The sequence below is a fragment of the Aulostomus chinensis genome, chromosome 19 (assembly GCF_037954235.1).
Source record: "Aulostomus chinensis isolate RoL2024-O1b breed Wild chromosome 19, RoL_Achi_v1.0, whole genome shotgun sequence".
NCBI lineage: Eukaryota > Metazoa > Chordata > Actinopteri > Syngnathiformes > Aulostomidae > Aulostomus > Aulostomus chinensis.
In genome coordinates, this window is record NC_141338.1 from 12,250,193 (window position 1) to 12,372,088 (window position 121,896).

The 121,896-nt window shown below is 41.6% G+C and overlaps 6 protein-coding genes and 1 long non-coding RNA gene across 12 annotated transcripts in view; 1 reads left to right on the plus strand and 6 right to left on the minus strand.

The window, feature by feature from the left end:
- nsmfa (NMDA receptor synaptonuclear signaling and neuronal migration factor a) overlaps positions 1-32,139 on the minus strand; it is a 44,961-nt gene extending 12,822 nt beyond the window's left edge. Inside the window, exons 1-6 of the mRNA XM_086186984.1 lie at positions 31,688-32,139; positions 17,414-17,475; positions 16,225-17,163; positions 14,917-14,983; positions 8,062-8,114; positions 4,686-4,775 (exon numbers count right to left, since the gene is read on the minus strand). Of these exons, the coding sequence (XP_086043110.1) occupies positions 4,686-4,775; positions 8,062-8,114; positions 14,917-14,983; positions 16,225-17,163; positions 17,414-17,475; positions 31,688-31,758 (1,282 nt within the window). The 5' untranslated portion in view covers positions 31,759-32,139. The remainder of the gene's footprint in view (positions 1-4,685; positions 4,776-8,061; positions 8,115-14,916; positions 14,984-16,224; positions 17,164-17,413; positions 17,476-31,687) is intronic.
- A 14,275-nt stretch (positions 32,140-46,414) lies between these two features.
- Positions 46,415-48,076, minus strand: LOC147244102 (uncharacterized). Its single transcript, XR_015110353.1, has 4 exons — positions 47,806-48,076; positions 47,304-47,323; positions 47,131-47,219; positions 46,415-46,783 (listed from the first exon to the last, which is right to left on the minus strand). It is a non-coding gene; the product is annotated as an uncharacterized LOC147244102 (long non-coding RNA).
- Positions 48,077-53,293: 5,217 nt separating this feature from the next.
- pnpla7a (patatin-like phospholipase domain containing 7a) lies at positions 53,294-78,600 on the minus strand. Its single transcript, XM_086188527.1, has 36 exons — positions 78,471-78,600; positions 77,958-78,021; positions 77,471-77,545; positions 76,892-76,979; positions 76,166-76,248; positions 75,733-75,833; positions 75,495-75,635; positions 75,250-75,409; positions 75,001-75,081; positions 73,731-73,859; positions 73,574-73,654; positions 72,812-72,941; positions 72,644-72,719; positions 72,496-72,568; positions 72,227-72,382; positions 72,068-72,145; positions 71,534-71,739; positions 71,312-71,443; positions 71,090-71,213; positions 69,433-69,546; positions 69,089-69,155; positions 68,732-68,881; positions 67,954-68,017; positions 67,534-67,702; positions 65,951-66,133; positions 65,667-65,785; positions 65,356-65,512; positions 64,256-64,372; positions 64,100-64,169; positions 63,839-63,955; positions 63,546-63,694; positions 63,272-63,424; positions 62,964-63,083; positions 59,742-59,826; positions 59,095-59,210; positions 53,294-57,631 (listed from the first exon to the last, which is right to left on the minus strand). The coding sequence occupies exons 2-36, from the start codon at positions 78,018-78,020 to the stop codon at positions 57,509-57,511; spliced, it is 4,050 nt and encodes a 1,349-aa protein (XP_086044653.1). The 5' UTR covers position 78,021; positions 78,471-78,600; the 3' UTR covers positions 53,294-57,508.
- A 1,082-nt stretch (positions 78,601-79,682) lies between these two features.
- clic3 (CLIC family member 3) lies at positions 79,683-85,387 on the minus strand. The gene is made up of 7 exons (XM_086188528.1): positions 85,230-85,387; positions 85,021-85,119; positions 82,827-82,936; positions 81,289-81,414; positions 81,090-81,196; positions 80,393-80,568; positions 79,683-80,293 (listed from the first exon to the last, which is right to left on the minus strand). Exons 2-7 carry the CDS (start codon positions 85,072-85,074, stop codon positions 80,129-80,131), a joined length of 738 nt encoding a protein of 245 aa, XP_086044654.1. The 5' UTR covers positions 85,075-85,119; positions 85,230-85,387; the 3' UTR covers positions 79,683-80,128.
- Positions 85,388-89,617: 4,230 nt separating this feature from the next.
- Positions 89,618-93,581, plus strand: fut7 (fucosyltransferase 7 (alpha (1,3) fucosyltransferase)). The gene is made up of 3 exons (XM_086187595.1): positions 89,618-89,844; positions 91,462-91,559; positions 92,455-93,581. The coding sequence occupies exons 2-3, from the start codon at positions 91,557-91,559 to the stop codon at positions 93,526-93,528; spliced, it is 1,077 nt and encodes a 358-aa protein (XP_086043721.1). The 5' UTR covers positions 89,618-89,844; positions 91,462-91,556; the 3' UTR covers positions 93,529-93,581.
- A 688-nt stretch (positions 93,582-94,269) lies between these two features.
- Positions 94,270-97,686, minus strand: pou5f3 (POU domain, class 5, transcription factor 3). Its single transcript, XM_086187594.1, has 6 exons — positions 97,430-97,686; positions 96,573-97,331; positions 96,376-96,487; positions 96,049-96,179; positions 95,597-95,761; positions 94,270-95,513 (listed from the first exon to the last, which is right to left on the minus strand). The coding sequence occupies exons 1-6, from the start codon at positions 97,538-97,540 to the stop codon at positions 95,253-95,255; spliced, it is 1,539 nt and encodes a 512-aa protein (XP_086043720.1). The 5' UTR covers positions 97,541-97,686; the 3' UTR covers positions 94,270-95,252.
- Positions 97,687-100,751: 3,065 nt separating this feature from the next.
- Positions 100,752-121,550, minus strand: npdc1a (neural proliferation, differentiation and control, 1a). Of its 6 annotated transcripts, none has more exons than XM_086187860.1 (10): positions 121,155-121,550; positions 110,586-110,735; positions 104,569-104,682; positions 104,233-104,463; positions 103,908-103,974; positions 102,778-102,868; positions 102,553-102,632; positions 102,349-102,448; positions 102,173-102,240; positions 100,755-101,680 (listed from the first exon to the last, which is right to left on the minus strand). In XM_086187860.1, exons 1-10 carry the CDS (start codon positions 121,288-121,290, stop codon positions 101,674-101,676), a joined length of 1,044 nt encoding a protein of 347 aa, XP_086043986.1. In that variant the 5' UTR covers positions 121,291-121,550; the 3' UTR covers positions 100,755-101,673. The 6 variants fall into 6 exon arrangements, with proteins under 6 accessions (XP_086043989.1, XP_086043986.1, XP_086043985.1 ...); XM_086187859.1 differs by having other exon boundaries at positions 100,780-101,680; positions 102,349-102,451; positions 121,155-121,548; XM_086187862.1 differs by having other exon boundaries at positions 100,968-101,680; positions 102,349-102,451; positions 121,185-121,545.
- Positions 121,551-121,896: the final 346 nt, after the last annotated feature.

The following is a 121,896-nucleotide window of genomic DNA, read 5'->3' on the forward strand; positions in this document are numbered from 1 at the left end:
ATGTTTACAACCCATAGGCAATTAGCTTTGTAGACTGCCACCAGACAGCTGACAAATAACATCCACCAATGGCAGAAGCTGAGTTTCATCTGTTGATGTGATATACCAATAACAAAAAATGAGGAGCTGAAAATCAGCCTTTTTTTTGGAATTATTTATTTGTTTTAGGGGAAAAAACAGGGAATAAAAGCAACAGGATAAAAAAAATAACAAAATCAGCCTGATAACTAATTACAGGTCAAAATTAAAGATTGTATCCACCAAGAATCTCATCAGTGCATCTGCGATGTTTGTATCTTCACGCTTTGCCTGATCTCAGTCATGGACTACTGACCGATGTCAGTAAATGATGATGAGGCAGCATCTTTGCATTGTGTTCCATTAACCTCTTCACTCTTTTACTATGATATGAGACACTAGCGTATTGTGTTGACCAGTAACGTGATGAGAAACGCACACCTATCTGTAGCATCGCATGGCTGCATTTCCAACCTAGAGGAAGATTTATCAACATGGCATCAATTCTTCCATACGCGCTCAGAAATACGCACGACAAGAAAAAGTCCCATGGTAACTTTCAAAGAATTTTTCCTCAAAAGTACGATTTTGGTCTTCAAGAAGCCAAAAGTGTAACTTCTGACAAACAGAGGTGATTTAAACCTCACAGTTGTCCTTCAGAAGGGAACCAATAACTAGCCACTGTACCCTTTAAAGTACATACCAGTACCTCAGTTTTCTAGTATCAACAATGATTTAGGGGAGCAACAAAGTCCAGTAAAAGGAGAGAATAGACCTCATTGAATAGACAGCGTTGGTGCTGGAGCAGGATGAAAGGTGAGAGTAAACACAATGGCTCCGCTGCTACTGTGCTTGCTGGCTCGTGGCTGAATGCTACGTAAATGGACCTTCGTTAATGACATCATCATCTGGTGTCCCAGCTGTGACACCTTAAAACAAACCCAGTAATTGTTAATACAAAAACCTGCAAATACAACAGAATCACTGAAGAAGTGATTCATATTAAACAGGTTTCACAGTGAAAACATGCCAGCGGTTGAACTTGCGAAGCTAAAATTTGATTGATATCTAAGCAAAATAATCACGATTGCATTATTTATGTTCCTAATTTCAAAATGGCCTTGTTGTTGTTGTTGTTTGTTTCTTTAACGCTCTTTGATGTTCAGTTTGTCGGCTTTGTGAATGGAGCTGATGAGAGACAGGTGTTAGCTGGCGCCGAGCTCCCAGCTTCTCTATCATCTGCAGCCAAACGGTATTTATATCTTCATTCATTGTTCCATTGGATGTCTTTGTGTACCAGTTTTAATCCTGGATAGCTCTGATAGTTTCAGAGGGAAAATAAATAAATAAATATATATAAATATATATATATATATATAAATATATATAAATATATATATATATATATATATATAAATATATATATATATATATATATATCGAGAGAGAGAGAAAGAGAGAGAGAGATTTTTCAATCACAAGGGGTACTATAGTTATGGTGTGTTTCTACATTTAAAAGTACCTATTATACTGCATTTGCTAAATGAGTTAAATCATAATACAGGATATTTATTGTTTTCACCTTTTCTGTAAACCTGCCAGTACAACAGATCTTTTCCAAAGATATTTTGACACTGCAGAGCAGAGCTGTAAATACTGGCCGGATTCTATTTACCCGTTTCTGGGCCCTTGCATCTTCATGTCTGGAGCACAATCCTTGGACCAGCTGTTCTCTGAGGCCCTGCTTCTCTTATGTGCCTCTACTGTTCACATTAAACAGATGTCTCGCATGCACAAACCAACAAATGTTCAATGACGTGAGCGATCCGCGTGACAGTGCAGCAGCACGAGCCCATGGCTGAAAATGTCCCGACACCTCACTTGAAAACACCTGCCTTTGTGACCAGAATAATGGCTCTAAAAGTACTGAAATCTCACAAAAAAAACCTGGATCTCTCATCAAAAGAGCAGCTAACAAAGTCCCGAGGTCTCGCTAAAAATACCAGGCTTTGCTGCCAGAACAGTGGCTGAAAATGTCCTAACATCTAGCTTAAAAACATCATGTTTTGCTGTTAGAAGGCCTTTTCCTGCCTCATATTTTCACCGGTTAAAGAGCTGAGAACTTACTGAGAACAGCTTGTATTCAAGCCTCCTCATTTAGCGGATATGTTGATTATACGTGTGTACAACTGTCAAGAACTAGAACATGTAACATAAACAAGCCAATACATTTGAGGTCATTTCAAAACTTTGCCAGTGCAGAATAATTAAGCAGGTTCATGGTGAAATGGTTGGTGTCACCAAAATGCTTCTTCTGCTTATTACTGGATGTATCATTATTTAATTGACTAAACTGGCATTAGCCTTAACTATACGGTATATTCAAGGGTGGATAAAAGATGTCGCAAATCATCTAATAACAGAAAAACCGTTTGGGGAAATCAGATCAAAAAGAAGACGTGAACAGGAGATAAAGAAAAACTGATAAGTAAGATACAGTAAGTGATGTCACTTCCCCAGGGGATAATACCTTTCCCTCAGGATAGAGGCACACATCTTTATCAAGCACACGCCAACACTTCATCTTTCATCACACTCTGAAACACAAAAACACTGATGATGGATGTGAAGAAAAAAAACAACAACATTAAACCACAGTTATTCAGAACTCAGACAAACAGTACATGCAACCAGTGTGTTGATTCACACAGTCAAAGCCTCACTGAAACACACACTCACACACACACACACACACACACACACACCACACACACACACACACACACTCTCACATCGAGATTTCAAATCTAACTGAGACACACTGCATTTTGGACGACATACTCACAGAGAGAGCATCACAAAGTTGAAGAAAAACCCACGGTCATGGGGAGACAGATGGACGGGGTCAGAGTCAACAGCAGAGACAGTCAGTTTGTACATGTGTGTGTGTGTGTGTGTGTGTGTGTGTGTGTGTGTGTGTGTGTGTGTGTGTGTGTGTGTGTGTGTGTGTGTGAGAAAGAGAGACCTGCAATTGCCTGGAACTGAGCACGGTGGTGGAGTGCTATTTGGCCTGTTTGTCCAGGTCACCCATAAAGTGGTTATAAAAGTTGGCACGTGAGAAAAACTGCCATCTCAAATCGAGTTTTCTATTACACAATAAAATGTACATTTTCTGTGCTGTATTCAAATTTTAACATTAAATGTAACAAAGTTCTGCAGTACTTGAATGCAGATATGAAAATCCAAAGTTAATTTCCACTGTTGGGTGGTAACTTTGGGATTAGACTGATTACAGATCAGCTATTACATCACCATGGCTTGGTTGCTGTCTTCAAGAAACTTTTGAAGATGATCTGGAGCAAACTAGACATCCTGGAACCTTCAGGACTCTTCTACACCAATGGCAGGATATTATTTTTATATATTATATATTTTGTTTTTGATGTTGGTGGATGTTTGCATTCTCTAAATTCTTCCTAGTATATACAGTGTTATATTGGTATTAGTATAGTTCAAGTGGAAAATTTAAAATGTTATAAAATGAAAATACCCTAAAAAAGTGCCAAAATGAGCACTTACTAATCATCCTCTATTCTTTGTTATTAGTATTTTGTTATTCGGCCTGTTTCGCTGACTTAACAAACATTGTTTTTTTACATATATCGTTTTATTTGACAGGTGAAGCTTCATCAGGGTACCCCAAGTTTTCACCGAATTGAATTCCAGATTTTTAAAGACCTTTTTTGATACCATTTATGATGAAATATAATGCCAACCTCACTAAGAGGGCGGTGTAAACTGCAGTGCCCTCAGTAGTCGCGATGCATTTCACAAGGCGCCGTTGTTACATTGCAGCGTGCATGATATTCCTTCGTAGTAGCAGTACTCCATGTACTTCCTCTCTTATTAAAGTATTAATTACCAAGGCTTTTTATAGTTGACAATTTCTAAGTGGCTTTCAACTTTATATGGAGCACCTGCACATGGACATCAGTTAATGAGAAAAGAAGTGTGTGAGCACAAAGTAGATTCCTGCTGTGATCAATCTGCCTGTCAGAATGGACAGATCTGTAATTTATGATTCCACATATATGCTTCTCACAGTTGTTACTGCACTTATTCTTCACTTGAGGAGACACCCACACACTCTTTTTAATGGGTTTTAAAGGACATGTTTTCTAGCCATCTGGATCATATTCAAAGGTGCTAAGTGTAAGCTATCGAGGGAGCAAATGTAATATTCAGCTGAGAATGAACCCTTCATATTTAAGAAAGGAGGGGGTCCTCTTCCTCAAAGCCTGGGGTGTTGTATCTACAGTGTCTCAGAGTGGACAAACCAAAAATCAAAATTTATCTAAGCTCCACTTTCCTGCTTGTTTGCGGAAATCACTCCAATATTGAGTAAGCGTGTCAACGCCGTCAGTGGAAGAACAAATACTCTATCCATTATTTTGCGCCCCCACCAAAAAAAAGAACAAAAGTGCCATTATATTCCCTAAATTTTGTTCTGGTCATAAATCTGTCCAGTTGTAACAAACTTTGTGTCATTGTTTGTGTGTGAGAGAGTGTGTGTGTGTGTGTGTGTGTGTGTGTGTGTGTGTGTGTGTGTGTGTGTGTGTGTGTGTGTGTGTGTGTGTGTGTGTGTGTGTAAATCTGTGTGAACTCACTGTCTCTGGGTTGTTGAGGAGAGTCATTCTTGACAGGGGTGGGGTCACTCCAGGAGCGGCTGAAACTCTTCGATCTACGTTCAGCGAATGCTAGTACAGGCGGGGAGAGATTGTCACCCACACACTCACACTCATACACACACACACACACGCACTTGCACACCAAACAGACACTAAAAAGCGTTTCTTCTACAGACTCACCACCTTAAACACACATGGGTACAATGGCGGATGCAGCTACAAGTGCACAAATCGAGTGTACATATAAAGTGCCACCCCTCCTCTGCACAAATACACAAACAAATGCCTGCGTGTACAAACGCACATCACAATGCACAATCACACACTTGGTCAGGGTTACACACACACACACACACACACACACACACACACACACACACGCACACACAGCAGCGTCCGTGGTGCTCATGAGCTACAACCTGTTATCAGTATCAGTGCCGCCTCCACCAGTAATCACTGGGTAGTTATTTCCAAGCCTCCAACCACAAACAGGAGTTGAGCGCCACTCAGAGCCGGAGTTCCCTCATTCCATCTGGCCCGAAGGCACAGAGAAGCTGATGTCACACAACACGGGCAGCACTTATGGATGCATGTTCTTTGTAAACCATCAACTGAAAGTTCAACTAAGTTCATTTCTTCCAGATCTTATTAGACAGCTGGTTGCTGATTGATCCTCTGGGGAAGGGGCAGGTTTTATTTGTGAACTTGTGATTGTGATTTTTATCTGACTGAGCAAGAATAAACATGCTACAAAATAAGATGTCTAATGGCTTCTGATAGCTCAGGTGTTGTGTTTCCCTTGCTGACAGTTCAATTGTCTATCACTCTAAAATAATACCAGCTTGTCATAGTCAGTCAGCATTTTTGTTAACCTATATCAAAGTAAGTGTGTTGCATGTTGACGTTAGGAAGTCCTACGATTGGAGATGAAGTCAGTGACATCTTTGAAGGCACCATATTTTCTGGCCTATTAAGTTCCTCACAGTTGATTTCCGTTGTTTCTTGATAAAAAAAAAAATTCTCATTGTAATCTCCTCCCAAAAGTTCCTTTACTTTCTTAAAAAAGACCATATGAAGTAATTGTATCATACCGTCATTACTGTGAAGCTTGATTATGTGACTTGGATTTTGAAAGGCACAACCCGCTGTGTCTAATTTCGCTTAACATCCCCAACAGCTGATTGGACTAATATGATCTGATATCATTAAATCTATTTTACTTAATCACAACATGAAACGTTGCAGCTTTGCCACCGTGAGGGTCAGGTCGGGGGAACATTGCCATCAAGTGTGAATAAACAAGATTTTGACTGTTGATCTCTGGAATGAAACTCCATCGACTTTTAGTTTTTAATTGGTGTCAGGCGCGTCTGATTAAAACAAACAAACAAAAAACCAACAAAAATCCAATCCAATCTGTTTCTGGGTCTGACACACACCCTGCTGTCACAACCTCTATTTTCTTAAATTACAACTATTGTCAATCACGATGATGATGTATAATGAGTATTTTGTCCAAAAAAATGCAGGTAAGGCCCCCCAAAAATGGCACATTATACTAAACACGTACCTTTCTGTCTGACTTTGAAGTACTGGACCTGATTTTAAAGGGGACCTATTATGCTTTTCCTGCCTTTCAGACTTAAATTCCGTTCAAAATGTTGGCTACTTGTTCTAGAGGATGCAGAAGTGTCATGTCATGAGGTGGGCGTGTGTTAAAGTAATCCCCGGGGCAGTTTCAGGCAGCTCTGTACTGCTGAAAACGCTTGGATTTGGAGGTTGTTGTTTTTTTTCCTCAGAAATCTCCTTTTGTGACATCACAACTTCAAGGAAAGCTTCACATATGGCAACTCACCTGGCTCTGGTCTCAGTGCCCAGTGGTGTTGCCGCCCAACCCCGCTCTGCCAGGGAGGTATACGGTGCAGACTACAGAGCTACAGAGCTGTCGTCGAAACACTTTGCATGGACTTCCCAAAGAAGACAAATTCAGGCAGCAATGGGAAGATTTTTTGTTTTCGGAGGAGCAAGTAACTCTTTCGCCTTCGCTGCTCACGTGTTCTTGGCCCTTCACCGACAGCAGTCTCCTAAACAAACCTCAGTTCCATGCTGGATTTGCGAAAAAGCAAATCCTGAAGGCAACTGCTGTCCCGTCTTTACATGGTCATGAAGACACAGGCTGGAAGTAACATTCTATCAGAGTCTTGTCTGTTTTTAGCTCTGAACTGTGATGATAGAACTGCTGTCAGTGTAAACACAAGCAGCGGGTACCCAGTACAGCGTTAGAGACTGTGTTGAAGTTTTGTGTCAGGCCATGGTGACTAAAAAACAGTAACAGAGAAGCGTTGTTTGTGGATAATATGAGATGTGGTGATGTTAACCCTTCAGAGACATCTTGCAGGACGGTTCAGGTTATGTATTGTCGTTGTCTGGGTGAGATTCCAGGTCCAAGACGGATAACTGTATCGCTGAAGTCAACATTTTAAAAATGCTAAAATTATAAACAAGCCAGTTACCAGGTGAGACAACTTCCTTACATGTGAGAGGAGGTGGGTTACTATGCAGTGGGGGGGGGGGGGGGGGGGGGGGAGCAGGCCCCTCGATAGGTTGACCAATCTCAGCAGAGTGGGCAGAGAAGGTATGTTTGTGTGTGTGTGTGTGTGTGTGTGTGTGTGTGTGGGGGGGGGGGGGGTTGAATCCAAGCATTTCAGAGCGAAACAGGAGAGAGGCAGAATAGAGGAGTACACAGACGGAGATATACCATAATTATGGAGTTTTTTATTGATCGAATCTTTCAATAGTGCCCCACTGGGGTCCAACACCATATTAAAAACACCCTGAAATGAGCATAATAGGGCCCCTTTAAGGACTACAAATTAAAAAAAAAAGAAGAAACTTCATATATTCATTCATTTTCACGTTAACACACACACACACTCACAGATATCACTTCTTTATGCCGTATTAAAATAACTTCATATCATCGTATTCAACCTTTACAGCCAACCAAATTGATACAAAAACACATTCAAAGCGAAGCAACAGGAGAAGACCACCTCGAGGTTACACATACACAGGCAAGCGCACACACATGCACAGAATCACATCACTGGCTAATCAAGCACACACTGAGACTCAAAAAAGATGAACCAGACTATTTAAAAAATCCAAGTAAAGCAGCAAGGGACCACACACACACACACACACACACACACACACACACACGCAAAAAAAAAAAATCCCACAAACAACACGCACACAGATGACGGTGGGGTGAACCACACCACAATCAGCTTGTGCAAACACCACACACACACACACACACACACACACACACACACACATACATCTGACTCACTCTGTGCTTTAATCCTTCTGCTGCCCACCATCCGAAGATGCTTCCGGAAGTTCCTGTGGGTAGAAAAAACATCGCGGGGGAGGTAAAACGGGGCAGAGAAAGAAGAGAAACGTAAAGATAGAAGAAAGAGGAAGTGGTGGGTGGGGAATAACAATGAAATGCAAGACAAAGGGAAAAGGTATTTAGTCTCGAGCTTCGAACAAGAAAATTACAGGTAAATTTCGTAAATATACAAATGTCCTTTACAATGTGAGGGGAAAACAGTGGTCATCTGGCCTAAGTGAGACAAAGGGGATTCATTCATTCACAAGAGCTAAAGGGAAACCTGTGACGTGAGGAAAGATACCAGACGTAAAGTGGGAAGACTGCAGGGAATTCATATCTCTTTATTTTGTCCAGGCAGATGAGATGTCCAACACGTGTAATAGACTATTTTTACATACAATGCGCCAATCTTAATTTTTCTGTTTTTGTCACTGCTGAAACCTTCTGAGGCAGGTCTTTTATTGCAGGCATTAAGTTGAGATAGTTGAGGATTTAAGGTGGGACAGCGGTGGGTTGGGGGAATGCGGTACTGAGATGATTCACAGTATCGCCAGCGTAGAAGTGGAAGCGGAAGTAATTGCCAACATGGATTTGATACGTATCACCAATACGCAATCCGCTCAGTAATACTGGGGAAAACATTGATCCCATTCATCAAACAGTAACCTGGAACCTAGCAGATATTTGATTTTTGAGGTAAGTATGAAGATATTTGAGTTCAAAAAGTGGATGGTTTGTCAAAGAATAAAGAGCAAGGTACTGTATGTAATGAGGGAGAAGTTATGCAGTCGGAAATTAAAGCTCAATATGGACAATGAGACACCCTAAAATTTCATTTCAGTCATTTTTTTTGTGTGGTTTGTCATTCATATACAGATGGCATGCTATCCAGACAGACTCCATAACTAGCTCCATGATCGCACTGCTCTAATTTTCTCCTCCATTTTCTTATTGTTATTATTCAATCATAAAAGTTAAAAAGAACGTCCTCATCAGGCTTCTCAAGATTTCACCAACACAAAGAGAGAATATGTGAACCCCTTTAGTAAAGAAATGCATTATGGGTGACTATGTAGGCTGGAAAATGTTCATTTTGCAAGCTATTTTTGCTTGCATATCCTCCTCAAAGTCAACAGGCTTTCATGTCTCCTGGCCACAGTAAAATGGTCTGAGGGAACCATATCTTTGTAGTCTATTAGTAATAAACATATAAAAGGTGATGCATTACTATGTTCCACTCTAAATCCATTTGCTATCTTTAATAAGGAGCCAGCAAGGGGCTTTTTTTTTTTTTTTGTCTGCGACTTGCCGCCTGATCCTGACATGATGTTCTATGCAAGAGTCCCAGATAAACATCCTTTTATCTGCCTCCATCCCATGTCTTGTCTACAGCAAGTCAACGCATGATTAATGATCTCTGCATGGGCTTGTGTGTGTGTGTGTGTGTGTGAAAAATATCTAGCTTTATCTGCAGGTAGAGAATTAAAAAAAACAACACTGAAGTAGGAGCTGCATAAATAGGTATGGTGGGGGGTGGCGTCCATTCGTCCTTGATTTACCTCCGTAAGAACACCAGCTGTGTTAACTTCAATGAGTCTAACTGTGTAAGCAGAATGAATTATGTCAGGTTCTAATAAGCAAACATTAGTCAGTAATAATCACAGATAAGCAACATCGCCGTTAACTTTGATACGGAGATTTCCAATAATGTGACCTTGCAATGCTGCAGTGATTCTTTCAATCGTCTTTGTTGTTTATGGCTAAAACTGTCAATATCATGCGATTGGGTGACTGAGGATCATCCCCTCCTCCAAGAAAGCCCTTCCTTCTAGTATTATTCTCCACTCGTGCTCTGCAGGCCATGTCATGTGCATGTAAATACCACAAGTTTGCTTCAGTACTGAGAGCATGGTCTCTAGATGATTTTTGGATACAGAGCAGGAAGGGTCAGAGTGATGCCACATTATTAATTTATCTCCTTTGAAACTTTCTTTCTCAATGTTTCTTTTTTCTTTGGTTTCCATGATATACCGATCTGTGTGTTGATAAAAGGCTAAAGTGCTTGAAATTAAAGGGGTGAACATATCCTTCGTGTGATAGGATATAATCTGCAACTAGAAGGACACGTAGGGAACGCAGATGTGCGCCAAGTCGGATAGCCAACAGGAACATAAGTTTTATTAGAATGCCCTCTCTTGAGGTGTTTAATAAAGTCCAAATAATTAATTGTTCTGGCTCTGCACCAAAACTTAATGGGTTCGTGGTTGGCCCAAGCTGTCAGAACTCACAAAGCCAGGGCCATGACTCATGTGCAGGAACCACAACACAAGCCAGGGGAAGAAAAAAAAAATTTTCAATACAGTTTTTAATCTAAAACTATCCAAGTAGGGCCAGCCAGGAATCAAGTCCTATAATGCAAAAATGGCTGGACACAGAGAGTTGAGCAGCGATGGGAAAGAGTCCAACCTGGAGCAAGAAGTCATTCACAATGAGACAAATTTACTACGAAATAACACAGACAGTAAGACACATGAAGAAAACACGGAAAGACTATGAAACAAGATACAACTGAGCTACATCAGGGTGTAGTAAAAGCAACACCAACACATGAGGGCAGAGCTGGAAAATAAAACAGGAAGTGACATGAAGAGGCCAACGTAGAAAGGTTGCTAGTCCCGATGGGAACAGTGACACATGCTCCACCCCGACACAAAGTTGAAAGCATGAATATCGGAAGCATCATTTTTGTGCAACACTGACTGGTCGATGTCGTATTTGGAAGGAGGGGCCAAAGTAAAGACACTGTCTGTGTGTGAAATTCAGCAAATGAATGGTTGTTGAATTGTCAAAAATGAAGCAGGAGCTGTTGGAGAGGATCGAGTCCACACTGGAGCCGTGGGTCGGGGTACAAGCTCTTCTTTCAACTTCCAGCCATCACAGTTAATGGATGCACACGCAACCGAACCTTGGTGGTCCTCAGCTATTTAGCCACAAGTCCCTAATGAGGTAAAGTGTTTCGAAAACTTTCTTATTTTTTTCTCGCATGTTTAATCACTGGCTGTGATAGAATAACACACACCGTAAATGACACTCCAGATGGATGACACTGAGATGTCAAAGGAACCGAGATGTATTTTATGGTGTCACATGCACCATCTGCCCCTGAATGACGGATCATCTGGGCCTGAGTGGGACGGTTGTACCGCTTTGGTGTCGAATTTGTTCGATGTCATTAGCCCTCCAAGAGTTACAGGATCGCTCTGCCTGTTATTGAATGTGTTAGTTTGTCCTCATTTGGACTAATGTTAAAGATTCATTTTCAAATGGAAACATCCGAGCTTTTTCTAAGTTCCCGTATGCGCATAATTGGTTGTACAAATCTATGCTAGACATCAGGCCACTCTGGGGCATCAATAAGCAGATCCCTTTAGGTCCCTTTGAAAGTGGGTGACAGCCTCATAATGCCCCCCCTGATCAGACTCTCTGGCTCAGTCAGATTAGACACAGCTGTAAATAAACAACAACAGAGCAAGGAATGAGTGCAAACAGCACTCAAGCAAAGCCTGACAGGGGACGCTTCGTACCTCTGGATGACTTCTGCTGAATCCTGCTCCCTCTCTCTCCTTTTTCTCTCCACAAATCCCCGGAAAGCCCTGCCAGGATGTGGCACAGTATTAAAGGGATGAGAGAGGGAGGTGTAGCGAGGGGCAGAACAGTGCAGGGAGGCTGATGCCAGGGCTTTTAGCTGCAGGGTTTATTTATGCTGTGAAGGAGAGGCTGTGGTCGGTAGGTACCATTGACTATACAGACGAGAGAGTAGAAATCTGATTTGGTATTCATCCGTGCATGCACGTCTGCCTGTGATATAAGCCATCCTCTGAAAGAAACACTGACATTCTGACCTCGTATGTCTCACTTTTTACAAGAATCGTTCCCTTTCGGAGAATTTCCTGATTTGTCTGTCTTTTTCAGTCATGGATGATTGTTTGCTCTTCTTATCTGAAGCTAAGTATACCGAGGTTTGAGTTTTAGCTCCTGGAGGAATGTTAGCACAAAAACATCCGCATACTATTCCCCTTCATTGCTCACTGTCTTCTGTAAAAGCTACAATCTGCTAGCGAGAGCTAAAGCTGTGGACGACTGTCATTCTTTTTAAATCAGCCGCAGTGAAACTCGGGAAATGTTCTGGCTCGCCAAAAGTGATAGTGGGGTGGACTTTTGTGTTGTGTGTTCTAGTAAAAACTTGTGAAATGCATCACTTTGAATGTGTAATGTGCTTAATTGTTGTGAAGCTTGAAAAGTTGGGACTCAACATTTCTGTGAGGACGATGAACATTTGTCCACAGCAGAGATCCAGCCAGAGAAGACACTTCGAGTGGTCTACCACAGTTCATCGGGATGACTCTGACTGAGTGCATTTAGGTTACATAAATTCATGACGTTACATCAGTCTAATCATGCAGACAATTACTGTGCATTTGCCACAGAACATTTTGAAGAAATTATGTCGGTACAATCAAAAGTACCTGCACAACAGGGGAGCTCAAGAGCACAGAGAATGAAGCTCCGAGGCTTCTGGCTTTGATGATCGGTTCATTTCTGACGACACCATAGCCTCGTCCTTTTAATTATAGCAAATATTTTGAATAAACCCTGAAGAATTATTTCATGTGAGCAGCCAGAGGTTAGCTTGGTCAACAGAACAAAGAACGTAGCAGCACTCGGTTAGTTGGGTTTAGTTCAGCAAAAGGAGGGGGGGGGGGGGTATGAAATGTTAAGGTTTAAGGCTCAGCTTGGTTTACACGTAATACACACTTTTACCATTTACCATTTATGTACTTTCACAAGTATCGTCTGTTTGGCATGTCTGAAATCAGTTTTTGAAGGGATTGGTGTGAAGAGGCAGAGTCAGAATGTGCTCACAGAGGACTTACTAACTGGTCATTTTACTGTAGCGAATGTAAACTCTTCCGCCCACATGTGTGGCACAAAAATTTTATCTCAGCAGAGGTCCAAGTCGATCCTCTCCCTGTCACGTATGTTTACATCTGAAAAATTCAACCTCATTAAACCCATCATTTTCTGCAGTTGGGTCAGTTTCTGCTCTCACTGCGATCGAATCACACCAGGGCTCAATTGGAAACTAGACTAATGCTGGGTTGTGAAAGCACTATGAAAAAGGGTTTGCACACAAGTGGTCTCGCTGTCCGCTTTGTGCTGGCACCACAGGCGGGGGTGGTAGAGCCATTAAAAAAGAGCCACAGCAGACCAACCGGTTTAAATCAAGGATTTGATTCATGCCTTCTGCTCGGTAACCGTTTTCAGAGATCTGATGGTCGATGCTAGCCTACCTTTAACCTACATATCAACTCCTCTCAGGAATCCTTTTTTTGCAGTGTTGCTTATTTTGTTCTGGATTGTTCACAACCAACTTTCTGGAAATGAAAACTACTATAACTGATGACATAACTTCTTTTCAAATGGTGGCTGATAAACAAGTTTTACTAGTCATGACAGCACTTTAACTGAACCTCTCAATCAGTTCCAAAGGCTGCTGGAGTCCGCCAGCACTGATTCGGTGATAATTAGTGACAACTGTGGAGCAGAATTAGAGCGCTAACACGCCAGCCACTAAACATTCAAATGGCCAAACTATCCAGTGCCGTTTCCTAAGTGAGGGCTGGTGTTTGTGCCAAAGTGAAAGTGCTGCTGGGTGCATGTGAGCTGAGAGGGTTTAGGTCGGCCAACACACAGACGGGCATTTTCCTGACTTGAGTTGGGCAGATTTACTGTACTGCATTGGATTAAAGTGAACTTTATCCCTGCTGTTGCATGAAAATCCCATGACTCTTCTGGCTTTCTTAATTGAATTACAAAACCTTATTTATGCCGATTATTGCTTCTACTGTATGTGACAAATCCCTCAAAGAAAATATTGTGTCTTTGGAGGTAGGGCCAGACATACAGACCAAAAATACAGATAGGTTACACAACACACACACACACACACACACACACACACACACACACACGCTGAGGATGAAGGTTAAGGAATAGCAGTTGAGGATAAGAATAAAGAATGCAAGCAGGGAGGGATACTCACGATATCCTGTTGTGTGTGTCCCAAGATTAATTAGCATGCAAGAAGAGAGGAGAGAGGAGAAAAAGAAAACACTATTTAGACAACAAAGAAAAACAAAGAAGGGCAGAACTGGCAAGGCCTAATGAGACAAAGAGAAAAGGAGTGTGTCCTTGTTTGACCTGTGTGAATAAATGTCTGTTTTGTAACGCCATATAATCGCCACTGGTCTGTGATTTTCACACGGACCAAGTGAACAATGACTTTTTATACAGTGGCTGTGATTGTGTGTGCAGCTGCTCCTCAAATGCAGAGTTTTAAAAACCCTGCTTCAAACTCAGTAAAAGTGTATCAATTATTTAAGTTGAACAAAAGCACAGACAAAAAATATTCACTGTGATGGATTGCCCTCCTGGAGCAAGCTTTACGGATCTACGAGCAGATTTTTATAGCTTACTGAAATGAAAATCAATAGGAGCCTGAGAAGGAGGACATCAATCTAAAACCTATAACATGCTTTGGAGAATGTGTGGTGTTAGCATGAGATTAGTCGTTAATGATCTCAAACGTGGCATGGGAATTTAACACATTAGCTTTGTGAGATTAACCCAAGAACCGAGAGAGAGAGAGAGAGAGAGAGAGAGAGAGAGAGAGAGAGAGAGAGAGAGAGTGTATGCGTGTGCATGTGGATGTAAAACTGTTAGATGTGTGCTTGAAAGTTGGACACTCACGCCTGCATGGTGGTTGTGGCAGTTTGAAAGGAGAACATATTTTCCTTGGGGAACCAGTTAGCGTCATCTGCAAATAGAGAGACGAAATGTGACACCAGGGTAAAGTGAAGCAAAAAGAAAACAAAAACAACAACAAAAAGAACTATTCTATGTCATATTGGCAAGTGTGGTAAATATTTGAAATATGAAAGCACAAAACCAGCACCAGCACTTCACAGTCCACCACTCCACAAATGGAGAGAGGAAGACACACAGCAGGAAGAGACAGCAGAAAAGAGAGACGGAGAGTTAGAAGTGTAGATCACCACGTTACATCCAACATCAAGCCCTCGCTGCCCCGCCAGACCTGAGACGAAATAGACCTTGAAAAAGTTGTTTTTGACGATTCAAATGCTTACCAGAATAGCAAAAATAACAAGGACCTTGTGTCCAACTTGTCTGCGTAAGTGGGTTTCTAGCCTGTGTTCAGTTTGTTGTTCAAGTCCACAACCTTTATTTTCCACGTGTTTTAGGTTAAATTGCCTAAAATATTGTTGAAATCTCCATCTTAATCCATATTAATCTGGTGGGTTTTTTTCTTGTCCCTTCTTCTTTTAGCACCACCATGATGTTAACTTCGGTGTCGTTATAAAATAATCACAAAAAATATTCATAAAAATTTGATGCTTCAGCATACTGACATCAGCTGTGTGTTAAAGTGGGTTCATGACTGGGAACTGGGAAGCTGGAGTTTTAACATTTCTGAGATGGAAATATACTGGGGAGATGTTCTATGTTCTAGGAAATTGAGACGCTTTGGAAAACATTGTGGTGAAACAGAGAAATGTTCCCCGTACACAATTAAGTCACCTCAATGTTAATATTCTCTGTTGATTTTGATACCCTAATTTTCTTTTATTCCTTCTTCAAGTAGCTACTGGCAAGCTAGTTTGTGCTAGCATTTGTCACTTTTCGGTATTTTTCACCTGAATGGACGATAAGTATGCAAAGTGAGAGGGTCTACTTTTGACTCGTGTTTCTGTATACTGATCGTGTTCCTTGTTTTTTAGAATTTGTTGTCATAATTTTAGAAATAACCAAGGTGTTCTTGTTATTTTGTCCACACGCTGTTTGTATTTTTTTCAGTTTAATGAAAAATTTTGTAACATTAAGATGAAAAGCAATATTGAATAAACTATTTCATCTCTGGTCTGATAGCAAAAGTGCTAATCACAGCCCCTGGGACTTATAAACACACCCAAGCCCCCCCTTCCAGCCTTATTTGATTTCAATGCCTCTCCCTTTACTGTGTGTCCTCCGCCCTCTCACCTCTCTCTAGCCCAGTCACCCGGTCCACACTCCACATCCTTTCAAGGCGCCTGTGCTGCTTGCCTGGCTCTCGGGTAGCACTCTCCAGGTCCAGTGAGCCCTGGCTCCTAGAGGGGGCGCCGCTGCATGATTCACAGGCCAGCCCGCTGCATTCAACTTCGCCTTTTCCACCCTCTCCCCAGCTGCGAATGTTGTGGGCGCTGACAGAAGTCTGCAGCGGGGGTTGGGACAGGTGATGATTGTGGCGAGGGTGGTGGTGTGATGCATGATGGGAGTGGGACCCGGTGGGCTGCTGCTGCTGCTGGTTGCTACTACTGCTTCCACTTGCTCCACCACCTCCTGCACTGCTTGAGGGCACACTGGGGCCTGAGATGGAGTGGTGGTGGTGGTGGTTACTGTGATGATGGTTGCCATGGTGGTGACTTCCACTAGAGGTGCTGGCGCCACGGCTGCTGCTGGTGTGATGGTACTGGGTCGGGGATGATGAGGTGGAGGAAGGGGAAGTGGAGGGCTGGGTCAAGGTAGTGTGGCCACCACCACTGCCACCTTTGGATCCCACTCCTCCACTCCCCGACTTCTCTTTCAGAACATCCAGTTCTAGGCTCTCTTTGCTGCCCCGTCCGCCGCTCATCAGCATACCGTGATGGGTGGTGATGGTGTACACTCGGGCCGGCTGCAGAGTGCACTCCACACACTTCTGCTTGTCTTCCTCCGCTGAGAAGCTGCGCTCAAGGGAGAGCCGCGCTGGCTTGCTAGAAATGGTGATGGAAGGGGGAGGTTTTGGATGTAAGTGCAGCGAGGATTTCACCAGGTCGGGCTCCGGGTTATCCTCAGAGCCCTTGATGGAGCTCGGATGATAGTGGTTGTTGTTGTCAGGTCCAATCGTGTCACTTGGTGACTCCGGGTCAGGACCCACCAAGGTTTCACACAGCAGATGAGCTAGATGTAAAAAAAAAAAAAAAGGTGAAGATAAATAAAAACACCATATGAGTTTTGTAGAGCAGAGGAACAGAGGAAAATATCACCATCTTCCTTCAGTTTTCAGCCGCTGGAGTGATATTAATGACTGCAGCCTGTCATTTTTACTGCAGATGCGGTGAAGGAGGCTGAGGATGGATGAAACACCACAAACGGATATGGGTAGATGGAAAGAAGGACGGATGAATGGCAGGACGGCAGAGACGCTGACCTGATCCGTTTCGATTTTCAGGGTGTGTGTGGGACAGGTACTCTCCAAATGCTCGTGCTGCTCTGTGGGGACACACATTACACACATAACGACATTAATTTATGAAGAGGAAGGGTGCATGAAAGAGGAGGAAAAAGACGGATAGAAAAGAAAGAAAGGAAAGGAAATTGTAAAATTTAAACCTAATTGCCTTCTTTGTAGGCTTGCGCCACCCGCAGATTAAGATGCATTTGTTTTATCTCGGTACTTCAGGCAGCACTCATAGAGAGTGTAAAAAGGAGACAGCAGGAGATAGACTGAAGGACTGTCTAAGGAGGACTTAATTTCTCAGTTTGACCTCATGCAGAATGTCAGTGCAGCCAGCAGACCATAAATGGCTTTGTATGCATGTGTGTTCTGTATCTTTGTGTCCAGGAAATCCTCGACTTTGCCAGCAAGTGAGGAATGGCAATGCTATGAGGTCAGAACAACCATCTTGTGCTGTTTAGCTCCACTTCTTTCTTGGTTTCTTAATCTAATTCTCAGAAGTAGAAACAAACACTCCAGTCACTTAACTGATACTCATTATCATAAAGGGCCTGTCCTTTTCATAAAATAGCCCCTAAATACAGTTGTTGAATGAAACACAACGATAGACGAGTCATGTTAGTAATGACAACAAGGAGAAAGCAGAGGGGAAATGCAAGTTGTGTGAATATGGTTGCCGTTGATGTCAATTTGTTCATACACTGTATAGCATCATGAGATTGCAAGCCTACTTTCCTCTCAATGCTACAATCCGTTGCCAATTCCAGACTTCAGTCAAAGTGACTGGTGCGTGTTTATTTTTATTTTGAGACATCCTGCAATACGTATCTACTATTTACTCAGATTAATATGGATGTAGAAACTTGATTACACTTCACAAAACGATATATTTTCAGTGTTTATTTTCTCTCTGTTTAGCTCACTAAATCTAAATCTCAATAGAAGCCCTCACAACCAAGCCTTCTTTATGAAATGCTCTTCTTCATGAATTTGTCCGTAGACACTAAAGGACCTTTTTTGTTGCACAGAATTTAGTCGTAAAGACTGTAAGAAACCATGAATGAAGCCTGATGTCACCTAATCAGTTTAGTACTGGTTTGATTGACAGATGCCAATGGTGGCATACATTACACAGTGTGCCTTTAAAAATAAGCGCCTTCATATTTTTCAGCTCCTGTGTCTTGTGTCAATCTTTATTTCACCTCCAAATATATATTTATGAGTAGGCTACACCCTGTATGCTAGCTGACTAACTCCAAATGAGTTACAGCTGACTAATGGATCCATTGTGAGTCAGCATGCCTCTTTTTAATAAACTAGAATAAACATTATGTATAATTTATTAAGTTTGTATTGATCTCATCCAGAAAACATAACTTGATGTGTTCAAAGCTGCAATTTTCAGTATCAAGGGCTAATTAACCATTTACACCCTCAGTATGTTTAGGAAAATGGTATGAATGCTCCTGGTGATTATGTTTTCCTAAGGCAGTTAATTTCAGAAGGGAATGCTAACACATGCATGCCTACACACACACACGCACACACACACTTCTGCAGAGGAATCCTGTGTATAGAGGGGAATCTGTGGGTATACACATCCTCCCTAGCAGCTCTGTCAGATATTGAAGCCTGTTCAACATAACACACACACACACACACACACACACACACACACACACACAATTCTGCAGAGGAATCCTGTGTATAGAGGGGAATCTGTGGGTGTACACATCCTCCCTAGCAGCTCTGTCAGATATTGAAGCCTGTTCAACATAACACACACACACACACACACACACACACACACACACAGGAGAAAATAGACTTTTATTGAAACTGCCCCTGTATTTTTTCGACCCACCACTCTCTCCTATCCGTCCTGTCTCTGTCCTCCAAACGGGGTTACACTGGAGACACAAATGACCTCAAATAAAAGTCCAACCATGATGTTATTATATTAATAAACAATAAATGTCCACCTTGGAAAAAGGTTTATTTCCACCAGCCCAAAAAATCTGATCAAAGAGTTATGTCAGTTACGGTGGGACACATGTGACTTGACTAGATCCAAGAAATATAACTGTTCCTTAACGTATAACTTTTGCCAATCCAGATTACACTCCAGCTAGCTTGTACTTGACTGCAATACCGACGTAACGTGGCCGGACACATCCATACAGTCAGTTCAAACACATTTCTGTGGAATTTTAAGAGGAAGTGCAGAGTGGTTTTCATCAAGCATCATGACAATCAGCATCAGCAGATGTGTATGGCAGTTGGACTGAGAAAACAAGGATAAAATTTGGCAAAAATTCACGAGTGATGCTTATTTTGAGGAAATTTAGAGCAATATAGTTCAAACAAAAGTGTTGATGTCTTCAGTGTATCATTGCAATTGACTCTGATGAGACAATGCAAAATAAAACATTTTGTGTTGCATAGCTTTTAATTATGCTCATCATGGCCACATCCATTCACATGAAATGGCAGCAAGTGATGTCATCTAACAGCACATTAGCATGCTAACTACGGTTTTAATGACTCCATCAGCTAATGCAGCTAATGGAGGTAACATTACATGCAGAATCAAATCTCAGGGTAGCCAAAATAATAACTTAGTAAACATGCTGATAAGTCTTGTAAAGTTATAACATTACTTGACACAAAGGTGATATGAAGCCATTAAAACTCATTGTACTTAAGTGTTGGAGATATTTCAGATCATTTAAGTATAAAACTCTAGAAAACATACAGCATTGCCATGACATTTTAATACAAAAATTTGACATATTATACCTCCTCTAAACTGCCACAGATAGCTAAGCTGAGATTTATCAATTTGCCGTATTCCTTTTATTTAGTAACATAAATGTAAAGAGTAATCTAAAAAAAAAATGACAATGTACCTGCAAGAGAAGTAACTTAGTGTCTGGAAGTATATGCAAAGACTTCCAGGCTAAATCAGGTGTGAGTTGATAAAAACATGAGTAAAATCCTAAATTTACACAGCCTCCAGAGGAACAACATACAGCATCCTAAAAAAATTCATTAAATCTTACATATAGATGTCATAATGTCTTTGTTGTTATGAGACAACAATTCAGAATATTAATATCCTCTATGCCGCATGGTCACGCTGCTGGTTTACTTTCAACGGCGAGCAGCCACAGTAAACCAGACTGCGTCTGAGTTTGAGGGTCTTAAAAGTCCCCCTTAGAGGCTCGGCACGTGCTACGACACCATCCAGCTCCCCACACTACACAACACTAAAAATAGCCCGCCATGCGTGTCACTGCAACTCTGGTAGACTGCGTCTTCTTTTTTTAGCAAAGGGAACAAAATGTATGTTTGTGTGTATGTATGATCTTGTATATCTGTCCTTGTGAGGACATTTTGCTGAAGGAAGGCTCAGACTTTTAGGTTACAGGAATGATTTATGTAGACTGTGAAGTAATGATATGAGAACAGGGAATGTATGACGTTTAGGAATGTTCTCACAAAGATAGGTGCTCAAATAGGTGTGTGTGTGTGTGTGTGTGTGTGTGTACCTTGTTTTTGCTACCTATTGAGACCTTTTCTAGGATAAACACTAATCTGATCAGGACCTCTAATCCTCACAGGAACCAAGGACGGGTCCTAATGCAGCCACATGTAATTTCTGAGTTCTGGTTAAAATTAGAATTAAAGTGTAAACTGAGGAAAGGTTAAAATTAGGATTAGGATTAGGGTTTGGGGTAGGCTGTCCACATGAATGGAAGCCAATCAAATGTCCTAATAAGCATAGCTGCACAAACCTGTGTGTGTGTGTGCGCGCGCACATGGTGATGTAACATGCAGCAGCCCTGTTAAGGACCGTTGTGATGAATGTAGCTGGCGTTCTAATCAGCAGGTGTCCCTCTGAAGCTCTGAGACGTTTTAATTTTGCCCTCTTGTTTTATTATTCAACAGGCTGTGCACCCTGATTAGAATCAGCAAACAAAGACTCACATCATCCATTATCCGTGAGAGGAAATGGAGTTTGAAACAGACAAAGCAAAACTCCTCTCAGTCCCACCATTAAACAGAACCTTGCTCCGTTCTGTTCTCTCATATTGCTGTTTTGCACCTATTTCACATATGATATGTGAGCACAGCACATCAGGGACAAGTGTGCGAGGTAGCAGGGGAGAGGAGGTGCTGAGAAGACAGGTAGGAGATGAACGGGGAAGAGAAAATGAGGAAGTTTGACAGGTATACATGAGCTGTGTCCTGCATGCTCTCAGACATGTGACAGGGCTTTAGGGGGAAGAAATGGGTTAGGGAGGGTGGGTGTCTTTCTGAGGAGACGAGACCAGAGAGGAGGAAATGGAGTGTGCAGAAAAAATGGGGGCATGTTTGAAACTAGAGTAAACGTGAGGAAACGTGCAGATGGAGAGAACTGTCTGGACAACGAGGAAGTGGGAGATTAAGCTGGCTTTGCTTGCTCCATGCACGAGGTCACTGCATCTTTGAATTGATTATCCACCTTTGAAGGTGCTTCTGCAGGGATATTAAGTGCAACATGTACCCAATGAAATATCACTTATTGTACACGCATTGCACTTCATGTATATACTGTCCAATTAGACGGTACTGAATTCAACTTTCTGAGGAAAAGTTATAAAAGAGGTAGAATGCCTTTTGTCTGCAGGGTGAATTTTTCCATCGAGCGCCAGGGTCACACCGATGTGATTACCCACCAAGCAGCTCTAAGAAGGCGACAACAGGCACCTTCATCAGTGAAATAACCAAAGCAGAGAAGGACATGTTACTGGACTCAGATGTTGCTCATGTAGGGGAACAAAGGCAGCTCACGTAGCAGAAGGCAAGCCAAGAAATATCCCTTTTTATTGGACATAATTTTCGTTAAAAAAATCACCAGAATGTAGGAAAACACAGTATGTCAAACTCAAAATTGTCTGGTGGAGGACCAAGACTTGTGATTCCTCTCTAGTTTTGAGATCTCAAAGTTGGCAAGTTTGGCATATATGGGAACGCCAGCTGTAAACTCGCTGCACTATGAAACAACTGAGCTAGAATTCACATTGCTCTTGATGTATCTACAGAGATATGGGAGTTGCTTGGTGGAGCTAAAAAACTGCCTGAAAGATAAAATTTCTACTCACATTTTTTGCAGACATACAGTGTAACAGCAGCAGCAGCAGCAGCCATGTGAAACAGGAGTGGGAAGGATGGCTCAGGTTCAGTGTCCTGGATTCAGATTAGATTAGCTGTGACAGTGATGTCAGAGCTTGAGGGAGACTGGCGGTGAGAGTGAAATCTATATTCGCTCCCGCTGAAGTTCAGTAGACTTCAAGTTCTGGTTCATATATGTTTCAAGCCGCCCCATATACTTCACTGCCCACATACTAAATCAAATGCATGTCCTCCTGAGGTTTACAGCTCCCCTGGAAAACTACAGACATCATACAGCGTGATGATGTCCATTTGTAAAAGAACTGTAGATGATTACAGTTTTTTCTCAGTACTATGAAATCCAAATGTCATTACCTCAAAAGTACTTTCATCGCTACCTTGGAAACAACAATCGCTGCAGAGGAGCTTCTGTTCCTATAATATTATCTTCATCACCGTTTATTTATGAGCGAACTAGATCTGATATAGAGTTAACAATCAGACTGATGGGGGTGAAGTACTTAAACCGCTCAGAAGAACTGATACTTTAACATCTAGTTATGAAATAAAACAGCTACTAAATGAGCTAATAGTCTTTGGTTTCCACTGCGACTCTCAGAGACTTGATGTTATTGTTCTACGATACCTTCACATAATAACACCCACAGCCTGGAGACATCGCACTCTTCATAGAACCCATCAACATTTTGGGAAATACACTTATTTATAGGTTACATTTATAGTGCCAAACATGATAACCCTTCTCTATGTATTTAACTCATAAATAACATGTTGTAATTAAAAATACTTCTTTTTTCCAAAGCAGGTGTTAAGTACAACTAAAGGTCTATTAATGCAGGCAAAGACCGTTTTGTACTAAGGTGACTTGTAAGATGGCGCTCCCACGCTCCACTGCCAGCGTCGATGGCAGCTAAGCTAGCTAGCTGTCAATTGTGCGGTGGGGATGAGAGCGATAGAGCTATCTGCTTGTCTGGCAAAAAAAAAGAAAAAAATCGGTAGACAATGAGCACATTTCCCAAAAAGTACAACAGGGAAATCATCTTAACAATGACCACAGAATCTAAAAAGCTCGTTAAATATTGCGATACAATGTTATGAATCCAGGAAATTCATTTTGCAATCTGATAAGACCAACCACTAAGGTTAGAAAAAAACAAGGTTAGAGGTCAAATTTAAGAAGTGCTAAGTTATTGTTGGAAAAAAGATCTTGGTTTGGATCCAATTTGTAAATCATCTTAATGACTTGGTTGATGACTTCAGGTAGGGAATAGGAACCAAACACCTGTCTGGCATGGGAAAATAGCAGACCTCTATTTGGTGCTTTGTTGTTGCTCATTTGCTGAAATAAATGCTGCAGTTGTATTTCTTGGCAAGACAGTCTCCATGTACAATGTCATTCAACAAGGATGATTCAGTGTCTTGGACTACAGTCAGCAGCAGCTCTAATGATGTTAGTTATGTAAACTATTGAGGGTGTAACTTCAGAGTTGAAGCTGCTAACTAGCATCTCCTCGTCACCTCTGTTACTTCTGAGTGTGCAAATGAGAGGGAGTAGGAGCATATTCTACCTCTGTCAGGCTCTATAGTTCAGCCCCATACTGTAGTGTACTTAGCGTTTCACAAGTTGAGTGAGTCACACACACACACACACACACACACACACACACACACACACACACACACACACACACACACACACACACACACACCACTTCTGAAACACCACGAACTCTAAACACCTCAGCGCTTCAGTCTTTGTTTTAAATGGATCTAGACAAGAACCATGCAGAACTTGATACTTCTTAAACTTCTGTAATGGATGCAGATGGTGCAATCTCTTACTCTGATGCTGCTTTATCTACTTCACATCTGACTTTTTTTCTCTCTTATTGTCTTGTTTTTTTAAGCTGATTGTACCTTTTGAAATTTGCGTCTTTTTCACTTGAATCAAAAGATGAAATTTCGAGAAGAAATCGTCATTACTGGAAGGTTTTTAGCGATTCTTTTTAAGCCTTTTACTCCAACGACAACAATGCTCTACTCTTGAAAGTGAAATGTATGAATAAAAATACATAAAAGATACGTAGACGTGACAGGTACCCGACTAAGTCCTGCTCCCTCAGATCTCTGCTGTGACTACTAATCGTAATAATGGCTCTGATAACAGGAACTGAATACAAAACTGAAACAATCTGATTCTCCTAAAATGTAATCTACATCTGAGTGATGATCTCCGTGGCTATAATGTGGATCCTGAAGACAAATAAATGGCCTCACTTCAGGATGTAGAGACATACTTGTTATACATAATGCTGAAACATACAGTATTTCATTCCATTATTGACCCATATCCAATCATCTCATGGCTTTTCCCGATGGATTCCACTGCCATTTCACACCGTGGCCATATATCTTTAGAGGACAAGAGTCACGTGGTTGAAAACAGGCCATCAGTCCCCTGGCTGGGTTCCCACTGGTCTGAATATCATCAGAGTTAATGTCTCCCCAGGCGTCTCCGCACAGTAAACAATGGGCTGCCAAGCACACGGATATCTCACTCTTAATGCTCCTTAATCGAATCCTCTTCTCGGATGCACTAATTGAATTGGGTTTCTTACCAACACACACACACACACACACAGACACACACACCACTATGCACAGCTGAGGCGAGGAGAACCTGTTGAGAAGCTTGTTGCATGTTCAGGGGGGCAAGTGTCTTCTGAAAATTGCAGCCTTGTTGGTGTGTTGCATCATGGGACACATGGGAATGGAGCTCCTTATCGGGGAGCGGATGGAAATGTCAGCGGCTCCTTGTACCCGCCTCTAACAGATTTGGTGGTGAGTGATGCAAAACACACAGTTCCTCACAGCAGAAGACAACACACATTGAACATGTGTGGGGTAGAAATGCCTGACATTACATTTTAACTCAATGTCTGACTTAGTTGTTAAGCGATTTTTTTTTTTGGGGGGGTGGCCCTGTTTCATATCAACTAACTTTTTCATTACAAGTCGATCGCAAACATACACTTGAGACCTAGCTTGTTCCAAGTTCAAGTAAAAGATCTAAGACTTCTTATTTGCACAGAAAAGGTTTCTCTCTCACAGAAACCCCATGGACGACACCCCTCCGCCAAATTTGCCTCTGTTTTTTTTTTTTTTTATGTAATCCTGCAGGCAAACACACAAACGCCAGCGATCACATCATGTCCTCTGTGGAAGTATAACAATGACTCATCTATTCTCAGTCTCACAGTCTGAAGCTTTCTTTACACCTGTGCTTTTTCCCATTATGACATGTCAAAAAAATCTCCCTGGGGCTTTCAACCGCATCACACACTCTTAATAGGAGAATGGCGCTTGTGCAGTTATCATGGAACTGAATGAGTGGCCCGGTAACGAGGGAATCGTGGAAAATGGAAACATTTCTGCGGCGAGGGAGAAAACTTGAGCGTTTGGTTGATGAAAAACTACTGTAAATATGCACAATAAACAATCACATTAATCAGGCTGTACTCAGCTAAATCTGCCTCATTTGGTCATTGTGGCAGATTAATAAAAGAGGGGGAAAGAGTTTCCAGTTTTTCAATGCTCAAAGAACCACAACACACTTCATTTTTGCACTAAACCTCGACTGCACAACAGCAATTCAAACAATGTTTGACTTTTTTTACATAGATTTTCTGTTGTGGGTCATGTGTTTATGTTGTGTTTTTGCCCTCTGTTGTGAATCAAACTTCCCCTCTTGGGACAGTAAAGCACTGTAGTGAGCTGAAATGTGATGGGAAAACATTTGCTCTAAGAGTTGCAACTATAAAAAGGGAAATATATGGTATTTCTGAATTAAGTATAACACAAAAGCTCAACAAAGCAAATAAAAGTTTCTCTTTTTGTTGAGTGAATTTGAATGGCTGTTATTTAACAAATACGCTTATGTAATGTCCCTGAGAACAGAGTGACTGAAGGCCCAGCGCGGCAAAGACGTGTGCACCTGTCGACTGTCCTGAATAAACTCAGACACACACACACAGAAACAATCCTTTCATCTTCCACACCCCTACAGGTCCGTTGTCCTGTGTCCTTCAGCCCCACCGCAGCAGCAGCAGCAGCAGCAGCAGCAGCAGCAGCAGCAGCAGCAGCAGCAGCAGCAGCAGCCCTCCTCCTCTCTGGGTGATACAAAGATCAAAGCCGTTTCAATCAGAATCTAGAAGAAGAATGCCAGTGTGTAAATTGGAGGCTTCGAGTGGCTCACTCCTTCTCATGGACCGCTGGAGGGAAGAGTGTGACCTGTTTCTCAACAAGAAATCCATAAACGTGCACAACATGACAAACCCCAGGGCCTGAGAGGGTCTTTCTGGGCTTCTTCGCGGTATTTTTTTTTTTTTTTTTTTGGTATGAATTTGGTCATTCGCCGAAATTTTCACTAAGAGCCACCGTGACGTTTGCATGTGCGGCCCCTCACATGCTTCACAGTGAGAAGTGTTCTGGCTGGTTGTCAGACTCAGTGTCCTTGCAAACAATCCAAGCGTGAAAAACATCCAGATTACTGTGAATAAAACTGAGTCCAAACAGGTCAGTTTGTTCATTAAATGGCTCATGATTCTGTCAGAACAATGACCCCTGCAAGGAGGGTTGAGTTACAGACTTGCTACCCTGAAGGATACTGACCAAATTACAGTAGTACTACTGAGTAGTGATTCTCACCATATCCATAAGTGCCACATTTCTTCACCTGTGAGCTCATCTAGGTGTGAGGGTGAAGCATGACCGTGTGACACAGCCTCTAAACCAAGAATGACCAAAGTGGGACCTGGGGGCCAAATGTGGCCTGCCATCAGGGGGATTTTGCGTACTAAGCAAACAATTAAAAATAGCAGCAGGCCTACTAATAAAATAACAATACAATGATTCTGTTTCTCTGTTCTGGGTTGGGACTTGGCGTGAGCGGTCGCACTCCTCCTCTCTCCTCCTTTCTGTCTTGTCTCCATCTCTGTCTCAACTTCTGTCTCAACTCGGCTGTGAATTCTTCACTTCAGACGACTCTTGAATAATCATGGAATTGATCAGCTGGTCTCTTAACACTATTGACACCATAATTTCGACAAGGAAATCAGGATCGGAGGAGCCTGCCTTGCCTGATGGCTTTGTCTTCTGGGGGAACTGGCGTGTCGCGTGCTTGACGCCACTCTCCGTGGAGGACATCGAGGACCTCTATTTGTTTGGATTCATGGTTGTGGGGCTTCTCCTCCTTAGACCGGGAGGTGGCCTCAGCTACCACAAAATTGACAAGACGACGGCTGCCAACAAATCTGGATCCCCACGTATGATGGTCAATATTAACGAGGTTGGCAAAGCGGCGCAACAACAGACTGTTATTTCTTGAACTAAATCGCAAAGTGAAAACCATCTCAGAGGAGTTGTCCGCTCTGCGAAGAGGTTGCTGCTGAGGACCAGGAAAATACAGTAAAATACTAATTTGGATTGGACTGAAGGACATCTGCTCAATTGTTTATTCTCCAGGAGAATTCCACCCGCATTGATGACACAAAATTGCACGTACTCCCCCCCTGCTACCTCCCCCGGGTGGCAGCACCAAGACCTTGGCAGCAGCCTATCCTCCCAGGCTTGGTGGCGCGGTGCTGCTGCGATGCTGCTCACTCTGCCTCTATTTGGGAAACAGACTGCTCAAGTTTAGAGTACAGATACAATCAAGTGTATGTGTGCTGTTTGCATAATTCTGATGTGTGCCATTATTACATTCAACCAGTAATAATTGTGATTAATTTTTGATATCTGTATGAGGCAATTGGGTGTGTAACATCTCACCCTTGGCTCGTCCTTTGCTGACAAATAAAGTATCTGGTTTATGTTGTTTTTTGTAGGGTGAAAATCCCTCCTAATTAATCATTTTTTCATAATTTGATCAGGTAGCAGAGTGTCTCTGGGCAGGATGTCAGCCACCAGAGACGCTGGTCCACAGTAAAAAGGCAATTTGACAGCACAATATGTTTTGGGTTTTTTTGGCCCCCGGCCCGCCATCAGTTAGAGTGTTGGCCCACCAGTTGAAAAACTTTGGGCACCCCTACGCTCTGCTCCAAGAGACAGAGAATATTCTCCAAGGTTTTGTTGCTAGAAGTGGGTGGAAACACTTTAAACAGTTTCAAAACCTCCTGCATTGCAGAACCAATCCAGAATCTTGAGAGCAGCACTGGGGTGACACGCAGCAGCAGCAGCTGTGTACCAGTAAACACACCAGCAACACAGGATTACCTAGCTGAGTCACCCAAAGAAACTCCTTCAAAGTTTATCTGTCACTTTCCCGGCAAAACAGTTAGGTTCAAATCTAGGGACTCAAGTTGTGTGACATCAATAAACATTTCAAAAAGCTCTTTCCATGTTGTCCCCAAGTGATTTACTGCTGTCTGTCTATGGTTCTTCTCACGACGAAGGACAACTGTGGGTGACCTTCCACTGAGGCCCGTGAGATCACCAGTGTCTGGTATCACATGAGGGGGGGGGGGGGGGGGGGGGACAACAACAACAACAACAACACACATTCAGGGGCGATGGTGTGCAGTTAACAGCTTCCAGTGTGATTACACTTGGAAACCTGACATGGACATCACACTCTGTAATATTGTGAAGAGCAATAAAGTCTGAAATCGAAAAGCTGAACCATTTCGACAGCCTGAAAGTCTCTGCAGCAGCTGCAGCTAACATTAGCAACAGGTTGAGAAGTTGCAGCTGGTAAATTCCAGGTACCAGTGTCAGTACTGATCAGTGGTTCAAAAGTGAACCGAACACAAGTCTATGAGGAAGAGAATCGGATGATGAGCAGAATACCAATCATGAGTGATGTTGGGAGCAGATTTCTTTGTGTTGTCACTGTGAGACATGCATTCATTTAGAGAGGACTACTGGGAGTTTAGAGTAAGGCTTGATGGCAGAATTGGCAGCGGACTAAGGTGAGTTTAAGTTTTACGACACAATATACATTTAACGCCCCTGTAGAAGAAGAGATATGACTTGGAGCCCGTAGATGGCTAATTAAAGGTAGAGATATACAAGCATGACGGTCTCAGAGTAATAGCTTGGACAGAGGGAGATATGTTCTCTGTCACTCGTCCAAGTTTATGTTCAGATGAGGTGGAGGATGATGACTCAGACCTTTACACATAGGGTGTGTAGCTCCATTTACACATTCAATGATATGAGCATGAACTAAGAGGAGAAAGTGACAAACAACTCAGCTGTGACCCCTGTGTGTGTGTGTGAGAGTGAGTGAGTGAGTGAGAGAAAGACAGAGAGAAAGAGAAAGCAAGAGAGAGAGAGAGAGACACCATTTAACATTCGGCTGCTAGACTTTTTTGGTGCTAAAGTGAATTTTTGCAGGACACAAGATCAGCAAAAAAAAGTGGATAGCGTGTCATGGGTTAAATCCTTTCATATAAATGTGAACTGCTACACTCCACAGATGTGACTCTGGTTTGTGTGAAGGGCTTGCTGAGTCCAGCAAGCCCTTCACACAAACCAGAGAAGAGGCAGGAGCAGGGAGATGAAATGGCACACACACACACACACACACACACAGTTTGCATTAGGTGCGTTTGTGTGTGTGAGGAGGCAAGAAGGGAAGAGAAGGAAAGAGACCACTTTGAGAGCTTACTTCCACATTCATGGGGTCGTGTGCAGGTGAAAAGCTTATAAATATTGAATGTGATTGAGCTGCATTTCCCATCAACGAGAGCCAAGGTTCATACTGGTATTAACTCCAAAAAATTAAACTCTTCGGTGTGTGTGTGTGTGTGTGTGTGTTTGAGGGGAGAAAGCCTGACCGTAACTGCATCAAATTTGAAAATAAAAAGCAGTCAGCCTTGAACTGGACTCCCTCTACTGAATCACACTCAGGACAGCCTCCCAACTCATTTGTATGAGCAACATACCACCCCCCCCCCCCCAACCCACCCCACCCCACAACAACAACAACCCCCCACGGTGGCGCACATATAAACAACCCCTGCATGCAAAGAAGGCTGTATAAGGTAAGAAAACCCAAAGAGGATGATGACGTAACAGCACATCAGCCCACATCTGGTGATGCTGGAGTCTGCACAGCCTAAGTCAAGGTCATCCATTGATTGAAGTGGAATCACGCACGCACACACGCGCCACAGGACCTGCTGCAGGGCACCTGCTGGAGCTCAGCTTTGTATTCTGATCTCAGGGAGGGTTGCTGCTGCATGTCTGCGCTTCATGTGTAGACATATGAGCACGTGCAGCTCCAGCGGCTCACACATCCATGCACCGGATGTGTGTCTCGCCTCCGTGCTGCTAAAACCGCTGGATGCGGATCCTGCCATTTAAAAAATAAAAATAAATAATAAATCCATACAGCCTATTTTAAGAGTGAGTCGTTAACAGCTTTTAGCGGTTTGGACTCCTTCCAAACAGTCTGGGTCCTCCGCATATATTAACAGATGCTTGCCCGTCTGGCGGCTCCACTAACTGACCGTGATTGGTGATCACGGCGAACGACCCGATCGACTGATATTGACAAATTGACAGCTGGATCATTGAAAGCAGCACAACTGCGCAGACGGGCCAGACAGTCTTGGTTTGACTATAATAATCAGGTCTAATAGGGGGAACGTGCCAGTTTTAGGTGACGCCGGACCGAGACTGTGAGTCAGAGCCGCTTTGCCTCTGCATGACTTTCATTACACAATGATGCTCCATTCATAAGATCAGGTCCGAGCAGCCGAGGTGTAGGATCCGGCTGGATGCTACGGAGCGCAGGCTGCACGCTGGTTCTTCACTCTGAAGGTTCATACAACCACATATTTGTGTTCAAAACCAGACGGGACATTTCGGCACACGTGCCAGGAGCGCAAAGAGCCTTTGCGCATTGCAAAAAAAAAAAAAAAAAAAAAAAAAGCTGCTCCTTGTGCAGCGCAAACAACTGCAACTAAACTTGGATCACACATTGAATGCTAAAATACCAGCGAGGACGTCCAGACGCTGCTGTTACATGAAAGTAAAGCCCGAGAGCTTCGGGGTGTCACTCACCTAACTTTTGCTGCCACGGAAGATATCGCATCGTTTCTTAAATTCTTCCTTTTGGACACGGCAGTTCCCATGCTGACATGGAAACGACGCAGGCAGAAAAACGGTTCATTCCAAAGACTCAAATGATAGAAGAATGCGACAGAGAAGAGTGTAGAAACCCCTCGGGGGTGGAGTTGAAGGGAAATCCGAGAGAGATCTGCTGTAGCCGCGGTCACGCACGCGTCTGTGGAGCAGCAGATGTAAAAAGCGGGATGTCTGCGGGTGTGCGCAGCGCACGTGTGGTGCCGTCAGGCTGGAAACACACGCTCAGACCTCTCCCTTTCTTCTCTGTCTGCGTCTCATTGATGCGAACATGCAATGAGAGGACGATAGGGGTGGCGATCTCACCATCACCACCATCATCATCAAATAGGGGAGGGGGCTCTGGAGATGTATGAGGGACACTCCATGCGGAAACATCTGCCGATCATGTCATCCATGTTTGGAAGATCATCCGGTATTTGTTTGTTGTGGTCTTATATAATGTGTCATTTTGTGCGAGTAAGAGTCCGTCTACACACACACACACACACGTTGGAATCATCCTCAGCAGCGGCCAGGAGGTTGAGGCGCTGCAATGCTCTCAGCATCACTTCAGCATGTTAACAATAGGCTGTTTTTCTGCGGCATTATTATTCAGCTGGAGAGTTTCAATGACTTTGTTTTAAGCGGCTGATGGTGTTTCAGGTAGTGAAAGAAAATTAAAGTGTTCATTTGGGACAAATCAGAAAGCAGGAAAAGCATAGAAGGCAAAATATCCTGACATTTACTCTCTCCAAGCTCGGTGGAATCCTCTCCAAACTCACCCATCTTGCAATGTTCAAGATTCTCAAACCTGACAGAGTTCATCTCTTCAAGAAGCTGCGTAAGAAATTATTTAAATGTTTGTACAGGCTGAGGAAAACATCTCATGACAAGTGAAGTACAGGAAAGCAGACCAAATTCTCATAAAAAAACAAGATAACATAAAATGGAAATAGCATTCAGATGGTGGAGAATTTTAGTTTGCTTGGTCTTTTCCCACCTCTGAAACCTTTTGGCGGTTGATTGAAGGCGGAGTTATAAAAGTATAAACGTGACAGAAGAGAGGACACACAAAATTGTGTCGTTTTTTTTTTTACTCTAATCTGTAACTGCACCCGCGTGAACAGTCATTTGTCATTTAGTGCAACATAACATTGACACAATATCAATATTCCATTTTGAAATACAACAGCTCTCATCATTAATATCCAACCTGTGCAGGATCACTGAGCTTTCAAAAAGTGTTACCAGCACTATCCCCAGGAAAACTGCAACATTTTATTGAATACTTCTCCAGTGTCGCTTGTTTCATGTAGAAAAGGAAGAATATGCATAAGAAAAGTCCAACTTTAATTGGCAAACTGGACCCTGAAAAGCCATTGCATTAAACAACAGCAGATCTATTCTGAGAGCAGTGCCAATTTAAAACACGCTATCTTAATTATAATTGACAGTTCAGTTTCTCCCTTCATTTAAAAAAAAAAATCAGTGTTGGCAAAGACTGAGGAGTAATGAAAATCTGTTAACTCCCTCTGTTGTCACACTGTTGCAAACACACACACACACACACAGTACCAACAGAGACAAGCATAGACAGCTGAAGAATTGTCCAGTAACAGCCGATTAGCCTTCGAACATCAAAACAATCAATCTTTCGATCCACAGATCATTTCACCGCAGCACATATTTGTAAGGCATCCTTGAGCTTTATATAGATTGTAGTATGTGGTTCTCTCTCGCTCGCTCTCTCTCTCTCTCACACACACACACACACACACACACACACACACACACACACACACACACACAAAGACAAAAAGGAATGAAAATCAATAAATAAAGCAAAGCATGGCTGGACTGGTGCTCCTGTAGGCCATTAAGCAGTAAATAATTCCAGGCAGCTCTGACCAGACTGAGAAGGTGTGTGTGTGTGTGTGTGTGTGTGTGTGTATGTGTGTGTACTGTGAAAGAACAAGGGAGGGAAGGAAGGATGAATGATTGCAGAGAAGACAAGAGAGGGAGAGAGAGAGATGATGTAAAGACGAGAGGATGACTGATGTAAAGAGGGGTGAATGGAGGCATGAATGGGTAGCAGGGGGAGGTGAAACAGCACAGGACAGTGAGGGGACGGTGTGGGGAGGAAGGACAGAGACAGAGGGACACAAGGTTGAACAGAGTCGTACTTTTCATTCTATAAAAGGAGCAAAGCAACGCTCAGCAAACACAGCGGGACACTGCTGTGCCTAAATCTGCTGGAAAGAAGCCACCAAATGGGAAGTGAAAAACAGGAGGACAAGAAAAACACAGGCAGCCATAAATCCACACATGGCCGAGATATTAGTGTGACCCTGACAAGTGCTCCGCGTTTGATTGGTCACAAAGCAGATCAATATCTGAGTCTGCAACGGTTTCAACAGCTGGTCAAGTGGGCCGAGTCACTCTGAAGGGACTGGAAACATTCTCCATTAACAGGGTGACGCACAATAAATGGAAAGTGTACAGAATCTTTAATTTAAAGTGCATCATATTTTCATATGAATGCAGGTAATTACTTTCAATCCCTCGCCAAGTGAGTTCACAAAATGATCATTAAGCTTTATTGTGTTATTGAATGTGGCGACATTCCCACGCTACACAGCTGGCTACTTCTACTGTAGTTACCTTTCTGCTAAATATGGATAAATGGTTTAATTCCAAAATCTAAATATCATCTGACCAAATGGACCTATTTCCAATTGTAAAATGAGCAGTTTAGCAGGATTTTCATCCACCATTTCCAGGTAAAACGGTAGCCACACAGCAGTCCACCGCCAGTACAGTTGCCTCCAGTTAGCCTTCTGTACTCCAGATATAACTATATGATGTAGCTGTCTGGTTAAACAAGTATTTTGTTGTGGAGCCATTATTTTTAATCCACATTAGCTGCATGGCTCCCGTGATGGCCAGTCAGTTGGCTGAGGAGTCAACTCCCACCATGAGGTTGGCAAAAAGAAACTTTTGGGTGGATTGACCTGAAATTCCAACATCCCGTTGAGTAACTTGTCCATAAGGTTGCGATTTCAGTTTTCCTAATCCACTCTTCTTCATAACCAAACTTGCAAAACTAATGGAACTCCCATCAGCCTCAGTTGCATTTCACATTCAGGACTAAAGTTAGCAAAGGTAGCATGCTAACACACTACTAAACACCATCCATCAATATGTTAGCTTAGCTCTCAAGATTCACTTGTGGCCTATTGCCTCATCAGCTGGTCACCAGTGGACATTGCAGGTTCGAGCTGCCTACATACCCCCCCCCCCCCCCCCCCACTGTAGTTCCTGTAGTTGTTTCACTGTAGACACATTTCTCATGTGTCTGGCAACACCATCTGTGTCTTTTTTGTTCTTATTCTAGCTTTATTTCAGTTCTTTTATATGAAATGCACTATAAAAAAAATTGGGCAAAATAGCCGAAGAAGCGTTGGTGTAATGTCATAATGAGTTGTGTCTTCGGTGGTTCAGTTTTTCAAATAAAGTTTTCATGTGTGTGAGCACGTTTGTGTATAGCTCAGCGGGAGGAGAGGTAGTATAAACCTTAAGAGTGGATTAAGACTCTTAAAGCTTAGAAAAGCTCTAAGAAGGCAATATAAAACTTTGATACGTACCCACAAAAATACTTCTAAACACTGACCTCTTAAAAGCCTACTTCTGTAAATATACAGTTTAATTTAAGGGGGTGATTAAGAGTGCATGTCCCACATTTAAAAGGGATAAATCCACAACATTGATATGTTATAACCACACAGACTTTCTTTGACAGCTTAATAAACTCAGATGCTCATGACCATCAGAGAGGATGTACCGAGACACAAAACATGAATTTTTAATTATATGGAAAGGTCGCATGGAGTGATACCTTCTGCAAGAACAATTAGCTGATATAACTGTCCAAAAATTATATTCCGACTTTTTTCTGGGGTTCTCAGATATTCTTCATCATTGTTTGCTTGTTACTGCCTCACTGCTCCCCATGAACCGTGGCTTCAGTGTAAAACATGTTTGGAATGACTTCCAGGCTTTAACTGGCTGCTAGCAGTGTTAGACAAGTGTCTGCTAGTAGGTCAGAGTTTTAGAATGTCTTCCTGACTGAGACAATGACACTGTTCACGCATTCCCTGTGTGACTGTTGCCTCCCTTCAGCTTCTTAGCGTAGCCCAAAAAAAAAAGTATTCATTTTTGGAATGTGGCCGACACTTATTTTTTAATCCCACTGACCGTAGGTCCTTTTATGTTTTTAAAATATTTTTGTAAATCTAGACATCTCAGACTCCAGTTACTGCCTTGAGTGACGGCATCATTTCTTTTGAATGAAAGCGTCTTCAAACAACATTCTTATTGAATGACCTTAAAAGGATAGCATTTACGGTAATCTTTGACAGCAGCACACCTGTCACATGAGCACATGTGACATTAGCTACTGCTACTTAGCCAAAAGATGCCAAACACAGCTCACAATAGGTTTTACTTATAGTGACAAGGTGACAGGATAGAACGCTCATCTCTCATAACTTCTCACACCCATATAAAAGAAAAATAAAAAAAGAACCCCAAAGTAGATGAATTTACTTTTATGTGGACCTTATCTTTGTTTAGCTGTTGCTTGAGAAACTTGTAAAGATTATTCATACATTGGTGATGCCTTCAAAATAAGGTGTTAGTTGAGTGAAAGAATCTGAGCAGCGATGAATTGTATTAATTATATGAATGAACTTTTATGTTCTTCTACAATTCTACAGTTTCATTTAGCAGACGCTTTTGTCCAAAGCGACGTACAACACAAGCAAGAATTTGTTTGTTCTTCAGGATGGCGGCACGGTGGTGCAGTGGTACTGTCGCCTCACAGCAAGAAGGTTCCAGGTTCAAGTCCCGGCTCCATCACAGGATCTTTCTGTGTGGAGTCTCCATGTTCTCCCTGTTCCTGTGTGGGTTCTCTCTGGTACTCCAGATTCCTCCCACAGTCCAAAGACATCAAGAGGGGACGAGGCTGATTGATACTCTAAATTGACCGTAGGTGTGACTGTGAGTGTGAATGGTTGTCTGTCTCTATGTGTTGGTCCTGTGATGGACTAGCGACCTGTCCAGGGTGAACCCTGCCTCTCACCTGAAAGCTGCTGAGATAGGCTCCACCCCCTGTGACCCTTTACAGGATAAGTGGAAGAAAATGGATGGATGGCTGGTTCTTCAGAATCAAGTTTTTTTTTGACCGAAAAAAAAGAAATTACATTTCCACCAGCCTCAGTTGTACTTTCGACATATTGCTAACTAGCATGTTAACACTAGAATAAGATGAACATGATAAAACATTACCTGCTACAGCTTAGCATGCTAGATAGCATCTCAACTTGCTAATATTGGCTTTGAGGCCAATGTACAGTACTTCTTTGCATAACTACTTGAAGCAAAATTTCACAGAAAAAGTTTATTTTATTTTTCTAGGTACTTACAAATAGATGCACTGAGCTCTCGTTTTCTCCTCCAGTATTTTCTTTTTGTGACTCCAGAGTGAAGAAAGATACATAAATTTACCTTGAAGCTAAAGGTGACTGATGGCCAACAATGAAGAGTGAGACTAACTAGCGATTTCAATTTAACCAGTAAACTTGCACTTGTTGTGACCTTGAATCCTAAGTGTTATTTGTTCATTTATTTTTTATCTTGAAACAAAGTGTACGTGGGTTACTGAGTATATGGCTGCAGAAAAAATGATGTGGATTATGCCATCATACGTGTTTGAGAGTTAGTTTGTAGAGGAATATCTCAGAGGGTCTGCAGCAGCTTCAACCTAAATATACCTGAGTGGCTCTCTGCATTCTAGAGTCCTAAAAAAATAACACGGATGGAAAAAATCATCCGGGGTGATGCAGTGGTTAGCATTGCTGCCTCACAGCAAGAAAGTTCAGGTTCGAGCATGGTATCTATCTATCTATCTATCTATCTATCTATCGAGAGAACAACACAGGAGCACATGTCGAACCCTTACAGCAATGATCTAAGTGCCAATCTGTCATCATGCTGCTGCATTGCAAATTTTCTCCACAAACGTGATATCTTGCTCATCATAACATCAAGCATTTCTGCCATTAAAGCCTGTTCTCTTGAGACAGGCAGGCTGTCAGGGAGAGGAGAAAGAAATTGTAGAGGAAACACGTTTAAGAGGTCAAATGAGGATTAAAAAGATGACAAGAAGAGAGAAAATAATGTTTCACCTCTAGCATGACTTAGAGATGCAGATGTCAACCATTTCATCCGTCATCCTCGGTCACACTGTTTTGGTACGTTTGCCAAAGATGACTCAATGTATTTCCTCTCTCTATTCAAAGAGGGAGGATCAAAAAGCTGCTGCGTATCGCTGTGTAAGTGAGGACCTGGCTCACCTGACAGAGCAGGGAGGGGTGAGAGGAGATGAATGACAGCAGTAAAATGACAGAAGCCAGGTGAAGAATGGAAGTGTGCCGGTGGAGGGTTTTCATGAGTGGGGATGTGTGAGTAACCATGCAGTTTCAAGCTTCAGTTTCGATTCACTGCCTGAAAGTACCACAAAAACATGGTACTTTTGCCACTAAAACTCTTTACGGGGAAGATTTGCATGCAAAAGAAGTGAGACTTTGGAAGTGGCTGCAGCTTGTCAAGGTCAAACAGTGTCCTTGTAAAGACCTAGAATACCAAAAAGTGGTGGCCATTCTTCACCTAATATTATTCCTCGCCACAACAAGAATCCTCCGATTCCTGGATAAAAATTCAATCTTGTGCGTCTCCTTTTCAGCTGCTATCACTACTCTTCTGCTTTACTATCCCCTGCACATTGGAGCCGACTCTCAAACAAGGTCAGCCCAGAGACATTTATCCCCTCTGCATACATGGACAAAGCCACCACATCAATCTTGCCTCAAGACGCCTGTGTGAAAACAATTACAGTGGCACACTGTCGCTGATAAATGAACCATGAGCACTTCCAAAGGCAAGCTGAGCATGAAATAAGCTGCCATATAAGCAGATCTCTATCAAGGACTGGAGAGTACACTCAGATTTGTACTTGATGTCAGTGGCTGGTGCTAAACAGAGCAGACAGGCTGCCAGCAGCAGCTCAAGTGAGCTGTTTGGTCTGTCTAAATGAGTAATTGGAAATTATGTTAATGCAGCTTTTGACAAATGTTTCAATTTATAATGCCATTTTTATAATGACAATGCCATTCTAATATTACTTCAAGCACAAAGGCGAACTGTTCAGCTGGATTTTAATGTTTTGAATGTGATCACTTTTGCATGCAAATAAAATGAAAAAAAAAAGAAAGAAAATGTAACTGAAGAGACCAAATCTCTGTTATAATCGTGATGCGTACAATCCAGTGTCAGTAGCATTTGCTACATACTGGTCTTGAGTAGCTGGACATCCTCCAACTCTCAGGCTCAATCCATTCTGCTACTGAATGGAGCAGGAATTAGTCCTCCATTCATTCATCCGTGCACCCATTTTCTACCTCTTATCCTGTTAAGGGTCAGGGGGGCTGGAGCCTATCCCAGCAGCCTTCGGGTGAGAGGCCGGGTTCACCCTGGACAGGTCACCAGTCCATCTCAGGACCAACACATAGAGACAGACAACTATTCACACTCACACCTACGGTCAATTTAGGGTATCAATCAGCCTCGTCCCCTCTTGATGTCTTTGGACTGTGGGAGGAAGCTGGAGTACCAGAGAGAACCCACACAGGAACAGGGAGAACATGGAGACTCACACAGAAAGATCCTGTGCTCCAGCCAGGGCTTAAACCCGGTCCCTCCTTACTGTGAGGCGACAGGAGGAACAACTGCTCCATGCCACCTGCAATAAATCGTAAAACCCATAAATAAGTGAGCGTTGGTGAACGTTCACATCCCTCATCTGAAAGCCAGCGGATTTGTTTGTTTAAAATGTCTGAAATAAGGTCTGTCGATGAACCAACCTAAAGAAAAAAAATCGAACATTTTGTTTTACAGCATAAAAACTAGATTAGGAAATACAGCATATTCAAAAGTGTTGCAACAGAGCTTATTTTTCTCCACTGATCCAAAAGCTCATCTTATTTTGTTCAAGGCAGCGCATGACAATGCTAATGGCTGGGTTGGCTACACAAACGCCTCATCGCCATGGCACTCTGATGTCGATGAATCCTGATCTCTGTGGGCAGAGCGACGCTCAGGACGCAGTTCAAAATATACTTACCTTCACAAAAAATAACCCCAAACCAAGATGGCCTGTCTTATTGTACCATCCAGATCGCTTGCCATTTTCAGTACGCAAGTACCAGCCAGCTCAGGTTTTTATTGTCTCACACACACACACACTTATGAAAATCACAGCACACAGAAAGCAGAGGGGGTGGGAAACGCAAAGTAAAATGGTCGAAATAACGGTGAGCTTATAGCACCATGGTGATGTTCCATTGATTGAAAATTGATTTATGAATTTTGAATTGTGATTTTTTTTCTGGATCCAATAGCCATAAATAAATTGGCATCTTTGCAATGAAAACCACATGCTGTGAAAGTGGTGGTCACCACACTTCCTCTATAGCAAACCAAACGAGCAGTTGTCCCCGTTTTCTTTCTAATGTTCTCCATTTGTCCCCCCAACTCACCTGCACACTACTTTACCTCCCCTCATCTGCACCCGAAAACAAGAAAAATCAAAACCACCAGCAGGGAGGAAAATTGCAGTGTCTGAATTGCTCTTCAAAGATGGTGTTTAATGTCCAGCTGGGGTGCAGCGGACATGCTCTTATCCTTATGAGACTTGATAGATTCATTTTCAGAGATGCTGCAGTTGGTCGTCGACAGAAAAGTTCCTGATCATCAAAAGTATGATTATTCAAGGTAGATGTATATGGACAGTAATGCAGCCTGGTGTAGCTGTGGTGAAACCCCCTGGACAGGAAGCGAATGACAATGCTACTACTGACCATAAAAGGAGAGCTCGAGGAAGGAGAGGACATTAGGTGGCCAGATGGGAAACAAGAATTTAATAGACAGATGTAGAACAGGACAGGGTGTGTGTGGGTGTGTGAGTGAGTGAGAAACTGACTCAAGACCAAGAAATAGGTGGGTGTCCGTGTTTGGAGCATCATTTCTACAAAGTAAACCACACACTGAGCCGTCCTCCACTTCCTCCCCGCCTTCCCAGGGACTGAGGACATCTCTCAGTAACTGGCGAGCTTCATTAGAAGACCAAACATGACCAAATGTGACTCATCCGCTATCATTCCACTGTCCTCTAAGCCGGCCAAAGGTGCCAGGAAGGTAATTGTCATTCCCCCCGGTTAACGGGAATCCCCGCAGTCACGTCGTCCACCCACTCCCCTGTGACATTCAGTCGGCAGCGATAAACGAGCCTCGGAATCCCACTGATGATGTGGGGGATTAAAGGTCTTAAATCACTGGCATGATGAGGGTGATGGCTACACGAGAGAAGACAGAGCAGACATCACCTCGCCAACCTGCTCATCCATTTAACATCATGTTCTTTCCTCATGTGCTTTTTCAATCCTCAACACCTGCTCCTCTTTTTCCTTTCATTCTTTCTCACTGGCATATCATTCTATCAATACTCATCACCGTAAGATCAAACTTCCCTGAAAATGTAATCAACAGTGGGGTTGCAGTAATCACAATCTCCAAGCTTTTAGGGAAGGTTCAGCATGATCAGCTGCCTAAAATGAAATCCTGGCATGTACATTCCATTGCCTCAGCGGCACTGCAAGCACTTTATACTTCAACCTCCAGCTCTGCGTGGCGTTGACAGTGACGAGATGGCCCTTTGCTCTACAAAGGCAGCGATCACAGTCAGCTCTGTCATGTGTACGCTCCAGAACAAAAGCAGTGGCTCCTTTATAGCAGCAGAGCAGCCAAGAGCTCCTTCAGCTATCAGGTCAAACACTTGCACGCTTGCACTGCAGAGGCTCGTAAATCACACAGATGGAGATCTTAGTTTCATGTGTGAGCTGCTATGATGATGGATATAACGCGCAAGTTTGTCCAAACACCTCAACTTTCTAACTTGTCACTCCACGCAGACAAAATAAGAACATCACAGAAATGAAATTAGCGCTGCCAAAGCATCCCGCTGACTGACAGGCGCCCGGAAACTGAAGCCAGAATCAATGCCACAAAATAACAAGCCATTTATGTTAAACAGATCTGCTCCAGAAAGAAATGGGTTCTTCCTTGGCCCATACCAGACCCCTCCAGCGAGTTTGGTGAGAATCAAATTACGCTTAGTACATCACCTCCTTGCTGGAGGTTGTTTTATTGTTAGGAACTTTAATCAGGAAAAATAATCCCTGTCCTCTCATAGTGGTGCTCCTGCTTCTCTGAATCATACGGTTTTTAAATGGTTTCCAACTTTTGTTACCTGCGCAGAAAGAAGGTCATTTTGTCGGTGGCATTAGTCCCTTGTTTGGCTGTTCGTAGGATTATGGCAAAACTACGAGGCAATTTTTCACCAAATTAGGAAGAAGGATGTAGAATAGACCCATCTGAAAGTGGGGTAGAGTAGTTATTGCGCCACCTGGTGGAAGCAGGAAATTACATGTTTTTTCATGCTGTATAGATAAGATGGTGTGTGTTTACTGGCGCCACCTAGCGAAGGCAGAAAGTTATTTTTGTACCACAGTGCACACAGTCTGGTCCTTCATGCAAAATCCAGATATGATCAGGTTTCAGCTCCCTCTCACTCCACTGAACAGCCAACCCCCCCCCCCCCCCCGCACACACACAAGCGTGTGTGGGGGTGCAAAGGTCTGCTCATCACTGCACTTGAAGCTTTAACCAGGCTAAAATTCACCATTGCATAAAAGTGCACTCTGATTGCTGTCTGTTTTTATAGATCAGTACCCGAACGCACCGACGTATCGTATGTAACCGTCCAGTAGAGAAGAGAAACTTTGGTCATGTATGTCTGCGTGCTTTAAGCCGGTGAATTTACAGGGTTATCAACAGAGGTACAACTCTTAACTGTGCAGTCCTCCAGTCTCATTAGTGGTCCAGAATCACCTCAGAGATGAATGACATTCGTGTTGGCTCTTCAGGTTCAACCACAGTGTATGTGTGTGTGTGAGAGAGAGAACTAGAGGCCTTCTCTGTACGTGACACTCATGCCTATCCCCACCTTGTCTCACCTTGGTACTGCAGCACACCTCCCTCCTACTTTTTTCCCCCCTCTGCTCCATCCTTCCCTCCCCGCTAAAGCGCTCATTACATCGACTCCCAGGTGACATATTTTAACTGTGGTGCTTAATAGCCGGCTCTGTACTTAGGCGCAGGAGCAGAGCTCAAGCGGTAATAGAAGGAATGGGTGGGATGAGCGTTGATGGATGGCGTGGAGGGAGGTGAGGAATGGAGAAGAGACCAAAATGGAGAAAGAGAAGGAAGATGATAAAAAGACAGCGTTTGGAGCAGCATCTGGAGAATCATAATTAACACTGCTCCTGAAAGAGGGAGTTCTTTTTATTTTAGCTTTATTTTTATAGTTTGATTTAGTGTCCAGAGTAACTTTTGGCTAAAATGTTGAATTCATGATGATATAAAACGGAGAAAAGCACAGACTAAAACACTTCAGTGCTCTATGCTCAGTCAGTGTGATATGAGAATCAAGAACATTTAAGCCACTTTTATTTTGTGACAAACTACAGTAACTTTTCATTTTTGTAAAGTAAAGGTCCTTTTGTATTTTGCTATAGTCAGCTGTTGTAAAGAATTGCATTTATGAGCATTCTGAAGTCTACAACTCAATATCTCAGATGTCCTTGAATGAAGCAACATGAACATTTTGAAAAAAAAAAAGTCTCTTGCTCTTCCTGGCATTTTGTTAAAAAATAACTGCACAACAATCTACAAAACAATAAAGAGTGATCATTTTTGTTGATATTTCTGCTTTTAACATAAATGTGTGCAACCTCTGCTGGTACTCCCTCAACTGCAGAGTTAGCAAATATTGCAATGTAAACACTTTTAGGCGGCTCCTCCAGAAAACGTCCGCTGGGTACATTTAAGCTCTGCCCAGAGTGAATGGATCTCCACTACAGCGGAGTAACACTGCGGATGAATGAACGACTGAGGCCAGCGCTGGCTGTCCTCCCAGAGGCTGAATGATGAATTACGGTGTCTCGTTTGTCTCTGTTTACCCAGACCTTCCCTAGATTCATTCACTCAGTCTGAGAAAAATGGAGAGTGAGAAAGAAATAGCCAATGATGTCACCAGACATCAGGTAACAATACTTTCCCTCTCAAACAAACCTCCCCCTGTTGGTGCATAGCGAAGACCATCAAGAGCAGTATGTCCTTTGTGGAAGGGCAATGATTTACTGCCGGTCAGTGACATCACACTGAAACTGAATGAGAAGCCAAAAAACATTCGTCTGTCTATCCTGAGCGGCTGCACAGGGATAGAGAGGAAGACAGACTAAATCACATCGGCCACAACGCCAGTCAGCACGCAGACTGCTGAGGACTCCATCGTCAGTAGGCCCTGTCAGAACTCAGGGGTCGCATCTTCAAGCGTTTCATTCATTTTGATCTCAACTACACACCTGTAAAGTTTTGTGACTGCAATTACATGTCATTTTGTGCAGGACGCAGACAGCAGCAAGCTCTTGATCCCCTCACTGTTTGCGTTGCTGGGTCCCTTTATACTGGATTGATTCTGTCTCTTCAAAGTCTACAAACCTGTGCAAGGCCACCAATCAAATGATTTCTGAAGCACTGAATTGTGTCCTCACTTTGAAAACGGCACAAGGAAAAAAAGCTTGAAGTTGCCTGAATAAAAAGTTTGCCATTTAAAGAGTATGCTTTAACTATAGGATCATAATTCCTCCAAAAGGCTTTGAATGAAACTTTAAATCCTACGCTAACTTGGTGACAAGAAAATTGCGTGACAAAAAAAAAAAATTCACTATGCTATTATCACTGTTAGCTTCTGATTAACAATAAAATGCAGACGAACCGTATATATGGTCAACTACAGAAAAGCTTCAAGAGAATTCAGTGCAGAGATACAAAGAGTGTGTTTAAAAGTGTCCAAGGTCATGTATTCAGTTGTCAGCTGCTACAGCCAGTTTGCCCGCCAGCAGGATTAAACAAAAACTATGTTTGATTTTTTTTTTCCCCAACCAAATCTGATGGAGGGTGTGGAATGGGTCGACCTGGTTGTGACAGGAAGTGAGCCTGATGTAATGAACATAATTGGAGTGACAAAAATCAGTGTTGTCTTTACATGATGTACAGCATGCTGTTCCTGTGGCGAGGAGGCCAGTTGTGATGTTTGCCTTCACTGAACGTACAACATGACATGCAGTGAGAATGCATTCTCTAGTGCCATGTTGGTTTATGCACAACAACAAAAATATATTTTACTGGACTTACAATCTCTCACAGGTGGTTTCAGCCAGTCTGTAATGAGCATGAAATAAATTTACTTGAACGTGATCAGACGGGTGGTTTCGTGAACCAAACACATCCAGCAGATAGGCAGGAAGGAAGCTGAACAAATGACACAAAACAGAGGCAGAGGAGCAAACAAACAGGCAGACTGATACACAGACTGGCAGGGCCGACAGCAAGATGACAAAGGGCACATTGATCTGATTAAACCGCTTTGCTTCCCAGCTCTCACCTCCGTCTTGCTGCTCGGCCAGGAAAAGGTCAGCTCTTTCTGACTTGGTTTCTCACTCACTGTGGCCTAATGCCTCTGAGGGCAGCCCTGCCAAAATGCCTCAGATCTCTGTAGGCTGGCAAAGAATGAAAGAGGGACAGCTAGGGTTCCTCTGTAACATAAACAAACAAAGGGAAGAGGACGATAAGAGCCATAATGGGCCCGGGTGAAAGGGAGCAAGTATAAAGGCCTGGGAATGAGACGGAAAAGTGGAGCTATTTTCAATGAAGGAGTGCAGAGTGAAATCCAGTGAATACGGAAGCGTGTGTGCAGAAATGAGAAATGGTGGGGAGGGGGCTCCCCAGGGCAAGTCATCCACCTCAGAATGAAAAGGAGTGGGAGTGAAGCATGAGAGAAGAAAGTGATAAACGGTCACCAGGATGCAGGCTGGGTGAGTTATGGGAGACCCTGGTTCTGACAGGCAGGGTCCTCCCCTCTGTCCCTGATAGGGAGGCACATGCATAAATGCACCAATTTAAAGGGGAAGGATGATGTCCCATATTGATGTCAGTGCTGACAGAAATAGAATCATATCAGGCTGAATAAAACGCTTGGGATACACGTTTCATTTGACCATTCTAAACACTAAACACTAAAACATAAGGTTCAAAGAAAAACATGGAAGTCAGCATGCTGACAACTGTCTCCTTCAATATAGGTGGCGTTAGTCAGTGTGATGTGGTCGGGAAATAAGACAGTGCGAGACAAGATAGTACGGTACTATGATTTCTACCCCAACTGCAGGTGCTACAGCAAATCAGACATGTCAATCAGCCACTGAAAACAGAAAAGTTCAGTCATATGTAAGGTCTTCAGATAACTAATAGAGATGAAAGGAAGAAAAAATCTGCAATAAAAATACATTAATGACATCACTGTTCATTTTAGATCTAGCAAGTACAGTACATGCAAGCATGGAAACCTGCCGAGCTCTTATTCTCCTTTTAGCAGCTGTCAACCCTGTGACGTATTTTGGATAGCGAGGTGCTCTCACCTCATGCTACCAATCAGCAGTGTTCACAGGGTATAATTAGCCTGGAAGAGGGCTGCAGGAAGCAGCAGCTCTGCCCAGGTCAACCTGCACCTGAGACTGCATCTGATCTCAGTCCTAACATGGGCTTGGCTTAGTGAAGCCAGTCTTCTCCCCAACTGTCAGATGTATCTGATTTATTGTTGTCATCCTGATTTCACGTGCAATGTCACAGATCCAAGGCCAGCACAGTAACTCTACACGACCTCTTCTCCTTCAGGAGTTTTCTTCAAGAAACTGTGGCTCCATGTTGGATTTCTCACATTTGCCAGTCAGTTATGGACTGAAAGACAAAGTGTTTCAATGTATCAGCGCTACAATTCAAGTCTGCCTGCCCTGTAAAGGTATGAAAGCTTCTGTGTTCAGCTGTTTCATCATTTTGCCACTATGTTTTAATCTTTTCGACAACACGTTTTTATATAATAACCCCAACTCTATACTTCACTCAGTCCTACCCAGAAACAGCGCACCTCCCTTGAGATTTCAGAGCAAGGCTGACAACTATACACCAGAATGAGTGGTAAAAACACAGCGGTGAAAATTATGTATATTAATGTGTAGGTGACAGATGCCATCTAGTGGCCAGAGTAATTATGGAATCATTTGACATCAATAAAAAACAAGGCGTACCTGTATAAGGAGATGGAGGTAGCAGAGGATAGATTGAGACTGTGGCACAAGAGACTCATGTTGGAGGCGAGTGAGTGGAGACAGCTTCCCTGTTGGTTGACAAGATGAGACGATATTTAAGTGTCAGGTTTGCATTCACATCCCTGATCAAGACCTTGAAAAATGTGTCGTACCAGAGGGTCCAAACGATTGACTTCAGCAGCAGTGTGGATCGGAGGAGTTTATGTAAAAACAAACACTTTGAGGATTATGTTTTTGCCATTTTGCGGTAGCCCCGACCCGAAGACCTCGCTCAATTTTTGTACGATTTCAAATCATTTTGGTCAGTAGCAAACAGGAGTTCATACCCAGCCTAAAAACTTCCCAGTATTATCCCTTCAAACATGGCTGTACATTGAAACGTATTAGCACATTGCAGCCGCACCGTTCACCACCAAGCTCGTCCCTCTGCTACGCTGCCTCATTTGCAAACACTAAATCAACACTTTAGCTATTTTTATCATTACCTCTCTTTGTTCAGTCTTTTGGTATACAAACTTTGACAACACACTGATTTATATCTGAAGCATAAAAAGTGTATTATGTTAAATGACATAATTCATCACCTCTGTTTTCGCACAGAGAAAACTTGCCAAAACCCTTGAAGCGACAGTTACTCACTGATAGTGTCTTTACCTTTACGGAGGATAATTTTCCTCTTCCTGCCATATCACATTCTGGCCTGAGCTCACACCCAGACGTTACCCTGAGAGGTAAAAAAAAAAAAAGAAGAAGAAAATCTAGAGATAACAGGCATCTCTAAATTACTGGACCCTACTGAGCTCATAGCTGACAAAGCAATCTGCTGGATAAAAGGTTGCTTGAAAAATCATGCCGGAGCTTGCAATTCCCACCTATTATCTAGTTGGCAAAACAGACTGAGCCTAACTGGCAATGCACACGCAGCACAAACACAGGTGTTACCAATGGAACTGATTGAGGCTCTCCTCCACTTAGTGGCTCTCCAGTAATTATTCCCATTGGCAACACCTGTGTTCAAATGCCAACCGTGGAAAAGGTGCATCATCGCCTTTATGTCGCATACCAATAAGTCACATTTGAGAAATTCCAAAATATTACGCTGAATAGAGTTGGTCGATTACAAGACAATTTTTTTCATTGTATTTTGCACGTTACCATCGTCTTCTGGTAGAAGCTTCATGTTTCACTTTGATGTTTTGGCTTCGATGGGAAGGTTATGAATCACAGAGGACAGAACAGATATAAATGATGCCGCAAACTCTTGAAACACAAACTTTTCCACGCGCTGATATTTTCCAAATAGTTTTTCCAAGAATTCCCATCAACATATGTCATGTTGGGAAAGTTTGCAAATCACTTGGTTCCTCTTAACACACTTAAAACTCGAGGAGCGGACAAGAACAGGTCTGTATGCTTTTCACGACTGTTCCCTTAAAAGTCTAAAGTGAGAAAACAACAAGCAAACTTTAAATCCTCGTCTTTGAGAACCTCTAAAATACTTTGTTAGTCTTCAAGAAACCAGAGGGCTTTTTTTTAAGTGTTGTGTTTTCTGTGATAAACTTGCGTGTTAAACGTTCACCTCTTGTGTTATCACATTTCCTAGTACTGACACAGAAGGTGAATGCGTTGCTCAGGAAAATTGTGGCTTTAGAAAACGCCTGATGGCGCTCGTTCAGGCAGCGGTCACATCACCATCCCCTGACAGACACATCTATGTTAATCCCGTCTTGCGTTTTATCCTTGTTAATGAGAGCAATGGCTTCCTTTGCTCAAACAAGAATGAATAAAAACTTCAAATCCTACGATACTTCTTAGTTACTCAATGCGCTGAGACCTTCATACGCTTTTTATCTGTACATTTCTCCTTTGACCGATTCTCTTTGCACTTCTCACACTGCGTTTGATAGCTAGGCAGGAGAATCAAGAGGGCAAATTACAATGATTAGACTCCATATGCATCCTGCTGGCTACTGCACCTTTCGATCAATATCCAAGATGGTTTATTTAACATTCCGAGGAATTCTAGTTTACTCTCCAATGCCTTGTCCTTCTTTAATGTCCTTGTTTGCAGCTGAAGCAGCCTTGTTTGAGTGAATAGAGCTTTTCTTTTATTATGATGCAAATCTGCACTGTATTACGCAGCATACGAGTAAAATTAACTTTCTTATAGCTCTGTTATATATTCAGGCGCTGGCAGATCTGTGTCACCATCAGCTTTAGCATCAAAAGTCCATCAGGCGTCCATTTAATTAGCGTCTGAGCTAAACTGCAGACAGGAACATTCACCAGACACAAGAACCTTTCAACCACATTCATATCAGTCCGTAAATGTGATGGTGGGTGGTATGTCACAGAGCAGTACAACAGACGAGCTGCAGGGGAACACGAAGGAAATCAGCTCAGATGGCATTTGGACATCACTAACAACTGTGTTTTTGTAGCCACAAACCAAACCATGTGACAGTTACAGTTTTCAATTATATATGTTTTGGTTTTTTTTTTTAAAGTGGCAAATACTTAAATTTGGTGTATTTAATAAATTATTGGAGCACACAATAGTGCTACGCTAGGCTTCAGGCAAAGAATGCTAATGTATGCTAATGTCAGAATGCTAACAACGGCTATGCTGGCAACCTTGGGCCTGGTCTGGGACACTTGTGGCACTAATCCCTCAGTAACAGCACTGACAAATGTGTGGGCCAGATGTGGCACGTGTATAAGCCGCCATTCAAGGCCGAAGGTGGGCCAAAGACACCTGATCCGAGGAGAGGTGTGCATCACGCCAGAACTAAATATTCAGTGTGATCCGGAGTGTTGTTTTTATCGTGTTCACCTTCGCACTAAAGTATCGATCGCTTTGATGCTGACAGCTGGTCACTTATGGGCATTCAAGGCTGCGGTTGCCATGGTTACCATGTTCCCTCATCTGTCTGTCTGTGTTCTTCATTCCCGTTGGTATTTGCCTCAGTTGCACAACTCAAAAGTTTCACCTGGTACCCACAGAATTTTTGTCACCAGTGGTTAATTTGTTTGTCATCCCTCCAAGTTGCTCGTGGACTCTCAAGTCTCTGGTTGCTCCATCGCTCCAGTCTCCTTCTGAGCTCCCGTGTCTCCCCCAACATTTGCTAATTAGTGCTGAACATAAATTGCAACTGATAGGAAATTCAATTCTGCCTGCATTTAGTCAAGCTTTTTACATAACGCTTTGTCTCCACATTTGCATGTCTCCGGTCTGTAGTTCGGTAAAACACATTGAATATGGCCCAGAGTACAACAGAAACATCTAATGATGTTTTCCATGCATGGAAAACTTCAGAGGAGCCAAAAGTCTGTTATTCGGCTCATTTGTAGCCATGTTTACGTCCAAAGTACATCTGAAAACTTTGGCAATTTTTTCAGTGCTCTTGATGTCAATACTGGAGAAAAACATAATTAAAGAAACATACTGGCGATCATAGAGGCTTCCATGGGGTCGTTAAGGGTAATCACTTTCCAATAAGGCATCCATCTAAAGTCAGTGGGACTCGTACCACAAACGTCTGTGTCAGAATCCATCGATCGGAGATGTTTCTGTTTCATGCTGGATGGAAAACGAGGAGATTACAGTTCCTGACAGCTGACAGCTTAATTGCCTCCTCCTACTGTATTGTGTAATCTCCCGTCAATGATGTTCAGCTTCAGTGGGTGGTGCTGGTACACATTTGTGAGGGAACCTTTCTCTGCATTGAAATACTATTTTTGTACTCACACGTCACTTTGACTAAAGCAAAAAAAGAAAAAGAAAAAAAGAGTGACCCATTTACCTTTACCTGTTTAAGTCCATTTTGTCCCCCTTTCTCAAAAGCCCGTTGGCAAGGAGAGAAGAATGAGAGGTGAGGAGACTAGGAGGAGGAAGGGAGCAGGGGGTGGAGATGGGGAGAGGGACACTGCATGGGTATGGTAGATAACATGTAGTATTTGCAGAAAATGCAACTAGTTTTACATTTCTGTAAGACTGATTGTTTTTCACATACTGAAGAATTCAGCACTTTCTCCTTTCAGTAGGACTCCTGCTAGTTGTACTTGACTATAAATATAGGCCACACTTCTTTTCATCATATTGTATGAAGTACTAAATTATATGAGTACTTTTTGACCAAAAGTCATTGTTTTTGTTTGTTTTTTCATATCGTATAGCCTACCGTAACATTTGACTGTTGATGAATTCAACTGTCCATCCGTATTAAGGGGAGAAACTTCCCCTCAGCTAATCTTCAACTCCATTCCAGAGACAAGGCTCTAATAATGACTCTCCTTGCCTGTCGCAGTCGTGCAGTGAGAAGCCGGGACATTGTCTGCTACATCGTTTGTTCATCATTTGTTCACCATCAAAGATGTCTCTCTGTCAAAAGACTAATTTCCTGGAATCCTGTACTCATTTGCCCCAATTTTTTTTTGTTCCTCCTTTCTTTCCTCATGATATATCGATCGCAGCTAGCACCACTTCTTCCCTTCTCATTCGCCTCTCCCGGCCCCTGCGGTGACCCAAATTCCCCTCGTGTGCTCATTAATTAGCTGATGCAAGGCTGCATTCCCCCGGGAAGGAGGGAGGGAGATTGAAAAAGCTCATTATACAACACATCAATAACCTGGATTAATTTTTGGTTGGTATGTGAGATCCATCAGTGTGTGTGTGCGCACCCCTGTGTGTGTGTGTGTGTGTGTGTGATAAACATGCCCACAGGAGCAATAGCTCTTTAGTTATGATGAGCTGTCTTCTCCACCCGCCCTTTAGTTTAATATAACACAAATGTGCGTCCCTTTGTGTGTTTCACTCTCACACAGATAGGAAGCAACAACGAAAACACAAAAACGCTTCACTACTTTCAGTACAATTTTCACACATCAACAACAACTTTTTAAGGTTTTAACACACATTGCTCTACTTTCTAATCTGTACATTCTCCCTACTTTAGTTTTATCGCAGTTATTTTCATTTTGCGTCATTGTGCACTTCCCCCACATCAAGCCCAGAGCCCTGTTGTTGGCTGACTAACCCTCTGCCTTCACCTCATGATGACACTGAAAACTGATTTCCATATTGAAGCAGAGTTAATGTTCAACTCTTCATTCCTTTCCATTTATTGATTTTTGTTGTCTTTGAAGTTATGCTATACGCTCAGGTTCAGCTAGCTTACATGACACGTAGCTCCGTTAGCCCAGAGTCATGTGGTAGAGGCCACATCATGTTTTGAATGCTTTTGTCATCCTTCTGGTCCTAATCTGGCTCAACTCTGGCATGTAAAAGCTGTGGCTAACTTTTAAGAATAAATAGTCATTGCTCATTCATTTACAGTGATAGTACCCTTTATTTTACACATGTAGCTATTGGTGGTTGACAGTGTCGCTTCCCTTTAAACTCCTTCAAAGCCCAACCTAAATGAGGTCGCAGCACACCTCCGAGACAACAAAACTGAGGTTGTGAAGTGGATCCAGTCTCAACTTAAGTGTTTTTGTGTTGCTGGAAGTAAGGCGGCATTCAACTGTACTGGACATGATTTGTATTTTTTTTTCTTTCCTGGTATTTATCTGTAGCTATGCAGGAAACGGGCCCCTGGAGCCAGTCAGTAAGGCTGCATTCTCTCCATTGATATTTTATTCATTTTCTTAATGATGCTTAATTTACTCAGGCCAGTGCTATTAAAGACACCGCCTGCAGCTGACGGTACAAAGCACATTTATATTCAGGTGTTAACTTAAGTAAAACCTCTGAATTTATTGTCTGTGGTGATTCAAACTGTGTCATTTCAGCGAGGCGATGTGGTCACAGTGCCTTCTTTGAAATAAACTACAAAAGGTTGTTTTTTGTAGTAAGATGAAATTATTCAATTTGCTGATCAAACGAAATTATTCAGTAGCTATTTTAGCATGTCATAGCACGGTTCACTCCTGTGTACCTGATTAATCATTGTCCTCTTCCACTGAGTGTGAACCAACCTCTCCAGCATGCAGGAGGCCAATGTTCAACCTAAATGGAACTGAGACATAATTAATGCTAATTACAGCTGTATTCACCAGGAATGACATGTCCAAACGAGTGTTTTAAAAGCAGCTTTTATTCTCAGATCACACAGCAAGTTAAAATGTCTGCTTGGATCTCACGGCTCAAAAAGGAACATTTGCTGCTTGAGGTGCAATGTTTTTTTTAATTCCATAATCCAATATCATTGACAAAGTGAAATTTCATCAACAATTTCAGCACAAAAACATTAGAATCAGTCCTTATTTTAATTTGACTTTTTTTTTTTTTAACTGCAAAGCCAGATGGCAAATAAATAATTTCTTTCACTAATTTATCATCAATTTGTGTTAGAATGGTTGCAATTGATGTTCATACTTTATTTTGAAAAGTACCTGGTGCACTGTCCCGGCCAGGTCACCTTCAGAAAATAGATGTCAATCTCAAGGGGCTTCCTGATCAAGTAAAGATGAAATGAAAAATAAATGTAAAAAGTGAAAGACAAATTAAAACTGATTTATTAGTAATAATTGATAATCAAAAACGTTATCAAAGATACAAACATAAATATAGACAAGTACCAGATGTAAAACAACACAGGCATACTGGTTTAATCATCATTGTGCATTAATAATCAAAGATGAATGCTGAATGGGGGCACGAGTGGTCGTTTGTGTGTGTGGGTGTGTGTGTGTGTGTGTGTCACCTAAGGCTGATTACAGTAACTTGGCACACATCCACACATTACATCAGCACTTCCTCCATTACCATGTACTATCTAATAAAGTAATGAAACATTCATCGTGCCAGAAAACATCAATTCATTGTGCTTGGTTCTTGGAAACCACCCAAAAGTACAAAACAGTTCAAACACAATCACCTCATTGGTCAAAGCGGTGTGCACACTTCACTTAACCAACATGATACAGGAAGGATCCCATTGTGTGTGTGTGTGTGTGTGTGTGTGTGTGTGTGTAGGCACTGCAACGTCAGTAGAGGTAAGGTCACAGCTTCATATACGGAGGCCCAAAGGTTACTAGTGTGAAGTAAATAAAAGAAACAAGTTGCATTGATAGATGAATTAGGGCTGGGCAATATAAAGAAATATACCGAATATATTGTGTGACTGAGATGTTGGGTTTTCTTTGATGGAGCAATACAATGAGCATCGACTGGATTATCTGACTTGTCATTTCCACAATTTAACAGATGTTGAGATACATAAGGGCCTCTGAATATAAAAGTATTCTTTTTTATTATTATTTTGGCCCAGCCTTACTGTTAATGTGAGGTTGCTGTACAGTTGATTAGTATTTGACAAAATATACATTTACTGTAGTCACAAAAGTGTTATTACCTTCTCATCTACCATATCAGCTCTCAAATGTACAATGTGTCACTCCTTCCATGTGGTGGTCAAAACCAATTTAAGGGATCCTCATCAATACATTTACTTTGGGAAAACAAACAAACAAAATAATGAACCAATGTGCAATAAACTCCCATTTTCAAAAATGATAATGAGTAGCGTATAAATGAACAGATGTACATTCAAGCCCTTATCGCCAGGTAAATCTCTGCATTTCACAGTATATGGAATTCTTCCGATATTGTGACAACATTTTTTTCAATCTGACTACAACAAACCCCAACATTAACACTGCAGCAGCACCCCGAGGCTCTCATCTGTGGATACATTGATACATACGTGTGGTGATAACTCATTTCCAGAAGGGGGCGACAAAAATTGCACGCTACAGCTTTGAAGACATACGCAGTATTTCCCATAACGCGAAATCTATAGAACACCTTGGAGGAAATTTCTACAAATTTGCCACAAATGTCTACTAACATTTGCGGATTAACTGAAAATATTGGAGGTCAAAGGTCAAGGTCACCTCACAAAAAACAAACAAACCTCTAATTAGGCTCAAACATCCACTGGAACCTGCGGATTTACTGAACAGATTTTGGTGGTAAAAAGTCGCCATCACCTCATATAAACGCAACACTTCTGGGACGCTTTGAGAATTCCTTCAAATATCCACTGGGACTGAGGCATGACCAAGAAATCTTTTGAAGGTCAAAAGGTCACTGTGGCAGTCACACGTCTTACATTATTTTAATCTAAATATAGGTGGGGTTGGCGAGACAAAAACAAAATAGGATTTGAATTGCTACGTTGATCATGAAAGTAACAGTTAATTACAGGCTCAGTTAAGATTGCGATTAATGTTATGATAGTGGTAACGTCTCATTTAGAGAGGCATATTAATGAAGAATACAAAATAAGGAGTTAAACGGTGCATTGCATTGCATTTATGGAATGATTGTCCAGCTGTCCTGACTTGGTTAGAAAATAATCAGGCTGCCTTTGGATACATTCGCTATTTGAATATGAAGGCAACAAACAAAAATACGAAAGTTTGTCTTTGCCACTCAAAATTAGATTCAAATGACTTAAAAAAAAAAAAAAGAGCAAGCACATAATGATGAGCCAAATAATTTGTGTTACAACATGTTCTTGTGAAGCCGAGAGTTCATCCAATAGATCCTCGCTGTCTGCCGTTGAGTGTGTGTCTGATCGTTTCAAGCCAGAAAACAGGAGGGAGGTCTTTTGGGGCGGGGGGGTCTATCTCTTGCCAGGAGGGAAACTAGCGCTTTGAAGTGGATAGCAATCATGACTTCCCTCCATGTCTCTGGCACATTGACTACAACTAAACTATGCTGACAGCTGTGGCCACAGTGTGCTGCTTGTTTTTGCTCTTTCTGTTTTTAAATTAAGCAGATGGCGGATCAAAGCGAAGGTCGGTGACACTCGTCTATTTTAATGTAACGTTACGATACGCACATGCCCTTCTCATCTACAAAGACTGATTCATCTATAAACACTGTTTGGTGAATCTTTTGGTTTCTGTACCTTTGGAGCAGGCTTGATTTGAAGGCTGAATGCTGAAGCTGTATTTCAGCCCCCTTTACACCGTCCTACCAGAGCCAGACAAGAAGATGGATGCCCTTCTTTCCTCTGTGTCAGCTGTAAGAAGCTGAGAACCACTCACACACCAGCTGACCGCTAGTTAGCTTAGTACAATGAATGGTAATGGGTGGGAAGTGTAAGCATACCTCAGTCAAAAGTCATCGTACGCACTCACAGAGGAGAGAAGGTCAACTATCTGCTGAAGATGCTCTTAGTAGGATATCAAATTCCCAAAAAATGTGTTGTCTCCCTTTACTTTTTTAAATTTCCCCGTTAAACAAGGACTATTAACGGTGTCCACAATCTCTTACACGCCCGTTAGACTGACTCAGAGGTGGACCTGGTGAGTGACACCTCCCTGTCCGCATCCCATCAGAACTCACTCTGCGAAAAACACAAGTTTACACATCACAGTCAAAGACCGTCAGAGAAGAATCGCACTTCCTAGTTTGAGAATCAGCAAGGGAAAAGAAAAGAGCAGTCGAAGAGAATTAAATGGTCCATATTTCATTGTGGTTACTAATTAAATCTAGATTTTTAAACATATAATTAAAACTTGTGAATGAGAGGAGCAAGTTGACTTTCTCACAGCAGACGAGTATTTTAGTGCCAGGCAGCAACAGAGGAGCGATATAAGAAAAATACTCTTCAAATTAAAATATTGGTATGCAAGTACTGAGTTAAAGCAAAACTTAAATGTTTATCCAATTCATAGATCAAGAAAAAAAAAACCTCCTTTTCCTCAACTCAGTTTGAGCTTTACTGGGTCCATCGTTTGAGACCTCTGCTGCCCGTGATACCAGTCAGGTAACGGACTTGTATTTGTGGTGCTCACACTAGTTTACTAACTACAATTTTCAACCTCACACTCAACTCTTTGTGCTCTGTGAAGGACTCATTCACTGTGGTTCCACAACATTTTGGCAGATGTGAACATTTTTTTTCTTGTTACTCATGATTTTAAGCCAGGGCTGAGAACTCCGGCTAGGTATCCCAAACCAAAATGATCGACAAAGCTAGAAGAGTGGAAAAAGGGGGGGGGGATTAAGGATCATTTGGGTGAAACGACACGTTAAGATTTTCTCCTAAGCGCTGCTTGTGATGTAACCTTAACAACTATGAATTCCGTCACGCTGGATGAGAAATAGACTGGCTACTAGGTGCCTGTACTGAGTGCTTTTAAAGGGGACATCCAATTGTAATGTCGGTCACACAGCTAATGAGGCCAGGTGACGGAGGGCAGAACGGCTCTTTGACGTTCTCCGGGTCAAAATGAGCGAGCAGGTGGAGCGGTGTAGGACAGGCTGGAAGCTAAATGAGGCATAGATGGAGCCAGGTTAAACTGTGATGACCTGTTCCAGCAAAATTCATTAGAGCAATCTTCACTTAATGGAGCGTTTAGAGAGGACTTCCTGGTCTGATGAGATGTCAGTTGGATGGTCATGGAAGTGGCTGCTGGAGACTGAGGTGATGCGGCGAGCAGATCTACCTTCCAGCTCTTCATCCTAGAGATGAGACCTTTATTAGGAGTTTCTAAATGACACTTGTTTTTAGCATAATATCAGATAAAATTCTAATTTTAAAGTGGTTAACATTCCATTATATAGGACTGAATGTGTCACTAACTATTTTTTATCTGACACATGTTCCCTGCTTAGCTGTGTTCCCTTTGTGTTATTTAAAAAGACGCTACCTCTCTGCTGGATATTCTTACATTCGGGGAATTCATTTCCTGAATTTATTGTAAATGTTCTTCTCTTCATGAAGCACCTAAAACAAACATTTACATGATTTGATTTCAAGTAAGAAGGGAAGAAGAGAGTCCTATGAATAAAAGTCGGCTGTAGTATTTCTACACGCAGTTTCACATCGTAGAATTTCAACTGCTCCCACAGTATCACGCTCAACTTCGATCTGATCGCCTTAATCTTGAGATCTCTCACGTTAAACTCAAGTTTAACAGACACATCTCTCTACTACGTTGCGTCTGAGGCTCTCGAGATGAAATCAACAGATCAAGGAAGCAGGTGAAACTTCAACAAAAGAGAAGAAAAAAATCAATCACTGGTGTGTAAAACAGACTGACACAGCTTCAGGTCGAGTCAGAAGAAGCCAAGAACATGAAAAGGTGTGTAGATTCATTATTAATGTCAACACTCCTGTAATTAATCACTTGCACAATCAAAAAAATCTGCTGTTTACAGGGAAGACTACTTTCACCCAACAAGAAATGTAGTCGCTCACTGGAGAAAAGAAAATGTGTTTTCTCCAGTTCTGGAATAACGTGTAGAACAAACACTACTGAACGGGGAGGGAAAAAAACGAAACTGAGGCTGTCAATTCTGAAAGCTCAGAGCAAAGGAGCCCAGCAGAGAGGAAAAAATAATGATGAGAAAAAAATTTAAGCTCTGTGAAACCTGCTGTTTTTATGCTAAATTCTGTCTCACTTTATATTTCCTTTCCTTTTGCAATTTTTAAGGTTAGTCAAGCATGATGAAGTATAGTTGAGGCATTAGGCATATACTTCATCTAAACATCTAGCCCCTGGACACAGGGGGGAGCTTCCTCTCTTTGAAAACTGATCCAAGGTTTAGTTTTTTGCACATTTAAGACTTATTAATTCTTAGCTTAAGTGTACTTGCCAGTGATTCCCGTGGACTTAGTCTTTTATAGGATGTGGAGCAGATATTAAACACCAAATGACTCTTTTAGAGAAGCATGCTTATTCATCTAAGAAAATCAGAGCCAAGAATATGCAATCTTGTGTAAAACTTGAAAAAAGAAATATTTTAGCCTTGACTGAGTCTCTGTTTAACCAGAGGAAATCACTCAAAGCCCAATAGCTTTTTCTGACCCCGGCTCTCAACTTACCTGGAGGTGAAATATAATTTTAGATTAATTATATTAACCTTATATTATGAACCCAACGGCCACTATGAAAGTCACCAGTGTCACCAGAAGCTCGCACCGTGTCAGCAGTCTCCTCCCCTTCAGTGTGCTCTCCATAGCGGGAGTACAGCTCCATGTCAGACGGAGCGCTCTCCACTGCCTCCTCGTCATAGTCAGTGTGGTAGTCTGACTCCTCTGACAGGGAGAAGTTGAGGACAGGAAACATAAGAGTCATGTTGTGGGTGAATAAGTTGGAAAAAAAGGGGGTGGGGGTGTGTGTGTGGTATAGAACAAAAGGAAATCCCCGGATGAAGATCTCAGGACCGATTGCATTATATAAAATTTACAGCAAGACCACACAGCGGAAATTTTCTTTCCCCATGGCTAAATGGACATTACCTCCTACGCACCTGTCTACAGAAGCAGAAGGTGTGTGTGAGTCTCTTTAGCTAAGTGTGTTATAGGTGACGAATGAAAGTGGGCGTGCAGGTGAATGAGTCAGAGAGGATTTGTGAATTTATACAGAGAAGTTTGATGAGAGACAAATCGAGAAATGGCTGTAAAGCAAAAGGATGGGAACATCTTTAAAACAGCTCACGAGTGTGATCCCAATATGTAACGGAAATCTAAAATATGCATCCCTGAATGCGTCCAGCACGACATCTCCCAAGACTAACAATGACTGCAGGTGTGGCTGATGATGCAAGTGTGTGTCAGTGGTGTTACCATCCACTACGGCCGGTTTGACAGGCTCGATGCGGGACACGATTTCTGCCAGGTCAGTGAAGGACGCATTGGGACACGTCACCACCTGAAAGACACACACACAACACGCACACACGCACACACACACGTCATCCAATGCAGTGGGATGTCCATTTTACATTGTTTACACTAAATTTAACCACTTGTGCTCTGACTCAGGCATTAATGCAAATCTCACAAGATCTGTTTTTAGGCAGGCAGGCCGAAAACAAACTCCTACAAAAGATCCTAAATACTTGTCCTATCTTAAGTTCCAGATATGGATAAAAACAAGAAGCACATCTTCCTGTTACTGATGTACATACTAAACTCATGGCTGGGTCCTGTCTTATTTCAGACCTTTTGTCTTTTCTTAACTTGTGAAATCCCAACGACTGTAAACTTGATTCTTTCAATCAGCTCATCTGGTCATGCCTGTGTCTGTGTTACAAATGCACACAAGACTGCCTCTGTGATTGACAAATGTTGTAATTAACAATCTAAGACCATGACTACGTCACCTAAATATTTTCCCAGGTGACAAATTAACCATTAGATCTGATATGAGGTTCGTCAAATCGTACCTGTTCTTACATTTTCTCTAGAGATTCAAGAGAATGTTCCTCATACACAACTGGTTTATTTTCTACAGCTGCTGAGAGAGAGAGACACCTCTGCCTCACACAGCTAGTAGCAACACAGCTAAAGTAAGCTAACTAGTAGGTAGCCACGGAGAAGATGAATGGGATACTGATAATTAGTAGTACATGGTGCATGAAAGCCAAATTATCATCATATGGTTTGTGTGAGTTTCTGGTTAATTCTGCTGTGAGGAGGATTCTGTAAGAGTTTAATTAATATCCTAAGAGACGATTGGATCTTCTATTCCTAAATGCTTTTTGGAAACATGTTCTTGTAATACCATACATCCTAAATGTTATGCTGAACTTAGAAAAGGTACGATTTAAGACTTGGAGGTTTCTATAATGAGGCCTCAGGGGCTTGAGATCTAGCTAGCACGAGCTAGAGTATCAGAAAAGAAGCTAAGGTGTCCATTTATTCTTGCTAGAATGATATCAGCAGCCTGAGGAGCCCAGGAGGAACCTGCAGCGGTGGTTCACACAGCTTTGGCTGTACCTGCCTGCACTGGAAAGGTGAGTGGACACATACAGGAAGAGTAGGCGGTAATGAGCAGAAAATCCAGCAGGATTCAGGAAACAGTCCTCAACACCTTGTGTCAACACCTCATCTGTTAGAACATTACACTTTAATGTATTCTTACTTCCATACACTGATGAACCCATAAATAGCAGCCAGCAGGCTCCCTTAGGAGAAGTTCTTTCTGTTTCTACTTAAGCAACATATTGCAGATGTAGCGCACCTCTAAAAGGCTGCTCTGTGAGAACTGCCCCGCTGTAACCATCTGCAACTGACAGTAAGCGGAGGAAAACACAAACTACAGTTCCTAAATTCCTTTCCATACACCACATTAATGCAAGAATGTACTTAATAAGTGTACTTAGCCCTTTCATTGCTAACAAATAGGTGTTCTGAGCTAACAAAGATGATTTTTCCCTGCTGCATCACCTCTTTGAGATGCCAGAGTGTAGAAAGAACCAGCTCTGTATATTTAGCTTGAAGCTAATGGCAACTAATGGCTCAAAACATTAAAAACTGTCAAAAAATGACAATTTACAAACTTTCAAGTGCATGGTGTAATGTGGAGCTTTACAGCCAGCTGTTAGCACATGTTAACGTTAGCTTCTGGCTAAGTATCAGTGGCTAGCTGTTAGCAGACACACACAAAAAAAAGACCTCCAGGGACAATAAATGTCTTTGTGTGCACAAGACACCTATTTGTGATTACCTGAAATTCCTAACACACTTTTTTGAGTGAAATATCATTTTAGTGATTACCAGTTCAGCTCTGACTTTACGTCCACAACCAAATGCCAGTCAATCTTGGAGACAACAGATAGGAAAGCTGTGGTATCGACTTCTGATGAGAGAATCTTTTTTATGTCTTTTTCATTTACTGTCAAGGAGATCTTATCAAAACTGAATTAGTCTAACAGCCTTTCTTCATCGTAACAATAAGATTTAGATGCAGCCTTAACTTTAGATATTAGGAGTTTTGGTTCTTTGTTGGGATACTTTGGGCCACGTTCCATCTTTTTCTAATTACTCAGTACAGTGTTTTATAATATAGCAGCTTATTCTGCATTTCCTGGAAAATACAATCAGATTTTCTGCTTCACAAACTCTCCATTTTGTTTTAAAACTCTGCAACGTAGAAAAACATTGTAGGAAGTGATTTTCCTCAGAGAGTCGCACCCTGAAAATAGAAAGACCCTCATTAACTGCATGTGTGGGATGACTATTGTTTTAAATGAAACTGCAATAGAAAGAATTAAACGGGATTTATATATAAGACTTCCTTATTGCTTCAAATCTGCACCATCATTCTTCCCATAATTGTTGAGGCTCATTTGGTAGTTTGTTGCTTTCAGCCAGTTGTTTCCATACGGGGCCAATCGCCTCCATCCTCCCTCATCTTTTTGCTCAAATTGAGGTGCCACATCTTTATTCCATCATTCTTCCTCCTCCCTTATTTATTTGGTCCCTTGTCTTTCTCTGTCATCGCTGGGAGGCAGATCTAGTTTACAGTATGTGTATATGTAAGTGCTTGAAGAGCAGGTTGAGTCATAGCTTTGCTGTTATTGTTTTAATAGCAGAGCAGCCCAAGGCGTCCCATACACAAACACAGCTGATAATAATATGTGTTGCAGGACAGTAACAAGTAGGTAAATTCTGACCACAACTGGAATAATTTGGAGGATTCAGCTTTCACGATGTGCAGATAATGAGCGAACTCAAGAGGATGTCAGAGTTCTCTGGTCGACGGAGGTGGTTATGGTCTTGCTTTAAAACTTTATAGATAAGTAAAATTAACAGTTTGAAATGTAACATTGAAAATAACTATATACTAAGCTTCAACTATTTTTACCTCCTGTCAAAGACCATATTCAACTTCCCAATTTTACATTCAAATTGGTACATCCCCTCTATTTTGATAAATATTTTGACTCAGTTGTGTAATTTAACAAAATGGCTGTTACTACCAGTAACATGAGATTGATAAGTATGGACTGTGACACCTTTTCCTGTATATATGTCCAGACAATTCTGACAAAGAATCCTTACATTGTTCTTGCTTTGAGTGTTGTGAAACTCTTCCTGGTGTCTGTCTTTCAACATTTTGTCCACCACTCCGCTGCGACCCCACACATCGAACACCGTCTTGCCATGCTGGTATCCCACTTCCTTCATTACACAGACACAAACACGTATTGAGGTCATTGTATTTGTTGTACATGGTTGCACCAAAATACTGAGTAGGAATCCATGTAATATCACTGAAATAAACTTATCTTCCTCTTAAATCAACAGGAGTAGCCACTGGCTCAAGCAAACGTCCCAGTAACAACTTCATATGGTTTCCTTCAACTTACAGCAATCTCATCAAACTTGCCAAACTCCAGAGTGCGGTATCTGTCGATGGGAGGTCGGATATACTCGCAGTAGTCGCTGTTCTTAACAGACTCCAGATGCCTCACACAGCAGACATAGGCCAGCCGAGTCTGAATCTCTGCCATATTTAACACCTGCGCACATAGAAATGAAAGTATATATCATGAGAACACACGTCATACATTGTATTTGTTTGTTGTCGAACCACATTCTTGCACAGTGTTGTTCCTTTATTTTTTTTAATCAATCCATTACCTTGACTTTCTCAGCTAGAGGGTTGAGGCGTTTCCATAGCAGCCACCAGCCAGAGAGTGAGTCGCCGTAATTAGTGAGGTTGGTTTCATCCCGACTGCCCACATCAATAGCTATCACCACTTTAGCCCCCATGGAGCGCGCCACATCAGCTGAGAGAGGATGCGGAAACAAAAGGGGGGGGGGGGTGAGAAGAAGAGTTGAAATAATCAATTATCAATAAGACAAAATCAGCAGACATGAAAGAAATAAAAGCCAAGGTAGGTAATGAAGTATTTAAAACAAAATTTAAAAACCTGGCAGGTTGTTGATGTAGCCTCCATCCATAAGTAAGTGTCCATCTTTGGGGTCACAGAGTGGAGGAAGATAGCCAGACAGAGACATGCTGGCACGAACATACCGCCACAGAGAACCTGAGACAACATTCCGGCAAGTTCTATTTACACTATTAACATTGTGTATTTGTTTGAAGTGACCCTTTAAGCAAACCGTAGAAAAGTTGGGTATTTTTGTAAGTAAAACAGAAACAAACTGCTAATCAGCCCTTCTGTTCTCACCATCAGTGTGTACTCTCATGGCCGAGGCAGTGATGTCAGCTGTGATATTGAAGTACGGAATCCAAAGGTCCTGCACGCACAACAGTCACATCAAAAGAACAAAAAGAACAGTCTCCTCTTCTTCTTCCACTGGTTTAGTCACCTCATCTCACTTACCTCTATCTGTTTACTCTTGAAGACATTGCTGATGCTCGAGTTGAAGGCAGCTCCAGAGAACATGGATGTGACCGGGTACGTCAAATCCAGAACCTTCTTGAACACTGAGGTCATTTCCTATGAGGAGAGAGAGAGAAACATGAAGTTACTTCGAGCAGAAAGCAAAATGCAGACATCAAATAAAACGTTTTATTGAAGGTAACATCTACTCCACCGGATTAATGTATTTTGTGTGTGTGTATGTGGGGGGGGGGGCTTTATATGAAAGAGTTTTTTTTTTAATTTGTATTTCTTCTTCAAGGTTCTATCTAAAGGGGTCTCAGTCATTTGAAAGAGCCCAAAAAAATATTTCATTCTGCTTAAGAAACATTTCAACGCAGCAAATCGGTGATTGTTTCAATGAAATACAGCAACACTGCAACCGGCGCAACCTGGCCAGCTGCTTGTACAGCCAAGGTTCAGATCAAGGACAGAGCTAGAGGGGGAGGGGATGAGACACCATGATGAAGACCAACCCTAGCATGGGCTCTGTCTGCATACCTAGAGACAGAGCAGAAGTCATAGATGGACACATTCTTTTTTTGATGGTTAATGGCATGAAGTGAGGAACTGAACTCCATTAGAATGATTGGTATATTGTTATCAGGAATCACGCAGAGACATTCTCTCCTCCTGGTGGAAAGCTTTGCCATGTAGAAAGTGGAGGGGTAATACTATGAGAAAACTATAAAATATTAACATACATAATTAACGCTCATTCAAGAGATACTCAGGAATGTACCATGAAGGGAGAAAACCTCAAGCTCTGCAGCTGTTATGTAAGAAGACATCTGAAGGGCATGAAGCATCCAAGTTGTACTGTACGTCAATTCAATAAAGGGCATAAAATGTAAAGACAACTGTAGTATGACCTGTAGTGCTCTCTAGATATCTGTATTAGAGTCATGTTTTGTTTTATATTTCTCTTTTTAATTCCCTGATATGTTTATTTCTTCTTTTTCTCTTTGGTCTTTTTCTTTGATTGTGGCGTATTTATAGCATAATTCAGTTTAAAATAAGCAGTAGATGTTACAACGAATGATTTTCACTGTAGCTCTCACCATTGCCCATTCTCTTGCCCGGACCCTCATGCGGCTGTAGCTGCGGTCCTCAGCATATAGTGCCCCCAACAGGGAACCAATAGAAGTACCACCAATGAGGTCCACGGGGATGCCGGCCTCGCAGAGAGCTTTGACGATCCCCACCTGGGAGCAACCCCTAATTAGGAGGGTAGAGAAATAAATGGGATTGAAAGATAGAGAGACACATAAAAGCTGATCTTTTCCAGGGGTGAGATTGTAGCTCTGACAGTTATAAAAAACCATTAAACACAAAAGATGTGTTAAATCTATTATGGCAGGGAGAGTGTTACCTGGCCCCTCCCCCTCCCAGGACAAGGGCGATAGCATTGCCAGTGAGGACTCGAGCCAGGCGGGAGAAGTCTGAGTGGCGATCTGCTGGCTTCTCAAACACACGCTGATACAACTCCAACTGGAAAAAGAAAAAAAAACATCACAAAGTATAGAGGCGAGATCAGACATGAGATGTAGATGTTCTATGTAAAAGGAAGTGGGAGGCTGAGGGAGAAGAGCAAGAGGGAACAAAGTGAAAATAGACTGACGAGAAAAGCAAAAGGTGAGGAAAGAGACAGCATACCAGTTTGGGCAAGCTCCTCTTAGAGAAGACCCTTCTGGGACAAGAGAGATGGAGGTGTCGGGAGATCCAGCTCCTCATGTTGAGCCACTCCACAGTCCCTTTGGGTGGGGGGCCGTCTTCTCTGTGCAGCAGCACCAGCTGCTTCTGGGCACGCACTGCACTTCCCTCCAACATTCGCTCCAGCTAGAGGGATGCCATCAAAGCACAGATGTTTTAGAATATTTTATACTCCTCCTGTTCTTCAGACAAGTTCCTGTCCACAGCTTACACTTGAGGGGATTGTGAGGATTTTGAGCACTGGCTCAGAAAGCCCTGCAAATTCACGATTATTAGTGAGTACACAAGGTTAAAGTGAACAAAATATCAGGATAGGTATGTGCTTCAAGGAAAAAAAGTTTTTTCATAGCTGGCTAAGAAATAAGAGCAGAAAAGGAAGGTTATATTGAAGAGGATGTTTTTTTTTTAATATATGCCGTTGTTGAATGAGCAGTCTTTAAAAAAAGGCTGAACAGTCTGAGAGGAAGGTCAGATCTTAAGTCAACAGGCCTTCTGTTAAGGGTTTGTGCAAGGTGAGGCTTCTGTGGTGTGTGTGTGTGTGTGTGTGTGTGTGTGTGTGTGTGCGCGCGCATGTGCCCTGAAAGATAATGTCAAGCTAGAGCTATGACTCATTCTGTTCCTGAGCAATTATTGATCCAACTTTCCATTTCTCCCACCACCTCTTGTTAAACGGGGATACATTCCTTTCTTTTCTCTGTGCTCATTTTCCCTGGTGAAAGCAATTACTTCTCTTTCTTTCACTGGACGTGCACTTCCTGCTTCTCCTCTTTCACAATATCAATCCTTTTGCTCCTTCCTCCTTTATGCCCAGGGGTCAAATTCAAACTGCTCACAGCCTGTGTGACCGTTACGTTGGCTGAACTCTCAGGTGTAATCAGGATTCAGGAGAATAATGATCAGAATTGACCTTAATATCAGAGCAGGCATAGACCAGCTCAATCAACAGCTCTGCCTGATGCCAATTCGGTTAATAATAATGGTGTGATGATTTCTCTAGGGTGTGTGTGTGTGTGTGTTTGTGTGGGGGGGTCAAAACAAAGGTTAAAAAAAAACGCGTGGTCAGCTATAACAGACCATAAACACCTGGATGTAGATATTCTGCTGCACCTGTGCAAAAGGTTGAGATTTTAAAGTCCATTAAACCGAACCAATCAGTGTTTTGAATACCAATGAAAACAAATCCTATGAAAGCTTTTTTAGACAGATTAAATATTAATATACAAAAATACTGCAATTTCTAGCCCACTGCTTTCAATAATTCAGCACACATTTACTGATTTCAGTATCTAAAATGTGAGAATTTTCCTGTTTTTATGAGTTAAGTAAAAAGATTTTGAGTTTTCGAATCTTAGTTCAGTATATTAAGTAATTTGAAGACATTATGTGGAGCTCTTGGAACAGAAGAAAAATCAAGACGTTTGAAAATAAACTTTGCAAATTCGTGGAAAACTGGCTTTGCTAATGACAGCCATCTCTGCTACGGATTCTGTCACCTCTCCAGCTGTCACCCAGCCCCAACATCTCACCTCCCCAACTACAGGTTCCTTCTCCCCAAGTCCAACAATAATGATGCAGTCGGCTTGACGAATGCACCGCTGCGTCCACGGGGTGAGAGTGGAGTCCGTCTGGTAAAGAACTATACGATGGATGTCTTCCTGTTGGCCCAGCCAGCTGGACAGACGGTATTCATGGACACTGAAAAGGAAAGGAGTCCATTAATGACAGACAGCTTTGCTTAGCTGGCAGCACAAAGTAAATCCATTTTCCTGTTGTGCCAAGAAAGCATCTTTGAATTTAATGAGTGAGTCCGAAAGGGAAAGTAAAAAAAATGAAGTCAACCTTGCAGTAGTGTGATAGAGGAAAAGATCTTCAGGACTATATTTAAATTATGAAAGTAGTGTGTGTGGGCTTAACATGTAGTTGCTACATTTTAACAGAAAACACACCTATCTAGTGCAGCAACTCCGAGGCGCTGTTTGATGATATCACTGGTCAGCAGGAGAGTGGGACCTGCATGAGAAAATTGCAGAAGTTCTGATCAATATCTGATCAAAGTACTTCGCCAAATCCACTTGTCTTTTCTTAGAGTGCTACTACTTTCATCTATACTGTAGTTTCAAGAGGAACAAAGGCCCTTTCTTTCTCAGTGTGGCTTCCTTTAATGTCCTACTGCAACACTTCAGTGGCCTTATCCTGCTGAAGTACCTTTAATGAACATATTCCAATCAAACACTAGACAGTACAGGAAATCATTCCTGCCGGTGGCTATCAAACTGACTCCTCCCTCTAAGATGCAGCCCATCCTATAGAGTTGCTTTTATTGGTTAAATCATGCAGTACAAATATCCTCTTCAGTGTAAAAACGTATAAATGTACAAAAGATATCTCACTTTATTCTTGATTCTCTATTTTTTTTTCCTATTAAAAATTGTTTTTTTACTGAGAAATGGAGCACTGCAAATCCAGCAATTTCCCGCAAGGGATTAAAAAAAGGATTTCTGATTGTGATGATCTTGACCTCCTTTGTCACATAATAAAGCCTTAAATGCCCTTGTAATGACAAACTATTACAATCAAATTGACCCCGTGCAGCTGAGGAGTCAGAGGGAATGCAGGTCTGAAGTAAAAAGGACAGTAAAAATTCTTCTGCTGGAAGGAGAAGAGGAAATATCTATAGTAGAAGATAACCAATATTTAAGCTCCATGTTTTTATCATTTTATTACCTATTGCCATGAGAGCATGCTGCAGCTCCAGGGTGAAGGCAGTGAGGGGAACCTCCTCTGACACAGGCAAGACCGTCACCGTAGAGAGGTTGGAGACTGGGTTGCCTGCATCCCACTTACTGCCAGGGGTGTGGAGGGCTAAACTGCGAGCTGGGGAGAGAGACACACATGCACACATGCACACACGCACACACACACATATACATATTTATTCTATTAATAAGAGTAAGCTCTGAAAACTCTTTACACAAAGGTAGCAATCCAAGCCAAACATGTTTTGCACACAGTTTTAACAGGATGAGACATAAACAAACATAATAGACAGAGCTGCTCATGCACACACACTCACACACACACCTGTGAGAGGACCATTGACCTGCTGGAGGATCTTCTGTCCTAGTAAGTGGATCAACCTGGTGACAACCTGCGATGCAGACACATGTCAGAAGCAGCTGTTTGCTCCTCATATGACACACGCATATGGTCTTTGCACATTTCACACATCACTTCTTCATTTTGCTACTTCTAAGTGAACTCATCTCGATTTCAGATTCAAAGTGGTTCTAAAATTGCACTTAAAAATATCACAGGTAGTTTAACCACATTGTTGTCAAGGTATTTAAAAGAGATAAACGTAGAACCTCCTTCCAACAGAAATGTGGTGCATTCTCACACAATCTGACATGTGAAGTTCGCACTACCTGGGGGAACTTCCTCTTGATTGAGCTGAGAGCTCCCTCTGGTAGCTTGGCCAGCTCAGAGTCTCGTACAGCGTGAACCGTGGTGGCTCTGTTCTGATGGGTCAGGGCCTCCACCTGCAGAGAAACCAAGGTCATGTCACAATATTTAATTCGTAAGAAAAGTAAGATGACCAAAAAACACCAAATAGTTCTTGATCATTGGAATAATAATGAACAGACAAACAGTTTTATTAACCTTCTCATTCAAACTACGCGCACTTTTGGGAAAACTCCATTTATATGAAAAACACTTCTCAAGCACATGTCAAGTCTTTTTTGTTGTTTTGTTTTCAAGAATTGCAGACTTAACAAAGTAAAACAAAAGCTATAATACAATGTCTTCAGCTCATAAACTGGAGTTGACATCAATATAGAGGTGCTAAATATGTCTCAGGATATAAGCCACTATCACAGGCATGGAACGCTTCCCAGGTAACAGTAACCATAGCATCCATCCACCCAGGTATTATTAGAAGCGTCATGGGAAAGAGGGTGCAACAATGTGACTTACACTGTTACTAATGTGGGAAGTTTATAAATACAAATTCAAACAGCACTCTCATTCATATTCGTTGTGAGAAGTGAACTCAATTTGGACAACAATGGATGATACACCAGACGCACAACAACAGCCCTGCGAAATTTGGAGGCTGTAATTTGCAATGCTGTTGAACTGGACTGGGTTTTGAAAATGTAATGAATTTTGATAATGTTTGCTTTATGTCCAAGACTCTACAGGGACTTGTACCACCTGCTTTTTTTTTAAAGAGCTCCAGGACCACCACTAGAAGGGTCTGCATGGAACCACTGAGGAGAACTACTTTTGGGCAAAATGTGGTATCAGTGAAAGGAAGTAAATGTTTTAAAGGCCCTCTGTTTGCAATAACGGAATCCCAACTACATTCCACATTTCAGACAAAAGAAACAGGTCAAGGCAAACTAGAAGTCTTGTCACTGTAAAGCAGACATGGGTAGAATATATCATGCCCTCTCCCATCGGTATAATTTGTATAGTTTTACATTTTCTACTTGTGTTCTTTTTCTTTTTTCTTTTGACCTGATGAAGGATGTACATAATATATTTTTTTATTTACTGGTGTTCAATAAGTTGCGATGCTGCAATCAAATAAACAAATGATTTAAATGAATACTGATTGGCTTTCCTATTCCTTGCATATTGTCAACCCTAAATTGTAAAAATAAGATTTAACACTGGATAAAAATATAAATCTGTACTGTTAGAATAACAATAAAGGTTAAAATGCCTCGTCATTTCCTTTTCATTTCAACAGAACATATAAAAGGTGTACGAAAAATGACTCAAATTCAACTGTTGGTACTATTAAGCTGCTTTTTTCCCTAAATTGAAGACATACTTGGGTAAATTTCTATTCGCTGGCAGCAGCAGTCAAGTGATGTCTTTTAGGAGCACGCTAGCATAGCTTGTATCGATATCCTCAAAGCTTGATGAACTTGTTTTGATGACGTACGTAGAACATAGAATAATTCTAAAAAACAAAATACTAAACACTGAGAAATCTCATCATGGCACAGTGAAGATATTCAAATTTCACTAGAGATCACCATCTTTCTCCTCCTTCATAACAACAGTCCTTACCACTCCAATTAGGTCGCCCCGTCCATACTCTCCTATCAGCTCCTTCTTGCCATCCTCCTTCATGATTACAGAACGCAGTCGACCACTGAGCACAATGAAAGTGCTGTCTGATTTCTCTCCTTGCCTGTAAAACACAGAAATAACTTCCACCAGCTGCGTATCCAGATTAAGAACAAGAACCCAAATTAAAAGATTTTTTAACCTTTTAAACTTGAATTTTACCTGTAGACAGCCCTGCCAGCCTCCACAGCCATCCAGTCGAGAGCAAAGTCTATCTGTCTGACAAAAGATGACATCCTCCTCACCACTGTGTGAGCAACATTCAGCACCACATTAGGCTCCACGCGCATGATCCTGAAAAGAAGAAGAAATTGAATTATTTTTATCTCCCAACTTTGAAGTAAACTTCACATCTAGAAAATGTAATTCAGTGGTGTAACTAACTCATAGAAGTGGGTTTTGGAAATAGAGAGGAAGCTGCAGTCTCGCTGGGCTCTGACAGTGAATATGAGGGGCTCTCCGGTCAGGACAGCCAGCTGACCCACAAGTTCTCCAGGGTGGGTCACAAACAGACGCATGTCTTCTTCCCTGTCGATCATCCGCTGGTAAACGTGGAGGAGGCCAGAAATCACAAAGTGAATGCTCACCTCCTGTAACGAGAAAGAGGGAAGAGAACATTTAGATATCTTTTTTTTTTTTTTTGCATTTGGTTTAACACTTATTTACTTTTAGATGTGAGAGTTTTCTCACTGAATACTTACACGAAGATCCAGAATGAGAGAGAATTGCCAACTTGTTTGAGCATCAAATTAAAATGTATTCTTATAAAACTGTCAACGATGACTCAAAAAGTTTTGTCTACTGAAGTGTCAAAGAACAAAAGTGTGCTTTCACATTAAAACTTAAACATCATGACCGCAAAAGCTGCAAAAGTGCAAAAAAGTGATGTGTAACTAGTTTAAACAGAGCTGGTCTGACCTGGTCCCCCTGACGAGCCACCACAGAACCAGCTTTCACCTGATGGAGGGTAACTCTTCCCTCAAGGAGACTTGGGTCCTGTAAAGAAAATTATAACATTTTCTTTGAATTTTTCATAAAAACATTTGAATGAAACACTGATATCTGATCCTCTCCCACCTGCAACTGGATGATTCCCAGCAAGTCTTTCTTTGCCGCCAGCAGGATGGTGCTGCTCTTACTGAGGTGGATGGTGTCTGAGTGCCCCCCGCAGTCTGTGTAGTGGAACACTTCGGAGGGTGTGTGCTGCATCGTCACACTCTTCTTCAGACTAGACTGCAGAGACAGACACGGGAGAGTAACTTATGGAGGGACATGAGGAAAAAAACCTTTTTGCTGATTCATAAGCACCTAAGATAGTACGAGGCGTCACGGTAGGTGGGTCTTACTTTGAGAGTGGCAGGACTGGGCGGAGTCTCATCTATCGTGACTCGAGCTCGCTCACAAGCCATGTTCATGTCACTACCTGCAAATCAGAACAAAGGAAGAGAGTTGATGCCTGCCTACGCAGAAAAGGAATCCAGGCCTTTCCGTGACCTACCTGGGCAGTCAGTGGGCACAGAGATGGATCGCTGCTTCCTGTAGCTGCTTGAAGGGCTGTCCTTTACACCATCTGCTTAATGTAAAGTGAAGTGGCAGTTCTGAATCAGTCTCCACATCACCAAAAAAAAAGCACAATCTTAATAGTGGGTGGAACATTGTGACCTGTCTCTGTGGGGCTGTCTGTGGTCCCAGCAGGTAACTCATCCTGGAAGTGCAAACGTCGAGTCGTCTTTCCAGAATTCGCCTCTCCCATCACACTGTTCACGTTGGACAAGGGCACCGCCTGACTGTCCTGTAGATTAAGGAACAGTTAAAAGTCCTTATCTTAATTAATTGGGACAAGTTAAATTTGGTTATTCAAAGCCATTTAAATGACAAAATATACATTTTATGGACTTTAATCATAAAAGCCCTGGAAATTTAACATATCGATATTTGGATCTAAAGTTCAGATTATCCCAGATCTACCACGATCAAATATCTACAACACACGAGATGAAGTAGGTTGGATGTATATCCAGTCATAGAGTATTTAACGTCATAATTATTTGAGGATATGCAAAGACTTAAAGTCCTTCACCTATTTCCTTCCAAAGGGACAACACGAAGAAGCATTTAGGTGAAGCCGGGTTCAAAGGTAGGAGTCTTCCCTTCCTTCCACGCAGGAGTTTCTGCCATCCTTCATTTTCACTGATCTATTTTGAAGGACGAACTTATGATGCTGTGCTTAATGTTGTGTGAAATTAGCTTGCATGTGCATGACAGTGTTTACGGGCCTTTCTGTGCTTGTGTGTGTGTGTGTGAGTGTGTGTATACTATTTCATTAGCAGCAGTGTTTGGTATCAAATGTGAGCAGCGTCTCTGCATGACTGAGTGAGTGAGAACACACACAAATACACATGCACTAATTAATTTCCCTCCTACCGGATTGAAGAGCTCGGTCGTTAGGCCCAGATAGTTATGCAACGCCAAGAAGGTGACTCTTTGGAGGCGGACCATGATTATCTGGAACACACACGAAAATCAAACATTGAGGTAAACAAAGCAGATCATCTTAAACATGAAAATACTTTGGCTTTACCTGAATGACGCGCACAAGCATTTCTGGGTATTTCTTAAACACTGACTCGAAGGCTGATGCTGGTAAACGTAAGATGGTGGAGCGAGTGGCCGCCCGAGCTGATACAGTTTTATAAGGTGCTGGATATCCCTGGTAGAGCAAGACAAGCAAAGACAGAAGACACTGACATAAACACTTCATCCTTACCGTCTTCTGCTTCAGTGCTGACAGACACCTAGCGTTCACAGCCAACAGAATTACCTCACACAGTAATAACTGACCATGGTTGTGTTTGGAGCATCTGCTATAGTGAGAGTGATGGCAACAAATACGCCTGGAAAAAAAATGTGTGTTCACACTGACTGAAAACATCACAAAACCGCCCTTAGAGATGTTTTCACATTTTTGTTTCTTGATTCTTCAAAAATGCCAGTGTCAAATCAGATGGCTGGATTTGTTTTGCTTTTAAATATAATTCATATTTTCTTTGAAGTTTTGAATAGACACCTGTCATGGCTTTTCCAACCAAATCTGAGGGAGAGATACGGTTTCATCTCTTTCAGTGGGTACAAGATTTTACATGTTTTGGGCCATCAAAATGTTTGTAATGTCTTTGTATGGGGGGGTCCCAAAAGGTTGTACATGCAAAATTTTATCCAGATTAAGTTAAAAGCCTCTGAGCAGTTTGAGGAATGTAGGTTTTTCTGTCTGTCTGTCCAAGTTTGTCAGACAAGTGCTACCTAGTGATCAACCGGTGGCAAATTTTCTGCAGATTCTACATAGACCATGAGAAAAACAGAGACAAAATTTGTATTAATAGAATCATTGTCAATCAAAACTCATCATCCCCAATTGCTACTTTAAAAATGTTGCATTTCTATCAGATGAGTTTTTTATTTTTCTACAGTTTTTTGTTGTTGGAGGTGTCCACAGATTACAAACCATGTAATTCATTTCAGGAAACTTGTACATGTGCAGGTCTTTCTGGGTGCACATGAACAAGATAGAATTGAGGGCCAAAACAGGCTTACTGTGATTACAGTGCCCCCTGCTGCTTGACATTTGTAAGTCCTTTAACATAGTTTCACCACACATGCAGGATTTCATGAGATTTTGAGGATATTTAGCCTTCAAAATAAAAAAATTACAAAAATTCTCTCAGCTAAAATAAGCGGAGGAAGAATTTCAGGTTAATTGAGTCTTAATGGATGAACAAATGGACGGAGTAGTTTTAGATCAGAGTCAGGAGACACAGACTGATCAAAGACAAAAGACAAAAGAGAGAACTCACAGTGATGATGTCCAGAATGCTGAGCAAGCTATGGACGCTGTCTCCTGGGAGCACATCCTTCACCACAGGTTCTGTCCCATCCTAAAACACATGTGAACACAACCTGGTCATTTTCAAAATCTTACTGCAGAGAATCTGTATCATCATATCTATCTGGATAGTGTGCACATTGAGGGGTTCAGGTCTGGCCACAAATCCTCCTGTGGGTCCTCGCTGAAGTAATCAATGATCAACAAGTTGTCCACATACATTCTCAAGTATAAGGAGCTCCAGTCGTCCATCCTGGACCACATAGATGCTGTCGTCCTCCTCTCCTGGCCTGAATAGATTTTCACCCTCCTGCAGCTCAACAAACACCATGTGGCGACACAGCTCTAGAAACAAGGGCTTGTCAAAGTGACCCAAGACCCTACAGCAAGTAAAAGAAGACACAGATTTTTAGAACAGGATTCTGAGCCTGCAAGACAAGCTCTTTATTGGTCTGTCAAACACACCTGACATTCTTCAGCATGTAGAGGACCTCGGAGGGCAGATTGGAGCTCTGCACATCAAACTCTGTCAGGTCGGCCTCCAGCAGGGAGGGAGGCGGCTCCTTGGGTTGCAGGGTGGGTGGATCCTTACGGATTCTGAGGATTCTGTTGAGAAGCACGACACGAATGAATGTGTAACAAATCTTCAGAAATCTGTAAAACTTCCCTTTTCACATGCTAAACTGTAAGAAATGGAGCATACTTGCGAGCTATGCTAAGAACTTTGGTTCGTTTGCGAATGCGTTGCGGTTGCTTTGACACTGAGGTAGACGAAGGAGGAGGAATCGAGGACAATGTCTGGACCTTGAAGAAATATAAACATTCCAAATATTTTTTACTGCAGAAAATACAGATCATGTGTATTTCACTCAAACAAGCATTGATCTAATTAGTCAAGAATGAGAAGAGAAAAAAAAACTGAAATGAAAGTATCTGCCTTCATGACTCAATGCTAAATCAGCAATTTAACTGTATAACTTAGTCATAGGATGAGGACTCTTATTTTGATGAGAGCAGAATTTGAACTTTATACAACAGAGTTGAATCATCTGAAATGATACGTAGGATAGTTTACTGAAGTGACTGTAAATGGTTTCTGCGTGGGTGTGTGAGACAAAATGACAAGTAGAGAAAACCTTGCGCATTATTTTCCTTCCATAGAAGAGCATTTTATCTCTTTTTCTGAAGCGGTAATGAGGAACACCAGGCTGCTGTTCACCTTGAAACAAAAGCAAAATAAGTCCATATCAAGTCCACATTCTACTCCAACTTACAAATGAAAATATAACATTTCTTGGAAAGTTTAATCAGGATTACTTCCAGAGACCGTAATATTTTTTATTTTAAGTGCATCTAAAACAAGCTACAAAGCCTAATGTCCACACCAGAAGGAGTTATTCTCTCCCACAAGAAACAGGGGGATGGTACAAAGAAAACACACCATTTTCTAAGTTGCTGAGGATGTCAAGATCCAGTGGATTAACATTACTTTATATTATTACAAAAATGTCCCCACAAGATCTTTGTATGTCTATTTTATGCTGCCAGATTGCACTGTCATCACACTGCTTAATGCTTAAGCTCGAGCATGGATTGATAACAGCCTTTTGCTTCGCTTTATTTTTGATAAAGTGACAGAAATTTCCCTTTAAGATGGTAAAACTTCATGTGCATTTTACCCTGATGAACCGAGTGTTGAATAAAAAGGGAGGTTCAGCAATAGACAGTATGAAAACAATAATGTGATCTTTCAACATGATCATGTCTACACCTGCCGTAGAAGAGACACCCAAAATATAACTAAGAAATATTGAAAAATTAGCATAATACGGCCTCAAACATGAAATTAAAAACAGACTCACGGGCAAGTTTGAATTTCCTGTAAAGAAGGAGAACCACAATCCCGATTATTGAGACAGCGACTGCAGCTCCGATCAGTACCCCTGTGAGCTAGAAAACAGACGAGAGCAATTCCACAATATTGTGGTTACATGAGAATGAGCTGCAAGCTAGTGGCAAACAGCAGTATAGGATATGGAGGCTACTGGTTTGATAACACAAGTACTCCATGCATAATGATGGAACAGCCCCAGAAGGTAAGGGGATTTTATCGTGTTTATATGTATTCCGCCTTTGATTAAATACCAATGGTCTAGGAGGTTTAACTGGCAGTAATATCCCAAAGTAAATGTACCAGGAAAAAAGACAGTGAGGCTGGGCCAAATTTCATTTGGTGTGTTCTTTTAAGTATTCCTGATTTCCATATTAACCAGAGAAATCAAGTTTGTGCTTTCTGCCATAATTGAGCAACACGATAAAACAAAGTGTTGATTTATTATATTTATTATTGAATTGTTGGCAATACATACCAACATTATTTCCATACTTGATGTAACAGTTAATGCAAGCAAGCCTCAAACAGACTTGAAAACATAACATACCATGGTGGTCTGCATCCTCTCCTCCACAAACTGTTGCACTCGTGCTTTGATGTCATTTTTACTGGTTGCCAATACCTAGAAACATAGACTGGTTTTATAATCACGAAATGCTAAATCAAATATTGTCAAAAAGATATGAGGCTGACAAATCATAACCAGTAACTTTCTATGACGTTTCTATTAATTTTCCACATCTGTGGGGAAACTTTTCATGATGGCACACTCTCTAAAACACCGACTTACACATGAAAAGTAAACAGAAGCCCAAGTTAACATTTACCAGGGTATATTTGACTAAGATGTATGACAACCGAAGTGACTTGATACATAAACATTATGCCATTATAGCAAATCAATATTAAGCTACTGCATCCTGTCAGCTGCAGGTGCAGCAACAACACAACTCTTGTTGTGCTTCCCACCACAAAGCTTTAACTGCTGTCTTCTGCCCTGAAGCCTGACACGTGTGTTTAACTGTGGTACTTACTGAACTGGCCCATCTGCACAGGTCTCCATCCCCATCGTCATCATCTTCTCCGTGGCAGCTCATCCTGGAAGACAACAACGCTTCAAACTCTGAGATCCAAATACGGAGCGAGACGTGGTTCGGTTCTCGCAGGAGCGGGAACCTCTTATTAATTACAAATTTGACATGTATCGTATATCTTCCTACGAAGAGCCGACTGGCAGCCTCTCCAACCAGTGGATACAGACCAACTATGAAAACAGGAACATGGATAAGGCAGCGAAACATCTCATCACGCCTTCCCATTCTAATAAAACTTGACGGCATGACAAGTCAGCTGCAGAATGTAAAAACAATAAACCAAGCTGCGGTTGATACTAAATAAAGCAGGTTAGTTTGATACACTCTCAACCATGGATGCTGCTACAATAACATTAGCTAGCAGCTGGCTTGCTATTGCTAACGCCTTCGCCTGTATTAGACATTTTCAGTCAAACCCAAACGACTCCTGTGTGTATAAAATATCTGACTTACTTTTCGATGAATTCTTCTGGGGCTGTTTCAATCTTAATTAGGTTACATTGTCAAAACAGTCGATGGAGCAAAGTTAGCGGATAGCTAACAAAGTTTTCTGTATGTATGCCGTCACCTGCTTCGCCCCGCCCATGTTCCTGTATCCACCAATGAACTTTTTGATGTCTGTTGTTGCCTTGATACCGCTCAGAGCAATCAACCAATCAGAAATGGACCAGATACATCTTCGTCTTCCTGTTTACAGAAAAAGGAGATCTAACTTTTGTAAGGTGTTAAGTCAGCATTTGGCAGCAGCACAGCAATTATTCTCTGAATCCGAGAAGTTTTTGCGCTGTAATAGATAAAGTAACCAAATATATTTACTTCCTCTTATAATGTACAATCCCATGCCGAGGTCCTTTACTCTAGTTTTTGTATGACGCTATACATCAATCAGCTAAAATATTGAAAACAGTGTCTATGTGCTGAATATAGCCCTGCATTTACCCCCCATGAGGATGATAATGTTCAGTTTTTACTGAGGCTTTTAGAGAGAGGAGTTGTTTCTACAAGCCAGTACTGTTCAACAGCACCACAAATAACTGTTTCCAAAATGACAGTTAAAGTAAAAATCTATGTACTGTAAAAATAAATCCCAGCCTCTATTATGTGGTTTTTGCATTATACTCCATACAAAATCTGTCAGACGTTTTAATGCTTTGGCTGACTGGTGTACTTTACACTCTACAGCAGTTCAGAGACAATTAACTTTGCTTGAGTATATTTATTCATGTATTTAGATTAAGAATTTAAAACACTATGAACATAAGGAAATAACATCATATGGCAACATTCAAATGCTGCTTTACAGTAAAATAGTCTAATACGGCTGCATTTTAATTACATAATTTTTCCTTGAATATTTCAATACCTCGATTAAATCAGTATAAATGCCATGCATGAACACATCTGCATCATTACCATGGAGTTACATGTAATTATTCTGACAGACATTGATACTTACTGCACAAGTAGTACAAAGGTGGATTATGAAACAAAGACATGTTTGACATTTTGAAAAACAATGTTATTTGTTTCTTTACAAATCTACCGTAAAAAGAGAGTGAAAGCAAACGCTTGGTGTTACTCTCTCATCCATAGCTATTTTCTGCATTAATAAACATTTGAATTTGTAAAGCAACATATTTAGCTTAGGATTTGACCTGATTCTGGTAAATATATATATATATATATATATATATATATATATATATATATATATATATATATATATATATATATATAAAATGATAGCAATGGCTGAATAAATGCTAAGGTATAAACATGTACACACAATGACATACATGTAGGTATTCTGTGGGATTTACAGTGCTTTTGTTCATTCTCAGGGGCTGAATAAGAAACCCACATTGGTACCACAAGAGGATGCAAGCATGCATGCAGTATCACTTTCAACCAACTTACAATTTTTTTTAATTAACAAAACAAAATTCATCGAGATTCTAGCTTGACCTTGCAAATGTTTTGAATAAAACAGTCTCTAAGGATTTTTACACAAATAAAACATTTAGAGTTTTCAGGCATTTTAACATCTTCTTTGTGCCATTTTCTTCATTCCTTCTCCTCCTCATCGTCACGCTTCATCCTGCCCTCTTGACCTACTTATTCAGGTACTTTGCCACAGAGTGGTAGGCAATGAGGATCTCTGAGTCTTGAGGGCAAGTGTAGCGGAACTCATCTTGTTTGTAGGCGTTATTCAGGTACTGCGTCAGACCCTTCAGCACTGGAGGGATGGAAAAGTCACGATACTTCTTACACACCACCTGGAGGAATAGAAATTTGTATTCATAACACATATCCATCCTGCTGAGAAATTTAAAAAAAAAATGAAAAGATTGATGTCTGAGCTACACTCTGCTCACCTTGACAATGTTGAGTTTGGGAAGTAAGTTGCAGTCAGCCAAAGTGAGGGTGTCCCCATCCAGGTACAGACGTGATGATTCAGTAGCACTGGGGTTCTGGTCGAGTTCATGGGGAAGAGGCGTCTCCAGGTACATGTTCAGCGACACCAGAGTTGAGAGAAATTTTTTCTCTAGCACTGAAAAACAGTCAGGGCTTAAAGTTAGTCATTCTCCCTGAAGTCGATTTTGCATTTTAGGTATTCACAAATAGAGGATTTTTTTTCTCCCCCTTCTGCATCACATCTTCATGACTCCAGAAGGCAGAAAGAGCCAGTCCAGTATATTTAGCTTGAAGCTAATGGTAACAGATAGCCAACAACAGCAAAACTGTCCCAAAAATATTTGTTTACAACTTTTCCACTTGGTCACTTTAGCACTGATATAATGAGATAACAGTTTGATAGTGGACATTTTTGTACAGTTTTACTTTTGTTTGTAGTTGGTGGTCATTATTTACCATTAGCTTAAAGCTAAATATACGTGGTTAGCTTTTTCTGCATTCCAGAGTCACAAAGAAGTGACAAAGCAGTTCAATAACTTTTGAACTGCAGCTCCCAAACACAGTCGGTGGCTATAGTATCATTTAAGTTTCCGTAGGTCACACATGGCCGAAACACAACTGACAGTTAAATCATTGTGACTCTCCAAATGCTCTTACTGTCATTCAATGCAGGATTGGGATTCTTGATATAAGCTGAGAATTTACGGAAGATGTCTTCTCCAGCTCCGTTGGACTCTTTGTATCGACAGCACAATTTTGGATACCTGCCGTTGGTAAAATAGTGTGAAGAAAATGGATTATAAAATCAGTCTAGGACTGTCTACATGTTTGTGTTTGACTGATGCCTTCCACTCACTCAGGAGGAGCTAAGGTTTCCTCCAGGAACTCCTCGATCTTGTTGGTGTCTGTTTTGACCTCATCGTTATAGAGGAGGAAGGGAGGCTGGGATCCCGGAGCCAAAGCCTTCAGCACATCAGGAGCCCTGTCACAACAAGCAGAGTTTAGGCTCCCCAAAGTTAATGTGACTAATCTTAAACCAAAAGGGAAAAGGTTCTATTGTACAGAATAATTTCTCTCACAATTTATATGTAGAAGTAGTGGGTAGAAGTAGAAATGGGATGGGATGTAAGAGGACAAATAAATACAGAGTAACAACTGGGGGTGGGCTGTATTACTGAGTTTATACAATTCAATCTATGGAATCTTGACTTGTGCAAAAAATGTCCACCTCTTTAATGTTATTATGTTCTTAACAAGGATAAAGAGAATCAACAACAACAAACCTCAATTGACTGTCATGGCTGGATGGATGGAGTCTGAATTTTAGATTACATTCAATTTAATTTGGAACTTTTTATTGAAAAAAGAGCTCTTTTTAACCCAAATCAAAACTAATAGCTAATAACTAAATGTCCCCAGTAATCATGCGGTAAACTAAACGAAAAGTGTTCACTGTTTGAAAGTGCTGTAGTTCATGTCGTCGGCTCTTTGTCACATAAGTACAGTAAGTAGAACGCAGGCATGATAAATCTCTGGAGAATGGGTGTAGCTTGCCTGTCAAAGGAGGGCACGCCTGTCAAAATTATTATCACATATGCCATAACTTTTTTTTGGTCCATTACATACCTGACAAATACCATAATTATTGAGGAAGAGGGACCACAGCATCTGGATGTAGTCAACACTTTGTCTCTGATTGTCCCTCTACCACCCTACTGTCTCTACAATACTCATTTTAGGTAGTTGGTGGTTAAGCATTTTTTTATTATTATTTTTCAGTAAAATATTTACATCTTTTAGATCTACAGTAACCCACCGCAGGTTAGCCTACTAGCGCCCTTAGTTTAATCAAGAATGATGAGATCTCTTCTTCCATCCAACGCCTTGCTTGCCTTTTTATCGATCGATTTGTATATTTTTTTATTCACTGACAAGAACTTTTCCTTCTTCTTCCTCTTCCAAATGCACAGGATGCCTCAACTGAATATGAGGACACCAGCTTGCATAGGATTTTTTGAGTTTGTTCTCGGAGTGTTCGAGGTGGTTTGGAGAGGTTTGGAGATGGATGCGTCCGTCTCCTCGGAACTGTTTTCAAGTCATTTAAAAGCATCCACAGGTAATGTCGAATTACTCTTTTGTCTTATGATCACATTTTCTTTGCAGTTCCTTTGTACGATATTGGAAACAAGTTGGGGTTTTTTTGTCTCATGTAAGACTTTTGTAAGATGAAAGTCTTTGATTTTTCACAGCCCAACCTGCTGTAATGGCCCGAAATTGTAAAAAGTTATGTCAAAATAAAAGGTCAAATTGAATTAAAATTTCTTTCTAAAATTCTCTACATAATTCCGCTATAATATAATCCGTACATCCTCGTCAACAACAAACGTCTCTTACCTCTTCATGTCCACGGTGGTGAGGGTGAAGTTGACTCCTTTTAACCAGAGAATCATGAAGAGTCTCTGACAGAAAGGACAGTTCCCCACACTCTCTGCATCCACACTAGCCTATAACAGACAACAGGACAGAGTGTGTGTGTGTGTGGATGTGTGTGTCACCAGCAAAACATGATGCAATGTGTCATTACAGAGGGTTATTGTGTTTGAAATGCCGTAGGTTAGACAGCGAGCATTCCAAATGAAGTGTGTTCACCGCATTAAAGAATGTACCAGGACACTTTCAAGATTACGAGGGTACAGAAGTGAGTGAATGACTAAATGCTGGTCGCATGCTAAAAACAGCAACACAACATATCAAGTGACACATTCATATTGGATGAAACGGTGACAGAAACGAGAATAAAGTGATTACAGGCTGCAGTTCTATGGAGGAAGTTTTGGTCGCAATGTGTCTCTTCAACAAGATTCAGTTGCACGTGACCAGGGGCGAGTTGTCACATCATCCCATGAAGAATCATCTTGACACAAGATGAAGATGGAGTCTTGCAGCATAGGGAATGAATGGACCCCACAGAGGTCTGATCCCAGCAGGGCCCCACTAGAGACAACACCACTGGCCTCGGGCAAGTTCTTCAACACGCTTGGAACAAACTTCCTGCCAAGTCCCTTCAAAAGATTTACAACGTGCCTAACAGACTTTTTAAAGATTGAGGGTGGCAACACCAAATATTGATTCAGGCTTTTTCCTTTTAAGTAACAGAAGGTCAACTTTTTGCATAATACTGTGTATGCAAATACAAATACGGTCTCAGTCATGCAAAGCCAGAACATCTGCAATACTGAGCCTCCTCCAAACACCCCTCCCCACATGTCTCTAAATATTTGTAATCATTTCAACTATTTCAGTATTTTATTCCTTTATTCTTTAGACAACAGATCAGTTTAGAATCATATCCCCCAAACCTGATTCAAAGCACAGGTCCAATAGTGAATCTGTTTATTTATTGATACTGGTCTGGAAGTTTTATCCTCCATGTGAACTACAAGTGCAAAGACATCCATCAATGTTTACATGTTAAACAGATCCGCCGGGTACGTCCGTTGATGCAAATCTGTTGCCAGACAGAAAGGAGGTAACACATTGGCAAGAGGACACTCAGAGTTTTCACGCTTCCCCGCAAGGTGAACCCACGACAGAAAAGAATGTCATTTTTCACTTGTTAATTGACAACCGAATGGACTCTTCCTCAGTCCAACCTGCATTCCTCCACCGAGGTGAAATTCCACCTCGTAGTTTTTGCGCAGTCCTGTTTACAAACAAAGAGAATGACGCCATTATTGGAGGAGGCAACTTGAAGGCGCTCAGTCAAACCCAATAAGAAAAAAAAGTTAATTTTTCCATCCATCCATCTATTTTCTTCCGCTTATCCTGTTAAGGGTCGCGCGGGGGGGAGGGGGGGGGGAGCTGGAGCCTGTCTCAGCAGCCTTCGGGCGAGAGGTGGGGTTCACCCTGAAGTTGATTACGGCGGCTTCACACCCATATTAAAACATACAAACACAAGCACTGCTCCCAGTAAGCACCTCTACCAGACCCTGGACAATCATTTGTGTGCAATATTTAACACTTTGCAGTGCAATACTTAACACGGTACTGTGCAATTCCAACACTGATGCTGCCCAACACTTATGCTGCTAGTATTTATTGTTTATTGTTTGTTGTTTATTATAGGGAATTACAGTATGTAATATAGTTTTTTACTGTATTTTATTTCAGTTTCTGCTATTTATTGCACTGTACTTTTTATGCTGCTCCTTCTCTGTTTCTGCTGCTGTAACAGTGCCAGTTTCCCCACTGAGGGGCGAACAAAGGTTTATCTTATCTTATCTTATCTTACCTTAAACACACATAGTTTCACAGCAAGTGGCTGCTGGATGTGGTTTGAAAAGGTCTGCCACCGTTCTGTCTGGGGAACTGTCTTTCATTTGCCATGTTCTGCTGACGCCGGGGTTACCAGAGTTACGGCACAACTACAACTTCAGTTCAATTCCACTTCAGGATCACGGGCTTTTATATTATTGATGTTATAATGAAAGGTAACTTTGAATTGATAGTAGCAGTGGTGTCAAGATTGTTTAATTACAAATGTCTCCAGCAGATTCAGCGTCCGTGCTGATTCACGTTTAGGCCTCACCTTGATGAACAGTTCAATCCTCGGTTTGTTGTCCTCCGTTTTTTCTTTGTCCATCTGTACCCACCAGATCCACCGAATGATTTACTGATGGGACTGTTGCTGCAAAAACAGGACACATTCAAATTATTAGATTGTACTTCTTAATCTCTTCACACACACATATGCTGAGGAAAGCGGCTGTCGGATACGTTACTGAAAGTCAGACTTACCAAGCTCGTGTTGCTCTGGATTCAAGACCAGCGCTTTGTTGTCTTTCTTATTTTGACTACCTGTCCCTCTCTTCTCTGTCTTCTCTATCTGTTGCTGGAAGTGTTCGTCTCTCACCACACCTGCCCAGCTCTGACAGGCGTCCTCCCTGATTTACCTGTCCAACCAGCAAATCTGGATCTTTCCTCTCGACCTCTTCCAGCTTTCCAGCATATTCTCTGAAACAAATCTGTGGCTTCTCAAATGTTAGAGTATCAATTAGCCTTTTGACCACGATTTTTCTGCTGTAGGCGCATGTCAGCATGTGGAAGCAACGTGTATAGAATACAAGATCTTACACAACGATCCCCCATTGAGGTGCAATATTTTTATAAGTTTATTGTTATTAACATGGCAGACATGTTCATAGAGTAACATGACCTTAATGGTAATTTACAATAATTATCCACAATTAAATGAAATATTAACCTCAATACATGTGATTGCTGGGCAACAATGTCAGTTGCATTTGTTCAGGTTTTAAATTGGATTTGACACAGCCTACTAGACATGGTGAGCAGACTTTGCAAACCACAATGAAAGAAACACTTCACCGGTGTTATAGAATAGACCCTCCCCTCGGTGCTCAGGGCAAACCTGACCTAAATAACTGACCTAACAAGCATGAATTTGATACATTGTGGATTTGATTTGTATGACTTAAAAGCTTTGTTTTCTATACAGTTACATATAAAATAGCTGATCATCCCTTTGATTGGAATGACACGCCTGTGTTGCATCATAGGAAATGAATGAAATGGTAAACATCTCCCCCCCCTCTCTCTCTCTCTCTCACACACACACACACACACACACACATGCAGAAAGAGAGTGGAGGGTTCATGTTGATACTTGCTGGTTTCTTCTTAAAGTGAAGTAGAAGCACCCAGACTTTCAGATGAGAGATTTTGCTTCTTCCGTCTCCCTGCTTAAGATTGAAAGAGGATGATTCATGCATTTATAATGTCAAGACTTGATTCCTTTAATTCTTTGCATGTGGAATTAGACCAGTCATCCATTCAACACGAGCACTTCTGTTCATCTTTTGCCTGGAAAGTAAAAGAAGGACCACATCACAGGAGTGCTGCACTCCCTCCACTGGCTTTCTGTCCGTTACAGGATTGATTTTAAATGTTTGTTGTATGCTTTTAAAGCTCTGAATGGAACGGCTTCTCCTGAACTTCTCCTGGTGGAGCACTGAGGTCAACTGATCAGCTTCTCCCAGGAGTTCCCAATATTTGGCTCAAAACCGAGGCAGATCGAGCTTTTGTGGTAGCTTTGGTCAACCTTGGGTGTCTTTTTTGAATGTGATGAAATAGACAGACGGACAAACTGCAACAAAGATGTCCGGAGTCCAGAGTCCTGACCCCAGGCTTCAAGCTTGGAGCTCCACCTCCTTGAAGGTAGAGATGCAGTGGAGTCACAGATAGACGGATAATTCTTGCTTCTTCTTTTTTTAAAGCTGAGTTTCTCTGGAGTCTGTTTTAATATTTACTTCATTTACTACATTTAATTATTACTCATCTAAAAAAAAAAGTATGAAATCGAATTTGGTGTTGATTTCTGTATGTGTCAAGACACTTGAGGCTGGGGCCAGAGGGACTCGGTCACTCAGTCAATCACTGGGGAGGTGACACAGTGGATGTGACAGTGGATGTTCATCGATGAAGAAATGTCAACTTTATTGTTGCATTTTCGTCAACATGCCAACTGTGACGACAACCCTTTCACTCTGGCCATGCCTCGATATCACAGCATGGTGAATCAAATCGGGCGCCGCAGCCTTCAAGGTCAACATGAGAGCTGTTAAAACAGGCCTGAAAAACTGAGCACAGGAGGTTAAATACAACCCAGAATTAGGAATGTCACCCAGGAATGTGTATCCTAAAAAGGGATATGGTGGAAACTCCACAGTGGGCTCATGCAACTGGAGCACCCTCTGAGTGAACTTTTCCTCAAGATTTTGGAAGTTAGCTGCAGATTTTGGAAGCTAACTTCAGATTTTGGAAGCTAGCTGCAGACGTTTGCTTGTGTTAGTGATCACTGATCTCTGGGATGAAGGTCTTCGGGTCATAGATCTACTTCATTCTCATGGGGTATTTCCCAAGCTGTGCCCTCAGATATTATATCATTTATTTCCTCATTAAAAGTAAAGCCATGAAAATTTAAAAAAAAACAACAGTTTTCAAGCTGCCTTAGCAGAAACTGCCTTCGTTACGATTGAAGAATCAGGCTCAAGATTTAGTTCAGGGCATATTTTTTTTAAAACATTAAAAAAGTCCCACATGTGGATGTATACTTTCCATGATAACTCTTCCTCTCTCTATCTTATGAATTGTGTTTCAGTATCATGGTTCCTTTCCTCTTTACTTTGTTTGTTATGAATTCATTCTGCAGACAACTTCCAGTTGTCGATCTGCATTCATGCCTGTCAGTGCTCTCAGGTTGCAGGTATTCACACAGATTACACTGTGGTTTCTGCGATCAGAGAAACACCTGAACCTTGTTGACATAAAGAGAAACAAGGTTGTGAGCCAAGATGAGAGAGCGAGAGATCAAGATATGATTTGACCCCACACACGCCTGAGTCACAGGGGAGGAAGGAGGAAACGAACAGGGTATGACAATGGGTTTGAACTGTGGAATCAACAAGTTGGTATTTTGCTGGTTAGTTGAAGCGGTTTTAAGGTAGTATACAGAGCTACACCCCGTCAGGACCCTGTATGGATGAGGTAATGCTGCAGTAAGGTGCAAAACAAACCCGTCCTTCAACTTTACCATAAAGCGCTTCTGTTTTCGACTCAAAAATCGAGAAACAGGCAAATAAGTCACTGAAAATAGTAAAAACAAAACAAAAAATGAAATATGACACCTCGCGTTTATTTGCGCAGCTTTGAATAAAACATTTCCCACATTATTTTTTCCTGTCAACCACATGGGGACTACTAAGCATCAAGTAACGGGCATAACAAGGCAAACGATTTCAGAGAAACAAGGAAACCACCTACCAGGGAACCATCCGACAGCTGGCAAAATTTACCCACAAGCTCTGCCAATGTCTTTCAAAACAGTTTTCATCTTGTTCTTTAAGAACGTTTTAAGGCTGTTAATCAACTTGTCAAATAAAATCCCTATAAGAATTAATTACACATATATTCTTGAGGATGTTATAAAGACGCTAATGAATGTAAAACAACCTGTTTTCAAAAATCGGCCAAAAAAAAAAAAAAGAAGTATCCCCTGAATGCTCTTTAGTGATAAAAGTGCTTCCTGCCTTATCACACATAGGTGTCGTAAACTCACAAAGTACTTTTCCCCTTCTAGATTACTTTTTTATCACTCCAGAACGCAGGAGCAATCAGCTACAAAATAAACGTGGCTGGCGCTTTCTGCATTATGGAGTCGCAAAGAAATGACGTGGAGGTGGAAAAAAGCATTTTAGTAAGCTCTACACACACGTGTGTGAACACCTGAAACACAATTTCGGGTGAAGTATTGCTTCTGAAAGTGAAAATGGGCCTCACCAGCACCTGTCAACTTTTACAACCCCTTTTAAACCAGAGCAACTGCATGTTTCCTCGCAGCCCTTTGGCCATGTAGCAGGTTTGTCAAACAATTTGAATGACAGAGTCATTTCAGTGAGTATTAGATATTTGGGAGGGAAACAATTCTTTCATGTAAAAGGTCCAGTTCTTCAGGGGAAAACAACACACTCCCCTCTAGTGGTGTTTTAGCATATTGCAGGGTGTTCCACTGCACTTCCTCAGGATGTGAACTGAACAAGATAAGGATTGCAAAAGCAGTAAACGTTAGAAAATGTAGTTCTGTTTATTTGACAGGATACGACTGTCTGTTCAGGAATTCATGAAATGTAACTGAAAGCCTTTTAATAAAGTTTTAATCCGACTCTTGTTCTTAACCTTTTTGAGTCATGAGCCCCAAGAAAGACCTAGTACATGTTAGTGACCCAACCTCGCCCCGCGCATCGAGGTTGAGAAGCAGAACCATAAATAAGAAATTATGAAAATTGTTATATTCATATCATTACAGTGGAGGACAAAATAATAAGAAATTACTTACTAACGAGTCAAATCAAGTCAGAGCAAATCAAACTCCTTAATCCATCAACCCATGGTTAATTTTGGACTTTCGATTTTTGACTCAGTTAAAAATTTTCACAATTAAAAAAAAGAAAAGAAGCTCAATACATGAGCAACACGTGCACATTTCATTGCAAAAATAACGTTTCCTCTTTTCCCATAAGAGCAAATGTGCAGCAGACGCCGTTGGGCTCAGCTGTGCGCACAGAGATTTTGCAAAGAGACAAAAGCGCAGATGAAGCCTCCTGCACACTGGCACGTAAGGGAGCGGGTCCCACTGCACCGTCCTAGCTGACATCAAAACATATCTGCCTCGTTCGCACGTAGCCGCACCTCTTCCTTCAAATGGGCCGAGTCTGGTTTTGACACTTTTTTTAAATTTTTTTCACGAACATCACATTGATACCATTAAAAAAAAAAAATGGTTTCAGTGGTGAGTGAAGGACGAAATCCAGCACAGCTCTTGACTCCTCAGCAGGTTAGTGCTGGGCTTCATATGAAGTCTTTTTTTTTTTAATGTCCGTTTTTTCTGTGTGTAGCAGGAATGCAAACTCATCAACTGAATGTTGAAACTGGCACATATCTCAGTGTATTAGGGAATAAATACGTTCAGAAAGTGGTTTGACCTTTGTACTAACGCTCTGCATCTGCAAGTGTGGAGATGGTGCCACTGCCAACATAAATCTCTCACCACATCCTGTAGAGAACGAGTATCAGTTGCAGAACCTCACTTAAATAAGAAAAATGGATTGTTCAAATGATAGAATTAATATCCAATGTGCCTTTAAAAAAAAACGTGTAATCTGACGTGCGCTTGAAAATACTATTCTGTTGAAATATTTTGTGTATCCTCTGGACACCAACGTCACATTTTCTCCATCGCCTTTTTGCTATTTTAGGATTAAAGCTCAAAGCCACACAAAGACAAAGCTGTTTCAAGATATCAGAGGTGTGATATGTGCATTTTTTTGGTTTTTTTTTTGCATGCTCAAGCTCTCTTGGTGTAGTGGGGCAATAATTTAACAACAAATGAAAACATGAGATTACTTCCAAAAAAAACAACCCCCACAATGACCTTCATGTAGAAGATAAGCCCTTTCAGATAATGCCTCTGTGAATAATCAAGGTAGAACCCCTAAGTCCAGCGTGCGATAGCAGCAGGGATGTCATTTATTCCATGGAAGGGAAATAAGCTGCTTGTTGTCGAATTTCGGGAAAGAGAAAATGTCATTTCTGATACGGCCAATAAAATGTTAAAAGTTTGACAAAATTGAGTTTTAGCAAACAGCAGGAAATAAAGAAGGGTGCCACCCTGAGCAAACAGGAGACACATTTATCAGGATTCCCATCATCTACAAAGAAGCATGCGTGCCATTATTTCCTGTGCGTAATGTGATTGTCTATGCATGATTTGACTAAATATTTAGTTATGACTAGCATGCATGTTTCCTCTACCCTTTATGCTCGCTGACTTCACATTTTACATAAATTCAAATCTTATTGTTTCTTTAGTTTCTCATGTCTTATTTGTAATTTCTCACATCCTGTGTGTCTTTTTTAGAGTTCCCTATTTGTTGCCATGTTTTGTCGGTCGCCTCCCTTGCAAGTGTGTAGTTTCAAAAATAGGGTCTGTTGCTCAATTCCCTTGTCCATTCCTCTTCAGAATTTCTGCATCATACTGGGTGTTTGTTTAATATTTAACTTAAATGTTGCAGATTCACCTTTTTATGTGTTTTTTTTGGGGGGGGGGGGGCTCTGGAATCCAGCTGCCTGCGGATTCATGTAGAACAACTGGATGCAAGACAAAAGTTCGATGCCTAGGGGGGCGATTCTTTCTGCCAAGTCAAATAGTGCGTATAGTTCCCATGAATGAAGGGGAGAAAAAAAATCTTCTCAATTTTGGACTACACTCAGAACCTTTGCATCGTCTGACTCTGCCCCCTTCAGTAATATTGCGTCCATTTCCTGGACACGTTACTGAAAAGATGTCATACAGTGAAGCGTAAAGACGAGGGGACTGAAAATTGTGAAATGATGTCACGAGAGAGCTTTGACTGAAGCAATTTATCTCCGCTGTTCTGTTTCGTCCCTTCAGGAAAAGGAAGCTCGCACACATTTCTCACTGGACGGGGTTGAGCAGGGGAATGTCTCTGGTTTGACTGGTGAATCCTCTTCATACTGGGAGTCCTGATGGTGAGTCCTCAGCCCACTGATGGGACGGATGTGCATGTAGTTTAAGAACCTTTGGAGAAATCATCAGGCCTCTGTCTGGAGACTTTCTTTTAAATATACCATTTTGGTAAAAGACACATGCACGTATAAACATATGCTTTGAATAACAGGGGAGCTAAAGGGGATGGGGTGGGGGGGCTTGGCTCCCCACAAAGCGGCACAAACTGAAGCCGACTTAGAAACATCTGGGGGAGATCTACAACATTCCCCGTATTTTTTGTTGCGGGCTCCAGATTTGAATTTTAAAAAAATAGGTTCCCTGATATTACTTGTAACAGCACATTACTGACCGTGTCTCTCCCCTAAACAGAAGCACTGTGGGGGCTTGTTGTTTTGTTTTTTGTGTGTATATCTCTGTGGTTTTTTGTTGGTTTTTTTGGTGGTAGTGGTGGTGGTGGTTCTTCATAGTCCATGGCAGAAAGGGTGGTGTAGGGTGTAACCTGAACCAGGCTTTCGCTTTCTGCAGGGCATGAACCTCTGTGTAATTCCAAAAGTTGGCCGATGCAAATACAGTAAGCAGAGAATCAAAAAGACATGAAATTTGATGCTTTTCTAATCAGTGTGACAGATCATCAGAAAATGTAGCCAAATCTAATCAGACTTGGTTTTGGTGGGAAACTTCCCTCTTGACCCGAAATCTTTTCCCAAAAGTTGACGCGTTCTTTAAATTATTTTTGAAAGCTGACATACTGGCTGAAACCTACATACTTCCACTTCATGAGTGGAGTAATGTTTGATTCGAAGTATTTCCACTTTGACTCAAGTACTGGGGTGTGTAGTTTGTCCGCCAGAGTGTAGTTGTGTTATGAAGTGTAATTCGACAAAAGGTAACATTGATCCGTCTTATTTCCTACAGGGGTGTAATAACAGTAAAAGGAGTTTACTGGCCTCAAAGAAGAAGCGCCTCCTGTTCTCCTGTCTCTGTTTTTTACAGCTGTGTCTGCTGCACAGATGGCTGAGTGGGTCCCAGGTTCGAAACCCCTCCACCCCCTTGAACCGCAGCAGAAACCTGACCATCCTGCTGTGGTACTGGCCCTTCGGACGCCAGCTCAAACTGAAGGGGGATGTATGCTGGGACCACTACCGTATTCCCCACTGTCAACTCGTGGACCAGAAATCTTTGTACTACACCGCTGATGTGGTGGTGTTCCACAACAGGGAGCTGGTGCAGAAACGCCAGAAACTGCCTCTTGATCTGCCTAGACCACAAGGCCAGAGGTGGGCCTGGATGTCGCTGGAGGCTCCTGCTCATAATGGAAACCTAACCATGTTCGCAAATGTCTTCAACATGACCGTTAGCTACAGGAGGGATGCTGATGTCACTGTACCCTATGGCGAGCTGCTTCCAAAGGAGGTCAAAAGAGATGCCATGACTGACACACCTCTGAATAAAAGCTCTGTGCTCTGTTGGGTGGTCAGCAACTACAGGAGGACCCACAGGAGGAATCAAGTGTACAATGAACTCAACGCCATAATTCCTGTGAAGGTTTACGGGCGCTGGACACACACACCACTCCCCTCTAAAGCCCTCTTACCTACAATCTCTCACTGCTACTTTTACTTGGCATTGGAGAACTCAGTCGCCAAAGATTATATCACAGAGAAGCTGTGGAGGAACGCCTTCCTAGCCGGGACAGTACCCGTCGTCCTGGGACCTCCGGTACAGGACTACAAAGCTGTGGCTCCACCTCATTCTTTCATCCACGTGGATGAGTTTGCATCATTACAGGATCTGGGGGAGTATCTAAAAGTACTGGCAGGCGACAAGAAATGCTACAGTGAATATTTTAAGTGGAAGCAGGACTGGGAAGTGAAGCTGTACACAGACTGGAGGGAGAGACTGTGTAAGATCTGTTCACAGTATGACCTTTTACCTCAACGCAGAGTTTACTCAGACCTGGAGGCCTGGCTACATTCAGGTGAAGTTTGAGCTTGCAGCTTGCATTTATAGCCATGTTTTAAGACATCCATTCTGCAGTATTTCTCTTTGATTCTTATTACTTTGGGTTACACGCATTTCTCAACAACCTGCAGCTGTGGGGGCCCTCTAGTATGAATCTTATACACACACACACACACACACATATATATAAATAAAAATAAAATCAACCAGTGTCTCTTCCCTTGGTTCTCTTTTTCAAGTTTTGGAATGTCATATATGATGTTTAGGACATCCATCTCAGGACCAACACATAGAGACAGACAACCATTCACACTCACACCTACAGTCAATTTAGAGTATCAATCAGCCTCGTCCTCTCTTGATGTCTTTGGACTGTGGGAGGAAGCTGGAGTACCAGAGAGAACCCACACAGGAACAGGGAGAACATGGAGACTCCACACAGAAAGATCCTGTGATGGAGCCGGGGCTCAAACCTGGAACCTTCTTGCTGTGAGGTGACAGTGCTAACCCCCCCCCCCCCCATATGAAAAACAGAAAACTAGCCTGTATTGAAACCCATGCAGAAAAGTTCTTGAAGACAAATGGTAATTTTTTTGGCGGGGGGGGGGGATTAAATTATAAAATCTACAGTGTTAAAATCTTATTGAACTAAATAACTGCTATTTTAAAACCGATTGACAGAAGCTTAGTTGTTATGGCTGAAGTCACTTACCTCATCACAAATGTGACTTCAATGTGTGGCATTATGAAAAATGACAAAATTCCACATCCGAGTGAAAAGTACCTTTCTTAAAATTAAAAGACCACATAACTTCACAACGTGTTATTCATCAATTCAAAAACATAAAACCCCATTACAATTTTTTTTTTTTTTTTTTAAATGTAGATGAAATACAGTTTGGCCATTAATCCTCAAATCAAAAGTCACCTGAGACATTAAAAGTTGACATGTGCAATAAAAGGTGAGATCTCAAAATTAGCAGCAATGGTACGTGTGAACCCAACACTGGTCACATTACCTCAAAATTTGGAATTCCAGCCCCAACAGATAGTAAAAATACATGCTACACATGTCGATGCCAACCATGACAAAACTTGGGTTTGGTATAAAACTTCTTTTAAAAAAAAAATTCAATGTTCCAAAAGGCACTTTTGCAGAATCAGAATAAGGAAATGAGGCCGGTGACACTAATCAGGATGTCAGAGCAGTGTGAATCATTTTACAGTAAAAACAAAAAAAACAACATTTCTATTAAAATGCAAAAGTGAAACAAATTCTCCCCAATTCATAATTGCACACATAATTGACCCACTATCGATGGCGATATGAAGGCAACTTCAGATCATTGAACCACAGAGAACCTGCCCAGGCTTCACCCCAGCACACATTTACAACCCTTCCTCAACTCACAACCGTAGCATCCAATCTAACTTTGGTATCGTTAAAAACCTTAAAAAATGACTGAAGCCTACTGAATAACTTACTATGCAATAAGAACACAACAACAACAAAACAGGCACCAACACGCTCAGGATAGGTTTTCCTCTCCACTTTTAGTCAAAGCAGTTGTCGGTGTGGATCAGCAGAATTATGTTTGTCCATCGCACAGCTGCCAGAGAACCCTATGGTTCTCTACCACCACCACCCTTGGGTATAGGGTGGGGGGTGGAGAGGTTCTGGTGACAGGGTTTTGAGTTGGGGTTAGACAGACAGGCTTGGGAAGGCAGTCTGTGGTTGTGACTGCGATTATCTATCCAGTCAGGTGACTAACCAGTCCAGGGTGCAGGGTTTGCTTCAGGACGTCAGGCCGATGAAGCGAGGGCATGTAGAGCGTAGGAGGGGGGGCTCCAGGGTAACTGGAAGCAGGGTAGCCCTGGTTGGGGATGGGGGAAGTGGCCATGTTTAGAGGGGATGGACTCTGCTCGTAGTACTGGCCGTCACACTCCTCATCCAGGGGCAAAGCTAGGCGCTTCCCTTTCTGTCTTCGGTTGCAGAACCACACTCGGACCACCTGAAAGATCAGCAGTTGTAACTCAGCAATGTGATCGATCTCGATGAATGTTCTAAAAGCGAGTGACCCGGCGTTGAACTTACATCCCTCTCCAGGCCCAAATCATCTGAGATGTGTGTGATCTCCTGGGTGTTGGGTTTTGGACACTTGACAAAGTAAGACTCCAGAGCAGAGCGCACTGCTCCCTCCAGGCTGGTCCTCCTCTTTCTCTTTCTGGTGTCAACAAATACTCGCTCAATCTTGTACATCTGAGGGGCCAAAGATTTGTTAGTCCAAATATTCTGATTCTTTTTTTTTTAATTGGGATTTCATGCAATTTGAAATGATCACATTTGCCAGAATCAGTGTGTGGGGTGATCTAATGGTGGCCCTCTAGTGGTCACATTAAAATAGCAGGAGCGGAGGGTCTCCATTCAGGCTTGCTCCGCAGGATATGTGCTTGCCAGCCCTGAAAAGGCCCACAGATCTCATACGGCTGTGTGTTTCTCTGTTGTCTTGTAAACTAACCGGCAGATGTCAAGAGGTGAAGACTTACATCCTGGGGATTTTCCGAGGTCTCTGCCTCGTTCAGCCATCGCTGGAGAAGGGGCTTCAGTTTGCACATGTTCTTAAAGCTCAACTGAAGAGCCTCAAAGCGGCAGATAGTGGTCTGGCTGAACATCTTACCTACATGTGACATAAATCACATATCAATAGCAATAATATCAAGAAAGTTGGCTTTAAGGTCTACTCAAGGGTCTCAGTCCAATGACATCAGCCCCAAATGAACCATGACGTTGACAGAGAGCTTACATGTGTCACGGTACAGGTATTCTGTCTCTATATTATCAAGAGCTGGACATGGAGTTGGGAGCAAGCTTACCGTAGAGGTTACCAAGGGCCAGGCCAACATCTGCTTGAGTGAAACCCAGAGTGATGCGTTTGTGTTTCAGCTCTTTTGCGAACTGTTCCAGCTCCTCAGTGGAAAGGTTTTCCTGTGGGACATAAACATAATATTTAACTCCTTTTGTTGACTTTTACAGACTCCCCGACCAAATTCTATACAGGACAAGGCCTTACCTCCTCGGAGTCACTACAACCGCCGCTGGAGGATCCGCTGCTTCGCGTAGAGGAAGTAGGGTTCTGCGCCTGGGGCCCGGGGGTCGACTGGGTTCCATTCACGCTGAAAAAGGCGTTCCCCGGGATCCCGTTGCTGGGGGGCGAGGGGGACATAGATGGGGACGATGCGGAGGATGTTGAGGGGTTTTGGTTGTTGCTGCCGGGTGGAGTGAGGTGGGAAATTCCGGGCCAGAAGGATGGGTTCCAGGGTGCAGAGTAGAACACTCCATGGGGCATCGCGGCGGAGGTTGGCGGGGTCGGGTACTGCTGGGTTTTCACCTCCGTGGAGTAGTCATCACCGGTGTCCTTCTCAGTTTTTATTTCGGGCAGCTTGATTTGTTCCCGGGTCTCGGCTATAGGTGGGCTCAGGTTTGTAGGCTGGGTGGCTGCCGTTACACCGGGTACCTGGCCGGTGTATTCAGGCGCAGCGAAGGGATACCAGTGTTTGGGTTGCCCAAACTCAACAGCCTGCAGATCGGATCCCCGGTAGTCACCAGTGACGGATGGGAAGGGGAAGAAGGTCTGCGCGGATGCCGTTGGGATGCCACTGTAGGCGGACTTGTTGTAGAGGAGACTGGGGTCTGGGAGGACGCCGTGAGAGAGCTGGAAAGACGCAGCGCCTCCCAAACCCTCCTGACCAAGAGTGCAAGGGTTGACCCGGCTGAAGTCATACGGGCGACTTTGGCACTCTGACACGGGACTCTGAGATCGATCCGACATCTTCGAGAAGGCGTGAAACATCCAAAGCGGACAGTAAAAAATAAATTAGCGACGGTTGATTCTAAAACTGCTCATCCATTTCAAATTGAGGTACCAACCAATGGCGTGGGGGGAAAAAAGCTCTCCGCAGATGAACCAACACCTGTGCGAGAAAAAGACGGTTTTTGGATAATTGTGCACGAATATAGGATGCCGTTTTGGTCCACCATAACCCCTGATGCGCCTCCGGCCTACTCCATGAAGTCTTGAGTTTGACGCCACCTCACAGACAAGCTCAACCGCTCCTGTGGCTCCTGGTTCGTCTCCACAGGTTTTCCTAGTCACAGCTGCGGGTGTTACCTCGGCGCCCATTGGCTGACGCGCACAATTACGCACAGCTGATGGTGAATTTGTGAATGACCTTGATACTTCCCAAAGTAGTGGGCGTGGTTTCACGTCTACTTCAAGCCACTTGCAGCAAAGTATTTATAGATTTCTCCTCCTAAACTGAATTTAAAACTCATTACACTCAGGATATTTGTATCTACAATGCTAAATAGTCGCATGTATGCACTTGCACCATGACAACATACTGCAAGTTGCTCAGCTCATACATGAATTATAATGCTCGGGTTTGTTAAAATTATTCCCTTTTAAAGAGAAGCTTTGATATTAAAATAGCAGTGATGGAGCCTTACATCATCCATTTCTTCCGCTAACATTTAAACTAAATATGAATAGACACTAAGACTGTTGCTAGAACGAACGGATTTAACTTCAATTGGGTTAAAAGATAAAAGAACTTCAGCTGAAACATTTGAATCATTTTTCTAAATTTCCTCGACCTACTTGAACAGCTCTATTTAGCTAGATATATTTGAAGCCTCGTTGTTTTTTTAGTCATACTTTCAATAACAGCTTTTTGCCCCCCCACCTTTTCAAACGTATGCTTGATTGTGACTTGATTACGGGAAGGAGGAAAACTGAGAGGTAAATAAAAGCTCCAGCAGCATTTTAAGGTGAACTTCTCCCATCCACCCTTGATCGGAGGCCATTCAGTGGTCTGGATGATGGCCCAAGCTCCTGCACAGATGCGCTCCCCCCAGTGCGGGTCGTTGGCCGCAGATTGCAGCAGGAAGACGCACTGCGGGACAGGAGGGGGGGTGCCATTGTACGAGCTGGCCCCGAGGCACCCCGTGGATTTCAGATCCCGAGTTGCGATGGTCGACCATTAGCTCCTTTTCAGATTGAAACAATAAGTCTCAACCCTTTGATTCCGCCCCACACCCACCTCCTCCTCCTCCTCTCTGAAACAAACACCAGGTTGTAGTTTCACTCCGGTCTGCAGCTCCAACGGTTCAATACATTGGAACTCGGTCTGATATGGCCTAAAGGTCCAAAACAGGTCTGGGGACTGAGATGTTGTCTGCAGGTGCAATTATCACGTTGAGAAGGAAAATGTCTTGTGCGCCTATAATTTTATTTCCAGCAAACGCTGTTTTCTCAACACATTTCCATGGCTGCGGTGAAGATTATCGCCATACGTGACCTTAAACGTCTGTTTACACGTGAAGAAAAGTTCCTGTCAGTTGAGCTAATATCTCAAGAGAGACCAGAACCAAAAGCCTTTTCCTAGTCAATCTTCCTAAAATTCAGTAACCTTTCTAGGTTTTTCATGACCTTCTGAACTGAAAACAGTGAAATAACGTTTCATTTAAAGAGGAGGTCAGAATCATCTCATGCCTCATCAGTCAGAGACTACTAGAAAGTTCTCCCACATAAAAAAGTCATGTTGCAGGACCAGGGAATTTGGGGAGACAAGAGCTTCTCAATAGCTGAAAGGACATCAAACCCTGAGTGTGCCAGCATTGTCCCGGGCCATGGACTTGGGAGGAGGATTGTCATGCAAAAGACAGACAGCAAGAGAGATAGTAGACTTTAGGCAGCGCTTCAGAGAGAGCACCAGGCTCTCAGGGTGTCCAAAGGGGGGGGGGGGGGGGGGTTGATGTTGAATAGCTGAGTACAGTGAGGGGATGTGTGAGGGGAGTATCTGAGGCTGGAGCTGAACCCCCCGATGTCTCGGGTCTTGTCTTTTGGCTCTTTTTAAGTGGTGCCTCAGAGCTCTGCCGGCAGTTCACAGGACCAGTTGAGCCACAGTGAAAGTAACAGATAAAAGAACCACAGCATGAAGTGATGCAGCCAAAACAAACCCACCACATTAGAGTGGCTGCTTGCTTCTTGTCTCACTATGTGTTTCCTTCCAACCTCTTCATTATGAAGAAGCCAAACAAATATTGAGGCCTCAAGATTTAATCACGTTGACGCCACACAGTATAATTTCTCTAGTTATTTGGAAGTCCTGCGATATAAATTGTTATTCAATCAAGTTATCCTAAGGCCACGAGACAGACCTTGGACACACAAGTGAGTCACTTTGAAGCGACAATGTATAATTTGCTGTCTTTTGACGTTAACTGTATTAAATCAAATACAAAGCTCAGAGACAGACGTTGTAGAATTGCTGTCGTTTCTTTCTCTTTGACACATAAAATCGCCCCAATGTGAGGATGTGAGTTTGTATTTGTGTTTGAAAATAACACCTTTTTAAAAAGCATCCGGCTGTACGTCACTCACGAAGCAGTTAATTTCCTGATAATGTCATAATAAGGCTGAAATCTAAACTTCACTCCTCCCACTGAGCAGCACAATCATCCCCCACAAACCAGTCTGATGGCTTTTTGATTTTCTTCTTAACGGCCCTGCCTTTGACACCCATCCTCACAGACCCCCGACCCACCCGAGGTTTTCATCCGAGGAACCAATGGCTGCCTTCCTTCCACTGTCCACTGGCACAATGGACTTTAATGGCCCTTAGCATGTGGCTCAATGGGGACAGGAGACTGAACCGTCCCCTCCCCAACAACACGACATACAAGCACACACAGAACCGCCGCAGAGTTACATGCAAGCTTTTTCTCTGCCCCTGCCCCCAACACACACACACACACACACACACACACACACACATGTTCTGTGTGTATTGCCGTTTATGTCCTGAAGGTAAAACAAATTCCACAGGATCCCAAAGAAAAAGGGCAAAAGTTACTAAGGGTTTGAGGCGAAGATGCAGCGCTGGATGTGTGATGCTGGGAGTTGTGATTGTGTCGTTTATTTAAAAGAAAATGCTTGTAGCTGTTTGTCTTGAGGGGTAAGAAAAGATATTTTCCAACAGAAGCTGTACAGGAAGGAAAGATACCAAAACTCCTGCTAGTTTTAGTAAAGAACACTTTTATTGATTGATTGATGAAGGCCAGATGCCAAACCTCATCACACAATGAAGCTGTCGAGTGGGACAAGTGTTGCTGGAGTATTTAGCTCTTCGGCTGGTTTCATCCAGAAGTACTTTGAACGATTGAACGGCTGTTTGGTGGTGTTGTGCTTGACCTCGTTGACTTTAACCTTTATACTCCTTTATCTCAAAGAGCCACTGAGTTTAAAACCTCTTCGTTGAGATATTATCGTAGAACTGTAAAATATTAAAACTGTGGTTCTTAAGGCTGCAACATTTAACCAAAATTAAATATTCTAGAGGTTGTGTCACTACACATTTGTATACATTTGAAAGCTGTGCAGCACGAACGCAACGTATACCTTCCGCAGAAAACACATGACTCACTCCTGCCGAAGACATTACGTTGTGTCATTAAATGAGAAAAATGTTTGTTTTCATGTGGTAAAAAGTTTTATTTCCAATCCTTAATCTGCATGTACAAACATCTATAAAAGGTGAACACTTTCACTCTTTTATGTACATTTTGCTGCAGGAGGTTAACTTGGGGCCAACAAGATGGCAGACAGGGGAAGGGACAAAACAAGATAATGAAATTTACCACCTAAACAACCATTAATATCAGGGGTCTGCTCATTCAGATTCTCAGAAGCCACTTTACTGTATGTTCCTCCTCCGGGTGACAGGATGCGCGCACACACACACACACACACACACACACACACACACACACACACACACACACACACACACACACAGGCACGCGCGCACACACACACACACACACACAGAGGAGACAGACAAATTCATCAAACATTGCAATGATTCAAACACAGAACGGTCAAACCATGCAGCAGACATCATCAAGTAATTCATATGATATATATTAAATATAGAGAGAGATATATTTATAATCTTTAATCTTAAAATCCTTCTGTGTAGCTTATATGACAAGAAATTAAATGAGCAAACACCAACGGTTACATTTTCAATGCTAAACCTTGATGCGTTTCCAGAGGAATCAGAGATCTGATTTGCAGAATTTCCTGGGAATGTGTCAGGAATGTGGTCCAGTCACTGGCTGTGCATGACAAACAAGGGAGGACACTTGTCATTCGGCTTATGTATGTGTGTTATGTGTGTACGTGTGTCTGGTATCAAATTCCTGGGATGCAGCTACAGTTATGAAAGGAAGGTAAGAAAACTTAAGTTTAAAATATGTTCAGGACAGAAGCAGGACCAGGACCAAATCAAGGAGTGTGTTAAAATGGTCCAACAAACAAAGAAATGAAAACAAGGAACCCAACACACACACGCACGCACACACGTAGGATTAAAAGCTTGGGGGGAGAATGAGTTAAGGGCCCACAGAAAAGCCATTTCTTATCATCTCGTCATCTGCCAGAATCCTCCATTACTATGCATGCAGTGTGAGATCCAGCAGCTTCTTGTTTTTGAGTTTGTATATACGTGTGTGTGTGTTTGTGTGCTTGTGTGTGTGTGTGTGTGTGTGTGTGTGTGTGTGTGTGTGTGTGTGTGTGTGTGTGTGTGTGTGTGTGTTTGGTTCATTCACTTTTCATTCCCCTGATAATTTATAGTGGAGTCATCAAAGAGGGGGTTCTTCACTTCCATCTCCCCGGTCTGTGAAGGAGAAAAGAAGATTCGATTCTCAGTCATGAAACAAACCTGAGGGATGATGACTGTTTCACGCATTTGTATCTGTGTGTGTTTGTGTGTGTGCGTGCCCACCGGTGCAAGTCCCGGGCACTCGTATACTGTAAAGTCTCCACCCACTTCTTCTTCATCTGAAGTGACCTCAGAGTCAACTACTTTTTGTTCTGGTTTGTGACTGCTGAGAGAAAAGGAGAGTTGGAGAGGTAAGAGGGTCAGTGGATGCAGCTGAAAATCTGTGTAGATGTCAGAGAAAAGATGAAGAAAAGAAAAAATACCTACTTTCCCATTGAGAGCATTTGCTGTTTCTGATGTTGATAGTGAAACATTTGAGCACTCTGAGCAAGAGTTTTATCCCCCATCTGCAGACCAAACAGAAGAAAGAAGTGAGTGACACCGTTTAGGTTTCACTTCACAACCGTAAAAGCTTGTGGTTTTTTTGCAGTTGAGATGTAACAGATAGAAACCAACAACAGCAGTTAGGTGTTGGCACAGCTTTCTGCTTACCGTGGTACCATTGGATGGGGCAGCAGGCACGCCCATCCCTTTGAAGGCTGGGTAGTCAACCTTCTGTGCTTGGCGTGATTTTTTCTGCAACCTGCAGAGGGCACTGTGAGTTAGGTTCATGCTGAACTGAGGCTGTTTCCAGCTTGTAGTCGATTTAGCGCACAAGCCTACACACAAACTACCATCATGCTGATAGTCAAAGTCATGGTTTTAAATATTGACTTTGCACAATTTGCATTTATCTTCTCTATTCTATTAACTTGCTGTATAATCCTGAAACGACTGCATTCATGTTGGCCCTCATTTGTGGATAATAAATATTATAACCTTAGTCATTCAAATGAAATGATACAGTGATAAAATCGATTATATTACAAATTACAAAGATGTTATTGGTGCCATGTTCAATTTTTGAGGCCAAAACTAGGAGTGAAGCATTTTACAAACTGAAAATTGAGACAAATCAAATGTAAAATCATTTCTGACATCCCCTAACTGTCATTAAAGGTGGATGATGCATGAACACTGCATGAAGTTCAACTTTAGTCCACCTGATTTAAAAAGTGAAGTCAAATCAATATGACTAGAGTGATAAAGAGAACTGGCAGCTGGAATAAAAAATGTAATGCACGTTTTTGAGGCGTTGCACTGTGGGTGATAAGAAATGCATTGACCTTGATAGAAACAGTATAAAAACACTCTTCTCCTTTTACCCTCTGTGAAATGAAGGTAGAGGGAGAAGTGCTGTGTATTCTTGTTTATTTACTTGGCAGCTGGTTGAATTCATCTGTTACAAGCTTCTTATTCAGTGACAGCTTCACCTTCCTAAAAATGTTGTCTCACCCCAAACTCCACTTTAAATATATCTATGCAAGATTACATTTTCAAAGTCTTAATCTTGCTTCTAGAATGAAAGTGCTGGTTTTTTCCAAATCTACTTTTGGTAGAAACAGCACCTGAATGATTTGTGTACACTATTTGGGCAGGTTTTTCTCATAAAATATCCATTTGACTGATTTGTGGTGTTTACTGTGCACTTAAGATGGAACCATTGTTACATTTTTGAAGTGAATTCCATTAAACAACATTAATGAAAAGATAAATTGATGACTTTGTGTGTTCAGGCTTACTTGACGTAGCAGACGGTTGCCAGGATCACGGCCACGGTGCCCACCACCACACACAGTGAGATCACGACTGTTGCCACAGAGAGAGGAGCAGAATAGGTTAATAAATGAATAATGAGTGGGAGTCAATTCGCTACCAGCAGAGACACCTATGACACATTTATTTGTTCTTGATGAGTTGTCATAATCATTACGGGTGAATGATACACATTATAAAAGGAATATACTCACAATTGAATATGTTGAAATGAAAAAAAATTATCAAATTATCCTGACAGTCTTTATCCAGCTAACAGATGACTAATGGTGCTAATAAAGTAACACTCACTGACGAGGATGCTGTCATCCTTGGGTGTTGGCTCCAGTAGAGGACCAGCTCGGCCCCCGACTCCAGTGGCCCTGTGGTGGCCTGCTGTGTTAAGAGCAGCAGAAACTGGGTGGGGGGCTGTAGTGGTGGCCTTTCGCTGTTGAGCTACGGGACGGTTTTCTTGTCTGAGTTTGGACGACTCTGTCTTGCTTTTTTTAGTATCAGTCAAGGAGATGACAGCCGCTGAAGTGACTGAGGAACATCGACAGAGGGAAAAACACTTGGTACTGAACACAAACTGGCCAACTTCACCCTTTTACCCATATTTTTCTATTAAAATGATCTGAGAGGTCTTACCAGGATGTTTGAATTGCTTTTTCATGGGAGTATCCTCAGACAATTCTAGTTTTTCAATGTAAGAGTGAAGGTAATCAATCTCTTCATCCAGGTCAGGGTAGTCAGTTATTTTACCTAAAAGAGACACAGAGTTCAAAGTTTCATTCAGACAATACAAAGTATCAGAAAACCTAAATAAAGAAGGCTAAGAATCTACCGACAGCAACCTCATGTACATGGTTACTAAACTACAAGAACATTCAGATCTAATGCTTCAAATACACGCAACCAATTGTGTATTTTTTTTGCTTGGTTTTTTTTTGTCTTTCAGGGATTTGATGCGACAGACGAGGAGTGTGCCCATCTGTGTTGTTTGTTTGGAGACAGGTTTTGAGAAAAAAGAGCAGACAATACAAAACTGCTGTTTAACAAGCCCTTTAGGCCAGACATTCCTGCAGTGCTGTTGAGGTCTCCGGGGCGACAAGGGCCCGAGAGAGTGTGTGTGTGTGTGTTTGTGTGTGTGTGGCCGGGGGAGGAAGCACAGTAGGGGGCAGGAGAAATAAGCCAAAACTTGGCCTCAGTGGGTTGCAGTTTGCCATGTTCACAATAGATCCCGCAGCTCACGGCTAATGGAGGTGATCAGAGTGTCACTCCCTCGACAATTTACCCTGCAGTACAGCCCATTTTAAATAAACGATAGATATTTGTGGTGTGAAGGCAGCAAATCATCCCGAAATTCAAGGTACAAAATGAGTAAAAAATATGAAAAGACATGAAAAGTCTGCTGTCATCCAACATTATCTAACCATGTCCAGCCATTTTGTCTCGACCCAGTGTGACAAAAGTGAGTATATCCTGACGTGTTGTTACATTACATGAGTGACCACAGTGCTACTTTCACTCCAGGCCATCTGGCTGAGTTAATGTGTATGATATGACATACCAGCACTTTCACTGCCTGCTTTGTTACTTTCTGACCCCCCCACCTCCACTAATGGCCATTTAGTGCACACCATAGCAGGTGTCTGTGTGGGCGGGATGCACCATCTGTACTTTGCAGGTGGCTGGAGAGCTCCAGCAGAGCCGGGTGCTGGTCAGGACCAGGGGAGGGTTCCTTTTTAAAGGAGAGTGAAGATGTTTTGGTGATAAAGGAGAAACATGTAAGGCATAAATAAGTGGCAATTCATTTCTGGGGAAATCCTCCTAGGCAGTAGTTGATAATTTATGTAAAAAAGTAATGACTGTGTGTTTGTGTGAGGTTTGTCACACTGCGACTAAGCAATGCACACCTCCACTCATGTAAGAGAGTTTTGTCACTTGCTTGATAATTGATAATGACTCACAACCTCTAGAGAAGCACCCAGGGGGCAGTTGGGTACTACAAACAAACACTAAACAGCTCAACAGGAATTGAGTGTGACACTGACACACACACACACGCGCACAAACATTCCCATTTTATTCCCCCCCAACCCCCACACGTGCACACACACCCACAATCCCTACCTACACCCTTCTCTTTGTCCCACACTGATTTCACAAAGTTTCTCTCTTAAATAACTTAAAAATTGCTAAGATGTACAAGATGTACCACAGTGCAGGATAATCTATAGAACAGAAGATGAAATGTATATTTATTGCTCCTTTTCCTTGTTTCCATTATTTTTCTTTATACTTGCTTTGTCTTGAAATTTACTGTTGATGCACTCAATGATCTATGGATTTTTTTGTCCTTTTTAAGTGCAACTTTTGAAATTTATTTCATACATGGTTGATATGAACAGACTAATAATTATAGTTGTGATAAAACTATTTCACTTATTTCAAACCAGTTAACATGGCCTGATACATCACCAAGCAGATAACAGGTTGCTTCCATGTATAGTTAAGTGATTTATGTTGCTGCCCTCTTGTGGACAGAGCGTAAATGAGGAGGAAGGAGGCCAGACTGCAGGCCACCACGACTGAATGTTCAATCTCTGCCAACTTTTTAAAGTCAGGAGCTCAGATCTATTGAAAATGTTCTTCTGGTCCACCAACAGGACACATAAAAACCCCTGTTTAAGTTGAAATCTGTCTAGCTGATGTTGCTCTTTTCAGAATGTTTGGGGGAAAGGTCTACAAGATGGTTAAGTTTAACGGAAAGGACCCAGAAAAGGTCACAGCAAAGGTCTCACAAATGAGACTTGAATTTCCATTTTATAAGTCAGTCTGTTTTCAGATAAGAGACGCTTAAAAAGGCATTTAGCTAGTAAAATCTTAGGTGGGCATGGTGGTGTGTCACCTGTTAACCTGCTGTGGTAACTTAGTCACGATGACTGAAGGAGTTTTATGTCAATGCTGGCTGTGTTATGACCTTCAATAAACAGTCCTCCTGATTGCCATCAATTGTTTGAAATCTCGGCCGTGGAAAACTGACACAAAATGTAAAAAGAACTTTCTGAAATAAATGAAGGACTCTTTCTTACTACGGCTGTTAGAAAAATATCCAGGCACATAAAGACACCAAAGTCTTTTCATTCTACTAGATAATGATGAAAATAGACAAATATTTATACCAATTTTCAGCAGTGTTGCAATTGTAATTATTCTGTCTATTTTAATTTGCAACGACATTGTAATGGATATAAATAGACACTGTCTTTTCTCCTTTTATCCCATTCATTGATATAAAAGCAACTGCAGTGGTTGATGAAATGTAGCAGCTGTTCGCTTCCTTTCCTCACGATGGGAGCCAGTTTGTACAACAACATAGATCTACGATTGCAGGTCTTCAACTGGAGATCACTGTTCATGCGATACATAAGTAGCTACAACAGGCTGCGACTGCGCTTTAATGCTCTGGGTGAAGAAGACGCCCATTCACATCACATCAGTGTTCTTCCCAACCAGATGTGCAGATCTTGGTATTTATAGAGATGCTGGGGCTGATATTACCACTATAGAAGTCAATGTGCCTTTGACATAAAACAGAAGTGTATTTCAACTTGGTAAACATCTACTCAGCTGTCGTGACATCATCATAGTTGCTGGTTTTGTCAGTTTCGTGATCTATCCTGTAACCAGAGCAAAGCGCTGCAGGGTATTTGTTCATGTGCAGGTTGTAGCACTCCAGCAGCTGTGAGAGCATCTGCTGCCTTCTCATGAAATAACAATAAACAGAAGCTATTATTTGATTACATGTGAGGATACAAGAAAAGCAGAGCTATAGCAGTAAAAGACCAGGTTACATAGAGACGCCTTTAGCACATAAATGCTGAATTTATATTGTACATTGTTCAGAACACAGGTCATGGCTTTGCGGTATTAAACCAGCATGTGTTTACTAAGGGGGGTGCACACCTCCATGTCAAATACAAACAGGTTCTACCTACAATAAAAAGTGCTGCCTGAGTCTCACTAGTTAACCTGCTGCGCTCTCTCTCAGCTCTTCTGGCACGACAATTTATAAATAACCTTCAATTGCTGCAATATTAAAGGTAACAAAATTATCAACAGAGACCAATAAGTTCAAGTCTCCAGTGCTGGGACAATGAGCATGAAAGGGTGAAAGAATCATGTCAGGATACACTGATCAAATATCCAGCCTCCGTTCATCAACATAGAGTATCATACATTGCCTTTCAAGCGTGGGCATTTTTTTTTGATCATGTAACTTATGTAAACAAAAAAAAAGCGAATTCTGATATTGTGTTTATTCTATCAAACGGAAAAATCTGATTAAACTGTTCTGTGACAGCAGTGAGATTTAATTTAGAAACTGAACTGGAGGGAAATGGTATGAATTCCTTCTCGGAAGCAAAGTGCTGACGGAGCGAGAGTTTATGAACCCGAGTGAAAAGTGATTATCAAGCAGAGAATGAAAAGAGTGAGAAGAGTTTTATGCCTTTCTGTACAAGGATATCATCAATGTTTTCACTCATGAAAACACAGCCGCCATCAAAGGTGAAAACTAGCAGAGGTCTGGAGACTACATTTAACAAGTAAAGGCAGTAGCTGTTGCACCGCCCTGACAACCAAATATATCACATTTGAGAGAGAGAAACACAATTTTATCTTTTCAATTCAACTTGTGTTTTTGCGTGGGTTTCTGTGAGAGCATGCTGGTGTATAGAAAAAAAAAGAGATGGGATCTCCCATGCGGATCACTGTGTCCTGTGGTCTCTCAGGGGTTTATGTAACCACTTTACGGGGCTTAGTGACGAGGGCCTGCGCTGGATTCACAACGCCACACACACAGTTGCCAATTGAAATAAATAAGAGAACGATCTAAACACATTCACACAATAATTACTCATCAGCTAGACATGATGTGAATGCACTTAAAATGAATAAAGACTTAAATAAATCCTTTCTTCTGCAAGATATCAACTCCAGTACATCCTTTAATTCATCTCTTAATGTTTACTTCCCTTTGGAGCTGCTACCAATAACTTGAGCCAAGTTTGTACTTTGCCCTCTCCTGCTGCAGACCTATCTAAATTATTAATCCTGCAGACAACACACATGTGCCTACAATAATTCATAAACACACACACACACACATTCATGCAGAAGCAAGCCAACGCATTTCATGATACACATGAAGATATCTTTCTCTAATTTATGCACCGCCATCCTGAAACAAGACACGCAAGCCAGCGACATCCATGCCAAGGCAAATCAGAGAAATACAATTTGCTTTAACAGCTTTTGCTCTTTCAGTGCACGACATTAGATTCAGTGAAGGGCAAACGAGAGGGAGAGATGCATGTCATCTAGGCGATTAAAGCCACCAGTGTGGGGGCGGAGCACGTGTGTATGTGTGTTGCAGACACAGCAAGGGCAGGGGCGGATTAAAACAAAAACATGGGACCAGACTGCACCATATTAGTCATATGGAAATATGGGTGGAAGAGAAGCGGACAAGGAAAGGGAGCATTGGAAGTTTAGAAGGGAAGGAAAAAAGAGACTGGACCAAGATTGATAGGAAGGAGATGGGAGGAATCAATAGGCAATTGCGAGAAAGAGGTGGAGTGGAAGAGAGATGTGGGTAACAGGGTACGGAGATGAAAAGAGAAGAAAAGAGGCAGTGAGAAAGAATGAATTTGGAGTGAAAATAAAAAGGAAAAGAGAGAATGTGTGTACATACACTAAATTAATTTGATTATAACCAGAGTGACGCAGGTTGAGGTTGTAGTACAAACCTCTTCTCTTCTAGAGCTTGAGTTACTGTATTTCTTCAAGCTAAAAACCCCGATGTCAACGAAAAGGAGTTTGTGTTTTTGTTGTGTAGGTTTACATTTAACATTTTGTAGGAGAGGATCATGGCCCAAAAACATCACATTTTAGGGAAGATTGAGGAATTCTTTACATCTTACATTCACTTCAATCCTCCACATTCACAGACTACGCACCATATACTACTCATACCTTTACCTTTATCTGGTTTATATTTGTGTGCTTTGAAAGAAAGTTAGTTTGTGCCCTTGAAAAGCAATTCAGATGTGGCTGTTTTCATGTCTAGTTATCTACAGTGTATTACCCACCTCCTCGAAGGATACAGATGCAATAAGAAAATATGAGAATATGTAGGATTGCATCCACCATCAGTTATTATTCCTGTTTTATCTATGTTTCAGAAATATATTCAGAAACCACAAACACATTGTGGTATCCAAATAAGACTCCAACTTCAATCAGATCTACAGCCAGAGCTGATATTACAGAACAAAGAAAGAAAAAACATTTCCTTTTCCTCTTCATGCAGATCTGCATATTCACGGCTCCTCTCTTCTTCATCTGTATTTTCTAGTTTTGATATGGCACGTTCATAATCTTTCTTCAATAAACAATATTTTCTCAACCCATTTAAACATGCATTTATACATTTGGCTCATTCACAACTCTTTTATCATTTGTTAGACATAATTGTTCTTGAAACCAAACTTGTGCATAAATCTAATTTTACAAACCTATCAGGGTCCCACCCTACCCACACATTCTCAGTTTAAGCTGGAGTTAATAAAACATATCTGAGGTAGCCTTTTTCTTTATACCATGGTAATGTTGTCTCTTCCTAATCACACAGTGTCCCTCCTCATTCTCCTCGAACAGAGAGAGGCAGGGGCCACAGTGGGTGGAGCCAGGCTTGCAGAGTTGGCGTCTCTCATTGGCACAGTCAATCGGGAGAGGGCACTTCCTGCCAGCTGAGTGAGATAGAGAGAGAGTTTCATTAGTACTCCAGCACAGTCCTTTGGTGCAGAATTGAGGATTTTAACAGGGTGGTAACATTCTCATTGTTATGTGGAAGGAAGTAGTACTATTATTAAAACATTCGCATATGGTCACAGATGTGTCAGCTTTTCAGCTATGCTAAGAAATAAAACATTTGATTATAACAGAGCATCTGCTGATGTCAGAGTTACATCACAACCTCAGTGACTTTGTCAGATTTGCTCTTGCATTTACTGCCAACACTTTAACAAATACAGCGACTATGTATGCCTTTATCCCAGAGTTTGTGAGTGTATTGTTGTCATTGCGTGCATGTAACTATGAGACTGCATCTGTGGCTTCTTTGTCCATGTTTGCTAGAATCTGAAATTTTAAAAAAACACCATACAACCTCGACTGGAGGAGCCAAATTTTTCCCTTTTGGCTAAAAACTCCAACTAAATGGTTGACCTCCAGGCAAAAGCAAACACATAGCAAGCTCTTAAAAAACGTTTTGTCTGTGTACCCCTGTCTCTGGTGCATCTTCCTTTGTTTTTCTTATTTCATTTATGTAAAATTGATATTCTGTACAGCGTCACTTTGCCATTTATAAAATTATGAAAGAATAATTATTTATTAGGGATCCTTCATATTTTAGGAGTATTGTTGGCCTCTTAAAAAAGATAACAGCGAACATGAAGCAACATATATTACAGTATATATTTTATTAAACTCGTGGCTGTTTTGATTATTATAGACCTGTATGATCACTATTGTTATCATTTTATCATCTTATTTATTTTTTACATGGCAGGCCACATCTGGCCCCAATTTGGGCAGTCCTGGCCTATCTTATTATATTATCATTTGAGAGCAGCTAGGCTAAGCTAAGTTCTCTAACATTCAAGTGCACCTGCCTGCAGGTTGAGCAGCTTCTCAGAAATCCTTTGAATCAGGTTGTGGTTTTTCCAGCTTGCAGCGACAGACCTGCACAGTTGTGTGTTTCATGGAAACACTTCATCATTACACAACTGATGAATGTGTATGATTATTAGTCATCGTAAAGTTTGAGTCTTGGCAGGGGAAATGACAGAAGGGTGCTGGAAGTTGGCCTTAAATGTTTGCAGGTCAGATTTGTTTAGAAGGGTGAGGTTTACCAGATAAAACAGGATTGTTTGATGAAAAAAAAGAACATTTTTAAACACATACTCCAGGTGAGCTCCCTCTGTTAAGCAATCCAAGTCAGGTTAAACTAAACTAAAGACAGACCTATGTTGCTGCTCGCTGACAAATACCCACAATCAGGTTAGATAATAACCTGACCCATTTACTGCTGGTTTGACACAAAAGCTGCACCCAGACACTTCGTACTGTATATATTTATATAAAGAAGCACTAACACAGAGCGTAAAGGAGCACAAGTGGGTCACACAGCATCGCAGCAGGTGTCTTTGGTAGCAGAGGGCAGGTGGAGCACTGGAACAGATTATGAACCCTGCAGAGCTGCACAGACGGACAGCTCCAGGTGAACAGCACAGAGATGTTGATATTCCTGGTGCTGCTCATTTTTAAGACTGTCGTGTATAATAGTTAGGGTCCTGCATGTCTCGTAGAGTTGTGACAACCCTTCTGCACTAAGATGTGACAAAAAAATAAAATCAATTAATCTGAATTTGGTAGGTCATGAATTTGCAGCAGATAGCAGACTGTTCCAGTAGTAAGAGTTGAATACAGCAGACCTCATTTAGGTGCCATGAAACACAACATTAAAATGATGATATCCTGCTTAGGAACACACAGTCTCCTCTCTTGCTTGATTTTTTCACAAGAGAGGGGAGAATTACAGAGGATGAGAGATTGCTGTGGGAGAAATAAGACCTCCATGGCAACAAGACCTGTGATATCAGGAAAGATGTGAGATACTGAAGGAGCAGATATGCAGAGGGGGAATGTTGGTGAGATGAAAGAGCAGATAGAAGAGGGACAGAAGACTGGTATTTGCCATTCGTATCAACATTTCCCATAAATGTATGCTAAGTGTGTTATTATCCAGCCGTCTAAAATGAGCCGGACTAAAATCAAAAGACTTCATAAACACTGTATATAATAAACCTATTACCCCTCTGTAACTTCTACTGGCATGTTGACATTTTGTGACCACAGGAAGACATCCAGATCTTGTGTCACTGATTAGACAGATGCCGAGGCGAGTGAGGGGCAGAGTGATGCATGTAATAATCAGAGCTGCTTTCTTTGTCTTTTTTTTTGTTTTTGTGGTTAAACACACTAGAGCCGCAACAGCTAAAATAAATCACCGTTTGATGAATGAGGCGATCATTTCACTTCAAATGACTAACACATTCATTGTGAAAATGATTTAGAGATGAATCAATGATGAAAATAATCATTCATTTGAAACACAAAGCCGAGAGTTAAAGAGAGCAGTAGATGGATAATGTGAGATCATAAATGTGTGTATCTCTAGTTGACACCTACTGCTGCGAGCGCGGCGGAGGCTTATTAACTCCTCTACCTGTGAATCACATGCCCACCAAAACTAACATGACAGCTTACAACTTAATAATTGGGTGTCTTTAGTTACTGCTTGTACAATATGTTTTTGTTCCCACTGCAAGTCTTGAAAAAGAAATTAAATTCTGAATGATCTTTTCCTGCTATATAAATGAACCACCAGTGTCTGAACCAAAAAGGGAATAGGTATTTAATTCCTGTTATTAATAGAAGGAAGGACGGAAGGAAGTGGCGTGCCCTTGTGTTTAAAAATTCACACTTCTATTATAATGCAACACCGCAGCTCTTCATCTCTGATTCACACAGGTTAATGTGCTGGAAGCTACTGCAGTCACATCAAGGCAGGTGGATATTCTCCTCTACCAAGTGCTACACAAACACGGAAACAAACCGAATGCACACGTGTTTCATTATGGAGGTGTGAGGTAGGGGAAGTGTGAGTAAAAGAGAGTGAGCATGTGGGAAAATCTGGCAGGGTCCAAATAGATGATAAACTGCTTTCATTATTATTCACCAGAGATACAATCTTTATCATTCTCACACTTGTGTATTGGCACTTTTTCTAAATACATCTGCACTCATAAAGATTGCGGTCATGATAAAGAAAATATGACAAAGCAGCTCAATACTGATGCCTCAGTGACAGGAGCGAATGTCAAATCTCCAAAGGAGGTGGCCTGGCATCAACATCCTCCTACACAGTGCTGCTGCTAATTAGAAAGCTCAATCAAAGAGACAGAGGGAGAGAAACAGCACAAGGGAGGTGGAGATGGAGGAGAATGGCAAAAAACAAACAAACGGCACGTTCCTGCTGTATATCAGCTGTTGTGTATCGGTGAAGATGGTGGAGGTGTGAAAAACATTATGTAACTGAGGGACTGAGAAAGTACGAGTGAAAAATGACTCTCCTAACCATCTGCTGCTGTTGACAGGCTGCATGCTCAGCTACGAAGAGGCAAACCGAAGCATTCTCACACAGCCTGGTGAACACCTACACTCTCTGACACGCACGCATGCACGCACATATACAAGCTAGCCAGGACTCCAAATACATCAGTGTTCCTTCGAGTGCACAGTACAGTGAATGTGTAGTTTTGAGTGCATAAGAGAGAGTTCAAGATCTAAGAGAGGAAGAGAGGAAGTGGGAAACAAGCTAGGTCAAACACTCTCATTGTGTGTGTTTCCTGCCTCTCTGTTATCATACAGGAAGTGAGCCCCCTAATCAACTGGAAACATTTAAGAGCATTCCATGCTTGATTTGTAAACACACTTTATTTTCACATGCAAAGAATGTTAGCAAGTGTGTGTAGACTGAAATGTGACTTTTCGTATAAACATGGAGACACAGCCTGTTTCTTGCGATTTGATTCTATTAACTTAAGCATCACTGTTCTGTGCTCTGATTTAGAACGACCATGTCAGCTCAGATGTCAGACTGACCTGATTTTTTTACGTAGGTAGTTTAGATCTTTAACACTATATTATATACATATGGAGACTGTGAAATATTAATGAGTCTATAATTAGTAATATACGTAGACTATATGTTTATTTTTCATTATTATCCATAACTGGTGTGACTGGGGAAAAAAGACACTTGAATATATCTTATTGAATACAAAAAACAACTCTTCAACAAATATTCCAAATTCAAACATACATTACATTAACATAATAAAAGATTTATATATGATTGTCAAAACAACTATTTTTGGTCTTGTCTGAAAATACTTGTTGGTGGAAGATATTGGGAAGAGGGCATTTGCCACTCCAGATACATTTTGTACAAATATTGATGTATTTAAATAAAGTTTAGCTTTTGATCTCACTCTGAGAGGCTTCCTGCTCTTGGTTCTCACTCCAAACATGGCCAAGAGAGACCTGCAATTATTAATTATTCAAATAAATTTGAATAAGAACTGAATGAGAAAGAGAAGTCATGGGTTGGACAACCCACATTACTGAATTTGATTCTGATCTCATCCAAAAAAACAGCAAAGTTTCCAGACTTCACATGCCTTGGAAAGCAGGCCCTACTGTATCTCCTTATCCGTGCTAAAACCACACCCATTTCTGAAAGTTACCTTCATTATGATGTCAAACACACACACCTGCTAAGTTTGGTCACGATATCAATTACCATCCATCCATCCATTTTCTGCCGCTTATCCTGTTAAGGGTCGCAGGGGGGCTGGAGCCTATCCACACTGATTTTAGATTAAATGCTGATGAAATACATGGAAACTGTCTAGCTAATCAGTTTCAATCTACTGGTGTAACGAAGGTGTTAGTTTTCCATGATGAGCAGGTCAGTTAACTCACACATGTAAAAAAATGTTTGCACTCTGGGTGGAAAATGGAGCATGACATTGCACCTGTTTAAAACACACACGCACACACGCACACACACACACACACACACACACACACACACATAACAAGGCAGGAAATAAACTGATGGTCACACAATGACAAAGGTGGAAATGAAGCATACAGAGTTAAAGTTCATAAAGGAAAAAGTGGTTTGTTGCAATGCCGCCATGTCTCTTCTGCTTCCTTGAGTCTGTCACTTGTCTTTTCTGTTACAGTAACTCCTGTCACCTCAGATCATGATGACTCTAAGCCATTACACCGGGGATCATTACTGTGTCATTATTATTAGAGTGGAGCAGCTCAGAAAACTCCTACAAAAAAAAGAAAAAGAAATAAGGTTAAAGGGGATTTATACAAAAGTAACATGTAGGTGGCCAGCAAAATCTCTTCCATGTATTTTTATTCATGATCTTTTTCATCATGTTGGTTGGCCTTTAAATCCCATTCTAGGGATACGCGATAATATTGGCACAACAACAGTAAAGGCATATGTTAGTAGTTCTTTTCAAATATATCATGATCAGTCTGATGGGTGATATCTATACGGTCCCAGTCTGCTCTTCTTTGCAGCAAATATATAATTCATGTGCTTATCCTAATTGTTTGGAAATAAAGAAAAGGAAAGACAAAAAGAAGAAAAATATTTTTAAACATTCACAATGTTTAGATGTGTTTGTAATATGTAAATACCATTTTAAGTTGTTTTTATAGGGATAATATTTAAATCAGTTCAGTACTTTCTATTGCATCCTAGACTGGTTCAATTAAGGAGTACGTTTTTAAAAATATATTATATATTTTATTTATTTTATATAAATATATAATTATCATGTGTGTTTTCTATGCAGGTGCGAGTATCAGGTTTTTAAAAATATCTGCTTTGTCAAAAATAGACTCCTGAGCATGCACTGAGGAGGAAGTGTCAGCTGCGGTAAACATGTTCCTGATAAATCAGAGAAGTATTTTAAGTGGCTAACACAGACTCTGCCTTTCTTCAAGAGATGAAGGAAAACCTTAATGTTTGGCTGTTTTGATTTTTTTTTAATGTAGTAAACCACATTGTCAACAGCTAAATTGTTTGCCTCCTAACTGATTCAATGACTCAAAGTGGACGATAAGTTGATTAATTCTAAGGTCTGAAAGAGAGAGAGAGAGCGAGCAAGAGAGAGAGAGGTGGTTAGAAGACAGCGAGGCCCTGGCTCACAAATTATTCTTCTGACTTCTAAGATGACACCACCATAACCACAATGCAGCAGATCAATAATATGGATAAGTCTTTCCTGGCTGTTGTGTAATATCACTATAATGGTTTCCACAATATAATAACGGTTGTCATCCCCCACACCCAGCCCACCCTCCCCCATCTAGCCCCACAAAGACCACAATGGCTATACATCAGGTCCATTTGAAACCAGGAGCAACTGCTAGGATTTAAGTCAATTTTCTTAAGGATTTCCTGGAAACGAAGGGTTCAGATACAAAAGCTCCAAAATGAGTTACAAAATTGTTGAATTTTATGAGTTTCTTATTGTTTTATCCTGCAGCTGTGTGGCCCAGTTGTGTGTGTGTGTGTGTGTGTGTGTGTGTGTGTGTGTGTGTGTGTGTGTGTGGTGGTGGTGGTGGGGGGGAGTTGGCTAAATAATAAAATTCATAACACTAAACTTGCAACCTAGTTCAAGAATCACACACTGTGTTTTTTGTGTCTGAGACACACACACACATATACAAACACACACACACACACACACCTTGAAAACCACCACACCCCTGATATTTCCTGTCGATCTAAAATTTCAAAACAGCAATTCCTGTATATTTGTTTATTCCCTAATTTGGATTCAAAAATAAGGCAACAACTTAATCAGAGGAGGTCAAGAAAGGATAAAGAAATTTTTTAAAAATGAAATGAAATTTTTGCTTGAAAAAGGACTGAAACTATTGACTGACTCTCAGATAAGTTTATAGTAAATGAACTGACTCCCTGTGTAATTGATACATCATTGCAGGTCTTTTTCAAAACTTTTTTGAACATATTGAGGAACGCTTTTGGTTATAACACTCAAATGCTAAAATTGATATCATTTTTGTATTTTGAAGCATAAACATTGACTGGTTGTTTTAATCATTGGTTGTTTATCACTGCACCATTCAAAGTTACTCACTGAGATTGAGTTTATGGTTCTTTGTGTTTAACAGGAGGAAGAAATATCAACAAGCCTTTGCCCCTTTGCTAACCAGCTCATGTTACATTTTTTGAAAAGATCACCGTTGAGTTCATCCACTGTCTTGTTCCTCATTCCAACTAGATTGACACCACTGATAGTTCCTGATGTCTGCACAAGAATCAAGACTCAGACTTAGTCTCTGATCAAAGCTTTCAGAAGCAGCATTTTTTTAAAGCTTTATTTATATCTTGACAAAGCACAGTTCAATCGAGCTTTCCTACCGACTAGATTTAGACAAATAAAAATGAATCTGAGCTATTCCTGCTCTTTAATTATACACAGACAAGCTTCACTTAATCTCTGTCCAGGATACAAATCATTTGATCGACTCAGTGGTCTTTATGTCTCCCAGTCATGCGTCGCCCCACCTGACTGTTTACTGCTCTCAATCGCCACTCAGTGACAAATGTGGCTGCAGGGCATAAAAGGTGATTGAAAACACCATCAGTGTATGTGTCTTTGTGTGTGTGTGAGAGAGAGAGAGAGAGAGAGAGAGAGAGAGAGAGACTGAAGATAAGAATCGTTGATGCTTAATCTTTGTGGAGGAAAAGGTCGGGGCTGAGGCTGTATGCGTGTGCATGTGTATGTGTGTGTGTGTGTGCGTGAATAATAATCACACCAGTGCTATGTGGGTTTGGTAAATGACAAACGTGGCATTTAAACGTGGCAGTACAACAATTATCAGGAGGAATTGCAATCCTGCCAGGTGATGTTTTTACGGTGAAATGCTAAAATTAGAGCAGCAAGTACAGTCAGATAAAGTGACAAAAGTAATTTTGCTGTCTGATATCATTTGTTGCATTGAGCTGAGATGATACACCAAATCCGGCCTGTGAATCATTTGACAGAGCTTATGTAATAACTGGGTTTATGTAGATCTTGGATTATTTCTACACTAAGAAAGCTTAATGTCACCTGATGATGTGTTTGCTTAATCAACCACCTGATGCGCATCATGTGACACTCGAGGAGCATCCTCCTCAAACCTGCTGCCTGAGGTTCTAAACACACATCTCAATGATCTCTAACTAAATGTCTCCCACTGAGAAATTGCAGCAGGGAATATTTTCCTCCAGGAACTTTTCTTACACAATGTAATTGCTCTCACACTGGCATGGAAAAAAAAAGTGATACTTTTCCTTGTTCAACACAGCATACGCAAATAACAGCCCGCACAATGACATGCAGTCCCAGGCTGCAATGTGACAGGAGCCCAAAAACACATCATGCATCATCACACTTAAAGATGACGCCAGTGATGATCATTTTCTGAAAATATAAATAAAACAGATAACTGCAGCTACAGTCAGGGTTCATTTGACTGTGAAACATCTATGTATGAGGTTTAATACAATTTAAAAATGTATTAATGAAATCAAAATAGGGACCCAAAGATCCACATTTTTGCAGGTCTGATCCAGTTCCAATACACATCTACCAGTACCTATACTGATACCAAAGCTCGTTATTCTTGAATATTATTATTATTGTTTCCAGAGGATTTTTTAACTGTATTTATGATCTGTGATGCATCAGAGTTTAAATTGTTGTGGGTTCATGGTCCAGCATACAGCAACAGTGGAATACAATCTGGATCAGCACAATCACTCCAATATCCTATCTGTACATGAAGTCAGCCGATATGTGAAAAACATCTGCATCAGCACTTGATTCCGATACCTCCTCTCTAAATCCACATGAACCCAAAGAGATTTTCTTGAAAGAGACCTTAACTGAACCACATTTATTCTAACAGGCAGATAATTCTGAAGCAAATTTCCATGACTTTTCCAAGCTCGGAAATGTATTTGAGTTTCAAGGAAAACCTCATTTGCCTACACTTTTATTTTTAAGCATTCTTTTATCTGAAAGGAGATCAAGACTGGAGAATTTCCAAACATTTCGGATCATTTCCAATACTGCAGGCTTCTGTCTGTGTATCTGTATATATGATCTTCAATCAAACAACCAGTTAAAAAGTTAAGAATACAATTATCTTTTGTTTGTTTTGTTTTTTGTCATGTAACTAAAGGTGCAATGACAGATACAAGACTGACACAAATCACCAGCAGACACTGCGTCACCATCTTCTTTTCACCGTTAAACCAACGCACCATTTTGATTTCATGGCCAAACATAAGTGGGGATCTGTTAAATGAACTGTGCGGATGGGTTCAGTGGAATTATCCAAATTTGTAAATTCACATGAATTACATGTATCTAGGGCGAGGCAGCTGATGTTAGTGAGAGTAGATGAAAGCTAAAGATTACATGTGAGAGTGCAGCTGTTGGTTCTCCCACAGGGGTTTTTGTGTTAAAAGCAGAGAAGCGGATTATCTCCCCAGCACACGCCAGCCACGACTACAATCACCGAGTTCCGAGCCCAACACACACACACACACACACACACACACACATACGCAAAAACACACACACCTGTAATATGTAAGAGGTAACCAGTGACTCACACCAGAAAACATCAAATCAAATAGTTATCTTATATGGGCAGAAACCCCTCAATTTGTGTGAGAAAAACTATCCCAAAAGCAACATCTAAACATTGAGAAAAATGACACAAACAGTTAGATACACTGAGGAAGGAGTTCTTCTCCCCCGAGACAAAACATTCCCAGATGCAAATAAAACTGAATCACATGTGCTTATTTTGCTCATTTTATACCTTGTATAAAGTAATACTTTATGTTTACACAGTGTCAGTTCCATTTCATCAAAATAAAATGGAAAATTAACTTGTCTTATCTTATCAACTTACAAACCATATAAAATAATAAGGAAATAATTACTAATCATTTATTCCAAGATTTTAATGTAGTGTTGGCATTGTGTTACATTTGTAAGATACTACTGTGTGAACGTCATGAAGCATTTTAGTAGGAGGAAATGGAGTGGCAAACCTAACAAGGAAGGGAATTTGAGTTTTTCCACACAATTGTTTTTTGGTTTTTTTACAATTTTCTCCTGTCACTTACTAAGAAGTGCACCTCGCTCGGTACTCATGGGATATCCCATTCTAGCAAACTGCTTTATCAAATCTACACTATGACAAACAATAAAAGTTCAAAAACATATATATCCCATTGGTCATTTTCTCCAACATAGTCAGTTGGTTGAGTTTTAAACGGTTAATCTCGACAGAAAAACAAGCGCGAGCTCATCAGTTAAAGATGCCCCGGTGATTCACGAGAAAACAACAACAACAACAAAAAGAATATTTCTATGTAAATTCACACTAAGGAGGATAATAGGGTTATTTAGGCTTACTTGTGTTCTCAAAGTGTGTGTTTTGCTGACCTGGGAGGCTAGCAGAGACGGGGACACCACACAGCAGGTTCGCGACCAGCAACAGCACCGAGGCCCGGCGCAGGCGTCCACTCCGCGGGCTGGAGAGCAGCAGCATCCTCGGGTTATTCTCCGGAACAGGGAACCACGGACGGGGAGTTAGTTGTCATTCCTCCCCCATCACTTTTACGTACTGCTGTTGTTTAGCTTGTTAGACAGCGGGGAAAAAAAGACAACTGGACACGACAATGGACCGGACAGACAGGCAGACCGTCCACTCACAGTGTATGGTAATCCGCGGTGGTGCTAAAGATAGCGGAGCTTCAGGCTGGGTATGAAGGGTGTGTGTTAATGTGCGTGTCTGTGTTTGTGTGTTTGACATGCCGCCTTCAAGGGTTCCCCGGAAACTTCTTATAAGTATTTTGTAATCAGATTTGCTTTGTATATTTACAAAATTATTTTAAAGTGGTTTTCTCTAAACAGGCTACCGGTATAAATCTAGTCTAATCAACACAACATCGAGGGCTGGCTAAATAATGCAATGTATGAATATACGTTTATCATTAAATTTATTATATATATTTATATATTTTACTTTAGATTAGGTTTTCACATATAATCAGTACACAGCCTTACACCATGTCAAACGTCAAACACATTACATTGAATCTGTCATCATTAAACTAGACCAAAAATGCGTTTTCTCCCCAAACATCCCCACCTG

Excerpts from the sequence above, each read along its gene's own strand:
- pnpla7a (XM_086188527.1), bottom strand. The coding sequence starts at position 78,020 with ATGAGCTGCCACGGAGAAGATGATGACGATGGGGATGGAGACCTGTGC. Across the intron at positions 72,720-72,811 it reads AGACAGCCCCACAGAGACAG|ATGGTGTAAAGGACAGCCCT; the intron begins GTCACAATGTTC and ends TACATTAAGCAG. Across the intron at positions 63,425-63,545 it reads CTCTAGCTGAGAAAGTCAAG|GTGTTAAATATGGCAGAGAT; the intron begins GTAATGGATTGA and ends CTATGTGCGCAG.
- clic3 (XM_086188528.1), bottom strand. The coding sequence starts at position 85,074 with ATGGACAAAGAAAAAACGGAGGACAACAAACCGAGGATTGAACTGTTC. Across the intron at positions 82,937-85,020 it reads GGATTGAACTGTTCATCAAG|GCTAGTGTGGATGCAGAGAG; the intron begins GTGAGGCCTAAA and ends TGTCTGTTATAG. Across the intron at positions 80,294-80,392 it reads CCAAACTCAACATTGTCAAG|GTGGTGTGTAAGAAGTATCG; the intron begins GTGAGCAGAGTG and ends CTATTCCTCCAG.
- pou5f3 (XM_086187594.1), bottom strand. The coding sequence starts at position 97,540 with ATGGTGGACCAAAACGGCATCCTATATTCGTGCACAATTATCCAAAAA. Across the intron at positions 97,332-97,429 it reads TTTTTCCCCCCACGCCATTG|ATGTCGGATCGATCTCAGAG; the intron begins GTTGGTACCTCA and ends GCCTTCTCGAAG. Across the intron at positions 95,762-96,048 it reads CCTCGGAAAATCCCCAGGAT|ATGTACAAGATTGAGCGAGT; the intron begins GTAAGTCTTCAC and ends TTGGCCCCTCAG.
- npdc1a (XM_086187859.1), bottom strand. The coding sequence starts at position 121,290 with ATGCTGCTGCTCTCCAGCCCGCGGAGTGGACGCCTGCGCCGGGCCTCG. Across the intron at positions 103,975-104,232 it reads GGATGACAGCATCCTCGTCA|TCGTGATCTCACTGTGTGTG; the intron begins GTGAGTGTTACT and ends CTGTGGCAACAG. Across the intron at positions 102,869-103,907 it reads GCAACCGTCTGCTACGTCAA|GTTGCAGAAAAAATCACGCC; the intron begins GTAAGCCTGAAC and ends TGCCCTCTGCAG.